The sequence below is a fragment of the Capricornis sumatraensis genome, chromosome 6 (assembly GCF_032405125.1).
Source record: "Capricornis sumatraensis isolate serow.1 chromosome 6, serow.2, whole genome shotgun sequence".
NCBI lineage: Eukaryota > Metazoa > Chordata > Mammalia > Artiodactyla > Bovidae > Capricornis > Capricornis sumatraensis.
This window is the reverse complement of record NC_091074.1, coordinates 28,621,106-28,765,284: the sequence shown is the minus strand read 5'-3', so window position 1 is coordinate 28,765,284 and position 144,179 is coordinate 28,621,106. Positions and strand designations below refer to the sequence as shown.

Here is a 144,179-nt window from a genome sequence, read left to right as displayed (position 1 = left end):
AGGTGGAAGCCACTTAAATACCCAATTTTCCAAGAAAGGAAGAGATGAGTTATATAAACTGTGCTGTATCAATATAGTGGAATTCCACACTATCATTATGACAATGATTAGATGTGCATTTCCTCATATGGACACAGTGTGGTATTAAGTGAGAAAAACTAGTCAGAGGACAAGATAAATAGAGTGAATCCATTTTGGTTTAAACACACATCTACATGCATTCGTGGCATTCATAAAATTGGAAGGATATACATCAAAGAGTTAAAATTTATGTATTAAAATAGCATCATGTTTCTCTCCTTTTAATTATCTGCACTTTTAAAATTTTGAGCAGTGAACATGAAATCCCTTTCATTATTGAAAAGTAAGAAATATTTTAAAGATGCTAGAGCGAGTAGAAGGAAGTAGCAGGTGAAGCTTCTGAGATACTGGGCATGCTCTGCTCCTGACCTGGGAGGCTGTTAACACACAAATGTTCAATATGGGAAAACTTATCAAGCTACATATACTTACATGTGGGCTTCCGTGATGGCTCAGCAGTGAAGAATCAGGACCTGCAATGCAGAAGACTTGGGTTCAATCCCTGGGTCGGGAAGATTCCCTTGAGGAGGAAATGGCAACCCACTCCAGTATTCCTGCCTGGGAAATCCCATGCACAGAGGAGACTGGTGGGCTACAGTCCATGGAGTCACACACAATTTGGCGACTAAAAAACAACAACACACTTATGCATATTTTTAGGTGTGTGGGTGTGTATATAAATATATATATATATATCTGTATAATATTTCAAAAAACTTTTTAAAAATTATCATTGCTCTTGAAAGGGAGAAAAAGAGTACAAATACGTCATCTGTTTATAGAACTTAATTTGTTCAGTTGCCATTTATCAATTTACCTTTCAAAGACTGGACTCCACACTGGGTCTTAAAAGTGACGCCAAATGTACATTTACAGAGCCAGGGGAATACACATGCACTAAATATAAAATCTTGCAGAGAACTACATACTTATGTGTAGCTAAGTAGCAGGATTCAATTACAGGCTCAAAAATAACTAAACTAGCTTCAGCAAAAGGGAACTTCACTGTCTCAGAGAATCTACAGCAGCACTGAAAAGCAAACTAAGAGTAGAGACCCATCTAGGCCAGCGGTTCTCCAGGAAAGGATTTTGTACCACCCCTTACCCCTGAGGCATTTAGCAATGTCTGAAGACATTTCCAGGACTTCTGCAGCATCCAGTCAGGAGAGGCCAGGGAAGGGGCTGGACATTCTATGATGCACATGAAAGCCTCCTACCACAAATGTGGTCCAAAACATCAATACCACTAAGGATGAGAAACCCTGACCTAATTCAGTTCAGTTCAGTCGCTCAGTTGTGTCCAACCCTTTGCGACCCCATGAACCGCAGCACGCCAGGCCTCCCTGTCCATCACCAACTCCCGGAGTCCACCCAAACCCATATCCATTGAGTAGGTGATGCCATTCAGACATCTCATCCTCTGTTGTCCCCTTCTCCTCCTGCCCTCAATCTTTCCCAGCATCAGGGTCTTTTCAAATGAGTCAGTTCTTCACATCAGGTGGCCAAAGTATTAGAGTTTCAGCTTCAACATCAGTCCTTGCAATGAACACCCAGGACTGATCTCTTTTAGGATGGACTGGTTGGATCTCCTTGCTGTACAAGGGACTCTCAAGAGTCTTCTCCAACACCACACTTCAAAAGCATCAATTCTTTGGTGCTCAGCTTTCTTCACAGTCCAACTCTCACATCCATACATGACTACTGGAAAAACCATGGCCTTGACTAAACAGACTTTTGTTGACAAAGTAATGTCTCTGCTTTTTAATATGCTATCTAGGTTGGTCATAACTTTCCTTCCAAGGAGTAAGCATCTTTTAATTTCATGGCTGCAGTCACCATCTGCAGTGATTTGGGAGACCCCAAAAATAAAGTCTGCCACTGTTTCCACTGTTTCCCCATCTATTTCCCATGAAGTGATGGGACCAGATGTCATGATCTTAAGTTTTCTGAATGCTGAGTTTTAAGCCAACTTTTTCACTCTCCTCTTTCACTTTCATCAAGAGGCTCTTTAGTTCTTCTTCACTTTCTGCCATAACGGTGGTGTCATCTGCATATCTGAGGTTATTGATATTTCTCCCGGCAATCTTGATTCCAGCTTGTTTCATCCAGTCCAGCGTTTCTCATGATGTACTCTGCATAGAAGTTAAATAAGCAGGGTGACAATATACAGCCTTGACATACTCCTTCTCCTATTTGGAACCAGTCTGTTGTTCCAGTTCTAACTGTTGCTTCGTGACCTGCATACAGGTTTCTCAAGAGGCAGGTTACGTGATCTGGTATGCCCATCTCTTCCAGAATTTTCCACAGTTTATTGTGATCCACACAGTCAAAGGCTTTGGCATAGTCAATAAAGCAGAAGTAGATGTTTTTCTGGAACACTCTTGCTTTTTCCATGATCCAGCGGATGTTGGCAATTTGATCTCTAGTTCCTCTGCCTTTTCTAAAACCAGCTTGAACATCTGGAAGTTCATAGTTCATGTATTGCTGAAGCCTGGCTTGGAGAATTCTGAGCATTACTTTGCTAGCATGTGAGATGAGTGTAATTGTGCAGTAGTTTGAGCATTCTTTAGCATTGCCTTTCTTTGGGATTGGAATGAAAACTGACCTTTTCCAGTCCTGTGGCCCCTGCTAAGTTTTCCAAATTTTTAGACATTATTGTGTGCAGCACTTTCACAGCATCATCTTTCAGGATTTGAAATAGCTCAACTGGAATCCCATCACCTCCACTAGCTTTGTTCATAGTGGGCCATAGGAAGCATCACTATGAACAGGATGAGCCAGGATGTCTGGCTCTAGGTGAATGATCACACCGTAGTGATTATCCGAGTCGTGAAGATCTTTTTTGTACAGTTCTTATGTGTTTTTGCCATCTCTTCTTAATATCTTCTGCTTCTGTTAGGTCCATACCTTTTCTGTCCTTTATTGAGCCCATCTTTGTATGAAATGTTCCCTTGGTATCTCTAACTTTCTTGGAGAGATCTCTAGTCTTTCCCATTCTATTGTTTTCCTCTATTTCTTTGCATTGATCACTAAGGAAGGCTGTCTTATTTCTCCTTGCTATCCTACTGATCTAAGTATTTATTACTATATATTACTGTAAGTGGTCTGTTGACCAGCAGCTCTGAGCAGCAGCTAATAGCAAGTCAGAAATTCAGAACTATGGTCCTCGCTCAAACGACTTAAATCAGAACCTGCCTAAGGTCCCAAGTGTCTTAAGCACATTGAAGTTTGAGAAGCACCATCTACTGCTCCAGTTACAACCGCAATCCAGTGATGCCTGTCAAACAAGCCTCTCCTGGGGCTTCCCTGGTGGCTCAGTGGTAAAGGATCCACCTGCCAACACAGGCGTCATGGGCCTGACCCCTGGTCTGAGAGGATTCCACATGCTGCAGAACAACTAGGCCCACATACCACAACTACTGAGTCCTAGAATTACTACTGGAGCCTGTAAGCCCTAAAGGTCATGAGCCACAAGGAGAGAAGCCACTGCAATAAGCAGCCCATGAATTCCAACTAGAGTAGCCTCTGCTCACGACAGATAAGCCTGCACTAAGCAGTAAAGACCCAGCACAGCCAAAATAAGTCAATACAATTATTACCAAAAAAAAAAAAACCCAGCAAAATGAAGTTTCTTCCTATGTGATTTCCCTTTTCTTGCTAAGGTTCTATCTCATGCAGGAATCCTGGCCGCTGTGGATTCATGAGACTCACACCTCACACCTCCTTCCACAGGAGAGGAAATGGATCCTTTTTTGATGCTGGGCTTATCAAATGATAGGTGATTTTTGTAGCCACAAAGGGAAAGAACTGTGGGTACTGTAAGAGACCCACTACCTGCACTTAGAATCAGGAAAGCCCACACTGAAAATGTAAGCTGATTTCTAAAAAATAAGGACACACATTGAGACAAATAAAGGCATCTGTCAAATACTTACTAAGCACCTATTCTGTTCAACACTGTTCTGACCCTGAGAATTTATCAGTGAAAAGAAACTGGTCCTGATTTTCCCCTTGAGGAAGGGATCGTGTCCTACTGGGCAGAAGCAGACACTCCAGGAAGCAGAGACAACACAATTACAGAATGTTATGAATGCTAGAAGTGAACAGGAAGCAAAGAGTGTGAAGGTAAAGGATGGTGGGGCAGAATGTCTGGGGCAGCAGGGTAAGTATCTGAAGCAGGATTCTCCACATAAGGTTACCATCTGAACTGAAACCTGAGGGATTAGGAGTCTGCCAGGCACTCGGGGGCAGGGCATTCCCTAATGAGACCAGCGATGAAAAGGTCCAGAGGACGACAAGCGCTTGGTAGGTTCAAGAATGAGGGCAGGGTAGAGGAACAGGAAGCGGGTGTGTGCGACCAAGAGAGACACAGAGCGGAGCCGACAGATTAAGGGCAAGGTGGTCCTGGTGGTTACACTGATTACAGTGACCGACCTTCAGGCTCGAGAGGCGTGCAGACTGGTGCCCACCCCCTACCCCCGGTTCTGGATTTACCAGAAGTATGACTACTTCACAATATGTGAAGATGGCTTTACAGGCCCACTGCCTGTCTGGATGAGACTGTGACCTAGGAATGTTGTCTTTTTATATTCTTTAATGGCTACATTTTAAATCATTACGTAAGTGTCTGCATTATATCCTTGATTTTGCCCTTAGTCCTCCAAGCCTAAAATATTTTTCATGTATCCTTTAGAATGCAAATTCGCCCCTGAGCCTGGTCTGCAGGCAGTAGGCAGTCAGGAGGTGAGGGCCATCACACAGACTAGGTGGACCCCCTAGTTCTGAGGCTGGCAATAGCTGAGGCTCTTCATGCAGCACCTCTTCAAAATAGCATTTGCCTAATTTTCAGTTAAATTGCAAGCATTTCCCAAGAACACATTAACTCCAATTCTTGAATTCAAATCCAGATCTCTATGTCCCTAAAACCCATATTATTTCTATCATCCAAAATGCATACAATTAATCTGTTCTCCAAGCCAGCTGTTTTGTTCATTTAATCCGTTTACCAAGCCAGGTATTTTGTTCCAGGCATATCTGACACATATAGTTAAGATGGAACTGAATGAATCTGTATTATGTTGCTCATCGTATGACCAAAAAAAAAAAAAAAGAAAAGGGGGTGGGAGGATAAGAAAAAGGTGGTGGTTCTTTTGGTGGGTGATACTTAAACCAATTTATCATCCCTCTGTTTACTTCTCCCCTTTTCCCGATTTTCTATAAATGTTTCTTTTACAATAAGGGAAAAAGACTTTTTTTTTTCCTTTAATAAAGCAAGCAGATATAATCAGCGTTACCCAGAGTATCTACATTGTACTTTTTAAAGACAGCACTATTTTGACAGCCAAAAAAGACACTTAGGAATACAGCATTACAAATTCAAGATCATGTCTATGAACTTGGCTTGAAAAAAAAACCCTCCGCAAAAATACAACCTACCATCTGTACAACGTATTCAGAAATGATTAGCATAGTATGAAAAAATAATGCTGGAACAGCAGAATAATTTTTTTTTTAAAGAATGCTTCCTGTTCAGTATTCTTTTCAGATTTCTCCAGGAAGTATAAGCAAACGCGAGATGGAACATGAGGTCAAGAAGATAGAAACAGGAAGTTAAACGAAGATGAGAAAGGAAGACTAAATACTCTTTACTGAGGAGCATTTACGTGGCACCGTGTTGTCAATTTCACCAAGTCTGAGAATTTTCGGCTGCCCCGACCAGCCTCAAGACCTGTATAGGGAAGCCTCCCTTCTCTGGCTTCAGGGTTAAGCCTGGGTCCTGTTTAGACAGTCTCAGCCTTTTAAAGCTGTAACGCCATTTCTCTGAGGGCAGGGCTCTCCCTCTCATGTCACTAAAAGTTCACCAGCAGAGCCTGCACACGGGGAGCCCAGTAAAGTGCTTCTCAGATGACTGTGCAGAGCACAAAGGCAGTGTGGATGGTCCGCCACTGGCCTCAGGAAGTGGCCTGTGACCCTGAGTTGGGCCTCTTCATAGACAAGGAAACAGCCTTGTCAAATCCCCTCAAACCCCTGGAACCTTAGAAAAAATTAGGGCAAGGTCCCCTCCCCCCAAACCAAAGAGCCATTCTGTGCTTTTGGGTGGCAATTCATGAAGTCACACTCAGATTTATAGAAACATATTCGGATGAGGTCAATTCTGAGCCATGCTAGTTTTAGGAAACTGTCCCAACCATAAAGGTTCAGTTATTTCCCCCCAAATGAAGAAAGCTTCGTATCAAACTCATTCCTGTGAAAGGATATGTACCACACAGGTGCAGTGCCTACCCCCAAGGGACTCAGGAATACTGCCCTTTGTATCTGAAAAGCAGGTGGGGCAGGTTCTGCTCTTGTCTTGACAAGGGGCTCTGCAAAATCCCTGCTGAGGACCCAGTCCTGTATGGAAGCAAAAGCTGGACGCCTAACACACAACTTCATTTCTCAGGCGGCCAACAGCTGAATGAACTGGAAGATAATCTCTGCAGAATTTAAAAATGAAAAGGGTTATGGTTGAGCTACCATCTGACACCTAGCCCCTCCACCATCAGGGCAGCCAGTGCCCTCTGGTTTGTTTCTCCTGGAACCCTGGCCAGCCAGTCTTTTCCAGGACAGAGGCAGCTGTGCTTATGATCCTTGGACACCACCTCTATGATCTCTTCAATTTCAAAAGCTGCCTTAATTGGCTGCTGGAGTAGGTCAACGCCCTAATGCTGGCAAACAAAGGGCCCCTTCCCTTTAAGGCTGGCTTTCTTCAGTCCATAGACAGCAAAGACAGAAAAATTGACACCTCTGACAATGCTCCTGCCAAGAGGTATCTCAGGGTTAGGTAAGATGGACGGATGAACGCGAACATGTTTTTCCAGAGACTGCTAGCACGGGATCAGCAAACTCTATAAGAGGCCCGCCCATATATAATTCAGGTTTTGCAGGCCATGGCCTCGGCTGGAGCTACTCAACTCTGCCATTCTAGGGCAAAGGCATCTACAGACACTATGCAAATGTTCCCATAAGACTATCTGGGGGCACTGAAATTTGAATTTTATGTAATTTGTAACAGGTCACAAAATACATGCCTATATAGGGATTTCTGACAACATAGAGGGCCAGCATTCCTCACCTCTGGTTTGTTCAAGGCTCAACTGTATTCTCTGGTCTTTTCCTCGACCATATAAAAATGTAAAGGACATTGTTTACTTGTAGGTCATGCCAAAAGGTATGGGGTGTAGTTTGCTGAAACCTGTCCAGGAACGAGACATCTGTCCTGTTCAGCATCCTACCCTGGAGAATGCAAAGCACAGAGCCTTGCTCTAGAGGCTTGGTCGCACCCTCCCCAAATTCAACCCTTGCACATCTTCCTCCACTGAGTCCACGCGTCTCCACCTCCCATCATCCTGCCTCATACCTTCAAAGCGACCTCTACCCAAGCTTGAAACGTGAGTGATGGGCTTGGAAAGGAGATGCGTGTATTATATATACTCCCTGTGTAACAGGCACCTTCAACAACTCCCCCTCAGTACTTTCAGAATAAACCCCGCAAGAGCCCGTGCCTTTCTCCCTCTCCAAACTTATGTGTACTCCTCTCCTAGTCTATGACCCAGTGTGATGTTCAAGTTTTATGTGTCAATTTAACTGGGCCACAGGGTACCCTACCCGGACAACTGGTCAAGTAACATCCTGGGTATGTCAGTGAGGGTGTTTTGGGAATGAGATGAGCATTCAAATCACCAGACTGAGGACAGCAGAGTGCCCTCTGTGTTAGGCAGGGGTCTCCAGAGAAACAGAATCTACGCTGGCTGGCAGGATTGTGAAGGCTGGGGAATTTGAAGATATAAAGTCCAGTCCAAGGGCAGGACAACAATCATGTCCCAGACTCATACCCTTTCATTTTCTCCCCTGCCAATCTGATCAGAAGCCACCAAGAGAATGAGGAAATCAAGTAGGTGAGTGATTCATTCAGCAAATCCCTTACATACCTGCCAGGAGCTAGGAACAAGAAACAAGCTACCCAGACCTTCAGCAGTGCACACAGCCCAGGAGGAGAGAGTCTTCGCCTCGAAAAGGAGAATCTGAGCACCCACTGGCTTTACATCATCTTCTATTAGCAAAAATCGTTTCACCCTATGACTTACAGCTACTTGTGGCAGGTTCCACACAGTCCGTGCTTGCTTCCTAGTCCTCACCTCGGCCTGTGAGGAGAGCTCAAACTGAAATAGTGAGCAGAAGAGTGAAAGCAGGTTGTGTACATTCTGATTTGTTTGTGGTTGGTTAGTGATGAAGCTGACAAGCTTCTAACTGCTGTGGTCCCACCCATCCCCTGAGCCTCTCTCCTGCTTCACAAACTGCAAGAGAAAGAACATCTTTAATTTAAGTAGAACAATCTGATCTCAGGGCATGCTACAACTTAATTGAAGATAAAATAACCTGTCAGCCCTAGTTATGTGAGTTTCTCTCCCTCCACCCGAGAGTTCCCCAATAAGGCCTGACACAGTTATCTGAAACTGTGTACTCTGGGATCTGGGCCCTGGGAAATCTTCCTTTGCTAGAACTGCTTCTATTGAGGGAAATTCAGACCCTAAAAGAGCTTCAGGCCTGTGTGTTCCTGGGATAGAATCCTGCTCGCCTCATTCTTTAATGGAGAACATGGATGGGATTGGACTGTGAAATGTGTCCCATTTCCTGTATAACAATTTTCCTTCTAAGTAGGAAGATCCCTCTACCTGCTCTACTGAAAGAGGCTTAATCCTTTCACTTTTCCAGTGTGAATTTCATGCTACAAAGAGTCTAAGTTTGGGAAAAAACCAGGCATTTATTTTTATACTTGCCCAAACTTTCTATTCACATAGGCAAACGGAGGCATCATTGGCAATGCTTCCCTGAGATCTCCTGAAAAAGATCCTGGATCTAATGGCTAACTTAGACCTGGGCACTTTCCCTTTGACTTTAATTTTCTTCACAAAGCAGCACCTTGAGGTGCAACTTCAAAACAGCAATGAGGGCAAAACTGCAAGCATTATTTTCCTAGCTCGACACTGTCATGCAGGCTGTTTATTTTTCAGCTCTCTGATATAATGTTGGGGTGCTATGTCTGTCATACGACAGTAAGTAAACCAATTATATGGGTCACACTCTAACATGATTAAGGGCTGGCCAGTGAAGCTGGAGCTGCTTTAGATTCAACAGAATGGCATTTTCCAGCCCTGCATTTTTACAAGGCAATACGGTTCAGTTTGTATTGAAGTTCTTTTTATACAATACTTCTTTATTTGACTCAAAGTATGTATTTGTGAGCTATTGCTGAAAGTCACAAAGGGAAGGAGGGCATTAATCGATCTTACATCTCCTAAAGCTTTATTTCCACAAAACACGGGTAAGAGCTAGAAATGAAGGAATGTCTCCATTTGCCTGAAAACCTCCAACATGACTTTCTAATAAGTATGGCTACAGGGTAAAAGCATTTCTCGGCATTCGACTCAGGAAGCCTCCCACAGCTGCCAAGATTAGCTTTCTTGAAGGACTTGTCCCTCTCTCCTCAACTGCATGAGGGAGAAATACAACGGTCCCACAGCGTGATTCCAATTATACTTTATTCCCTGAACTTACACTTTGGTTTTCTTTAGGATAGAGCTCTTTAAAGTCAACTGCAGCAGTAAAAATAATAGTAACAATGGCAATCTCATGAATATTCTTTTTTTTGTCATGAATATTCTTATTGAAAAACTGCTGTATTTGCATCAACTCAACTCACTACTAGTCTGTCAAAGAACGCAGGGTCACAGAGGCTGGTTCATGTGACAAACATGTCTTATCTATCCTGACAATCAGAACAGACTGGTATTTTCAAAAGTATAATTTATTAAGTGGGGCATAACAAGTTTTCTCTGAGCGAATAAGTACAAGACATTCAGAGTGAAACAGAAGTTAACTGGGATGCTCCTCTGCCGAATTTCCCAGAGTCTTTAATATTTAGACGGGTGTTCTAAATCTTTAATGTTTTACCACTGAGCCTTCTTCATACAGCGTCATGTTCTACAGGGCTAGCGTTCCATGGCACAAAATTTTGCAATCTCTGAAACTGGTCACTTAAAAGTGTCAGGAATATTCTACTATGTTTTCTATCACACATATACACTCTTCACTATTTTCCATTTTCTGGGAGGATATTTTGCACAAACAATCTAAAACACAGTGTCACAATACAGAAAAGTACAGGATGATGAAAGTGCTCCAAAATGCTCCCTGGCATTATTACTCATATTTCCCACTTGGCTGAGATTTGGGGCAATGCTGGTACAGGCCCCTTCTCCAAAACACACGATGGTTTGAACAAAGTACGAATGAACGAAACGGAGGGCTGCACGGTGTGACTGCCACATCTGTCAGCAGTGCAATTGGTAAGCCTTCTCCTGTCACTATATATATTCAGAAATAATGACAAAGAAATGTAGTTTCTCCAGGCAAACGAAATGGAGGTGCAAATTAGAATCACACCTCCAGTCTCATTTTGGTATCACTTCTTGTCTGGATAAACAACACGTACTCTCACTTCCCTACTCATGGCAAGTAGCCACTGTTAACACTTGCATTAGGGATCAGTCACAACAAATTACAGTGAAGTTTCACACTGCACTGCAGGAGGTGGCCTGGGCCTGGAGGAGCACCTCGTTAAGCTAGGTCCGTTATCCATTTTGAGGCTGAAAAGGCTCTGGTGCCTCAGCCACATGAAGTGGTTAAAATTCTAGTATTCTTAAGTGGTATCTTAATATTTCTGTGTAGTAGTTTATTATTCTCTGTGGAGAGCAGCCGTGGGTAGCTGCTTGCAAAAAGGGTGATTTTAATCACCAACCATTTTCAACAACACAAGAGATCAGTAGTACTCAACTGTGAAAACTGTATTATAATGGGAAACTGCCTAGATGGATGAAAAACACAAACAGATTTCACTTCAAGATAATTATGTTGGAAACAAAACTTTCAGGATGTGGACAGTATCTACAGACACTGAGCCAAACAGAAAAATCCATGGGGAGGATGGGCAAGAGACAGCCCATAGGAATCTGCATTGTCTATTGCCTGACCTGAGGAAAACAGGATTTTGTAACTTAGAGCATAAAACAGCCTATTTATTAGTTACTCAAGTACAGCAAAAGAGAATTCATGCAATGAAGAAAACATAAAGTAAAATAAAATCTTAAAAAAAAAAACCTTTAAGAATTGGCATTGCCCCAGATAAATGTGAAAAATAGCTGTTAAATGTTACTTAAATTCAGATGAGCCCTTTCATTATCAGACTGACCAAATTTTTAGGCATATTACTTATCTAGAGCACTGCCATAAAGCTCCCCGAGTATTCCTGACATTCCAAATTGGGAGGGAGGCATCAGGCCCTTTGTCATAGGGAACCAAATTGATACAATTTAGTAGATTAAAAGGGGGGGGGGGGTGGGCGGGCCTATTTTGGATATGCTTTAAACCAAAATAAAACAAAATGGGTTTATGCATATTTATGTTGCAGATTTATTTTCCACAAGACTTCCATTGGTTACATGTCAGGTTATCTGCTAGTTCTTCTAAAAATACAGGAAAATGATCAGAATCCATCATTTGGACATACATACCCTCATTCGTACACCTTGGGACATCCACCAGTACAGGTGTCCTCTTTTAGTTACAAGAAATCATTACGTGATGTTCCCCCTATAAACCAATATCCACACGGCCATTAGCAGTAGCACTCAGTAATGGCAGCTGTCATGTACCAAACGTCACACTAAGTACAGGATACATGTGACCTAACTTACCCTTCAGTAACACATCTGTTTTACACAGTTAAGTCACTGAGACTCAAAGGATGAAATAGTTACTCCAGGTAACAGAACCAGTAAGTGCTACAGTATAGATCTGATTCCAGTCTGTTGGACTCTAGTAAGCGTGAGTAAATCTTTACTGAGAAAGTACCAGGTACAGAAGGAAAACAGACCTGAGAAAATCAAGACATATGTTGTCAGTGAGGTTAAAGCTTAGTGGAGCCAGAAGTGAGAATTAGCTACAAAGATACCCTATAACAGATTTCAGGCTAAGGGCAGATGTGGGAAGGTGGCTTCTGAAGTGAAGCTTACGAAGAGAAAAAAGTTCTCTTTTCTTACTTTCTTCCAGGCTCACTGGTATTTGATTAACTGGGACAAGGGCATTTAAGGTAAAGGAAAAATATAGGGAGAAAATACAAAAAATGAAGCTCAAATATTCATGAAATTGCAAACTATCCACGTTGGCAAAAGAACATAAGGATAAGAAAGGAGGTATAAGGTGAGACTGGGAAAGTACTGGGCCGTTGCACAAAGGAGATCTGCTTCAGAGTTGTGCTGAAATCCCCTGTATCGTGGCCATGTTTCCATCATCCACCCTGGGGCTTTCTTGCAAGCCTCTTCTTGCATTTCCACAGACACTGTCTCTTTCTCTTACCTGGCCTAAAGCAAAGGCCACTTAGTCTCATAGTTCTTTTCTACCTCCCTTGAGTTCTCGTTCAATTACAGGTCAAATTTTGTCACTATTCCTTAACTGCAGCCATGAAATTAAAATATGTTTGCTCCTTGGAAGAAAAGCTATGACAAACCTAAACAGCATATTAAATAGCAGAGACATTACTTTGCAGACAAAGGTCTGTCTAGTCAAAGCTGTAATTTTTCCAGTAGTCACGTATGGATGTGAGAGTTGGCTGAGTGTTGAAGAACTGATACTTTTGAACTGTGTTGCTAGAGAAGACTCTTGAGGGTCCCCTGGACAGCAAGGAGATCAAATCAGTTAATCCTAAAGGAAATCAACCCTGAATATTCATTGGATGGACTGCTGTTGAAGCTGAAGCTACAATACTTTGGTCACCTGATGCGAAGAGCCAACTCTTTGGAAAAGACCCTGATGCTGGGAAAGATGGAGAAGGCATGGCACCCCACTCCATGGGAAATCCCATGGACAGAGGAGCCTGGTAGGCTGCAGTCCAAGGGGTTGCTAAGAGTCAGACACGATTGAGCGACTTCACTTTCACGCATTGGAGAAGGAAATGGCAACCCACTCCAGTGTTCTTGCCTAGAGAATCCCAGAGACGGAGGAACCTGGTGGGCTGCCATCTATGGGGTCGCACAGAGTCGGACACGACTGAAGCGACTTAGTAGCAGCAGCAGCAGCAGCAGCTCGGAAAGATTGAAGGCAGGATGAGAAGGGGATGACAGAGGATGAGACGGTTGGATGGCATCACCGACTCCATGAACATGAGTTTCAGAAAACTCCAGGAGACACTGAGGGATAGACAGAGAAGCCTGGTGTGCTGCAGTCCATGGGGCTGCAAAGAGTTGGACACAACTTAGTTATTCAACAACAACAAATTCCTTACCTGGAAATCTGGTTTCACACAGAGGATTCACAGGCCACTGCAGCGCCCAACCTGGTCCCAAGCCTCATTTCTTGCTCCATTTCTTGATGCTCCTTTGCATCTGTTCAGTTCAGGGCTCTTCCCAAGCAGCTGTTAATGGCTTCGATAATACATCATTAACTCATCTGCTCCCTTCCCAAACCTGTTTGAATCCCCCTGCTTTCCATCTCAATAAATGAGCAACTGAAAATATAGCAAAATTGTTAGCTATCTCACTATCAATCCCAACTCTTACCTTTCCCTTACTTTGATTTTGAATATTATTTTTCAAAGCATTTTACAACCACTAATTCCTGGAGATTTCAGAAATGCATACCACCATTTCTCATTTGCCTCATAGCAACGGTTCAATCAATCACCTTGCTTCCAATCTTATCTTCCTCCCAATGCTTCATCCGTATTTTCCATAGTGATCAAATATAACTGAATCACTTCCCTGCTTATAATTCTTCAAGATATCCCACTTGCCTTGCAGGGGTTAAAAACAAACAAACAAACAAAAAACCCTCATCTTTTTAACATGGCTTATAAAATTTATCAAGATCTGGCCCCTGGAACTTCCTTGATGGCCCAGTGGTTAAGAATCTGCCTTCCAACACAGAGGGTGGGTTCAATCTGTGGTCAGGGAATGAAGAGCCCACGTGTGGCATTCTGCAACTATACTGAGCCTGTCCATGAGCGAGAAGGCGGAGTGAAACAGCGAAGAACCCACAGACCACAACTAAGACCTGATGCAGGCCAAAATAAAATACCCCCCAAAAAAGAGCAGGCCCCTGTTTTTACCTGTAAGACTTGCCTCTCACCTACTCTCCTCTCCCTTGTCCTTAAACTCTAGCTAAAATGAACTACTGGAAAGTCCCTAAACTCACATACAGACTTTCTTACCTTTGAACAGACCAGGCTCTACACAAGGCAGGCATCTCCCTGCTTCCTCCTGGCACCCAGCTAGCTCCCCTCACCTTTCAGTGGCTCAGCTTGTACAGTACTTCTACCAGGAAGACCGATCTGTCTCTGCGAGCCTCGGCGAGGAGCTTCTCCTCTCCTCTCCAGCACCCTCACATTCTGCCCTGTGTGTTTCCTTCTGTCTTTCTCACTCATTATCTTAAGCAGCTGGGAGATCCTCATTAAATCCCTGCAATCTCACGCATGAAAAAGTGAACCATTGTCTACGTAAAGCTAATACTACTGTATTTGCTGATATGTGTGTATTATTTACTTCACTCATTTTTCACAACTCTTCCTCCAAGTCTGAGGAAAATACTAAAGAAAAAAAACAAACTATATATTCACATGACTCTACTATATAAACTCCATTAACATGAGTTAATGGTGCCTAGAAGCTTACAGTCCACTGGACTAAGATGGGAGAACATACACACCAGTCTTTGTCCCTCTGTCTCACTACAATTCCTGATTTTCTTCATTTCTCATTCATTTTTCTCTGTTGTTTTGACAGTGAATTTTCCTTGTAAAAACAAGCTCAGGTACATAAGGTCTACTATGTGCACTTGAGGTTTCCATGTGTTTCCAAGAACGACATATTTAATTTATGTGAGATATGTCATTACCCAGTTGTTTGACTCACCTAATCAAAGAAAATTAAGTCTTAAAACAAACGCTTAAATACACTGCCTTTCAATCATCTAGTAAAGAGCTTAGTATCTCTCCCTACTACATAATCCTGATCACAAATTTAAAAAAAAGCAAACACGCTGCACGTGGAACAAGGCTTTATCTCTTTAAATTGGGCAGTAAAAGTAGAACGTTCAGATGGGCACAATTACCATCCCTCCCCTTGGAGAATGAAGAGAAAGGAAATGATACCAAATAACGTGGGAATATTTGACTGGCATTCACATTCTAGCTCGTAAACAATTTCTAATTCACTTGCCTAGATAGCTAACCACCAGTCTGGATGTAAAGAATTTAAGCCCAACCAAGAAACAGGAAGCATCGGCTTTGTCACAGGCGCGTTTATTTTGGTGGCTCACATCTGCAGCTCTGTGTCTTCAATGTATCCTTTCAGAGCCAAAATGAGGAAGAGAACATAGTTACTGGGCCCAAATCCATCACCGCAATTGTGATGAGCTGCACACCCACAGCATCTTTAGAAGGAAGTTACAGCTTCGTGATAAAGAACTCCAACCCATATGGAAGCAAAATCGAGAAGGAAAGGAACAGTCTATTCAACATGATTGACTTTATTCAGTATAGCTCACGACATCCAGGACCAAGCTGGTCACACTCAGTTTAAAAGCAGCATGTCTAAGTGGATGTGTTCAGACTGACATTCCAAAGCATCTGGTGTTCTTCTGGGAGTCCAACATCAGCACTGAATCCTCCTGGTGTCATCTTGTGCTGCTGATGAAATTACTTTCAAATAATCAGAACTGTGACTAAACACTGAACACCGCGGAAGTGGAAGGCAAAACTGCCTTTCAAAAAAACTACAAATCCAGAAGTCTACATTTCTCCACATCAGCCTTCACAACTACACTGCATGAATCCAAATCTTTTAACGGGAAAATTTCCCCTTATATACTGAATTCTTGTAGACTACAACAGGGTCAACAAACTACAGCCTGCATGCCAAATCTGGCTGGTCGTTTCTTTTTGTAAATAAAGTTTTACTGGGATGCAGCCAGGATTACTCTTATGAATTACCTGTGGCTGCTTTTGCACTATAAAGGCAAAGTTAAATAGCTGTGACAAGAGATTGTTGTTGTTGTTTAGGTGCTAAGTCATGTCTGCCTCTTTGCAACCCCATCAACTGCAGCATGCCAGGCTTTCCTGTCATTCAGTGTCTCCCAGAGTTTGTTCAAACTCATATCCAGTGAGTTGGTCTGCAAAGCCACATTACCTGGCTCTTTATGGAAAAAATCTGCTCACCTGTGGTCTAGAGTGATGGGTCACCCTCTGATCCTTGCTCTACAAAAATAGGTTCTGGATCAAAATTATTTTGTCCTCATTCTATAATTCCTCACTGAAGAACCAGAACTTGAGGCTTTGGGTTGGCCCAAAGACAGCCCAGCCCTCCACTTGGAAGCACTATAGGAACAGGTCCAGGTGGCAACCTGCAGAGCTGAACACATGCCTGTTTTCCTTCTGCCCATGAGACAGATGGTCCTGAGAGGGGAGAAGAATTAGTCCAGGAGAGAGAATTCTCCATGCAGCACTAATTTTGGAAATATATCCCTGATCCATCTGGCCAAAGAGGATTCCTCAGGAGTACCTTTGCTATTTGAATCGGTTTAGCATTCAGGAGGGAAACCCTAGGTACCAAGGCTAGAATCTCAGGTATTTGCTCTCTGTCAAAATGTTAGTAATGCATTCCAACGCTGCCCTTGAGACAAGATACCTCAAAAAATTTTAAAGGCAGAAGATGATGATAAGGATGGAGACAACAAAAACAGCTAATACTCACCTAGAGGTCCCATTTCAAAGAATTTGTTCACTCCTCTTACAATAAATAATCCCCCGGGGAAGAAAATAACACCCAGATATTTGTACCATGTGCAGAAAGCAGGAGCAGCAATATTTACTGTCAGATCTGCTACGAGCTGCTCTCCCCTGGACAGAGCAATGCCATCCTTTCATTCAGTGCTCATTTTTGCTACTAACCTTGTTGTTCTAAAGAGTAACAAACCGTATATTTGCTACGTTAATCATCCCAAGAAAACTGAAGTTTTCCCCCATTTTGTTCCTAATTCTACTCCACAGTGTAGTGTATACGTTACGTCCGTTTTGTCTCCAAGTGAGGGAAAGATAAAATTTAGAGCTGACAAAGAAGAAACAAGCGCATTAAGGACAGCAAGTCAAAATGAATTCTTTCCAGCCAGTCTCAATTGACAGGCTTTTGAAGTCTGATGGACTTAAGTTCAAGTCCCAACTCTACCATTTATTATTTGAATAATCTTAGGGTCCTCGTCTATGAAACAAAATAGTAACCAATTTACCTGTGGAGTTATCTCTAGAAGAACTGAATGAAATGCATATAAATAGTAACAGTGTCTGCTTCATAGTAAGTTCTTCATATGTACTTAAGTCCTTAATATCTATTTAAGAATCATTACTGGGCAAAGTTCCTGCTAGGAGCACAGTGATTGTTACAAACAGAAGCACAAGTGGGCTAGGGAAGAAGTCAGGAGGGGAAGATTTCTTTCTTGAATTTCTTCTAAGCCAAACACTTGGGAGACAAACACAAATTCTCAGTAGAAAAGATGGCATTCTACTTTCGCTATTCTTATCACGAGCAATACTGAAGCACTCCCACCTTTCATGTGCTTTGGTTCAAAAACCCTCTGTGAGGCTACTTGTGAGTCTGACACAGCGCTCCAACATTACCTCACAAGAGTGTGACATCAAGGGGGAAAAAAGATGCCGCCTCCAGTAACTGGCAGCTCCTGCAAATGATGCTATGTCACATACACTCATCAAGAAATAGTTACCTGCCCAGCATTATCTAGGCAGAGTGGGTTGTGAAATAAAGAGCTCCTTTGACAAAGAGAGTGTAAGGAGCTGTTCAGTTTCAGTTCAGTCACTCAATCGTGTCCTATTCTTTGTGACCCCATGAACCGCAGCATGCCAGGCCTCCCTGTCCATCACCAACTCCCGGAGTGATGCCATCCAACCATCTCATCCTCTGTCGTCCCCTTCTCCTCCTGCCCTCTATCTTTCTCAGCATCAGGGTCTCTTCAAATGAGTCAGCTCTTCACATCAGGTGGCCAAAGTATTGGAATTTCAGCTTCAGCATCAGTCCTTCCAATGAATATTTAAGACTGCTGTAACATTAGTGAAATACGATCACCCATCCTCATGCAGTAAAGCGCTTAAATTCAGTCTAACAAGATTTTCTTAACAACACACTCTTTGTTTACAAAACCTAACTCAGTGTTTTTCTAAAACTGTTAACACCTTCTACATGAGATCTCTAGACACATGGACAAAATGCAGGAACAGAGACAAGGAATAAACAATAAACAGAGAAGCAAGGGTCCATTTCAAGAAACCAGGCTGGAGATGAAAATGACAAAAGGCTTCTATACATGAAAATCAATACCTGAATCATATCTGGAAGGAAAAAGGTAGCCAGGACAGACTCAGCAGCTGCAGTGACTTCCAGCCGCCATTAATCTCACAGAGCTCACCTCTGGGCAACTCCCTGAAAGCAAAGGAAGAATCCAGCTCCTCTCACCAAATGCTTCTCTTTCTCCAAGCTCCACGGGTTTGGGTTACATCTGAGCTCACTTTCACCCATGTCGTGAGCTAATTACAAAGAATCCAGAAATGTGGCAAGGAACTGGGAATACTGTAGGCTGCTTTAACAAACCTTAGCACCATCTGCTGAAATATTAAGATGCTTGTTTTAAAAGCTGACTGCCAGAGAAGGAGGTCACAGCACTGACAGTGGGGGAGTTCTCTTTAATAATTACTTTTTATTTCTCTTTCCTGTACACAAGCAGTAGGGCACTGAGCCAGAGGGGAAGAGTTCAGAGATAAAAGACTATCTCTGCTTACCTTCTCCTGGTCCAGCCACCAGCATATCAGAACCTAGAGAGCCTTGGTCATCGAAGGAGGAGAGACCTAGTCAAAAGATTGTGGCATGTTTGTGTATTTCAGTGAACAACAGCTGTCTGGGAACATATATAGGGATGTTATTAAAATTTTCTTTTTTTATAACTGGTCAGGAGAGACACATTTAAAGTGCATGTATACTTAAGAAAGATACCATATGATTTTATCCTGGCATGATAACCCTTCAGTGACCCTGAGACTCATGGCATTTGGGGCCCCCTTTTTAAGCTAGATATCTCTCTCTCAAATAGGAACAACAGAAAAAAAGCCTCAGGTTTGTGGACAAAGGCCAACAGAGTTCTAAGGGGCTTACAGCAAGGAACGGAAAGCCTTGTATAATTTACCTTCACTGTTGCAAGAGACCCCAACACAATCAATCACGCCAGTGGTCAGAACCAGACAACGATAACCTTGGGATTTTGTATCCTCTTAGGAAACGGAAGTATGTGCATATGGTCTCCTCTGAGCAATAACTATGACAACAAACAGCAATAACCGTGATGGCAGAAGCTTACGGGGCACATCCGTTACACATTTATCCTTCCAATATTCTGAGGCAGGTATTGTTGTCTCACTGTACAGGGAAGAAAACCGATGCTTACAGATGGTAGGCAGCCAAGAAATCATCAGCTAGGAATGGGCAGAGATGGTACTGAAGCCAACCTGTGGACAGGCCTCATGTAGAGGCTGGCTTAAATCAAGAAGTCTCATCATAAGGATATGCTGGTAATGAGGAAGACAGAAATGCTGCCAAGAGTCCAACGACATGCTTTGTAGCCAAAGCAACTAGGCAGCAAAAGCTCAAGAGTCTTCCCTCTTGAGTCCACGATGACTGGGGACTCAGCCACCCTACCAGCCCGCTTCCCTGCCTTCAACTAACACGTATCCACTCTGTAGGGAAACCCAAGTCACTCCCTGGCTAGCCCACAGCCCGTGTCCTTAGTCACATGCCAGAGGTCTGATTAGGGAGGCCAGGTACAGAAGCAGCTACGGAGGGCTACGGAGGCCTCCGCACGAGTTACAGGAGAGGGGCTGAGAGCACAGCGAGCCCCATGGCTGCTCCAACAGGACCCTCATTTGGATCCTGCCTCATATTTTTGGCATTTACAGCGATTATCTATATACAAAAAGGGAACAAAAAGATAGCTGCTCAGTCTCAGTAGTCTATAGTGTACTACTATATAGACAGAGTGTACTATGTATGTACTATACAGTGTACACTAGATGGTCACTACAGTGTACTGATTATACAGGTTAAACAATATATAGATGAAGAATTTTCCACCAGTAAGTGCAAGAAGTACCAACAAAGACAAACTGGTAACTTAGGAAAGGTCTTCCTCTCCTCTTCCCTTTGTGTCGTTTCAATGTCCCGTTTACCAGAATTAAAAGGTGCAGGGGTTCTGATTTCCACTTACCAGGAGGCTGGTCCCTTCTCATCATTACGTAGAGGGGTGGCTCTGAGTTTCCCTCGACCATCTGTTGTCCTGCACAAGCCTGAGGGATTCACAGCAGAGCAGGAGGGTCTGCCAAACATCTCAGGCAGGCTCCTGGGGCAGGGTCGACAAGTCACTTCCTAAGCTGGGGCTCACCAGACAGAAAGACCAGACCCCCACACGTGACTAGATAGAGCCAGACACACAGACCTGACAGGTCAGAGTGAAAAGGAAGTCACCCCACAGGAATTAAAACCCACCCCTGCCACATTCCCAACCAAAGCCCCAAATGTTCACGTTGGGCACTGCCTTCAAACTCCAAATGTCTCCCAAGAAGCAAAGAGCCTAAAAATGTTCCTACAGTGAGTAAAACCTCCTTGTCTTGCAAATAAAAACTAGTGATGTGAGCAGAAGCCAAAAGATCAAGAAACTTTTAAGGTATGTGTCATCAATCACTGGACAGATGATTTTTTAGGACACTGAAAAACTTTTTCCTAAGAAAATTAGGCTCTTACGACATGAGTATTAAATACAATTATAACAGATCCCAACTACTAACGCATTTCATTCAGCTGGTTCCTGGCAGCACACAGCTTCCTGATAGAATCAATTTACAAAGGATGCTGGGATGGGGAGGGCATGGAAGGAAAGGGGTGTTTCAAAGCCTTTTTATGAGATGTTACAATCCTGAGACACTCTGCTTTTAACAACTCCTCCAGCCTCTTACACTTACAGCAAACAGGGAGGACAGGAGTGAGAAAGCACATGAGGTGACTCAAGAAAGGTCTTGAGTCAACAGGAGGGTCTGATTAAAGGCTCTGCCATTCACTAGCTTTGCTCAATTTAGCAAGTCCTTCAACCTCTGGGTTTCAGATCCTTATCCATCCACCCTCCCCTCCTACCTGTAAATGAGCAATTAGCACCTGTCCTGTCTACATCACAACATGCTGAGAATCAAATTAAAACACATACTTAAAACTTTGAAATCATTAAGTTTAGACATTAGATTTGTTTATAATGACTGCATGGAATCAAATCTCTTTTACCCAGCTTTCAATAAAGTAAGGCACATGTTGAGAATGGGCTCCAGAGTTCACATTCAAGATCAAATGTAAATCTCGGCTCTGCAAATAAATGTGGTAACTGATTTAGGCCTCTGGTTCCTCAGCTGTAAGAACACACAACTCACCTGGCAAAACTGTGAGGTGCATTACACAGTGCTAGGCTGACAGTGGCTACTCCATTAAACACTGGTTTTCTCCTTCTAATCCTGAGGTCTCAAATAAAACTTCTATGCTTATGTATCAGCTTTGTGTAACATAACAGTATATATGAGATGTATCTCATATATATAGTATATATATTATATATATCCCCTGAAGAAGGAAATGGCAACCCACTTCAGTACTGTTGCTTGGAGAATCCTATGGACAGAGGAGCCTGGTGGGTTACAGTCCATAGGGTCACAAAGAGTCGGACATGACTGAAGTGACTTAATAGACTTCATATATATATATATAAAATATGTTTATGAGAAATATATCTTATATATGATATATATAATATATATTATATATATCTCATTATATATGAGATATCTCATATATATTATATATGAGATATATGATGTAATACAGTAAGTAAATATACATGCCATGTCCAAAATGAATGCTAAACTCATTTATTCCTAGTATGTATTTTCTAGAAAATACCCATCCAATGTTTTCAACTCTTACTGTTTCAAAATCAAAGAAAGTTGAACCAAAAGAAACTTACAGGGTTTTAAAATCCTGACATCTGTCATATAGGAATTTCGCCCTTTAATAGTTTCTTTATGTATCTATGAATAAGTAACTTAGTATAATTAAAGGAAGCAGTCACAAACTAAGGGCAAATGAATAAAACCTCACATACCCAAAGCTTTACTTTCAAACTTATGCACTTTGCTGAATATCACACCTGCCACAGGCAGTGGAGCAACTGTTTTTTCTTGAAGACACATCAAATACTTAATGTCAACTACAGAAGACAAACAATAGTTTAAACACTGCAGAGAAAAAAGTTCTCAAGAAAAATATACTTTGGGGATGTGTGTGAATTTTCCAGCACATCTGCTGTTTTAAAATTTCATGACACAAACAAGAGTATACTAAAGCTCTAAGTAAGAATACTTCATTATCTTGCAATAAAAATAATGGAAAAGAATCTGAAAAAAATATCAGAATACATGTGTATAACTGAATCATCTTGCTGTATACCAGAAACACAACACTGTAAATCAATCATACTTCAGTAAAAAAAAAGAAAAATGGAACCGGTATCTTGCTTCCCCGAAGATTAGGTGACATACAAAGGTGGGTAGGGTTCAGTATTTTCTGACTCCTTGGATCAAGAATTGTTTAGTCCTCAAAGGTACCTTTCTCTCAATGGAAAAACACATAAAAAATGCCTTAAAGCAAAGTAGTAGGCGGCCAGCCCTTAGCTTCACAAGAACTTCCCTAGATCAGTATAAAAGGGGAGGCAGGATGGCCATGTCAGCTACTCCTATCTGGTCTGTGTTTGCTATACTTGGCAAGGGAATCCATCAGAATTCTTAGAAGGAAGTAGATTCTTAGAAAAGCTGAGAAATGCAAGATTTCCTCTTTGACGGACAAAGAGGGCAGTGCTTCTGGTCAACCCAATAAATGGTTTACTGGAAACTGTTTGGACGTTATATTCTTGTTCTATTTATCTTTATATAGAGAAATAGATTTTCTCTTCTCCTAGTGGCCACAGAACGGTTTTCCATCAACCTTAGTCCTCTGCAGGGTAACTTTTCAATAAATAAATGTGGCACTGGTGTGAACTTCATCTTCAGCCCTTGGTAAAAATTCATCAAGTTGGTTGTGCAGTATCTTACAGTCACTGAGTTCAACCACCCAAATGACAATAATACCTGGAACATGCTAGCACCAGGAATCATCCAAGCAATGCTGCACATGTCCAAGGACAGAACGATTTTCAGTGTGTGCACCCCAAACCTACCAAGTTAATCTGTGGGCTCAGGAATCTGTGTTTTAACAAGCTCTCAGGTCAATCTTCAGCATGTTCAGGTTTGAGAAATTGACTTAGAGCACTGCATCTTAAACTTTAAATTGCACTTGCATCAACCCAGGAATTCTGCTAAAATACAGATGACAGTTGAGCAGGTTGGGGGTTGAAGATACACCAAGTCTGCATTCTAACCAGTTCCCAGGAGCTGTCAATGACCATATATATTAACACTAGAAGAGCAAGATCTTAGAGAACAGAGTCCAATATTCTTATTCTGTGTATTGTGATAATATATTGGCCACCTCATCAGGGAACCAGGACGGCATGATGTTGAACAAGAAGAGGCAATAATGGGAGGTAAGAGGATCACTCCCTGAAATATTGTGCATTTTATTTTAGAACAGCCCATACCTTCCACTCATATGCACGTCAGTCTAGACAGTGAGTGCTACCACCAAATGTGTTTCCAGGTACTACTTCACATGACACTGCTCCGCTTCTAAACCCCAGCCTGGTACCTGAGGGTTTGCAGTTCTAATTACACAGAGAATGTACATTAATCAAGTCAATTGCTTCTCCTTTACCCAACTTTCTCAGCTGCCAAATGAAGGCACTTATAACAACTAGTCCACAGACTTACATACTTCTTACAAGGACAGTAACATGCATGACCAATAGGAAACAGTAAAAACAGAAATGGCCACAACTGTTACTGACATAAGAAAGCATAATAAATGAGTAGCTTACCTCCAAAAGAACAAATGCTCTCTCGTCTCTTAAGTCAGAAAAATAAAGATTTAATAGGAACTAGGTTCCACTAAAGCCTGCAAAACTTCTGATCTCTCGGAGGTGCATGTACAAGACACAAAGAGAGTAACCTGAGTTCTAGTCCCCAAATGTTTCCCCTGACCATGCTTTAGTTACCAAATAGATCATTTATCATCAACCTACCTGGAAATGGAGAACTCTCTTTTCCATTTTACTTAGCAATGATGAAAGAAGCTGAAACATTTTTATTCCATCAGAGGTCTCTCTAAGTCTCAGATTTTCCTCTCTGTAAAATGGGAATAATATTATGTATCTTTTCAGCAGCATTGTGAAAATTAACAATTAACTCATGTGACATGCCCAGTTTTATGACTGGGTCAATAGAAGACAGTCATCATAACAAGAACAGTTTTATATGATGAGAGTCTCAGGGTGAATCAGAGAGATGTCTGCCCAACTATGCCTTAGAACGCCACACTAAAAGTTGTGTACTGAATGTCTCCCCACCAAAATTCCTATATTAAAATCTGATCGCTTGAGATTAGCAGAAGCAAATTACTTTATGTGTGCTAAGTCACCTCAGTCGTGTCCGACTCTGTGTGAACCTGTGGACTGTAGCTTACCAGGCTCCTCCGCCCATGGGATTCTCCAGCCAAGAGTACTGGAGTGGCCAGAGAGCTGACGTGCTAGTTCCGCCCTGCGAGGTCAGAGTGGCAAGCTGGCAGTTTGTAACCTGGAGGAGGACCCTCACCAGAGCCTTGCCATACTGACCCCCCTGATCTCAGACATCTAGCCTCTACAACAATGGGAAATTTCTGTTGTTTATACGCCTCCAGCCTATGGCATTCAGATACAGCAGCCTGAACTAATACACTATACTTAACATCCTGATACTTTTATATGACTTTCACTAAGAAAGTTTTGGATTTGGTCAAGAGATGGCATTAGTCAAGCTATAAACTTTAAGCAGAGGACATTGTACCGCTCAGAGTAAATCCAAAAAGTATAGTTACTTTCTTCCTATTAACACCATAATATCTCTCTTTAAAAAATAAAAGAGGAGCTTTCCTGGCAGTCCAGTGGTTAAGACTCCAAGGTTCCAATGCAGGGGGTGAGGGAAGTAAGATCCTATATGCCATGTGGCATGGCCAAAAATAAATACATAAATAAATGAAGAGCTGTGACATCTTTTATCTTAAAATGTACACAAAATACTGGGTCACCTTAGACTTCTGAGCAACAGAAACAAAGACATTTCAACTTTCCTTTATATTTCTGTCTTATACACTATTCAGACATGGGACCAGCTTAAGCACTGGCCAAGACAAAAGAAATTAATTGATCATATTCCTCACATTCACCTAGAAGACTTTTTTACCCAAGGAGGATAGAAACCAGAATGTACAGCAAAAGTTCCTGGTGTATAGACTTGCACTTTCTCCCAGAGCACAGTAATTCCTTTTCCATACTTTTCCTGGGGTCATCATTTTACAATTTGGTATATTTTCAACCTTGATTCATCTGCAAAACAAGAAAACACACCTGAAATATTCAAGAAACATGGAACAGTATCAGCACTAATTTTCCAGAGGAGAAAATGAATGTAAGAATACACCAAGTCTCACACCAGCCTGAATTCTGAGTAGGTAACAGCTCCTCAAACTTCATTTTTCCATTTTATGTATTCCACAACCCTTTGAGCACTCGTGATGCAAGTACAAGGCACCATGATGGACATATGGGAAATGAAACACCAAGCTGAATCACAGAAAGATCCTACCCTAAGGAATTTCCCAGTCTAAAAAGTGAGCTGAAACACAAAACAAACGTATCTTTACATTATAAACTCCACACACAACAACAACAAACAGCTAGACTCTTTTCCAGGAGGGGATGTACTTGTCTCAGTAAAACTAAACTAGCTCATATTCGAGTAAAATCAAGTATTTCCACCATGGCTGCCCACTGACAATCACTGCAGGCGACTATGTCATTAAGACCACAGCTCTGAAGGCAGACAGCGAGCTGCAGCTCCAGCTCAACAACTGTCCAGCTGAGGCTCTCGGACAAGGTGCTCAACCTCTTTAAGTTCCACTGTATCCTTCTGTAAAGTAGGGGTCATTAGCGCACCTCTCCTGTGATGTTACTGATATTCTACACATAGCATGTTGCTTGACCCAAAATCTCCTTCAGTTTTCTGGTGAAAAGCAAAGAGATTGCGTCACAGAAGGAAGAATAGGCAGAGTAGAACACTCGGAATTCCTATACTCTCGATAGCTCATTCCAGTACACACTAGGCCAGAATGTCTTTACCTTGGCTGAAGCCCCTCCTTTATTTTGAAGCTTATCTGGGACTCGCTCTAGATCCCCTGAATCAGTGTCTGAGGTGAGCCTCAAGCATCAGGATTAATAAGCTTCAAAGGGGAGTTTCATGCATACCTAAGCTTGAGAAGAAACTGAAACACAAACTATTTTTGTGTTTCTGATGCTTTATAAAACTTTGAGGCTAATAGAGCCTCCAGTCTTCAAAATCTCAGGATCACTGTCCAAAGTTCTATCCAGAAATCTTCCTAATGGGGTTCTCAATGATTTATCAGAGACCTCACCCCAGGCTTCCATTCACTGTGATGGAAACGAGAGCATCACAGAGATGCCCTCACTGCTCCGTTCACATGTTCTGGCCAAATCATTTATCCCTGCATTTCCACATCCTTCTCATCGATCTGCATCCCCCTTGAGTCCTTAATTAATTTATCCAAGATGATGTTGCCACATTGCTTTCAAACATACTTAACAGTTAACGCTAATGTTTGTAGTGTCCTAGTAGATACTGCCTAGGTGTCCAACATTTAAAAACATTGTGCACGTGCATGCATGCTAAGTCTTGTCTGATTCTGTGACCACAGGGACTGCAGCCCTCCAGGTTCCTTTGTCTATAGGATATCCTAGGAAAGAATACTAGAGTGGGCTGTCATTTCCTCATCGAACCTGCATTTCCTGCATTAGCAGGTAAGACTCTTAACCACTCAGCCACCTGGAAAGCCCATTAAAAACATGAGTTATTCTTAAAAGTTTGAAGAAACAAGAAAACCATCAGTAATTCATATTACTACAATTATGTAATCTCTGGAAGGGAAGAGAGAAGAGAGTCTTGCATTCTGCTTGAAATTTTTTTGTGTTCAATTCAAATCATGATATTTCAGGAGACCATAGTATCATTTAAGCTGTGAGAGAGATAAAATATTTACAGAAAAATTTCATTAAAATTACTGAACTTTTGTTCACCAGTGTTCAGTTCAGTCGCTCAGTCATGTCTGACTCTTTGCGACCCCATGGACTGCAGCACGCCAGGCTTCTGTTTCAATTACCGACTCCCGGAGCTTACTCAAACTCATGTCCATCAAGTCAGTGATGCCATCCAACCATCTCATCCTGTCGTCCCCTTCTCCTCCTGTCTTCAATCTTCCCCAGCATCAGGTCTTTTCCAATGAGTCAGTTCTTTGCATGAGGTGGCCAAAGTATTGGAGTTTCAGCTTCAGCATCAGTCCTTCCAATGACTATTTAGGACTGATTTCCTTTAGGATGGACTGGTTGGATCTCCTTGCTGTCCAAGGGACTCTCAAGAGTCTTCTCCAACACCTCAGTTCAAAAGCATCAATTCTTTGGTACTCAGCTTTCTTTACAGTCCAACTCTCACATCCGTACATGACTACTGGAAAAACCATAGCTATGACTAGACGGACCTTTGTTAGCAAATTAACGTCTCTCCTTTTTAATATGCTGTCTAGGTTGGTCATAACTTTTATTCCAAAGATCAAGCATCTTTTAATTTCATGGCTGCAGTCACCATTTGCAGTGATTTTGGATCCTCCAAAAATAAAGTCTGTCACTGATTCCATTGTTTCCCCATCTATTTGCCATGAAATGATGAGACAGACACCAAGATCTTAATTTCTGAATGTTGAGCTTTAAGTCAACTTTTTCACTCTCCTCTTTCACTTTCATCAAGAGGCTCTTAGTTCTTCACCTTCTGCCATAAGGGTGGTGTCATCTGCATATCTGACGTTATTGCTATTTTTCCCAGAAATGTTGATTCCAGCTTGTGCTTCATCCAGCCCAGCTTTTCTCATGATGTACTCTGCATATAAGTTAAAAAAGCAGGGTGAAAATATACAGCCTTGACGTACTTCTTTCCTGATTTGGAACCAGTCTGTTGTTCCATGTCCAGTTCTAACTGTTGCTTCTTGACCTGCATACAGAGATCTCAGGAGAGTTCATATCTCTCTAAGTATATAAAAATTTTTATTGGAAGGGGGCATGATTAAAGAAAAACAACCTACCTGACTTCGTAATAAATCCAAGCTGGCTAATCAAGCAAACTGCCATCTGGTCAATCAACTGCCATTTGAAAGGCTGTTTTAAAAATATCTTCATATAAGTAACTAAATCTCATCAAAATGTAATGACTGCTAATTTAATTTATGCTAGCTAGCAGGAAATAAACTTTCACTGCACATTTTGGATTCCTACTTGTAATGCGATTATCAAGCCTCTCCAAGATTCCCAAATAATTTCCCCGAAATAAAGATGAAGTAACATAATCCTGATTCTACCCTACTTTACTGAGTTCTCACTCCAGCCCTGAACTTCTCAGAGCAATTCTCCAGCAGCCTTTAAAATAAAGCTAAGTGCATCAACCTGCTTTAGCTCAGTATATGAGCAGTGAAATATGCAAAATACATATTTTTTATTTACACAAAGTAAATGGCCACAGTACAGAAAACCAAGCAGGTTGTTGGCTATCCACCAACCTATGAGACTATCTACTCTTCCATAAAGTAACGAAACACAGCATTCCCTGCCTCACACATTACTGACATTCATATTAAAAAAAAACATATTGTGAATCTTAAAGCTGTATGACTATTAAATATGGACACACATAAAGACTTTTCCATCAAAAGTATATGCAAAGGCAAAAGTACAGACATAAAAACAGAGAAACAATCCCTTCATTTGGATTGCTGTTTCTGAAGTGTAAGGCATTTAACTGGATCCAAGATTTTCTAAGAAGCTAGTCCTTCCTAAAGATGTTATGCCAATGGGCACCAGATTATACCCATGACTCTTCTTCTCACATTCACACAGGCAGATTATCTCACAAAAGCCTCAACAAGTTAAGAGCAACAAACAAGGAATAAACACCCCAGGACAAATTCCTGAGAAAACACTGTGTTTTGGGCACAGCATTTGGGGAAAAATCATACCAAGGTTTGCACGATAAAGATACAGAGAGACAGGAATGGGACAGGTTCCTGTCACACACAGCAGCCACAGTTACTCAGGCTTCTACAAAGCAAGGGGCCTAGGTGACTCTAATTAACACAGCAGGTTCAGGATCCTACCATTGTAATTTGACTTGGCTTAGGATCACCCGATCGAATTTGCTAGCAGAGTATACTCCAGAAGAATCATCCACTGAAAACAATTCAAATACAGACTCTAAATGTGCAGAAAGCTTTTTGTGATCTCTGCTGGAGCCTGGAGTATCTAACAGCTGCAACTGTGACTGTTCTAGTTAATTGCTCTCAGCAACAAAAATAAACAATCGCTCCAGGAAGAAGACTGTAACCCGCCAAATATTAATGAATTTTTTAACAGTCAGAAATCTCAAATCTTGGTTTAAAAGCCTTGCGACTAGTTGAAAAAGTCTCAAAGAACAAACACAGGGTTGAGGAGGCCCAGAAAGAAAGTCCTTACTTTGTATTTCATTCTCCCCTGTCACTCTCCACTTCTCCCCACAAGAAAAGAAAAAAGGAAAAGTGCCTTGTGTCTGGAAGAATTTAAGCAATCTGAGATATTTTAACTCATATATAACTTTTTAACATATGGGGGAAAAGAGTCGCACTGATTGGAGCTATTTTTAAAGTGCAGCTCTACCATAAAAATAGACATTTACTCATAAGGATGCTTGAATAGAGAACAAGCCCAATCTACATCTCATTGTTAAGAAAGGGGTGAAAAAAGGCTGTCGTACTTGCTGGAGAGCCATTTAGGGTCCGCCTCTGACGTCACAGCAGCATCCAGGTGCACTCTAACAAGCATTTTTCAGCCGCCTCCATCCTTCGACAAGTGCTCTTCTTCTATCAGCTATTTCTCCCAGCACATGCAATAAGGAGTCGGTATATACCCAGACCCTTGCAGAAAAGAAGATCCCTGCAATCAGAGACCCACGGAAGGAGGAAAAATTACTCACCCACAACCGAGTTCATCCTCCTCCTCTCTTCCGAGCCCCTATTCACGAAGGGAGCACTGCCTTCTTCTAAAGAAAGAAAGGACAGAAGCAGCTGACTTATCAGTATGCTAGGGAATCCGTGTGTTCCCATATAGAGGGAGAAAAAGTAGCTTCACATGTCTCCCCACTCCCCATCCAGGCCCCTGTTGCTTAGCTGAAGTTTGCAACCAAACTGCGCACCTTAAATAGTGGCAAGCAGGCATTTAGGCACCTCCCCACACTGAGACTTGGAGATACTGCCCCAGTTTCTATCCTTCAGTTGGTCTTCAGTCTCTATGAAAACCTGGAAGAATGAGGTTGTAATGGGAGTTGTAATGGGAAACCGTACAGAATCCTTGATGTTTATAAACCTCCCTGACATGTCAGTAACAATCAATACAATCAAAACCAAATAACAGCTTGCATGTGCCTTAAACTAAAATCAAAATGGATTATTTTATGCCTGTTGAAAAATTTTTTCCAATGCTTATGAACAAAACCAGAAAGTAAAACAGCTTTATCAAGAAAAAACCCAACTTTTAAAATCTGAATGTTTAAAATCTTTATGAAGATGAGATATATAATCATAACTTCAAAAAGAAAAGTATCAGAGGGGAAAAACGGTGATCTTTTTCAGGAAAGAGCTGAGTAATTTCTGACTTGTTACTTTTTGTACTTTATAAATTTTCTACAGTGACCATATTTTAGTGGTTAAAATTATCCACAAGAATGTAAATTATATTGAGTGCACCATAATAAAATAAAAAATGCTCTTACCCGTATTCAACTTCTAAATACCCAAATCCTGCAAGAATCACGAAATCTGATCGCACAAAAGGACACAGGTTACGAAAGTTAATGCAGTGTGAGTTTAGTACCTGCAAAGGGCAGATTTCAAGAGTGAGGAGGACTGGGTTCAAGTGCCACATCTCATGTCAGCAGGAGAACTTTAGAGAACCTTACCTTCTTTGGGTCTGACTGACATCTGAAGAATTAAGGTGAGGTGAGAATTAAGGATGCCTGAGGTGTCCTCCAGCTCAAAACCAGACTGAAGATAGACATAAATTAAATCTTCAGTCCTGAAACAGCAAGGCGACTGGTACAGAGCACAAGCTCAATGTACGTTTAATGAAAGAAAGGAAAATTTAAAAAAAACTTTGTATTTAAAAAGACAATTCCCCAACCTGTCCACAGTGTGCAAGGATCAAGGGCATATAGAGAGACTGATCTTAGGACTACAGCCCAGAACATGGAAAAAAGTTTGAGAAGCACAACTTAACACCACCATCACATAAAAAACCAACTCACCAGTATTAGGGTAACTTTCAGATAAACTTCTAAGAAGTTCTCACCACCCTGCATTTAGCAAAGACAGAAAGTCTGCCTATTCATCTGGTACTCGGGCCATTTAATCTTTGGACAAAAAACATAAGCAGCAATGGACGTGAAGAAGCAAAGAGGCTCTCCTTATGTGATGTATGGGTGTAAAACAGGGACTTCTCAAAGAGTAACTCCTGAAAAGCACAAAGTTCTCTCACCATATACTTGGGTTCATATGGAGAATACAGCAGCAGCCATTCTCAAGAGAGGAAGTTCTGCTGAAGATATTTAATACAATAACAACGGCAACTGCTGCTTCAACATTTATAGCAATAGCTACTTATTCTTTTTGATAAGGTTTCTGTGGTTTTTTGGTGTGGAAATCTGGATTATTTCTTATAATTATTACTTCATGCAACTTGACAAAAGGTACATTCTGAGGAAGGAAAAGACTTAGTACATGCCTGTAAACATAAGGAGCTCACTTTCAACAAGGTGCTCAACATGGTACCTCTGGGTCTGAAATGAAAGCTGTGCACCTCCTGGATGTCTGACCACTTGCCTTCACGGGTGGAGGCCGCCCTCCCCCATTCTCAGCACAGCTGCTGCACCACTGTCGCAATCCAGCCCAATCCAGAGAAGCGAGCTACCTCACCTGCTGTGCTTCATGCCACAGGTGGGCCACCTGCAAGACCGCTGCCAGCTTCTTCCCTTCTTCAAGAAGGTCCACAGTAGAGCTGGTTGCTTTCAAATCTGGACAAGAAGGATTCTCAGAAGGGGTGCACAATAAAAATCAGAGTTAGACACAGCACCGAGCTATAGACAATCGGTGGATCCAAGGGCCCTTCAGGACAGACAAATAAAGCCCTTCTCGGGAAGGGCTATTTAAATGGGCTGCCCTCCTTTCCTTCAGTTCTTCATTGAAATGCAAGGTGTGAGTATTAACTGAGCTATCAAAACAACAACAAATAGGTAAAAGGTTGTCAAACTAAAACCTCATCTTGGAAACATCTGAGAAACATTTGGATTTTATAATTTTCCCCTCACGACTGAAGCGACTTAGCAGCAGCAGCACCTCCCACAAAGGTGATATGATAGATTAAATAAAGTAATAACTACAAATCCAAAGTTTTAGCGTGAACCAGGTACTATGGTATTAGAAACAGTGTAAACACTAAAGAAAGATCACTTTATCATCTTAAATTAGTTTGATAAGAATACACTAAAAGAAAGAGATTGATCCAGTTCTAATACTGGGGATGTTTAGCTTCTCTTGGTCTTTTTTGCATACACTGAGCAAAATGCTCCAAATATAAATGCCTTCTTTTAAACGAAGTCAATATCCTTAACTAGCTAGTTCTATGCAACTCCAAAAATTACATCTAATCACAGAAAATACTTTCAATGTTACAGTAAATATGAGCAAAGTAATGAGAACAAAATATCGATGTTGACATACTTTGTATTTCATCTATGGATTGTAATTTCTGATTAATCTGAGATTTAACTAGTCGTGGACACAAAAATGTTTAATAAGCTCATAGGTCTGTATTAAATATAACTTGTGAAGTGAAAGTCGCTCAGCAGTGTCCTTTCTTTGGGACCCCATGGACTGTATAGTCCATGGAATTCTCCAGGCCAGAATACTGGAGTGGGTAGCCTTTCCCTTCTCCAGCAGATCTTCCCAACCCAGGGATTAAACCCAGGTCTCCTACATTGCAGGCAGATTCTTTACCAGCTGAGCCACAAGGGAAGCCCAGGAATATTGGAGTTGGTAGCCTATCCCTTTGGATCTCCCCGACTAGGAGTCGACCCAGGGTCTCCTGCATTGCAGGCGGATTCTTTACCAACTGAGCTATCGGGGAAGCCGAGAAAATGTCACACATGGACAGAAGCTCACTTACATGTCTTTGGTCAGTGTTCTCTTGGTGAATCCCCTTCCCCATTGTCTTCCAAATCCCACTTAATGATGCACCACATTTCTGTGTGACAGCCCACTCCCACCCCACTAACTATCCTCCCCCAACACACACACGCGCACACACACACACACACATCACACCCGTCCTCCTTTTCTTTTTAATGTACTCTGTGCACAGCATTCTTGAATGTCTTTGTACTGCGTAGTTACTTGTGGATGTGGACAAATCTTCAGAAGAACAAGACAGGCTGTGTAAGGAGAGGCCAGTCTTCCAAATGGGTTCACACTTGATGCCTATATAGCATTTGAAAATTTAGCATTCATGAGTATTTCTGGGGGTTAGTATCAACTACTTCCTCTTAATCTAAACCTGTAGTTTTTTAAACGAAAAGTAGTAGCAGTAATAATGAGCTTGAGACCCTAAGATTGTGACATGTCTTCATTCAAAGTAGAATAATGCTAGTCAGCACACTTTTAATATTCAAGGTATTTTACTATATGAATGCTGTGCAAATTGTCACTCCATACATATGTTTAGAGAGAGCAAGGCGGTCCAGTCAATTCCTCTATCAACCCAACTATTCATATAGGCAGTGTCTTTATTGTATATTATAACTTTCATTTTGCTTCAGAAAAGAAATGGACGATTTCATGGATAGGAGAACATCTCATTTAATAACCTAAATGATACTGATGTTGGGCTGAAAATTACACAAGTGAGTTAATCAACCCAAAGAAAGAAAAGCAGGGCCTCTGAGAAGGACAGCGCAGATGCCCTCTTCTGAGCTGTAAAGGGGTCTCAACAACTCCAGCCGCTTAGCTGGCTGCCTGCCTCTTGGCCGCCATGGCAATACCGCAGCCTCGCAGGGTGGCTTGCCTGTTCTCATTTCTCAGTGACAGTTTCCAAGAAGGTTAAGAGCCATGTATTGCTCCTTTCTACAGACCCAGTACGCAGTATAAGTATGCAGATCATCAATAAACCTGTGCTGAGCAACCAAAAAATACTTCTGTTTACTTCTATGAACCAGAACACTGGAAGGGTTCATTCAGCAACCCCACATCAACAGGCTGTCTATATTAATAGTGTAGATGTTTTAATCCTTTCAACTTGAAAGGGTGGAGACCAGTTTTGGAAGTCTTCAGAGAAAGAATATGAAAAACAGTAAAGAAAAAAAATGAACCACTTGCTGAAATAACTGAGGCTAAAAATGCTCTTCACAACAATAATAAATTGTTATGATTTTAGCAATATTTTTCTCTTCTACTGTTTGAGGATCCTATATGGTAACAGATGCAAATAGGATCAAAATTTTTTCTCTTTTTTTGTATCTTCTACCTACAAGGGAATCACATATTGTTCTGGAACTATATTAAAATTTCAACATATTATTCATGTGTATGCATTTTATTTCTAGGTAATCCTTTCAATAGAAGTTACAAGTGTGTACTACATTTTGAACAGCTTAAAAAGTAGGCTAGGACACTTGCAATCTATTTTTTTAAAAACAGTAAGGTTAAATTGCTAATACATTTCCTCAAATCAGATTATTATAATGTAAAATGATGTTAAGATTAAAAATTTATGTCAGCTACTCTAACACTGGATTATGACCCCCTGGATGATTTGAAAGCAGAAGGTGAGAGGGGGTTCTAAGAAAAAAATATTTTTCCTCAAGCACACCAAGTAGAGTCACAAAACTTATACTAAGAATTTTCCCCCTATCTGTTCAAATATAAAAGAACTGCTGACATGCAAACCAGTCAAAATACTGATAACCATGCAAGAGGAGAGAGGTGAGGGAAGGCTGTTCCAACATCACAATATTAGAGTATTAAATTCATATAATAAAAAAGGGAGTATGGAGATTTGAGATTAATTGCATGTTGGAAGAAAAGGAATTGTCTTGTCACTCAGCTAAGCTCTTGACTACCAAGTTGTGAATTCAGGACAATTACTTTTAGACTGGCTTTTTACCAAAAAAGCTGACAGATACAATCAAATTAAAAGAAGTCATTTAGTACACTTTGGTTAAAAAAAAAAAAAAAGAAAGAAAAAAAGTACTTCATTATCATATTTCTTAAGTTCTACAGAAGTAGAGTCTTTATATAAAAGATGAACAAGACATCTTTTTTCTTCCTCCAGAGATCTCTTAAGGATGTGTTACCACTATTGAATATATACGTGAAACCGCTGGCAGAGTTCATGATATGTACACGTGTACTATATACATCAACCTAACCTAATGGAAATGGAGTTTCTCTGATTTTGCAGATGAGTCTGACAGTCTGGCACTAGCAACAAAAGTAAGTTTCACTCAACAACAGCTGATGCTATGGGTGAATTAAATCTTGTCAGTGGCACCAGAGTAAGTTATCTTCCTTCTATTTGGTTTTCTTTAGCTCAAGTAAATGTGTGAGGACAATTTCCATTTGTTTTAAAAAAAAAGAAAATTTATAAGTCGGAGGTATAGAATGATGTCAGCATCCAATTACTTTACAACTAGCCAATGAAAGCACATATCCTTATACGAATGACTCATGAAGTAACATTTGAAAAATAATAAGCAGCTGTCATTGAAAGAAAAATTTTTGCATGTTCTACTTCATGTAACATGCTTTTTGGAATCTGTTCAATAACACTGCTTTCAATGAGAGCTCTGAGGTAACCTCTTTTAGCTCAAGAGAGCAAGTTTATTAGACTGAGCACAGGAGCCCCCAAAAATGTATAAAGACCTACTCACCACACTGTTCTTTCCCTTCAACTTTGTTTATTGATGTACTGAACATGAAAAAGTACAAAGAATCCAAACACAAAAGAAAACATGTACAGCCTCTTAAATACTCAACAGAATATATTTTCTATTCCAACAGATGTGAATTAAGTCATACTGTACAACTTCAAATAAATACCAGCCTTACATTTTATTAAGTGCTCTGATAAACACTGTGAAGTGAAGCACAATTTGCATGCCCTCTCATCAATGCCTTGGTTTGCTACAGTAGTATAGGAAAGAAGCATGTAGCTGCTGTTTACCCGTGAGGGGAAACCTTATTTTTTTTTTAAGTATATACATGTATTTTGTTTTTTAGTTTTTTTTTTTTTAAACGCAGGTTAACTCTGACAATCTAAATGCACCTAAGGATATGAGAAAGTGCTAAGCCAATTGATTTCTGAATAGCATTGAGTGGGTCAGCATGAAAACTCGCTTATTCACTTTAGCACGCGCCTCACAGTATATGTACTGTACTATACTGAAAAATTTTATAACTACAATTTTAAATAATAAAAAATAAAACAACGCAACCGCAAAGATAATGTACAACTATGTTATGCATAGCACATTGCCTGTTCTAAGGGGAAGCATGTGAGCATCTCAGTTTATACAAAAAGCAGGACGTAACTATATAGTTCTCAGTGCATCCTGATGAAGGCATTTTTACCTTCAGCCTTTTTGAAAATTTATTATAAGCTAGATGCTAATCAGAAAATATTTTGTATTTTTTAAAATTTCTTTCATACATGGTAAAGACTTATTTTATTATTTCCCCAAATAGTGGTTTAAGCATCATACAAAGTTAAATTTCAATAGCATACAGATATTTATGATTTTTGTATGAAAAATGTAAGGAAATTTGTTCAAAACCTATGGTTATACTCATTTTTTTTTTACCACAAACATATTTATAAACGAAAATGTAGCATCACCATAAACAGCAGAAGTTAGACTATCTACAGACAAAATCAGCAACAAATCTGATGCACTGTAAGGTCAAGTCCTCAGGACAACAAAAGTGACGAAGCAAGACCTCAAGTGACAATGTTAATGCCATTTACAAAGGAAAAAACCGATACAAAAACATTTAAAACCTGAACATCACTTGGCATGTAAGGGAAAAAAAAAATCAAATTAGCTGAAAGGTTCATAAACACAAGGTCTTATTTACATTACACAAAGCTCAGGTGTTAGCCTTGAACGTAACTTTCAAAATACCTTCAAATATATCCAACTCAGATCACTTTTGCCGATTTGCTGCAGTACAAATCATGTGCAACATCTTTTTTTCCTTAAGACAAAACAATTCTTCAAACAATACTGCAAGTACATCACTAAACACCATGAGCTCTATCTGAAGGGATTTCTTTAGGAAGAACAGATTTTTTTTTTCCCCCATCTCTTGGTAATTTAAATTTCTTGCCTGCTCTTATATATTCTTTTGTAAATTTTTTTTATTTGTTTCAAAATCACAAATCAATGTGAGCCACCTATCAGGTAATAACCAGGATGATCAGACGCTACACTGGTGATTACAAAAACGAAACCAGCAGTGTTTCCCCATTGATTCTACTCCTTTCATACAAAGATCTCAAAAGTATTTTCTACATCATAAATCTTTCTAAATTTTCCAACCACTGCAAATTTCCTGGTAAATTTTAAAAGCTCACTAGGTGTCATATGAAGAGATTTCTCAAAGTATTCAAGTCAAAATATTTGTTCCAGGACCAGTAAAAAGTTTCTCCAAATTTTCTTTTTTATAAAAATAGATGCTTTTTTTAAACCCACATCAAAGAGGCTCTTATCTCTTTGGCAAGGTACTGCTTTACGAAAAGTTCTCCAGTATTCTTACAATAAGCGTTTATAATGTAGCCCCCCCTTCCCCAACCCAAATCATAATTACAAAATAAATACTGTTTTTAACTTCATAAATAAAAATGTAAACTTCAAAATACTTTTCTTAGACATAACAGCAATGCTTTAAATGTAAACCAAACACAAAGCTAATCAGAAAAAGAAAAAAAATGGGGGGGGGAAGGACACAACCAACTGAAGAATTACAACACAAAGCCTCAATATTTACTCACAGGTTCAAGGCAGTTATGTAAAAAGAAAAGAAATGTCTTCCCTTAGCTGAAACACTTTAAAAGGTCCACCTTCTTCAAAGAAGGCAATAAAATGCAATGTGACAGGTAAAAACCCTGTACCTCTTGTCCATATTCAAACATAAAAGATATTTTAAGAAGTTTTAATTCAAATACTAGCAATAAAAAATCTCACATATTTCTTAGGATGCTAAGTAGTCGTTTTATCCCCATCTCAACACTGACTTACAAAGACATTTACTAATGTATAAAGTTTCTCTTAACTTGCCTTTGTTGTATAGTTTTCATATATAAATGGACTGAGGACAAGAGCTCATTAGGCTTTGTGCGTTTTGTTTGTCTTAAAGGAGACCTGCAGTACTCTGTCTCCCAGACGGTATCCATTGAGGCTAGCTATCGCCATGGCAGCCTCATCATAGTTTGTCATAGTCACAAATCCAAAACCTTTGCATTTATTGGTGTTAAAGTCACGGATGACCTTCACGTTGGTGACAGCTCCAAAAGGCCCAAACATTTGCCACAGGATACTCTCATCCGCATCAGGAGCCAGGTTGTACACAAAAATACACCACCCTGTTCCTGGGTGCCCAGGGATATTAATTCCAGCCAAACTGGTCATTCCATCAATGGTCATTGGAGAAAACCTACTGAACAAAACAGGAAACACACACACACACACACACACACACACACACACACACACACACACACAAAACAGAAACAGAGGTTGGTTACAGCGATGATTTATTTCTTTCCCCAACTCCCCTCCCCTCAACAGATACACGTAACTATTGGATGTTTCAACCAAAGTCCATGTGTGGCTTGCAGCAGCATGCTATACTATCATGATATTCGTTTAAGTCATGAAATGGCCATTATATGCTGTATTGAATAATACTATCCACAAGAGAAAAAAATATATATTTGGAGCTGGTTTCACCAACTTAAGCGGATTGGGAGCAGGAAGGACCAACACAGACATAAACATGCTGTAACGCTGCAACACAACAGAAAACAAATAATGAGGTTTTCAAACACCAGGTGGCATCAAGTGGTATAAAAACACTCTGAGTCAACCGTGCTTCAAGAAACAGCTTTTCATTAGGTTGTACATGCAAAAGAAAATCCAACACAAACTTATGATGGCTGTCACTCCCCAAATCAAAGAAACTAACCAATTATGGGAAGGGATTATGAGTATCATGAACCTCTATCATTACCTCTTTACTCCATAAGCCATATTGAGCAGATTGTCCAACCTGCAAAACACACATTCAGCAAACTTCAGTTTTTAACTTTTCCCCTTGAAGTCCAAGAAAGCTGGGCTCGATACTGCCATCTTCCAAGGTGGGTGTTTATATGTTAACTGTATGAGAAGTCTCAAAAAAGTGGGTCTTCTTACATTTCTGAGCAAAGGGGTACCACTGCCATATGACAGCAGCTCTTCCAATCCCTAAGTCAGTGCAATGCAGGGAAATCATTGGTGGTCATCTCAGAAAACCCTTTTGAGAGGAAATGTGGGGGCTGTGAAATAGCATTTGGGTTCTCACCTTTGCAGGCAAGTTCTAAGCACTCCACATACATCTACACAGTCTTTGTTACTGTTTTCACAGCTGTTGGTTCCTGAGTATCATCAGATTAAGGGACTCGCCCAAGGCCAAAGGGTTTAGAAAACAGTGGCACTGACACTCAAATTCTGCAGTTTACACAGAATTTCATAATTTCCCTTAAACCTCCCAAACACAAAGGACTTTCATTTTTAAAAATCAAAGTGTAACTAATACAGATAAAAGGAACCTTATATACAACCTCAGCCAAACCTCCCACTTCTCAATATGCTCAACTCAGTCCACAGAATGTAAGACTACAGACTCACTGAGCAATAACGCAAGGATCAGATCCCAGTCTGATGTTTGATTGTTCTACAAGAAGTACAGTACTACTACTCAAGGTGTAAGAGACCAGGTAGATATGTTCCTACTCCCAATTATTTCTGCACATTTGAGTGTTTTGTAAAACTGAAGAGAATCAGAGCTGATGTAATACAAACTATCTTTTTAATAAAAGAGAGAAACAAACCCCAATGACAGAGGAGTACCTTGTGGTTGTGTGTACCTTGTCCCTCCTACCCTCTCAGGAGCAGGGACAAGTTCATTACTAAGCATGGAGCAGAGCCTGGGTCATGACAGGTTTACAATCAGGATCTGTTGACTGAATAAAAGCAATGAGACTGCTAAGAGTATCCTTATTTATTTAATCCAGAGTAAGAACTATTAGGAAGGCAGGCTGGGGGGCCTGTCTGCACATGCAATAGAGTGGGCATCTGTGTGGGAAAAGAGGTTGGAGGGTGGGAGGGTTTTGTTTGGTCAAAGATGCCACACCTTTGTACTCCAAAATAAAGGCCACAAATACCAGAAATAGGGATGCAAACAAAATCACCAACCATAAACTAATGATGCAGATAGCTTCATAAAAATGCTGGAATGACCAACACAGAGTGCCTTTGGCATGTGAGTGTGGAATGGAGTGGCTCACTGCAGTCTCCTTCCAAAGCACTCAACGACCCCGAAGCAGACACATCGAAGCAGAGTCGCACCATCTCTGCACGTTAACGGGCATGCTCTGCCACCACCAGCTAGGTCACCAGCCCAAAGTCCAGAGACAGGAAACTCCCGAGTGAGTTTTCAGCACTTTCAAGACAGGGCAGAAACCAGAACTGCCCTAGCAGTGAATTACATGCGTTAAAGGGAGAGATCTCATTTGTCACTCTCCACCTCAGGATTCTCCACCTCAGAAGACTTCTATACTAGGATCTCTGAGAACTCTCTCAATGGGCCTCATATTTACCCTACTTGTGAAACCCTATATGACACCAAGATCCTGACCACCGATATCTTTGCTCAATATCCATTTTAGGAAAACATCAGTCCTATGGAATTCAAGCCAAGTTACTTAGCTCTCTCCCCTCCTTGCTATTCTTGACCCTCCCTCCTCTCCCATCAACAAGGAGAGCTGGGAGGAATACACCACCTAAGAATCAGAACCCCAGCAACGCTGAAAAGCCCTGTCTGCATGCAGCTGGATCTGGTAGCTTTCCCTGCTCTCAGCACCCCCACAGGGACTGGCAGAAGGCCGTATGAGCTCCTCTGGGCCCACATGTACCCCAAGTCTTGCAGCAGCTAGAAAACTGTCAACCAGGTGGTTAGCTGAGACCCAAGGACCACTATCAATCTCCAGAATCATATATTTCTCCTGGGTCTGTCCAGAGTTCAGAGACAGATACCTTTTGTATATACGCTCTTTTAATGACAGAACCAATTTTTAAGGGAGACTAAGTTAGTGGCCTCCAGAATGACCCAGGGGGACGTGCCTGATGATGTATAGCAGCATGGCCAATACACATCAAAGTGTCCATTAAAAATATACTTATCTTAAAATAATCTTTATTCCTACCAAATCAACACACTGCACCCAACAGCCTCATCAGTCCCAGGCATCACATACCTTCCCGAGGGACAACTTGGCAGTCCTCAAAGGGACAGGGACACAGCCACCTGTCCTTCAGCATGGACACAATCCACTCACAAATAACACGCTAAGTGGATTTGAAGAATTAGACTGGGAAACCTTGCTGTAACTATAACAACCCTCAAAGGAGAGGTAAATTAAAAGAGATTCCTGCAAATAAACATCAATATCACCATCACCGTCATAATCTGAGTGAGGGTGGCACCTGTAAGGAAAGTTGGGATAAATAAGAAAAAGGAGAGCTGATTATTCCTGCTGTTCCTAGGATTAGCTACACTGAGGTTAGACAAAATAATCTAACAGGTCTCACATGAAGTCAGTCAAGAAATGTCAAATGATCAAGATCATAATTCTATGACTCTTGCTTCAAAGGTGTATTACTCAATATTTACTGATTACATATGTGAAAAATGAGTCAGCATGATAATTAGCAAAACACTGATATATTGCTTATTTCATCCTTATCTTTATTGTCCATGTGTGATTCAGGTTTATGAATTAATGAATGTACTAGCACAAGCCCCCATGTGCATACAGTTTATGACTACATGCCTCGTTTCAGACTATATATGGGCAATATTTTGAATAGAAACATATTCCCATTTCGAAGCTAGATATTTATAAGTAGAGAATAAAAAGAAGATATGTGCCTAGTTTCCAAGAAATTCAGCTGACAGACTATGCTAGGGTCTACATGCAGGTAAAGGGAAATGTCGGTCCAAGTCAGAAACAAAAAAATATAAAACAGATTGTAAATGGGTTAAGAAAATAAAACTCTGAACTCTACAAATAATGGTTCTCAAAACCTCTCTAAAGATCACCAACCAAGACTGCTTTGAAGTTAATCCACAACAAGATCATCCATTCATGTCCTTATCTAATTCCTCCAAAAGAGAAAAAAAAATTATTCAGGAGGACTGATACCAGTTTTTCCCAAAGAAGCTGTGACAGTGCAAGCAGCACGTTCCTTAAATGAATCTCAAGTGCTGACTTAGAAGCTCCTTTAAAAATGCATAAAGCCTTCCAGAAGCAGGCACACAGGCCATTAGACTAGATCACACTTAATAGAATTAAGGCCGCTCCACAGGAAGAGAGAGGAAAAAAACTTTGGCTGAAAGTTTAATTCAGATACCATATCCCAGGAATATACTTGAGGGAGTCACAGTAACCATCCAAATAAATAAGGCTGGTCTTATTCTGAAAACTGCGGTCAATCAGGTAAGCATATTAGATCAGCAATGCTCACGTTACAATAATTTTCTAATTATTCATACAGGTTGACTGAGCCATAAACACCGTAAGTCAACTTTTAAACTTAACCCTCACTACATCGCTTGTAATTTTTTTACCTTAAAAGATATGGTCCATTTCATAAATATTAAAAAACATCCCTGACTATTAATATTTATAACTTGTATTCTCCAGTCTCTCTCAACTACCAAGATACTATAATAATATAAAAACACAGTGCAAATTTTCTAAGTGTGAGCAAGAAGGTGACAAACTCAAGGCTAAGAGCATTAGAACACAGATATGAGGAACAAAAGCTCTAAGTAACGAACTAGGCCCGAACTACAGAAAAGCAAAATACCAACAAAGCAAGCCACTCCTTCATTCAAGAGTGTGAGATGAAAGAAGAAGATTCAACCTTAATTCAATAGAGAAAGGGGGAAAAAAATCAAGGTAATAACAGACCAGGTTCAGAGATATTAAAGAAAAACAGCCAAACACATATCAGGCTAAACTTGAACCCTAGGAATAGAAGCTCTCAATTTCCTCTAACACTGAATCTAGACCAAACGCCTTCACTGAGCTCAAAGGCTAGTTCATAATTTATTATCTGAAGTTGAATTATGAGAAGATGGGAAGTGAGGTGACAGAGACAAGAATTAAGAATCTGAAAGGGCAATAAACATCTTTCTCATTTTCTGAAACCAAGTTTCCCTTAAAATTTACAGACAACTCTTATTCCTTTTCCTCAAAATTAGTTTTTAATAGGAGACAAGGAAAGGAAGAATCTCTACATTAACTACAGATGGAACTAAATGATAAAAGCACAGAATGGGCAATATTTTTTTAAAATATTAAATCTGACTATCAAAACAACCTGTAAAGCTTTACCTAATAAAAAACATTTTTTAATTTAAAAAAAAACATACATACCATGTATGGCAATATTTTTTTAAAATATTAAATCTGACTATCAGAACAACCTGTAAAGCTTTACCTAATAAAAAACATTTTTTAATTTAAAAATAAAACATACATACCATGTATGAAGGGGGGTAGATCAAATTGAGAACAGATAAAATAGTTAGACAATTTAATATCTCAGTCACCTACAAGTCTTGCCATTTCAATAATCGGGCATTCTCCTGAAGATACTATCATTTCAGTCCTCTTGCCCAGCCTTTCTCAGAATTCTTGATTTTAAGAGCATAGTTTTACTCAATAACTACCATAAAACAAAAACCAGAGCTTAAATTAGGAAACATCAAAAATAACAATTTAAACTCAAAGAGCTTTCTTCTAACATCAAACGTGGTATTTTCAGTGTTAAAATCAACCAGTAAGTTTCAAAGAACTCTCCTGTACCTAAGATCAGAATTCTTTACTGGGCCTCAAAAAGCTCTGGGGTTAACTGGCTGCCCAAGAAAAATCTCTAAAATTCCTTCATTCACGTCTGTGCTAAATTTAAAAAAAAAAGTTTACTCACTTAAGATGCCGCAGAAGAAACCTACAAGCAGAGCTAAGAAATGACTCTGTGAAATTTCTTTTTCCACAAAGGCAGCTCCATCCATCTCTTCCTCCAGCTCAATCACTACTTCCAACCACCACAGACAAAAGTGGCAGTGTTTCCTTTCTACCAATGCCTTTTAACTGCAAAGCTGAAGCAGAGTGAAGTGATCGCCAGGCTCAGTCAACCCGGTACCAAGTCATCCAGTTCCAGATGAAGCCTCATGACAGTATAACTTTTTCTCCCAAGGCAAAAGCCACCTTAAGCCACCTGAACATGATGTTTACAGAAAACTTCTCTTTCACACCTCAGGTGAGGTAACTGAGATTTAAAGAAGACATTTGATTGATTTTTATCTTTACTTTCTTCAGCATTCTAAATACACGAGCAAAAAAAAAAAAAAAATGCACGTGATATAAGCTAGAAAACATATAAATCTTTATTAAGTTAAATTTGTGATTATATTTTTGGTGATTAACTATTATGCCCCAGCATGCAAATAATGCACTTGTGATAAAGAACACAAACAAAAAAATACTAGCACAAGTGTTAGATGGCATTATGACTGCAGGATACCATATGGCCAAAAAAGGATCTTAAAAATGTTCCAGAAAATAAAAACTACTTATGTATCTGTGCTCTGTTTAACATCTAAAAGTCACCATTCTCCTCACATGCACATCAAGGATTTAAAAAAACAAAAAAAAAACTAGATTTGGTTGGTGCCCCAGTATTAGAATAAAATTTGAAAAATTAGAATATTTAACCTGTCTAATGAGATAGAATGTCTTCTTTGTACTAAAAATGCATGGTCATTCCATGGACTATAGAGGTTAGAAAACTACCACCCACAGGCCAAATCCAGACTGCCATCTGTTTCTCTATAGCCCAAGAGCTAAGAATGGTTTTTACATTTTTAAAGAGGTTTTTTTTTTTTTTTTTTTTAAGACATGCATCAGATACTGTGACCACAAAGCCTAAAATATTTACTATCTGGGTCTTTACAGGGGTTTGCCAACCTCTAAACTGCAAAGATTAAAAACTTAAAACAGGAAGATGAATCTATTTATAAAAACATAATGTAACCATGTAAGTTATATATCCTTAGTTGTGCACAAATTATAAAACCAAGTAACTGAAAGAGCTTGACCTAAAAATTAAAACACGAGGAAAAGACCTTCTCAAGTGAAAAACTGAAAGAGGGAAATCAGAAGCAATGGGAACAATTAGGAAGACCCCCAGTATTCTGCAGGTCAGGGTTTCTCAGCCTCCAGTACCACTGAAGTTTGGGGCCAGACAGTCCCCTGGTGTTGGGGGGCTTTACTGTACACTGCAGGATGATGGGCAGCATCCGTGGCCTCCACCCATGAGATGCCAGTCATCCCCACCCAACTGATACCGACATCAATGTCTCCAGACACTGCCAACGCTCCCAGAGGAGCAAAACCGTTCCTGATTGAGAACCACTGCCTGCCACAGGTTACTGAACTTTCGCCCCCACTTTGGATACTCTGCAAAAGACACTATACCCCAAGTAGGCTTTCCCTGTGCCCATAAGAAAAAGAAAGAAAACAACGATAATAGCAAACCAGAGATCTTGTCTTATAATAAAAGTGCCAGACAGCGAACCTGCAACTTCTGGTTTGAGCAGCTGGGCGTAAGAAGTAGACCGGACTTACCTAAAGCGCTGTGCCTGCTGAGCTAGTGGTCCTGGATACCTTCTGTTTGGAGACTGGTACAGCTGGGAAAGGATGGCCTGATTGGTCTTTTGGCTTGGGTTATTAGCGAACTTTACAGTGATTGGCTCTGTGGCACCGGGAGGTTTCTGGCCATTTAGGCCTTTGATAGCTTCTTCTGCCTCAATCCGCTTGTCAAATCGAATAAACCCTACACCCCTTGATATGCCTAAGGTAGATGTGGGTAAGGATTTGGGAAAGGGAGTAGAAGGAGACAGGAGGGAGAGAAGAAAGGATACATTAATTTTCCCTTCTCAAGAACATGTTTTCACCCACATGTAACATCTGCCACAAAAATCACACCAGGAGAAAAGCTTCACCTTTGCTTAGTTGCAATTCAGTCTAGCATTACAATTTTGTATTTTTTAAATAGATGAAACGCATTAATTAAATTAATGCACTTTAAAGTCCATTACTACATGCCACCAATAAGCCAGGAAGAAGAAGAAAGCACACAAGTACGTCCATGTTTCTTTTCCCCACCTTCTTCTCTCCCTCTCATGCATTCTTTAATGATGTCAACTGTATGACTGACTTGTACTTTTCAAATTATGCTACTGGACAAACAGTTCAGAAAAAAAAGGGCACAGGAGCTCTTTCTCTTGGAACGAGGAGAAGAGAACCAAGCATTTGCTAAAAATGCTAAAAAGCTATGCTAAAAATATATGCACAGGGGTAGAAAAACATATTTCAGCTACACTTTTAAATAGTAAAATTCTACTTAATTATACAGGCTACCGACCCTTTGAGAGAAATGCCTGAAGAGGTTTTTCTGGTTCCCTGAAGCTCCCCCACTGCTTTTAACTGACTCTTCTTTATTAGAGAAATGATATTATATGGAGAAAAAGAGTGAAAAGAGGAGGTAAGAGTAAAATTAAACAAGACAGAAGTAAAGCCTCAAAGCTTGCTTTCTTTGGCAGCATTACTTCTGGCTACAGAATGCTATTCCCCCACTCACGCTCACCCCACCTTGAGAGACCAGAAGGGGGGAAGCAGAAGGATGGCCAAGTACCTGCCCAGCTTTTGAGAAATGGCAGCAAGAAATCCAACTCATTCCATTTAATTAGCTTAACAGACTATTTGGAGTGGCCAGAGCTGGCCATCATGGGATCAGCAGTTGTAGGGAAAGACTTTCTTGGCAAAACAAATCAGTAGTAGCAGTACTAACTTGGGACTTGCAGCAGGAAAAGCCTAGATGATTCAGAGTATGTCATTGAGGAAGAGTGAGAAGCAATTAAGAAAGATAAGCTAAGAAAAAGCATTAGACTATGATTTATAGGAACTTTAAAAAAGAATAAAGGTCTGCTTGCTTTATAATCAATCCTGTGTAGGTCGAATGGCTCAGAATTCTATTCTAAGGTAGGTAAGGCATTTTTCCCCATATGCACGTATCCCAGCCCCTATCACTCACCTTCCCTATTTCTAAGCTATGCCTGCTGCACGCACATACACGCTGCATGCACCTGATGGCCGAATAACAAAACTGCAGGATTTTTTTATTTTAGGTAAAGTGGACAATTTCACACTAAAGGTCTTAAGTGTAAAGATGAAATGGTGAAATGACACCAAATCTATCCTTTCCATTATCTATTCAGCATGAATAACCCCTAAAACTTTATTATTCCATAAGGAAAGCCTTAGATGGGCAGCGAAACAGCCTCAGTTTAGGATGAGTCACCTAAACCTATGGTCCTCAAACCTGAGCATGCATCAAAACAGCCTAAAGGACTTGGTAAAATGCCCACTCTAAGAGTTTTATTCACTAGGTTTTGGGGCCCAAGCCTGCATTTCTAACAAAGTTCCAGGCGGGTGCTTTTGCTGCAGGTGCAGAACCACACTTGAGAAACACTGACTCAATCAGGAGGTGACCAGGTAGTCTACCTGTGAGCCTGCACCCTCAGGATGGCCCTGCAGCCGAGAAATGGCTTTCTGCATCACAGGTGAAACTGACTTTTGATTCAGGTCCTCACTGAGAGTGAATGAATTAAAAAGCATGAATACAAACAAAACAAAAGGCCTTTTTATTTTGCTCTAAACAAATAGATTTGGATTGTTAGGCCTGGACTTCTATTCAACCTCATTTGCCATCTGTGTGTACAATACACTGTGATAGAATGTATGAAAATCATGAAACGTAACTAAGACGACCACATTTTTATATACTCTCACTGGACTAATTCTCTCCATACAATAAAATCTACAGGCCCCTCTCCCAAGCATATGGATGATGGTAGATACCACTATACTCAGAACTCAGAAGTATGGTGTTCAGACTCTGTAAGAAGCTAATGAACAGCACAGAGGGACATAACAAAGGATGCTTCTGATTGAGTTCAGATCAACTCAATTGATCATCAGTTGAAGAATGAAAAAAACTGGCCTAATCGTATTCTGTGGTCCATCGTTTCTTAAATATAATCACACATTATAATGCACAACTATTTCCACTGGTACTCTAACTATGAGAGACAGAAGAGGAGAAAGACAACAGGGATAGTGAAGGAGGGAAGACAGAAGAATCACACAGAAAAGAGAAAAACCCATTTTCTTTAAAAAAAAAAAAAAAGACTACTCACAAAATCTTAAAGTGACTGCTTTAGTATATGGCACTACAGGTGATTTTTTTCCCCCTCCTTAGCATGCTTTCTTAATTTTAATATGTTTTTAAAAGAATATTGCTTTTATAATAGAAAAACATGCCTTTACTTTACTTTTAAGATCCATATTCAAATCTATATTGCTAGTTTTTCTTTAACTGAAAGCTTTAGCAAAAGAGCTCCCTTCCACACAAAGATTTTAATAAACATATTGGTCTTATTTTGGTTTGGTTAAAAGTAATATGAGATTAAAATTAATTTTTAACACTTAAAATTTCAAACTCATGCATGCCTATACAACACAGCATGGACCTGAAAAAGTCTTAACAGCAATTACTAGTGTAGATGTAGTGTAATTCTGCCTTGGAGAATTAGCAGCATTAAACTATGTTTTTCACAAAGAGTAAGACTGTTACTTAATGCTTCATAAGGAGGTTGGGAGTTTTTTTCATGCAGCAGCTTAGAAATGAAGATTATTAATTTGTAATAATTATTTATAATAATTTATATGCAATAATTATAAATTTATTATAAGCCACAAAACAGGCTCCAAACCTTCACCTTTGGGGAGGAAATGACTCAAGCTTGCTCACTACAGTATCTATGCTTACCCATGCATATCTATGAACAATCTTAGCAAAAAATTGCATTTTCTGGCCCACAGATATACCTTTGATATATTCTAGAGGCAATACTTCTGTATGAGAAGGCAGACTATTTCACCATCTGTCAGTCAGCGAGCAGAGGCTGCCTACTTACCAGTGACCTGGTCAACAAGAATACGAGAAGTAATAATGCGTCCATATTGTGAAAAAAGTTGCTCCAACTCCTTCTGGGTCATTGTTTTTGGAAGTCCACTGACGTATAAATTAGCATCTCTGATGGAAGCTGAACTCGGGCGCGCATAGGAAACCTGGAAAAGAGTAGCGAAACGTGCATGCACACTCAGTGACCTTCCTTCCCAAATTCGAAAACCGCCTCGAGTGAGCTTTTCCATAAGGAGCATGCAAGAAAACATTCAAGCATGTCCAGCATGAACTGTTCCACTGCTTTCTGGAGAGACTCTTGACAAGAGAAACACCATTCCCCTGGGTGGAAAGAAGCGCATATCTACCCCAGGTGTGTAAGTGTTCAAAACTGACCAGTGATACACAGAGCAGAGTAGGACTCCTGGTAATAAGCTGTCCTCCAAGGGGCCAATATCCTAAACTAGGGATTTAGGCTCAATTCAATGGTCAGGCTTAAGGATTCTAAATTCATCTGACACACGTGTGTGACCTGTTTTGGGGCCTCCCACTTCAGCAGGGGTGGGGGATGGTATAAACTTTCTAAAAATTTTAAATATGCCCTTTTCTGAAATTATTTAGCAATCTCAATTAAACCCTGTGCTATTTAATAAACACACTGTAAATAAACATCTTGAAGCAGATTACCATGATTAAAAAAAAATAGCTATCATCCTTAAATTCTCAGATGTATGAATGGACCATATCTCCTGTCATTCTTTGTCTATATCTGTCCACAAATCTCTTCAATCTTGATTTAAAAGGTCTTAAGTCCATCTATTGATTTATTGACTTTACATGCCCTTTCAAAAGGCTTCCCACCTTTGAGATAGAGTGTCTAAACTTCTACCAAGACGAAGACAGAATAAGCCCGTGTGTATTTATCATCAGCACCCCTTACACACACTCCAGGAGGGAAGGCGTTAGAGCCGCCCCTCTCATCACTGCATCCTCTTCACCCTGGCCCATCGGATGCGCTAGAGTGTCTGCTGAGTACAGCCAATCTAGTGTCCCAGCGGCCCCACAAGCCGTCGTGGATCCGCAACAGCTCACCAAGCACACAGCAGTCAAGGGAGAGCTCAAGTCACTTAGATCTTGCCCAAACTGTGATCGATACCTCTTTGCCAATTTTAAGTCAGCTCTGAGTCTCATGTGCTCTTTTGACCCCATTTCCTTTAGTTTTAATAGTAAGCTCTTCTAGACTGACTGCCAAGGACAGAAACTTCACAGCATACCCCGTTTGCCAGATCACTGACAAAAACGGCCAAGCTCTGGGTTTCATTTGGTGGAGTACCATGACAGGTCAACTTCTGCCGGTTGATCATAACCATTAGTATCAATCTTTGGGCTTTCACAGTGACTTGGATGGAAAAAAAAATTCGCCTGCAATGCAGGAAACTTGGGTTCAATCCCTGGGTTGGGAAGATCCCCTGGAGAAGGGAACGAGGGAATGGCTACCTACTTCAGTATTCTTGCCTGGAGAATTCCATGGACAGAGGAGTCTGGGGGGCTACGGTCCATGGGGTCGCATAGAGTCAGACACTACTGAGCATATATATTACACTTCTTTTCCATCTTGGCCACCAGGGAAGCCCCAATATGTAAATGATCACCATAGGTAATCAATATTATTCCTTGGAAGAATCCGTGTTAGTCACTCAGGGATTCAACCATTTCTGTCAATGGTCTGGCAAATGGGGTATGCTGTGAATAATGAAATAATCTCTAATCCACATAAAATTCTGTTAGCACAGAGCCTAAAAACCCAGGTGACTATACTATAAATATTCACCTCTAAATACATCTAAGAATGCAGGTAAAGACCTAGACCATTAAAGTTGAGAGTAACCTGAGTCCCTTACTGTGCTCCATAATAATTTAATCATACAGTGACATTCACTGCTTTGAGCATTTCAGAGGAGTGTGGGTGGAGTGTTTTAAAAGTTATCCTAAAATATATTTAGGAAAACGGGTTTATATTTAGTGCTTATGTAAAAGCTTTGAAAACATACTTGGGTCAGTCATGTTATCTACATTTTTTTTTCTTTCAGTGTCTGGTCTTCAGTTCACACTGCTTCTTTAATTCCAACCTGTACTGATTATATTTTCTTATCCTCTGAATTCTCAATGCTCTAGCATTTATAGCCTTGGTCCAGGAGAGACCTCTGAGCTTCCCAGGAATAGTTAATTCTAGAGAGCAGCAAACAACTCCCCTGGGAGGTATCTTTGACATACAAACCAGAGGCCACACCCCATCTCCTTTATCAAATCCTCAGACCAAGCCAATATTCCTCCCACTCTGAATCGGCCTAGGGCCAGGTACCAGACAATCAAGTAGAGAGTGAAGGTGTTAGTCTCTCGGTCCTATCCCACTCTTTGTAACCTTGTGGACAGCAGCCTGCCAGGCCACCCTGTCCATGGGGTGTCCCAGAATACTGGAGTGGGTAGCCATACCCTTCTCCAGAGGATCTTCCCGACGCAGGGGTTGAACCCTGGTTTCCTGCACTGCAGCTGGATTCTCTGCCGTCTGAGCCACTAGGGAAGCCCTACCACCCCTAGAGCCCAGAGCGGTCGAGAACCATTCAAACTCTCCAAAGCTAAACTCCCCCAGTCTACCTGTCCTGCCTTGTCCTCAGCTTCCCGCCAGGACCCCCAGAAAGGCCCCAGGCCACGCTCTGCCCTCTCCCCTCTGCCTCCTGGCCATCTCTGGGGCCTGCCCACATGACCCCGCATGGCATGCTCTGCCTCCTCTTTCCGAAGATCTTAAAGCATAAGTTTCCTCCTTCGTAACAATCACTTATGTATGTCTTATCTGATTACCCAGGTGCATTTTCAGACACGGCTACACTAATAAGGTTCCAACTCTCAATAAAGAACCATCTCAACACTGTTTCGCACTGACTTTGCCAAAGAATTGGTTCCTATCACCACAGGCAGGACACGGGTGACTCGATCGTACAGAAACTCATGGTGGCAACACTATTTCCATTTAACTTACACTTCAGGGGCTTAAGGGACTTCACCATTTGGAAAGCATTTTCAGATACACTATTTTGTGCCTCACAACAACCCTGTGAGGTAGGGAGGGCACATATCAGTATCTTATAGCTGGGGAAACAGATACAGAAAAGGTAGGTAAGCACTGCTAATGCTATACACAAGTGCTGAACTCTGGATTAAAATTCTGATCTTCTAAACCCTTGTCTTGGGAGCTCATCTTTCACTGTCTTATCTTTTCACCTTTTCATACTGCATGGTGACTGCAGCCATGAAATTAAAAGATGCTTACTCCTTGGAAGAAAAGTTATGACCAACCTAGACAGCATATTAAAAAGCAGATATTACTTTGCCAACAAAGGTCTGTCTAGTCAAAGCTATAGTTTTTCCAGTAGTCATGTATGGATGTGAGAGTTGAACTATAAAGAAAGCTGAGGACCAAAGAATTGATGCTTTTGAACTGTGGTGTTGAAGAAGACTCTTGAGAGTCCCTTGGACAGCAAGGAGTCAATTCTAAAGGAAATGAGTCCTGAATATTCATTGGAAGGACTGATGCTGAAGCTGAAACTCCAATACTTTGGCCACCTGATGTAAAGAACTGACTCATTGGAAAAGACCCTGATCCTGGGAAAGATTGAAGGCAGGAGGAGAAGGGGACAACAGAGGATGAGATGGCTGGATGGCATCACCGACTCAATGGACATGAGTTTGAGTGAACTCCGGGAGTTGGTGATGGACAGGGAGGCCTGGTGTGCTGCAGTCTATGGGGTCATAAAGAGTCAGACACAACTGACCAACTGAACTGAGGAAGACTTGCAATGAATGAGATAAGGACTTGTACTTTGCAGATGCAAATCAGTTTCCAGACCAAATTTCTATCCAACAATTATCAGCAATTCTTTTTTTTTAATCAGCAATTCTTGATTCTGATTTTTCTACAGATTTGGAGCTCAAACTGGTGCCCTGCTTTAATTTTCACCTGGAGAACGACTCTGGGGCTATCTGAAACTTCAAATTGTTAAGTCTGTCTCTGTGGTTCTTCAAGACTAAAATAACACTCCATGGAGAAGACCCATGAGATGGTTTTGTTTTATGGCTATTTCTGTATTAGAAATACTTCAATAGGATAAACCTCCAGCATATGTTCCAGGAGGGTCAAAACAGCTTCCTCCTTCACCAAATGCAAGGTGTTCTCCAATCTGCAATCACTGGATTAAGAGATAGGTTTGGGGTTTTACATTTCACTGCCATTTAAACAGGTGAATATTTAATGCCTGAGGAGCAAGGTTATGAAATGTCAAAACTACTAAGTGAAGGATCTAATTTAAGAGGCAGCCAGAAAGTCTGCAATTTAAATATTTAAAGATGATACAGAAAGTACAACATTGAACACCAATCTACTCCAAAGATAGCATTTTATATCTCAGGTTTATTCTGGAATTCCTCACAAGTGTACGAGTGATATTATAAACAAAGACAAGCAATGCTGAAATTACTTGAAGGGAAAGAAGGGAGACAAGAAGTACCAGGCAATAAATGCTCTAGTCAATGGCTTCTCAAGCTGTTCTTCACAAAAGAGACCTGACTGGACAAAATAGAGATAAAAATAGATTTATCAAAGTAATCAGGTCCTGAAAATGGAATAGTTTGAAACACAGCCTATTCCTTGTAATTAAAAACTCATTTCTTCATCAGCATGCAGTCACTCAATCATGTCAGACTCTTTGCGACCCCATGGACTGCAGCCTGCCAGGCTCCTCTGTCAATGGGATTTTCCAGGCCAGAATACTGGAGTGGGTAGCCATTCCTTTCTCCAGGGGATCTTGCCAACCCAGGAATTGAACCCAGGTCTCCTCCATTGCAAGCAGATTCTTTATCATCTGAGCCATCTTCATCAGTGAATAAAACTAATTATACATTAAACATTCAAGGACAAGTAACACATATACTATGAATGGGCTGTCAAAATACAAGTTAATAAAAATACACAGAACTGAAAGAAATGAAAACATGGACAAGAGCTGGGACTTTATTACAGATACATAATAAAGTTTAAGACCCCTGTACGTCACTTTAACAGAAGTATGTCTAAATGCTTCTGTCCAAAAGTACAACTGCTCTCAATTCTCTCCACTTCACCAACAGAAAGATCCGTGAGAGTGGACATTAATACCAACAGATTAAAGTGATAAGGACTATAAATGAACAAAGCAATCTCTTCTTTATTAAACTCCAGACATCTGAAAAATCTCCCACTGGCAAGATCACCAGTAAACAACTTCTATCACTTGTCAATTACTGACCCAGGACTATAAACACTAACCCTGAAAAAAATGAGATACATGCCACTCAGACTCCTTTTTTTTTTTTTGGAACGCTCCATTCTGCAGCTGAAAGGAGTGGACAAGGTCACAGTTATGCCTATTTAAACTGAGAGTTAATTGCTGTTCATATCAAAAAAAATGGAGCCTTGATGGGACTAAGAAAAATGATACTACCGCTAAATAAAAATTAGCTCCAGCTCTGGCAGACAGTAGCAAAGTCCTTGTGAAAGCATCAAGGCATTATAGGCACGGGGCTACATTGGACCCACCAAGAGAACTCAGAAGCACACAGAAAGACATTAAGTTTTAACCACAAGTCAGGCCATAGACCTCAAAATCCACCAAAAAGGAAGCAGTGTCCTTTGATCTACTTCTAAATGCAAAACCCTACCAGGAACAGGTCTCAAACACACACCAGGACATACACATATCAGTCCAAGATTAGGTTTGGTGTAAGAGCAAGCATGTTTCACAGAGGGTTGCAAATGAGTAAACTTGAGAGAGAACAAAGCATACAGAAATAAGTTCATAAGAAATTAAAGATTAGCTCTAGCGAAGGAGTTGGAGCTAAAAGGAATAATCACACCTAACAGGAAGGCTTAGCAAAGGTATTATGGATTAGAGAAGTTGCCTCTAAAAGGTATTCCAAGACAGAGAATGTGGAATATTGCAACAGTGGACAACACACAGAACCTCAGATTTTATTGAACACTGGGTTGGTTGAATGCTTTAGTCTATGTAAGATTGTTTTCATTCAAAAGAGACGTTCAGAAATACCGCAAAATATATCTGATCAGGTTATTCCTCTCAGGGATTCCCTAATGCTTTAAGAATAATTTCAAGTTTCTTAGTTACTTATGCTTGAGTGGCTAACAGGCAGCAAGGCCAGGGGTCTCCAAATGGAGGAAATAGGCTGCAAGTGTCAGACATTTTTAATCTCTCTCTTAAGCGGCAGGAGGAAACAAACTACTAGTGTTATTATTTTTTCTCCTTCTCTAGACAAATTTAAAAGGGGGTTTCTTTTAAAATTCTGTGTTGCCATGACTACACCTGGTTCTACCTGAACTTAACTTTTCTTAAACCTTGAGTTAACCAATGCGTTTTTCTTATGGAAATCTTTGTCTTAAGCTATGTTAATGAACTATGTATTTACCCTAGAGTGTCTTCAAGTCTGTTCCACTTTAAGAATCAGAACCCACTTCACAAACCAGTATTTTTACTGGTAACATTGGTCTCCTAATCTATGTTAATGAAACTCTGTATTTACTTGGAAACCTGTCTTTCTTCAGGATTCATGTCAATCATTTTATGGCCCAGGACAACTCGCCTTGTGTCAATGTTATCTCAAAATGCATGTTGTGGGTGAGGGGCCTGATGCCAGTCTCTGAGTTTTGAGACATTTCCTTTCTCTAGTTAGCAGACTGCTGGCAGCTATATAACATCTGGCTAAAGACTAGCAGGGGGGCACTCTCTCTGCCCCCTTCTGATGTCTATGTCAGAAGCTGTCTCTATCTCTTTTTATACTTTAATAAAACTTTAGCATCTGCCTATAATGCGGGAGACCAGGGTTCAATCCCTGGGTTGGGAAAATCTCTTGGAGAAGGAAAGGGCAACCCACTCCAGTATTCTAGCCTGGACAATCCCATGGACGGAGGAGCCTGGTAGACTACAGTCTATGGGGTTGTATAGAGTCGGACACGGCTGAGAGACTTCACTTTCTTTATTACACAAAAGCTCTGATCACTGGCCCTGGATTGAACTCTTCTCCTCCTGAGGACAAGAATCCTGGCGTTTTTTGTGGCTCAACAAGAACCTTTCATGCTCAGGGTACTGACTACCTATTCTATATGAACACACACAACCTTCAACAGTTTCCCAAAGCTTCCTGCTCTCACATCCCCGTGTTAAACTGCTCTTTCCACTCATCTAACTTTTCATCACTTCAGACACTGCATGGGCGTCACCTAGGCCTGAAAATCACCTCCAGCCATCCCCTCCACTCTAGTATGAGCTGGTTACCCCTCACCTGTGCCCACGCTGTATTATATGCCTCGCTCTCCTAAATACTGAGGAAACCAAGACATACTCATCTGTTACCAAGTCTTGTGACTGGCTCAATTCCTTGAAATATGACACCTTGTCTGTACCTTCCCTGTACACTCCAGTACGTACCACACATTCACTGTAATGAGGACGAATGATCTTCACAAATTTACTGCAGATGCTTAATTTTTGAAATCTTGTTTAGAAAGTTAGAAAAGGCCATAATCTGCTAATATAACAAAAATTCTATGTTATGGTACTTTGTGCATATACTATGCTAGTTCAGTTGCTCAGTCACGTCTGACTCTTTGTGACCCCCTGGACTGCAGCATGCCAGGCCTCCCTGTCCATCGCCAACTCCCGGAGTTCACTCAAACTCATGTCCATTGAGTCAGTGATGCCATCCAACCATCTCATCCTCTATCGTCCCCTCCTCCTCCTGCATTCAGTCTTTCCCAGCATTAGGGTCTTTTCCAATAAGTCAATTCTTTGCATGAGGTGGCTAAAATATTGAAGTTTCAGCTTCATCATCAGTCCTTCTGTTAGGGGAGTGTAGTCTCCTCAGTTCTGTCTCGTCACAACAAAGATTTGAAGCAACGGATATTAAAGCCCTCAGCGTGTCACAGCTCTCGGACAGGCCATGTTATCGTTCTCGGACAGATCAGTTTTATTTGGAAAATAAAGGAAAATACATCCTCAAGGCGTGAGGGCATGCCGACCCAAAAGGCATGAAGAGAAGAGAGAGAGAAAGACAGACACAGAGCCTGCGTGTGTGCAGGAGAGAGAGAGACCCCCAGCCCCCTGGCTCCTCTTTTCATATGTTTTCCCTCCCGCTGGGCCTGCCCTCTGTAAATTACGCTAGCCAGGAGTGCTGTATGTTCTTCCTCACTCCAGTCCTCGCACCCTCCTTTGTTCTATTTTTGTGGGCTTTTCCCTTCCTTGTCTTTTAGCCACAGCCATTCTGGACTCTTATTTCCCATTCTAACTACCTAACACTTCTGATGAATATTCAGAACCAATTTCCTTTATCATGTTCTGGTGCAATCTCATTGCAGTGCAATGGACTCTCAAGAGTCTTCAACACCACAGTTCAAAAGCCTCAATTCTTCGGCGCTCAGCTTTCTTGGTAGTCCGCCTTTCACATCCATACACGACCACTGGAAAAACCATAGCTTTGACTACATGGACCCTTGTCGGCAAAGTGATGTCTCTGCTTTTTAATATGCTGTCTAGATTGGTCATACTTTTCATCCAAGGAGCAAGCATCTTTTAATTTCATGGCTGCAGTCACCATCTGCAGTGATTTTAGAGGCCAAAAAAATAAGTCTCTCACTGTTTCCCCATCTATTTGCCATGAAGTGATGGGACCGGATGCCATGATCTTAGTTTTCTGAATGTTGAGTTTTAAGCCAACTTTTTCACTCTCCTCTTTCACTTTCATCAAGAGGCTCTTTAGTTCTTCTTCACTTTCTGCCATAAGGGTAGTGTCATCTGCATATCTGAGCTTATTGATATTTCTCTCGGCAATCTTGATTCCAGCTTGTGTTTCATCCAGTCCAGCATTTCTCATGATGTACTCTGCATAGAAGTTAAATAAGCAGGGTGACAATATACAGCCTTGATGTACTCCTTTTCCTATTTGGAACCAGTCTGTTGTTTCATATCGTGTTCTAACTGTTGCTTCCTGACCTGCATACAGATTTCTCAGGAGGCAGGTAAGGTGGTCTGTTATTCCCTTCTCTTTCAGAATTTTCCACAGTTTGTTCTGGCCCACACAGTCAAAGGCTTTGGCATAGTCAATAAAGCAGAAGTAAGTATTTTTTTGGAACTCTCTTGCTTTTTCGATGAGCCAATGGATGTTGGCAAATTGATCTCTGGTTCCTCTGCCTTTTCTAAATCCAGCTTGAACATCTGGGAGTTCATGGTTCACGTACTGCTGCATCCTGGTTTGGAGAATTTTGAGCATTACTTTACTGACCGGTGAGATGAGTGCAACTGTGTGGTAGTTTAAGCATTCTTTGGCATTGCTTTTCTTTGGGACTGGAATGAAAACTGACCTTTTCCAGTCCTGTGGCCACTGCTGGTTTTTCCAAATTTGCTGGCATATTGAGTGCAGCACTTTCACAGCATCATACTAGACTATAGACTCCATTAAACATTAAAAAAAAAAGTTTCATTTTTTATATTGAGGATTGAAATCCCTAGAAGCAGTAAATTCTTAAACACAGTACTATGTAGCAGAGATGAGGATATCTTAACTTTAGAGCAAAAATATAGACATTATTTGGTCCAATATCTTTGTATTTAGCAAAAAAAATTTCATAAAAGTGAAGTGACACGTCCGAAGACAGAACAAAAGAGCTGAATGTAGAATCTGGAGTTTTGAGTCTTCTTCTAGGGGTTTTCTATTAAGCCACTGGCTGTAACACAGTCTGAAATCATGCAAATTTCTACAGAAACGATCAGACATTTAATATGGAGATACTGGTCAAAACATCCAAGAAGAACCTTAACTTTGCTAAATTTTTTCTTATACATGTATAAGGAAAACCTGAAATATATCAAATGAGTCTTTCTCTTAGGACAGTTACTACTCTATCTCTTCTATTAGCAGTGCCTGAAAATTATTTAGGAGCTATTTCAGAAAAATCTAACATGGGTGAGGGGAGTTGAAGAGAGGAAAAAATTAAATTATAATACCTGAGACTAATGCTTTGTCTCCCTTAAAAAAAAAAATACACACACACACACACACACACACACACACACACACACACCCCATTTAACATAAAGTAAACATAGCAACTGGCTATTTTATACTAAAGACTATCTCGGCTTCACATTATTTCCAAGTTTTAGTGCAGCATCACTAAATAAAATTCAAGCCAGCTAATTCCTGTATCTAACTTAAAAGATGTAGCTAAGAATCACATTCTGAAGGAGATCAGCCCTGGGATTTCTTTGGAAGGAATGATGCTAAAGCTGAAACTCCAGTACTTTGGCCACCTCATGCGAAGAGCTGACTCACTGGAAAAGACTCTGATGCTGGGAGGGATTGGAAGCAGGAGGAGAAGGGGACGACCGAGGATGAGATGGCTGGATGGCATCACTGACTCAATGGGCGTGAGTCTAAGTGAACTCCGGGAGTTGGTGATGGACAGGGAGGCGTGGCATGCTGCGATTTATGGGGTCGCAAAGAGTCGGACACGACTGAGTGACTGAACTGAACTGAACTGAAGAATCACTTAAGAATCAGCTAAGAATCATTAAGGGCAAGAGGAGAATAGGACAACAGAGGATGAGATGGCTGGATGGTAAAATGGACTCAATGAACAGGAATTTGAGCAAACTCCGGGAGATGGTGAAGGCCAGGGAAGCCTGGCATGCTCCAGTCTACGGGGTCACAGAGAGCCAGACACAACTGAACAACAAGGAAGAATAAGTGATTATGTATGGTATTATTAAAAAACAACACTAAAACTACTGAAGAGCCTCAGAAAAACAAAAGTATACTAGTTATAAAATTTGTTATTAAGTAACTAATCACAGAGAGAGGACTTGACAGATTAGAGTTCCCCTTTCACACATCTTACAACACCTTCTGAAACATTACTTTGAGCAGAGTTTATTAAATGTTACCCAAACAGCTTCATCCATGTGTACTGATTAAATGAAGGTCCATAATGAGGTCATCATAGACACCTTTATATTTTTTTTATTAAACTATCATAGTTGGCAGGCATCTGTTCTTTTATTTCTTCTGTTTCGGCTTGTAGTACACAGTTGGTTCAGCAAGGACTCTCAGCCTGGTCAAGACCAACAGAAGTCTGCAGCAAAGATGTTCTTGAAATGCAACTTGGAGAGGCCACAGATGCCTTTCAAATTCCTCAAGATCTTTGCATGCGAAGCATTTAACAAAAAGCAAAGCACAAGCAGAGCAACAGCACTAGATATGGCATGTGAATGGGAGTGTGCGGTTAGACCATATCCGCTACTGCAGCGGCGGTGACTCGGTCATTCCAAGGGCTAAGCAGGAATCTGTCAATCCGAATGTTCTGTATTCCACTTCTAACCCCATACCTTCACTGAGCCCACTACAATTTTTGCAAGTGATTTTACTAAGTGAAGTGAAGTGAAGTCACTCAGTCGTGTCCGACTCTTTGTGACCCAGTGGACTGTAGCCCACCAGGCTCCTCTGTCCATGGGATTCTCCAGGCAAGAATACTGGAGTGGGCTGCCATTTCCGATTCTCCTGGGGATTTTCCTGACCCAGGAATCGAACCCAGGTCTCCCGCATTGCAGGCAGACGCAGGCAGACGCTTTAACCTCTGAGCCACCAGAAGCCCACCAGGGAAAAAAAAAATAGGTGAAAGTTTCAGCTGTAACCACCAAAGAATCCACTCCTACCTTCAACAGTTGTTAAGAAAGTAGATTCCTTTAAGTATTAAAAATGAGAAATAAGCCTGTGTTCATTTGGCCACAAAATCTTTAGAAATGTCAAGTAACACGAACAAGGTGTAACTGAGACAAACATGAGTTAATGTAGTACCTGGTCAAAAAACTTACAAAGGCAAAAGAGAATACACTATCACTGGTGAAATTCAGGCCACAAGAGAGCATACTTTGAACTGCCAGTGTCCTGAAACTGGTGCATGTGCTAGAACTAACTGTCCAGAGCCACGAAGCAGTAAAAACATAGGGCATGGGGTGCTCGCAAGCCAAGTTCAGGTCCTGGCTCTGTCACTTACCGTTTATATAACTTGGGAATATTTCCTTAGGTTCTTTGAAGCCTCTATGTCTTTATTTGTAATTTGAGGTTAATGATAGTTCTTACCTCACAGTGACCTTACATGGATTACATGAAGTAATAAAACTAAGAGTACCGAGCTAGAGAACAATAATAATGCTTTAATCATAATATAATGATTTCATATGTGTAAAATCATGTAACAATATAAATGATGATAGTTCCTAGTGTTTATTAAGTGCTTACCATTTGCCAAGCGTTGTTCTGGGTATGTTACACTTATTAATTTGGTTGATTCTCATAACTAGAGTATTAATTGGCTATTATTATCAGAGGCCCCAATTTATGGAAGAAAGAAACTCAAATAATACCATTATCTCTGAGATCAGAGAAGATGACAGAAAGAGTTTTGGCACAGAGCAGATGTACTTTAACAGAAAAACAGTTCAATGATCAAGTAAGCCTTATTCCAAATCTATTGCAGTTATTATCAAAATTCATATCATTACAATAAAATTTGTAGTTATAGCATCACAAAATGGTACAAGTATTTTACAAGAGAGCAACAGATGAGTAGGTTTGGAAAGCCTGAAGGCTGGCTGAAACCAACCCGGATGGAAAGGCCATCCTACTATTGTACCTCGAGGCTCAACACAGAGCATCCTTCTTTTTTCCCTGAACAGACCGCTAGGCTTGTGAGACCTTAGTTCCCAGACCAGTGGGGAGGAGATAAAACCTGGGGTCTCAGCAGTGAAAGAGTGAGTCGTAACCTCTGCACCACCAGGGAATTCCCATTCAGCACCTTTAAATGGGCTGATAAGAAAGGCCAATTTAATTTCTCCAAAGAAAGTGCCACATATCAAATCCTCCCACTTTCTCACTCCCTTCTCAGAGGTCTCTGAGAGCTTAATGTGAAATGCCAAATGAGAAAAGGGGTTCTTTTGGGGGAGTCAACAGCAAACACAATAAATGAACTTCATGAAATCAGCCTAACATCAGGTAAGAACAGGTTCCATGTTTGTTTCTGAATATGGGATGGTTACAATTGCCATCCCAATGACAGTGCCCAATTACACTATGTGAATCCACAGCATGAAAGAACACCAAGAACGCTACACGAGCAGGTAATAATGTCAAGTTTTCACTTTAGACATTTTCACTAAATATACTATGAAGACACTGGAGCGATTTAGAGAAAGGAAAATCTCAGTAATTAAGACTCAGCACTCAGATGTACATGGGCTTCTTCATCAGGGCCAAAGCAGAAGACTGTCTCACAGTCTCCCCGCTTGCTGCCCCCAAGTGACCGGGAGTACTGGAATACACTTACAAAACTTTTCTAGTATTAGGCGTTAAGCTCCTAGAGGGTTGAAACTTATATTTACTGTCATCTCAGTATCCATGGGGCCTCTACGGATACCAAGATCCACAGTGCGCATGGTCCTCATACTAAACAGTGTAGTACAATAAACACAGTCAGCCCTCCATATCTGCAGATGTGAACCCCAGGGCTGACTGTATGTGTGTATATATGGATACCCCACCCACCAAGTAAGCATGCCAGTATCTGCTGAGTGAATCCATTCCACAGCCTCCTGCAGGGGTTATTTCTGAAGTACCTCTCAAGCAAGATGACTAGAAGGTACGATGCTTGTCCAAACAATCTGGCATTTTGGACTTCATTGGAAACGTTAAACTGGCTTATAGAAAAATAGCTGTACTCTTCCAATTCTTAGAAAGTTATTCTGCAGTAAAAGCTTCTTAAAGGGTTCTTTCAAGATTCTGATACGCAATCAGATGCAATCTCCAACAAAAACCATACTATCAGGATACCTGTCACAACTTTACCTTCAAAAATAAACCTTAAATATGATTTATGTAGTATCTGAGCATCTAGTATGTCTAAGGCATTGTTGATGGATTAAAAAGCTGAGTTAGAAAGTTAAACCTAAAGAAGGGACTACACACCACAGCTGATATAAGTAAAGTGGAGCTGTTTAAGAATAAAAACTAAGCTGTTTTTTACTGGTTGGTAAAGTGTGGGAAAAGAAAAAGGTTCTCAGCACATCAATTTCAGAAGGTTAAATATTCTAGGGGTTTCACATACTCCATCTAAGATTTGAGAGAGGAAAAAAGAATCTACAAAAGAGACACAGGTGATAGACAAAGACAGAGAGTCATGGACATTATGTAGAAAATCTCACATGAAAAATAGCAGTTACATCTTCATTTATTGTAGAAAAGGAGAAAGAGTTGGTAAGTCCCTTAATCATTTTACCACATCCTCATTGAATCAGAACACCTAACAGGAAGAGACAGGTTCACTTTTAATTTCACTTATATTATGAATTTTCCCATCTTTGAGTATACTGAGCAGGTCTCCACTCTTTCTTGTGAATCAATAGATAGAAACTTCCTCATTCAGAAATTATAAACAAAAGCATAAGTATTCCATGAGGTGCTCTGAAGACAAAGATTGCCTGCTCTCAGAGGGCAGACCACCAAATAGGAGAGAAAGATAAAATGCAGTGAAAAATAAATGCTTTATTAGCCAAATAAAACTTAGAAGTAATGACAATGGTATATAGTAGTATAGCAGGGATGACCCAAGGTAGGAAATGAGAATCAGACTGGAATCTTGGGAGGATGAAGCAGCCAGATGTGAAAGGATAAAAATTTCTATAGGACAATGAATAGTAATTCTACAGCCTTAAATGTCACAGTCAAGCTTTTATAAAAAGGGAGTAATGGGCTACAGAAATACACATGTATGTCACACACATATATATTGAGATAATAAGCTGGGTGAGGAGAACAGTCAAAAATTAGTGTGGCAATAAAAAAACCATCTACAGTAAGTTTTCTTTTGTTCTGTAACTAGAAGAAAAAACTACTTCACTACAATTATAGCTCAGATATCTAAGTCTGCTTTGGCCTATGTATACATACTGTAATGAAAATATAATGATCCTATCTCTGTGTGGATACTAAATACTCCAAAGAGAAATTTCTTCTCAGTACCATTTGTCTCAAGGGTCACAGTGGATCTTTTCAAAACAAGGAAGATAACATGTTTACAAACGAATAATTAATCTGCCCAAATTCATTCCTATAGTTCCTCTTATAAATTAAGTCTTCACTAAAAAAAAAAAAAAAGGATAAATGTAAAATACAGGGCTAGGTTGGATTAAAGCTTTTTTACCAATCATTTTTGTAGAATCATTCTGATAGAATAAGCACACTTTTATCATTTTCAGATGTAGTTTCCTCCAGAAAGGTCCATGTCACACAATGGCCTCTGTGCCTCCGGATCAGACATCCCTTCATGTGTAATACCATTCTTCTTTCTCTGCCTGATAACCCTATTTTGTAAAACCCTATCACCCCTGAAACCGTTTCAGAGGCCTCTTAGCAGCCAGTGACATGTCCTTTGCCACTGCACCCTGCATTCACTTACCGCACATCCACATGACGGCCACATAAAGTGAGTGCTGTCTGCCCTACTACACGGGGGTGTCAAGGACAAGACTGTATCGTGTCACATTCTAGCACTGCTTCAACACTTAGCAAAGCTGACCCGGACATACTAGCCACTCAAAATGCCCCCAGAATTATTTAATGACTCACAGATACCCCCTATCCAAGACTGTAAAACCATGATTATACAGTCTTAAAATAATTTGCAATTATTTTAACATTATGATAATACCTTTGCCCTTGGTGGCAAGGGAGAAGAGGGGAAAAGCACATGTATGATGAACATAGACTTTTAAAGCATATGACCTTCCCAACTTGGGAGGCTGACCACTGGTCTTGTTATGGATCTATATAATGCAATGAGGCAGTTTCAGTAAACCTTTAATGTATATTAAAAACATTATTCCTCAAACTTCTGAAAAAAAATTCTAACAATCTTCCTGATCTAAACAAAGGAGAAGATAGTTCAACAATCCCCCTTCAAACACCTGTGAGAAATATAAACAACCTACAACCCAATCCTGTATTACAAGTACATTACAATAGCTGAGACTTGTTCTAGGGCCTGATTTGACTCATTTGTCATGGATCTAGCGTGTACGTGTATGCATATATCCTTTGGAAAAAAATCAGAAATCCAATCTCTTTCAAGGGTAGATTGTCTTTGGTAACCCTCCGTCATTACAAGCTATACATCAATTAAAAAGAAAAGAGGCAGTAACAGAAAACATTTTGGAGTAGCTATGGCATTTCCTCTCTCTCAAATAGGCCTAGATGGAGATTTGTGTGTCAGACACAGTGTGTGAGGGTGTGTATGAAATATATGATAAAAGGATAACAGAAACGCTATTGCAAGCCTTCCCTACAGCCAAATAAAGTTTCACCTACACAGATGTTGTAGACCTGACCTAAGCTATACAACTATGAAAACTGTGTTCAATAGATGATTTAAAAGGAATAACTCCTGAAATATCACTGAATGCTTTCTAAGTTCAAACCAACCAAGATATTGTTCTCTCAACATGATTAGACATTAGAGAATAATCATGGGGAAAGCTTTTTTAAATGAACTGATTTGCAGGACTAATAGTCTCATTCAAAGACCATCTCTCAATTCTCCAAATATCTATTAGACACCTGGGCTATTTATTCCCCCCAAAACAGCTTTTAACAGAAAGCAATTATTGTATTTCTAGAGCCTTTTAAATCACAGTTGTGAAGATCTGAAAAGAGAGAGAATTTTTAAGGAAAACACCAACAACCTTAACTGTACACAAAGAAGAGACCGTACCACTGCCATTCACAGAACTCTTCCAGAAATGTAAAGGCAGCCGTAAGCAGGGGCTAGCCACCTTTACCCCTGCTGCAAGACAAAGCGTACTCCTCCTTCAGATGTGCGGAAGCACCTCTCTTTACCTTGAGAATCTAGTCCTTCGGTATTTAATTACACTGTTGGGAGCACAGAATGGTCTGGCACCATGCCCTTTCCCTGGGTCTCACTGATTGATAGCATCAATAACATTCACTGGCTGTAATTAAACCGCCAAATAGTATCCCCTTTGCCACTTGGCAGATCAATGTTCTTTAATACTCAAAGAACAAAGTACAAAGGTGAGAGGGGTGTTTTTAGCCCTCACCTTCACAGTTCATTTGACTTTGTGCTTCAGAGTAGTTTGCAGACAATGCATATTTCACAATTCCCCCAAGAACACTGGTTAATGAAGAAGAACAGGAAGGAAAATTCTGCAAGTTGGTGACAAGTACTTATTAACCCTTTTTGCAAATTTGAGCAGAAGAGCCACATACTAACCCTTTAGGCAACAGTATGTACACACTGCTTTCCCACAGCTTTGAGACAAAATACAGTCTATAGGTCAAAACGTTTATAAATTAAAGTAGCATACTGTAAAGTTTTTTCTTTAAATATTTTTAACACACTATGTGGAAGAGTCCTTTATAAGAGCACAAATTTCCATTTATTCGGACCCTGCCTGGAAAGTTCAAATATCCAGATATCAGGGAGGGTGGGTCAGGAGTGTGGCTAGGCACTTATAAAAACGAGACCAACTTTTATTGTACTACAAAAGCAACTTCCATAATCTAAGGATTCACAACCATCTGGGATCACAAAATTCAACTCCCAATCTCTACACTATGAAATAGCCATTTTAAATGAACAGGCCCCAGAAGAGCCATGCTGCAAATTCCCTGCTCTGAGAATCCGGTACTACATGATGTTTACGTACTTGTAATGCGAGAAGTATGTAATGACATTCAAATACTCTGGACGTGAGTGCATGAGCACATGTGTGTAAGAAAGAGAAAGGGGGAGGGTAGATAGGGCATTATATTCATTAAAATTACGTCCATTAATCACAAGACCACAAAATGAAAATCTTACTTACATGTTTTAAAACAAGCACCAGAAAGCTGTCCAAGTGTAAACCACTAAACAGTGGTCCTCAGGTTAGACCACCACCTGTTAAGAATCACCTGTGGTGGCTGTTTACAACTTTCTTGGCTTCACTCTGTAGATCATCATATTCAGTAAGTCTTGACTAGGGTCCAGAAATCTGCATTTTATTAACCAACGCACCACAGTGATTCTGACGAACATTAAAGTTTTAGCAGTCCCTTATGTCGAGGGATTTTAAAGAAGTAATCCTCAAACTCTGGGGTGTATTTTTGGATTTCCTGAGGAGCTCATAAAAATTACAGATGTCAAGCCCTCCTCTTTGCCATCTACCAGCATTAATTTCTGAATAACACAAATTCCCAGGTATCTTGAAAGTGTATGTGACTATAAATCACCAGCAAATACAAAAATGCAGAAGAAAGTCCATAAAACCCATCCAAAGGTTATTTCCAAGAAGCAGACCCACTATATATGGCTCAATGGCCAGTCTCTGGAAAAGGCTGCCGTGCTAGATTCCATGTGACTCCAGAATCTTTCTAGGAACGTGAACAGGCTTGTTTGGGCGAAGCAAGCAGAAATGGCCAGACTTCTAAAGAAGCACTCTGGGGAAACTAAAGCATTTTCTGAATGATCAGTTTCCGGGGCCAGGCAGATGCTCTGCATTTCCTTCCTGCGGCTCACCTGAGGGTCATTTCAAGACTCATTAGCAAGCCCAGAACCTGTGCAGGAAGGATTAAGGTTCTCTCTCCCCTGGGAGGAGGTAACCTGGTACTAATGACCCAGAAGAAAGCCTATTAGCATGATTTATTTTTGTTCACAATCCACTTCTCTATAACTCAAGTAACTAGAGCCATTTTTTAAATATCCAACAAAATTAAAGAATTAAACACTGTGACTACTTTCTTCAGAATAAAACTAGCTTCTTAGTTCCTCCCAACTAGACTTCTAAAAATATCACTTTAATATAGAAAAGGCAAACTAAAAAAAAATGAAATATTCTTGATCTTCTGTTTCTGAAAATAACAGGCCAACCCAAGTATTTTCTACCTCTAGATCTCAGGCCAAATGTTTCACAGGAGCTGAGTAACCTGGTACCATCTCTACCATTTTATAGCTGAGGAAACTAGACCAACAGACAAGAGCAGAACACGAATCTGGGACTTGGGGCCGTATGTCCTAATGCAGCATTCAAAGGAGCTCTTCTCAAAGAAGGGGGGCGGGGCACAGTAAGGAACAGATTTCCTGTGTTGTTTTCAAAACATAGCCGCCTCTCTTGCTTGTTCATAAATAGCATGCCAAGAAACTTTCTGAAGCAAAAATTCCACCAGGAATTCTGACGCAGTACTTGTGGCTGAGAACTGATGCTAAAGGAAAACCTGGCAGAGATGGGAGTAGAGGAAAATGGACCACACATGCTTTTCTAAAGAGTCCACACAAATTTAGAGAGAGAGAAATGCCGCTTTGCTGTGATTTTTAAACTAGCATCTAGGACTCAAAGGATCCTGCCAGAAAAACATTCTGGAAGTATGAATGGTCTCCTACAAAACAGAGGTTGAGAGAGTTACTATAATAATTCTTCTACTGCCCAATTACCATTGAAATGTTAATTCACCTATCTGCTAAACAGGATCTCCAGAGAGCAGTTTTCTTCTCAAAGTGGAGGTCTGGCTATCTCCAGTGCTCAGCCTGAAAGACAACAGAGTTTTTCCATCACCAGGCACTGTTCCACCCCCCTGCACCTAATAAAAACTGGTTCAGAAAATCTCAGGGTACTAAGAGCCCAAATCAAGGTCTTCAGGACACTATTCGATTTGTTTATAGTGGTATAGATATCTCAATATCAGTAACGTAAAACGGAAAGAAAACCATATAAGGTGCCAGCATCGGCCACCATGGCCCATTCCTGTTCCTAGCAGTATTATTATTAGCTATATTACTTCTGAACAAGCCCCTTAACCTGCACTTCATTTCATTGGCCAAAGGGCTACAAGAAACTATTGCTGTTTTGGCATGAATCCAGACAAACTGACAAATAAAAGTCCTATGAAAACACTACACAAAAGCAGATACAGCAAGGAACTGAGGCTCTGTTACAAGGCGGCACACCTACTTAACTTCTCTAGTTGGTCTGGAACAACAGGGTGAAGCCACCAAATTGAGCAAGTACTACTTCTCCTGGGTTATACATGAACAACAACAAGCCCTACCCTACCCTTAAAGAGCACTAGAAAAGTTAAGCAGAGAAGTGCTAACAGTGCCTTGCATTAGAAATACCTTTGCTGGTGTACATGTATGAAATAGGCAGGAAATGCAGGGCCACACTTGCGTAATAAAATGATCTACAAAATCCCTCCCAAGGAAGATGGGTTAGGTCAGCTGCTAAGACTCTCTCCCACTGCCACCCTCCGTGGTTCACAAGCAGGGATGGACAGGAAGTGGGCTAGGACATTGACCCCAGGAACCCTCCTCTTCAACCTTCCTTCTGCACAGTCTTAGCCTTTGCTCCAGCAACCATGGAGAAGTATCTTCTACAGAAAAGCTGTTCAGAGAATGCCAAGGTATTGCCCCCTGGGAACTTTCCAATGTCTAATTCCCACTATGGACAAAGCTTATAAGGAGCAGAAATAACACAACAGGCCTGAAGTCAGGACCAGGTTCTGGACCCTGCCAGACCCCCTAGATAATAACAACCTCTGGAGATTTTTATTTCTAAAGAAAGAAAAAAATCAAAGTTGAAAGTAGAGCATTCCACAAAAAACATACTACTCAAAAAAAAAAATCTATTATTCCTCATTTCATATAAACTGTAAACTGGATTCAATATAGATGTGACGTTTATTCAAATGCATTGAAGAGTTTCTGATAATCACTTGTAGTAATAATACACTTAGAATTTGGCTCTAGAAAGTTCCAGATCATGGGTTAAAAATGAAATTAGAAAAACATACACCCAATCTCATTTTCTTAAAAAAGGCACAGAAATCATTTACTCAAAGTTTCCATATGTCTTTCAACAGAGACCTGATCCAATAAATAATAAACTTAGGATAACATCTCAAAAGTTGTCAGTTACTGTGAGGTCTGTCCTTCAGACTATTACTTTCAAAATTTCCCAGTCTGGTCAAGATAAAAGGTCAATGATGATCTATACTCTTGTTGAACTGATGAGTACTTTACAGAAGAGGCCTTATAAATTTGTGAAGCCCACACTTCTTCTACGAGCATTTACACTTCGTGCCTTCATGAGAAATATCAACTGTGTAAATAAGCCACAAGAGCCGGAGGTGGCTCAAGATGCTCAGAGGGATGCGGAGTTTAAATCCAAGGCAGATGTTCCCCTCCTAAGAAACACCCAAGTCCAATCCTGTCACTGATTTGCTGAAAACTCTGGGCCTCCTTTACCTACAGTATAAAGCCAAGGCTCCTCACTCAGCCTGACACACGTCCCTTTTCAGACCCTGCGCTCAGGCTCACTTCCACACCACTCCTCACCGTGCTTCCTCCTCTAGCTAATTCTATGTGATTTCCCTAACACCCGCTTCCAAACTTCCCAGCAGAAGTATGAACTCTCAGCTTTCCTGCTGCTGGAAAACCCATACCCCAGAATAGTGCTGCAGACACTTTAAACAGAGCCCCCAACAAGAGGCAGGCCTTCACTCCCCTTCCTGTTTCCATGCCCTTTCCTCCACTACTGAGTGGGGAGACAGTTTATGCAGCAGCCACAGGGTTACTTCCTCAGGTTCAGAATTAAATGTTATAAAATGACAACTAAGAATGACAGACAAAAACCAACCCCCATCCCAGATAATCGTGAACCGAGGGTTGAGACAGACAAGTGTTCCAGTACAAATGTTACTGTGTCTGCTAAACATTCAACAGTATGAAGAGTTAACTGTTACCGCCTCAGGACAGGGTGCTGCACTTCACTCTAAATGCATTCTCAACCAAACCATCCTATGTGACAGCCATAAGTTCATTAAAAACAGTTACACCTTTTCTTAGAAAAGAATTTGGAACACTATGGAAAGTTAAGAGACTCGGGTAATAAATAGACTCAGTGATAAGTTGATTATTTTTAAAGATTTTATGGATATAAACAGAAACTTAAAATGGTTAAAAGATTCGAGTCCATCCAAGCTTATACAACCAGTTAAATCACTTAAACAGTATCAGGGAGGGTAAAACTAGAAATGTATAGATTCCTCCTATATTAAGGATGCAGTTCATGCCAAACAGAAAAACAGTCAACAAACATGACATTTATTAATTGAGAAAAGGATAAGCTACAGGTAGAAAAGGTATAAATTTAACAAAAATTAAAAGCAATACAGTAGCTCAGAAAAAAGGTGTATTAAGCTTTACTTAATTGCTCTCTATTAAACTGAACACTTTACAGAATAGACATTACTATTTCTAATTAATATTCCTATTGTTAAGTTTTTTCATATAGACAGAAATGGCAGTTTAATTATTTTAATGAGAAATTCCACATTAATGTATGTCAATTAATAATTTTTAAGCAAAGGTAAGGTTTAATCTGAATTATGTCTGATGATTAAGAAAAATAGAGTCAATCAAAATCAAATTTAGGCAGTAGCATTTCCAGACAGGTTTTTTTCTGCTCTGAGTCTAGGGATGAGAATGAAAGGCACTCTTTGCAACCCCATCCAGGCCAGAATACTGGAGTGGGTAGCCATTCCCTTCTCCAAGGGATCTTCCCAACCCAGGGATCAAACCCAGGTCTCCCACATTGCAGACAGATTCTTTACCAGCTGAGCCACAAGGGAACCTATCAATAAAGATGAAAAGTTCTCTATTCCTTAAGATAACAGCTCCTTGCTGTTGCTGTTTAGTCACTAAGTTGTGTCGACTCTTTTGCGACCCTACGGACCGTAGCTGACCAGGCTCCTCTGTCCATGGGATTTCCCAGGCAAGAATACTAGAGTGGGTTGTTATGTCCTCCTCCAAGGGATCTCCCCAACCCAAGGATGGAACCTGCGACTCCTGCACTGGCAGGCAGATTCTTTACCACTGAGCCACCTGGGAAGCCCAACAGCTCCGACTACTTTCAAATAAAGCAAAGCCACTTGGTGGAATAAAACTTCCTAGGCCCACTGTAGAAAGGGGAGAAGCTGCGGATCAAGATATAGATTTTACTGTATATGTGATATTCTCTTATTCACAGCACTTGATGTTGGGGGGAAGTCTGTATTTTCAGAAATGAGTGTTTTACTCTGCTCAGCATGAATCTAGGTCTGATACCATTAACCTAAAGAATTCATTTTCCCTTAGGAGTGGAAAAAATTGTGCATTTACTCCCTTTTTACTACCCTCCCTAGTAGCCAAAGCTAAAAACATCTTGTAATATCCACACTTTATTTACCAGCTCATTATTAGAGAGAACACGGGCAGGCTTTACTCATCATGATTGCCTCTTATCACCAGCAATGTAAGCTGCTGGGACATTAACTCAACCAGGAAAAAAAACTGAACCTTAAGAGAACTGCCACCTTGAACGTTTAACCTATAAATGCTACTGTACATAACAAATCTCTAACATAAGGTGAACTTTTCTCATTTCTAAGCTACATCTTTTAAAAAGTGAAGATAGTATGAACTTCTTTTTACTCCAAATGTTGAATTGGCATTAAAGTAAAATCACGATTAATATTCCAGTTAAGAGCATTATCCACAAGATTATCAAGGTAAAAGATGAACACAAATGGAACTCTGCATGCAAAAGTACCAAGCATTTAGAGAACCCATATACATTTTGGCGGTTCCTAAGTGTTAGGTCTTAGACTCACTGTCACAAATTACCTGCAAAACAAAAAAACAGATTCCCACATCGTCCCTCTGGGCACTGATTGAGTAGATCTGGAGTGGGTCCCAGAATCTGTATTTCTAACTCATCCTCCTCTCAGTGACTGTGGGACTCTTGCCTCACTCATTGCAGAAACAGTGAATATTTGTCATCTATTCAACATACCATCCATCTATTACACAAAACCCTACTGGGCTAATGCTACTAGGAAGCCCCAGGAAAAACTGCTAAATAAACCACCTTTCACAGCACTTGATGCACTGATTCAATATTCCAATAAATAGGAATTCTACCAAATGCATACGTGGCTCAGAAGACATGAGAGAAACCTGAGCTCAAGGAGTGCACAAATACTTGTATACTTTTAAATGACACATGTATTAATTGATCTACGACAGCTTTCTAAAGGAAAATATGGTGTCATGGTAACAGTCTTAGTGTAGATATCAATAGACAAAGATTTGAGTCACAGCTCTGACTTCAACGGCCTGGTCTAAGCTAAACTCTGTGACTACCACTTAGGTCTCAACTTTTTAACTGCGGGTAGAGGTTAATGCTTAAGTCTTAACTAAATACGGGTCCCCTTCCATCCCCAAACTTCTATGATCCCTCATGGACTATTTCAAAAGAAGGGAGAGACCCAACCTGAGTTAGCAAAACCCAGAAAGGCAGCAGCAAGAAGAACTTCAGATGGACTCCAAAAGATGGGATTGCTGCTATTAAACTGAGTGAGAAAGAATATGCCAGGGGAGCCATAAAAGCATTTGTGCAGAGGCTGTGAATAAGATGAGCTTGCCATGGAAGAGCCAGTCTGACTACTGTGGAGAACAGTACTCAGTGATAATGCTGGGTCACTCCAAAGTTAAGCCAAACGATATGGTGAAACAGTAGGGGAATAGAAGAGAATTTTGAGTGAGAAGCAGTATGAGGAAAGTGGTGCTTTTTTAAGATTAGCTTCAGAGCCTCCACCAGGATGGACTGCAGGAAGCAAAAAGAGAAACTGATTCACAGAATAGGAAACAGAAAGGCTTAAATACAGCTTCCCAAAACTATGAAAGCAGGGAACACTATGAAAACCCTCACTTAGATGTTGCATGAGAACACACGATACATCTAATTGAAAAAAAATCAGAAAGAAGAGACAGACAAAAATGGTACTATGTAGTTTTGGGAAATGATCTGCGTTGCCTCAGATAAATCGGGGCCAAATTGAGGCCACCAGCTGTAATTTGATATTCCTGTCGGAACCGAATGAGAGGGGTGGGAAAGAAGAAGCCTGCTGCTTACCTACCACGCCCACCCCCTTCCCAGAAAATCTGAAGAGAAGTGGCAGATGTCATGGTATAAAAACCACAAGGCATGACTGTCCTTTCTTGCATGTATTCTGCCTGAGCAGCTGGGCCCGGAAGAGAAGGCCCGGTGACAGACAGAGGAGGCAGCTGTCACCAAAGGTCTCTCTGCAGGCCATGGACATTTCTTCTATGGAGACCCATTTCTCCTGCATTTCTACCTTCGTGTGGACCTTACTGCAAAAAGAACTGATGTAGAGCAAAAGAACCGACCCACTAGGAGTGAAACAAGGGTACTTATTTCTGGAATGGAGAAAAGGGCGTGTCAATCCAACCATCAGTATTCCATTTTCTTAACAACGATTCATGAGCAACAATCCTGAAGTCAACTGACACTGAGGAGCCTCACAAAAATCTGCAGTAGGACAGTGTTCGCAAAACAATAGGAAAAGGTAACTGGATGCTGGATGTCTTCTTTTTTAAAGGTACTTGAGCATTACACTTAGAAATGCTATTAAAAGGGTCATCTCTATAACAGAGAGTAGGCAAAGAAGAGTAGACAATTAGAAAAGACACTCCAGATTGAAAAACCAAGGTCAAAACAAACAAGTACACTGTGATCTTAGAATAAACTAGAGATCTAGTAATTAGCCATTTCGTACTTGGGACGTTTTCTTGACCAAGAAGCATGTAGAATCTCAGACATCTTACCTTCACGTATATTTGGGGGTCACTGCATATAGTTTCCTTTAGATGAGACAGAGGTGGGAGGCATCTTTCCTCCAAGCCAATAAATATAAAGAATGAGATGTCAAAACTACCCCAGGCTAATGAATTACCTTAACTGACAACTCTGAGAGAAGCAACTTTTAAACACAAAGATGACACCGCATTTCCAGATACCTGAAAAAGTGAGCAGAAATCTCCTAGACAAGCCTCTAAGCAAGATGGATACCACAGTCAGCCTTGACTAACTTCCCCTCACCGCTCCAGGCTATGGTCTGAGCTGACTTCTTAAATCAAGGGTGGAAAATAGGTTCCAACTTCAGTCAATTGATAGAGGTTGTCTGGAACACTATTTTGACAAATATTTGGAAGCCACATCCAGACTCAGCGAGAAAGGCTGCCATGATTGATCGGGAATGTCTGCACTGGGCAGAAGAGGGAAAATTGATGGCACGTGTACTAAGCATTTGCTAGAGGCAACGTCCCTTTTATCTTCTAAAGGGAAAGAAATCTACACAGCCAACTGCATTAACTTCTTATCCAGAGAGAATTTACATCAGAATTTCAAAAATTCAAAAAGGCAGGGAAAACATCCATCAAGTTATTTACCATTTGTCACGAAAAGAAAACTATAACAGAAAAAAAAAAAAAAAAAAACAACCCGTGTGGCATATACACTCTCCTAGTCGGTCTCCTCAAAGTAAGCTGTATCTGCTAGACTAGAGTCCAACAGTAGCTCAAGGACCTGCTTTTCTATGACCTGAGAACTAAAAATGATTTTTACATTTGATAATGGCCTGCTAAGCTAACATATTTATTGCCTGGCTCTTTACAGAACAAGACTGTCAATCCCTGTGCTGCTGCTGCTAAGCCGCTTCCGTCGTGTCCGACTCCGTGCGACCCCATAGACGGCAGCCCACCAGGCTCCCCCGTCCCTGGGATTCTCCAGGCAAGAACACTGGAGTGGGTTGCCATTTCCTTCTCCAATGCATGAAAGTGAAAAGTGAAAGTGAAGTCACTCAGTCATGTCCGACTCTTAGCCACTCCATGGACTGCAGCCCACCAGGCTCCCCATCCATGGGATTTTCCAGGCAAGAGTACTGGAGCGGGGTGCCATTGCCTGCTCCGATTCCTCTGCTAGAAGAAATGGATTCGGTTTTTTCAAGTTATAGGCAAGTAATTCACTATAAAGGATGGAAGTTTAATTCAGGAAGTTTCATAACATACTTAGCTAAGAAAGTTGCTGCTCTGTCCCTTTGTTAATACACAAGTAATTATTGGGTTGGCCAAAAAGTTCACTGGGGATTTTCTGTAAATTGGAATGGAAAAACTCGAACGAACTTTTTGCCCAATGCAATACATGTAGTTGGAACCCACTCCAGTATTCTTGCCTGGAGAATCCCATGGACAGAGGAGTCGGGTGGGCTACTGTTCATGGGGTCACAAACGGTTTGACACGACTGAGGGACTAAGCACAAGCACATACATGTAGTACTCAGGAATAAAGTCTCCCCCATCAGGCAACAAACCAAAAAATTCTGCTATGCCTCCCAGAGACGTGTCTATATGGGCACAAAATGAATAAAGGAAAGAGCTACAAAGAGACCTTAATTTTTTTCAACCTCTGTTCTGTGAGTAGATATAAAAAAAAAAATGTAAACATACTTTTATTGTTTTGGTTTGAAGTCTCAATCCATTCAGGGTGTTGATAGCTTTCTCTGCATCCTTAGGGTCAATGTAGTTCACAAAGCCATATCCCAAGCTCTGCCCTAATGAAAGGGAAGGGGAGAAAGGCATACATTAGTTCTCCACCGCTGATGACAGACATCCGTGTTCGTTCTGGCATAAAGTCTTGTCATTAACGCCAGCATATTTTCTGGAGTAAAAAGAAGTCTACATTAATTCTAGAAATACACATGTGGCCTTTTTCATCTCCTGTCTATTACAGCTTCAAGTTTAAACATCAGTTACAACACAGCAAGCTGTGCTGTTTAAAAAACACACATCCCCAGTGTTCCATCGCACATGCCCTGCCTAAGCCCCAGCACCCGGCAGCAAGGCAACTGTGGGTGCAAGTCGCCACAGAGCTGCTGTGTGGGCTTCACGGGCACGACTTGTTCAGCTTCAGTTTCCTTACACATAAAATTGGAAAGTAAAAAGCATCAACCAAGAATCTGTCAGTGTTCTGTACACATTACCCTGATAAATTTACAGCCTTTACCAAGTACAATTATTTCAGAGTCTAAAATAGTGGAGAATCATGAGAGTGTGTGTGTATACATGTAATCTATGTGTGTGTGCGCATAAGTACATTAATTTTAGAGGAGAGCTTATTCAAATAAACTAAACCCAATTTACTAAAGGGGTCTGAAAGCCTAGCTAAGGAATAAAGGGAAATATGAATACACAGATTCATGGCTGAAGACATACAAACCCGTTAGAATATATGGAAAAGAAAAGAAAAAACATAAAAATAACATAACAGAAAAATTTTGGAATAAAGAGTTGCTTCTAAATGAGTCTGTTGTTGCTTTTATCCATCATCTGAGACCTCTCGTCCTTGGCTCACTGATGTGGCCCGATTCTCAGGGAACAGGAAATAACAAGAGATTGGAATCAATGGAATGCACAGACAAGTAAAGTCAACCCTAAAGGTCTCCATTTTTCAACTAAAGGAAAGTTTCTCAGTTTGACAAGATGAAAAATACTAAAAAGGTGGTGACAAAAATGGTCATTAAAAGGTTTAGTCTACTAAAAGTCAAACCAAACCAACTGAGGGTTTCCTCGAAGATTCCCAGTAAAGGTCCAAATGCTTTCTATAAACTACCATTTTTGGATCAATTTCACAGCAAAGTGAGAGAATATTTTTTCTTTTAAGTGGTACCCTTAAGTCTAAGTATTTGTGAATACAGGTATTTAGAAAGGCCACTCTGGTTTTCCTAACGTGGTTCCTCACATGTATAGAGAGAGAGAGAGAGAAGACTAAATATAATACCTAATAACCATGAAACCTTGTGATTATATTTTGAGGACCACTATCATTTTGAGGGGATAATCACTACTAACTTATACTCTTTAATCAAACATTTTTTCCTGTTTTTATAAAAGGGGGTGAGGGGAGACCTAAAACTCAGTTCATAAATTTTTTTCCTCACACTACTCACAGAAATTGCGATTTACTCAAAGATGTGATTTCTTAAAGTTGCATGTGAATCACTGAAGTTTTAAGCATTCAGCTTTTTTTCTAATTTGACATTTATCATGTGTCTACTGCATGCATAGTGGCCTCTCATGAAATGTGTTGCAGTTCTGTTATCACTGAGCAGGATTCAAACTGGCTGAACATTAAAAAAGCTGCTCAAGGAAGCACTTTATGATGGAAAGAATATGGGCTAGAAGATAAACACACATAAGTTCTAATCCTGGCTCCACTGTTTACCAGCTGTATGACTTTGAAGAAACAACTTAACCTCTCTGAGTCATTAACCTCCTTATTTCTAGAATAAGGATAATTCCTACCCAATGAGACTGCTGAGTCAGTGATGGGAACTTTCACTATCAATGGAGATAGACCCCTCCAGTGAAAAAATAAAGGAAAAATAACATCCACTACATGTTAAGGAGTTTACACACATTCATTTAAAATTAAACCAAAACAACAGGGGAAGGAAACGCAAAGTGAACACTGGGTGGTTTTCCACGTTGCTATTCTGTAACAAAATAAACCAAATTATCAGCTGTACAAGCACTGAGTCCATTTCTCCTATCTGTTGGCACCACACTAACACTTACATTTTACCAGTTTCTAATCAAAGTCCTTTCTCAATCTTGGTACACTGGAATCATCCACAGCACTTAAAAAATAAATAAAAACTGGTGTCTGAGTCCCTTTCCCCCAATTTTTTTTTTTAAATTGCTCTATTACAAACCAGGTTTCTAAAATCCTAGTGACTCTAACACATGTACTCAAGGCTGAAAATCACAGTTTTAATAGTGAGAGAGAATCTGAGACTGCAAATAAGGATTCTGGGAGCCCTAAGAAGGGCCAGGTGCTAATGGTCTGGGTATGAAGTGACTCTGCAATAAAGACTGCCTGCCTTTTGACAGATGCACTTTTAAAATATTAGTAGATGTCTTTCTTCTAAATTCTTCAAGTTATTCATCACTTCAGAGGAACAGTTTATTGCCTACTGAAGTCACTCTCTGGCGCAGTAGGGGCCTGCTGGAGTTGTGTTGCTGGGTAAAGTCAAAATCCTGTCTGCTTAGCCATCTCTTGCCCTTCCTCTAAGCTCTTACTCCTAGCATGCTGGGGACACTCAAAAAGTTTGCTAAATGCGCAAATGAGAAGCACAGTGGCTGTTACTCATTTACCCAAAGGCAATGTCATCAATGGGCTTCCCTGGTGGCTCAGACAGTAAAGAATATGCCTGCAATGCAGCAGACCAGAGTTCCATCCCTGGGTTCGGAAGATCCCTTGGAGAAGGGAATGGCAACCAACTCCAGTATTCTTGCCAGGGAAATTCCATTGACAGAGGAACCTGGCAGGCTACATACAGTCCATGGGATCCCTAAGAGTTGGGCACGACTGAGTGACTAACACTTTCTGATGTCATCCATGTCACCATCAGATGACCTAGCCACTGAATGAGTCTTTGATCTGACCGCCTCAAGCAGCCATGGCTAGCTTTAATGATGAGTCAACCAAATTTCAACTATTGGAAACTGAGTACACTCAAACAATATTAATCCCTAAACAAGCTCTCTGACACAAAGTTTCTAAGTTGTTTAGTGCTGGTATTAGGAAGAGCAACACTCATCAATTAGTATTTAAGGTAAGCAAAATGTTATCACCACCCTAAGCAAAATAATATGAAAGGAGATAATTGCTGCTAAACAGCTTCATTCCTAAATCCACTGCAGTAGATGCACTAACATGTTGGCAATGGAACTATAAGGGAGTTAGTAACTTCACAGATTTTCATTTTCAAGTGAGCTAATCAAGTCAGCAAACATGTACTGAATGCTTAAAATATATAAAGGCATCACAAATGATATGAAGATAGGCAAGCCTCTCCCCATTCTCATTTTTCAGCTGTGTGGTGTTTCAGTGTTTAATTTTAGCCTCACATTGATCTTGTGAGATACTCATTCTTCTTCTGTAAGGAAGTAATGGTATCTGAAGCTGGGTAAGGTCGATCAGTATCCTCAAACCAAGGAGAAAAAAAAAAAAAAAATCAAGCAGAAAGTAGTCATCAGAACTCGAATCCAAGAATCTCAAACACTATGTTCTTCTCTCAATTCACGACTAGTTTATATATGAACCTGGACCATCTTCAGTATGCTTGAAATATAATGTAACCACGCATTTTCTAACAGAGCTCTACCAAAAAAAAAGTAGTTTTGAGAAAGCTGCCTACTGTCTTAAATTCCAGTACTTCTTGTGCAAGTATCAATTTCAGTATATATGAATTTTTACGCTGTTATTTCTATGACAGTGTAAAGTCACCTGGTTTATACAGTGCCTGTTTCAGGTTATTATGAATGCAGATTTTTTAAAAATAAAAGCAGAAGGAAGTCAAACATCAAGGAAAAAATATTTAGCCTGGAACCACTTTCTCCCACTTTTGTATACATCAGCTAGTAACAGTCATAAACTACCAAGGAAGGCTTGAAAACTAAGCATCATTTATCCATATCCTCCAAATCTATTTTTCAAGCCATTCTGAATTTAGAATGTGCATATTGACAATCTCAAAACCAAAAATCACTTCTTTAAAAAACTTATAAAGCTCTACATTTAAATTCCAAGTATAACAATTATGGAAACCACCATGATCAAAAGAAATTCTGAACAAAATAACAAAGCCAAGGCTCACCCCCCCAAAAAAGCCTTCAAACCAATAAATCCTGTCTTTAGAAGTAAAAAAGAACCTCTGGTAGCTGAACATCAAGAATAAGGTCAACTTTACTAGTCCTGTGAAGCTACCTGTGGCCCCATGGTCCTCAGAGACTTTGAAACCATTCATCTTAGCCTTGGTCCTAACAGCCGTGGCAGGGATTCCAGAACGTCACTACAGAGGAAGCTTTCTGAACAGTCATAGGCCTATGACTTCAAGTAGGTCCTTAAACTCCAGGTCAATACTGCACTTCAGCACATGGTATTCTGTATAGTGTGTGAAAGTGAATGGCTTTTGTTTCGCACCCTTCTTTTTAATCTAAATACATGCCACAGAGAAGGATGGCTTCTTCACAAAAGACAGAAAAATCCCTTACAAACTGCTCCTTGGCATTAGGAGAACAGTTATAAACAGGCTGCTTAGAACCATGGTCAAGTGATCTAAAGCAGAGAGCTGAAACACTCCAAGGGTCTCTGAATGCAGCTGAGGTGCACTGAGCTGCAGGGAGGTCAGAGCAGGAAGAGGAAAACAGGAAGAGAATCTGTTCAGTGACAAAGTGCTAGTGGGAAACACAGTAAACTCCAATTTATCCCAAACTGTGCATAACTCAAAGCTGTAGCCGTTCCCTTGCCACCTACATTGCTTTTAATAGCACACTTTAATTAAAATTTTAATTGCATATTTTAATTAAAAATACACAATCTTCTGAACCCATTTAATTCAAAGGTCACTTTATTTAGTCTTTTCTATTTCAAATTACTACCAATGTTCCGAATATCAAATTACCCCCTCAGGTTTAAAGGCAAAGGCAATAGATCACCATAATTCTTGATTACAAACCTGGTACATTAATTTAATTTTATCCAACCAATATTAAGTGAGATCATTCTCAGCACAGAATTGTGAAAAATAAAGTTCTGTATTTAAAAGTCATCTTACATATTTTTCACCAACATTCAGCATTCATTTGTTCAATGATTTTAGAAAAGCTACTTTTTGCTAATCCTGGAGAATACAGCAGAGATACAAAATGCCTCCTTATACAATTTATATTCTGGTTAGGAAACAACAAAAGCACAAGCTCTACAGTATATACTACAAGAAAATAAGGGCTAAAGAGGAAAAAAGAAGCAGAGTAGAGAGCTGGGGGTACGGGATCAGGGCCTCTGACCTAAATATAATGATGAGAGTGGGCCCCGGCCTGAGTGTAACTTTTGATCCAAGACCTGAAGGAAGTAGCTCATAGTCTTATTAGAGAGGCTGTGTAAGCAGATTCATTTCAGTGCACCTTCTACCACTGGGTATCACTTCCTATTTGTTCTACCAGCTAACTCTGCCCCACCCCTCCAACCCTCCCGCCCCACCAGGCATTAGTACACAGGTCCTCACATATTATTCTAACATGGATTACTGCTACAGTATCCTAACCATTATCCCTTCCCTAGATGCCTGTTAATTCCAAAACTAGTCTTTCTAGAAGAAAATCCCAATCATAATCTGGTTTCCAAGGTCATCATCAGCTTCTTGCTTACTTCCAGGACTCCTCCAAGTATGGATACCCAGAAACTCATATTCAGTTCCCTGTGCCAGGAATACACATCTACTCCTCTAGGACAGGGGTCCCCAATCTCTGGGATCTAATCCCTGATGATCTGAGGTGGAGTTCATGTAATGATAATAGAAATTAAATTCAGTTTGGTCGCTAAGTCGTGTCCAACTCTTTGCGACCCCACGGACTGCAGCACGCCCGGCTTCCCTGTCCATCACCAACTCCTGGAGCTTGCTCAAACTCATGTCCATCGAGTTGGTGATGCCATGCAACCATCTCACCCTCTGTTGTCCCCTTCTCCTCCAGCCTTCAATCTTTCCCAGCATCAGGGTCTTTTCTAATGAGTCAGTTATTCCCATCAGGTGGCCAAAGTATTAGAGTTTCAGCTTCAGCATCAGTCCTTCCAATGAATATTCAGGACTGATCTCTTTTAGGATGGACTGGTTTGATCTCCTTGCAGTCCAAGGGACTCTCAAGAGTCTTCCCCAACACCACAGTTTAGAAGCATCAGTTCTTGGGGCCCCAGTTTTCTTTATGGTCCAACTCTCCGAAATGCACAATAAATGTAATGTACTTGAATTATCCTAAAACTAGCCCCCTCACCCAGGTCCATGGAAGAACTGTCTTCCACAAAACCAGTCCCTGGTGCCAAAAAGGTTGGGGAGCGCTGCTCGAAGGCTTTCTCTGAGACCTTTTCCTGTTGTAATTTGTTTCACTCCCAGTGCTCACTGTTCAGTGCCCTTTCCTAGTCCTTCCACAGCCCTTGTATTATCCACCTTTATCTTACTACATACGGGTACTGAGTCAGTTTGGACATCCCATCGCATAGACTGTTGAGCAAGGGCAAGCTGAGCATAGATCCTGATATAGAAGACCCTAGCACAGATTATTAACATGCTCACTGAAACAATGAATGAACGAACAAGCTAATGGGGTGGGGGTGGTGGAAAGGATGAACAAATGAAGAAACAGTCGTCTGCCTTCCAGGAACTTATGGTTGAGAAGAGAGATGCCCTTATAAACATGCTCCCCATCCATGTCCCTACATCGCACCAGATGGTTACAGAACAAAAGGAGACAAGATGCTCAAATGTGACAGAATTCTGTCTTTCTAAGGGAGTGATGTGAGATACATTCCTTTTCAAACAGTTCATATGAAACTTTTCATATGAAAATTTTCTACAAATACTATTTAAATGAAATCTCAATTTTAAAAAAATAATGTCACCTAGAGTAATTTGATAGATTTACATAAATCTGTTTCACAAATCTGTAAGTATGAATTATGGGATGTCAGCATATAATTTTGTTGAAAGTGCTTTTTCACTAATATAATTAAGTCTGCTGAGACTATTCATGTACAAGTCAAATAAAATGCAGAGTGAATTCTGTAAAAACCTAGTAGTTGAATCAACAATAAAAGGTGACTATGCTGATTGATGTGTATCTATTATTTTATTTAGAGCAGCAGTAATGTTTTCTGAAATCAAAAAAAGACAAAAGCAGCATGACTCTTTTCTAAATGCCCCAGGAAGCAGAAACAGGTCACTATGGTCCTCTCTGACAAGCAAGATTATTTGCAAGCTGAGGTCTAATAATGCAACACTTAAAAAAAAAAAAAAGGCAGATTGAGAAGATTCACTGTCTCTAAACATGGTCCCTATATAAAGCTGCATCCTTTAATCCCTTAACAAACAGCAAAAAAAAAAAATAATGATATTTATGAAAACAAGTTTTCACTTCAAGGGGGACAGTTTTCATTTTTAAAGACAGACCAAACCCCTTTCCCTCATTCTAACACCATAACATCATCCTTCCCTGCCCCTCACCCCACAGTAAAGTTGCAAATGTGCTGTGTTGCTTCAGATGGACTTTCTGTTCTTGGGCACTGGTCTTGTGTGTCTGTTCAGACAGGCTGTGCACCGCAACTCTGGCACCAAAACAAGGGGCACCAGACTTGACAAAGGCGCTGTCTTAATAGCTCAGATTTCCTGTGAACGAGGCCAGGTGGGGACCACACATCCGGGGAAAGCCTTGAGAGAAGCCTGGAGAATAGAGGAATGCAAACTTCTCTAGTCACGTTTCTCTCCAAATTTTAATTCCTGACTTAGCCCAAGCCTCCTCAGATGCAGCATGCCAGAAGCAGGAAGTCCTTCCATTTAAACATTCAACTAACTCAGGTCAAATTGAACAGGTCCTTCCCACCACCCTCTAACAGGAAAGATCAACCTATGAGGCAGAGAACTGCTGTGATCCTGTTACTACAGATCAAGCCAGACTCCCTTGAAAGCTCGGAGCATTTTTACCAGTTTCCCAAAGGACATTAACAGGGATTATCACCAGGATGGAGAATTCAACCTAGACACTCACATAATACAGAAAACAGATGGCTCACTCGAAGACTCATCTTCCACTCAAATGCTAATAAAGCTGGCCTGAGACTTAAGTGCCCAAATTTAAAATGGTTTTCAGGATTTCACAGATATACTGCAATAACACAGAAGAGTTTAAATCATACCTTTTCTGCTGAAATCAGAGTTGTAAATGGTAATCGTTTGGTAAATACTATTCCTAATCCGAGAGGGAGCAGTTAACGGCCTCGGCAGCAGTGTTTTCCTACTGAGTTAATTTTAATGGCCATATCTGTCCTCTGATTATACAACTGGTAAAGCTCCATTTTCCTATAGTTCCAGTCCCAATAATGATGAGTCTGCTGGCAATGCAGTGTGACCTTGCTTAAGTCGGCAAAACTGTGGGTTTCTTAATATATCACCATTTTAGGCAACATTAAGAACTCCTACATAATCCAGTCTTAGGCTTCTGAGTACAGCATATTAAATCCTCTAAATTCTCAAGTAGTGCACAAGATGTCTTGCTTCCAAGGCCAGGAAGATTAGGAAATACGATCTTTACTTAAAGTGGGAAAATAAACTAGTTCCTCTAGTCCACACATTTTAGGGGAATATTTTAACTTGGACCAGGTTCTCCAGCTTGAGAAAAAGTTAAGATATTACAGCATCTCAAGACCATTGTCTAAAAAAAAAAGCCCAGTTCTCATTACTCACTGATTTATTTACATAGTAGCTCCTAAAGAAAAATCAGCAAGCCTACCTTCAAATGCTGGAGCTATCCCCATGGTGAGAACAAAAGCCAAAAAACTCTTAGTTGGCCAGAAAGTCAGACCCTAGAGTTCAAAAAAAGTTAGGATATTAACAGACCCTGAGCTAAGACAAAATCAACTTGTAAGTTAAGATCTGAGTCTGCTGCAATAGTTTCATTTCTTTCCTAATTATAATTAACTCTCCCCTGCCACACACACACAAAAAGGGGCCGTGTAATCCGCTTTATCTTGTGCTTACTTGAAAAGCAATGGAGTTCTTCAAATAAATATGATTTGAGGTGAGGGCCAGGGAATTATATTCCTCAAAATATTACTGCAGTAAAGAGGGGAACGAGAAACCAGTTAATAACTGCAGCAGTAAAGAGGATATCTGCTGTTGCCTGCACTACCAGCTGGTGCCCATCTATGTACACACACGGAGGTCAGTAATCTGTGTCCGTCAAAAAGCAATAGAGTTTCTTAATGTGTTTCTCTCTTTGTAAGACATTTGTTTTATTCAGGTATTACAATAAAACTACTTTAAGGCCCTAAACACTATAACTAGCCCAGTAACCTGTCTGAAACTGTATGAGAGTCTTGCAGACCACTATAGAGAGCTCTGTGGTGTTTCGTGCAGAAGAATGGGAAACATGCAAATCCTACCAGGTCCACATGATTTAAAATAAATAAATCTCTCACTCACCCAAAAGTTCAAGGTTCATCAGCCAAGACCTTTCAATTGGGAAAGCCTGGTAAGCCTGGGGTCAAAGTCTGTTCCCACTGTCCCATAAGTGCTTTTATCTAGGTGTCTGGAACCAAACAGTACCTAATTATCAACTGCGATCAAGCAACTTTTTGGGCTCAAAATCACCGCAGATGGTGACTGAAGCCATGAAATTAAAAGATGCTTGCTTACTCCTCGGAAGCAAAGTTATGACCAACCTAGACAGCATATTAAAAAGCAGAGACATCACTTTGCCAACAAAGGTCCGTCTAGTCAAGGCTATTGTTTTTCCAGTAGTCATGTATGGATGCGAGAGTTGAACTATAAAGAAAGCTGAGTGCCGAAGAATTGATGCTTTTGAACTGTGGTATTGGAGAAGACTCTTGAGAGTCCCTTGGACTGCAAGGAGATCCAACCAGTCCATCCTAAAGGAGACCAGTCCTGGGTGTTCATTGGAAGAACTGATGTTGAAGCTGAAACTTCAATATTTTGGCCACCTCCTGCGAAAAGCTGACTCATTGGAAAAGACCCTGATGTTGGGAGAGATTGAAGGCAGGAGGAGAAAGGGACAACAGAGGATGAGATGGTTAGATGGCATCACCGACTCAATGGACATGAATTTGGGTAAACTCCGGGAGTTGGTGATGGACAGGGAGGCCTGGCGTGCTGAGATTCATGGGGTCGCAAAGAGTCGGACACGACTGAGCAACTGAACTGAACTGAACAAGCAACTTATGAGACTTGTATTAACATAGAGCCGTCATACTTAATTCTCAAAACAAAGCTCTCTATAGATACATGTGTACCCATTTTACAGATAAAAACATGGCGGTCCTGGTATATTAACTAACTTGCTCAAAGGCACAGAGGTAGCTGGTAAATGGAAGCTACTTCTTGAAATTAGTATTGACTTATCCAAACCCAGTCTTTTCAGCATACATTTCACTGCCTTTGGCCAAGCTTAGGAATTATTTTGAGGCAGACTCCTGTGCATCCAAAGTACACAACTCTTCAACCAGGATATTTACAGTCTCCAAATACACCTGCATTGTTTTGCTTGTTCTCTGTCATGTTTTGACTCACTGGAATGTTACCATTCTTTCTCAATCCATCAAGACACTGGATATACAAGAAAAAAAAAAGAACAAGAAAAAGTTCATCACCCCACAGGTGCACAAACCACTTCAACCTTCAAAACAAATCCATCACCACAAAATAGATTAGAGATCTCCACATTATAAAAATATTCATTTAGAACAGGACTTAATTTACATACTTCTTTTCCAGAAACTCAGAAAGCAATTCTTATGGCTAAAGCCAAACATGGTTGCTACTGCCAAATTCGTCTCCCACACATGACGCTTCCCTCGTCAGCAGATTGCATTAAAATGCTTTCACACGCCTAGCATGGTTTTCTAGCTGTAGAAAAGCAGGTGGGATCAATACCACATGGTCTGCCCTCTAAGATCTTAGTTCAAAAATTTAAAGCAAGATGATAAACAAGAGAGATGCAAAGATGAAACAAGAGAGATGGCACTTAATAAACACAGAACACCTATATTTAATCACTGGCATTCATGCTTAACCAGGAAGAACCTGAAGAGAAGGCTTTATTCAGTCATTTGAAATAGAAGAGATGAAATTTAGAAGTTTCTTGACAGAGCAACTGTGGAAACAGGCATAAGGAGAAGAGCTAACTGGTAGAGAAGCACAGAGGAGTTGGTTAGACGAAAGACACACTGAACCCAAGTGGTCTGTACAGAGCTGAGAAGCAGGCACTAGGAACAGGGGCCTCCCCACGCAAAGCTCTGTAGAGGTCAGACTGCAGGAGGCACCCAGCAGGGAGTGACCACGAAACACACCGGACAAACCAAGGGAGCTAACCCCGCGGCTGGACAATCAAGAGGAAACGCAGACCTACGAGCAAGGAGAACACGGGGCAAGAAGCTGCAACAGCCCAGAATGGGGATCGGACCCCAAATTCCTTTCAAAAAGGTTCCACAGATCCCTACAGAGGCAAAAATGAGAGGCTAAACACCCATAGTACCTTTCACAAGTCCCTACAAATCACCTCAACCCTAAACGGCTCACTTCTCATCTGGACAAATTTCAGCCCAAGTCTTCTATTCCTAATTCGTCTGTTCCACAAGAATTTGCTTACACTACCGCTGACCGAGCCTCTGTCAAGTGCACTCTTACCTGAAAAGGAGCACAATTAAGTCAATCCAAGTGGCCTTTTACCCAAAATTGAACTTTCAGAACAAGTACTGTTTTCCCTCCAGAGGGCCTTTCAGATCAAGGGCCAGGACAGGTATTAAAGGCAACCCCCTCAAGCCCCTTGGTGATAACTTCTCACCTTCATCATAATAATAAGACGCAAGGAACCTTTAGAATCTTAGGTTAATACTCTGACATTAATGCAGAACACCCATACAACAACTTCTCAAATACCCAATCACTATGTATCCCAGCTGGCTCAGTGGTAAAGAATCTGCCTTCCAATGCAAGAGATGTGGGTTTGACCCCCCAGGTCAGGAAGATCCCCTGGAGAAGGAAATGGCAACCTGCTCCAGTATTCTTGCCAGGATAATCTCATGGACAGAGGAGCCTGGCGGGCTATAGTCCACGGGGTCACAAAGAGTCAGACACAACTGAAGCGAATGAGCACACACACACAGGTATCTAACAGGATAACCCTCAGTCAAAAAAGAGCAAAACTCAAGATGACTGCCCTAAGGAAGGCTTACGATTTTCCGAGATCTCTTTTACAAAGCTATAAAAAACACTTATATCTGAATCCTCTCCCACACCCAGTTAAGCCATTCAGTTCAGTTCAGTTGCTCAGTCGTGTCCGACTCTGCGACCCCATGAATCGCAGCACGCCAGGCCTCCCTGTCCATCAACAACTCCCGGAGTTCACTCAGACTCACGTCCCTCGAGTCAGTGATGCCATCCAGCTATCTCATCTTCTGTCGTCCCCTTCTCCTCCTGCCCCCAATCCCTGCCAGCGTCAGAGTCTTTTCCAATGAGTCAACTCTTCGAATGAGGTGGCCAAAGTACTAGAGTTTCAGCTTCAGCATCATTCCTTCCAAAGAAATCCCAGGGCTGATTTCCTTCAGAATGGACTGGTTGGATCTCCTTGCTATGAGTGAAAGTGTTAATAACTACCCTAAGTGGGCATAAAGTGTTAACAAACCTTATTTTAACACTCTGTGTAGCAATCACAAAGTTATACAGGACTTCTGAATTCACACATGTACCTAAGTCCTTTTTCATATAATATGGTGATACCAAGTCAAAAAAGAAAGAGAGGGAGAAGGAAGGCTGTGTCCTTTAGGGGAGACACTGCATAGCATCATATCATCAAGTGGAAAAAAGGTCTGGGACCTCCCTGGTGGTACAGTGGTTAAGATGCTGTGTTCCCAATTCAGGGAGCATGGGTTCAACCCCTGGTCAGTGAACTAAGACTTCATGTGCCACGTGTTGCAGCCGACAAACAACAACAAAAAGTTTCAAATGAAGTAAAAGCAGGTAACATCTCACCTTCTTATCTGCATCACTGATAAAGCATCCTCTATACAAGTAACAAGTAACACCAGGACTTCCCTGGTGGCTCAGATGGTAAACAATCTGTATGCAATGCGAGAGACCTGAACAAGTTCGATCCCTGGGTCAGGAAGCTCCCTTGGAGAAGGGAATGGCAACTCACTCCAGAATTCCTCTCCGGACAATTTCACAGACAGAGGAGTCTGGCGGGGGTACAATCCATGGGGTCGTGGAGAGTCGGACACGACTGAGCAACTAACACTTTCACTTTCATACAAGTAACAAGGCTTCCTTCTGGGGACAGTTCTCCAGTTTAGTTCATTTTATTTTAAAAAGACAGACCAGAATGAAATCAGTGATATTTTTAGCAACAACAAAGGAAGTAAAATTCCAAAGGACATCCATTGTCCCCAATCTGCACAAAGATTTAGGTATAAATAACATATGATTTTCCTTCTTTTTGTTTAGGACATTTTGTTTAGTCTATATTTAATAAAGAAAGGCAGTTACATTTCCAAGACAGTATGAGGAGTGTGGTGGTGTTTTTTTTTTTTCCCTCCCCCTCAACTTAAAATAGTCACACGAAAGCACTGATTTTTATACTTAGGAGAAATCCCCAAACAGACCAATTGTGTTTAGGCAGGTTAGGCTATAAATGCTGACTATAAAGGAAACCTATTTAAATACTGCAGATACAGCTTCAAGGACTTTAAAAGGGCCCTCTCTGAAGCAGTCAAGAGGAAAGAATCCCAATGGAACAGTATCTACAGAGGAACCTGAGCAGGACATGGTAAAAGCTGTAAAGGCTGCAGGTCCGATGGGAGCCATGGCTATAATTAAATCAAAGAGGTGCCCTGACAGAAATAAATATCCATTGTGTTTTGTGCTAAGGGACAGGTACGCTACAGCAAACCACTCAGAGACCCCAGCGCAACCTCTCCCCCAATTAACAGATGGTTTCTAAAGAGAGATACAAAATGGGTTAGCTCCTGCAGCTGCCACCTTCATATCACACAGAAGCTTAACTACTTGCTTATTCTCACATATGAGGCTCACTCCTGGGGAAGGTGCTGTATTTTCATGGAAACAGATTAGTACAAAGGACCATCTGATGCAGAAGTAACATCTATAAACAGAGCTTCTAGGTTATTGGGGGCCATATTACAAAATTCACAGCAACTCTACAAACACATTTCAAGAACTAGGCAAAGACAGTTAACAAAAGAGCTCTCATTCATACGAATCCATCTTTTTGCCACCAAGTGTCCCCTAAAGGTCTTTGCAGGTCTTTATTGACTAAGCCAAAGCCTTTGATTGTGTCGATCAAGACAAACTGAGGAAAATTCTTAAAGAGATGGAAATATCAGACCACCTGACCTGCATCCTGAGAAATCTGTATGCAGGTCAAGAAGCAACAGTTAGATCTGAACACGGAACAACAGACTGGTTCCAAATCAGGAAAGGACTACATCAAGGCTGTGTATTGTCACCCTGCTTATTTAATTTGTATGAAGAATATATCATGCAAAATGCTGGGCTGGATGAATCACAAGCTGGAATCAAGATTGCCTGGAGAAATATCAATAACCTCAGATATGCAGATGACACCATCCTTACGGCAGAAAGCAAAGAAGAACTAAAGAGCCTCTTGATGAAAGTGAAAGAGGAGAGTGAAAACGTTTGCTTAAAACTCAACATTCAGAAAACTAAGATCCCAGTGACAGACTTTATTTTTTTGGGCTCCAAAGTCACTGCAGATGGTGATTGCAGCCATGAAATTAAGACACTTGCTTCCTGGAAGAAAAGTTATGACCAACCTAAACAGCATATTAAAAGCAGAGACATTACTTTGCCAACAAAGGTCCATCTAGTCAGAGTTATGGTTTTTCCAGTAGTCATGTATGGATGTGAAAACTGGACTATATAGAAAGCTGAGCACCAAAGAATTGATGCTTTTGAACTGTGGTGTTGGAGAAGACTCTTGAGAGTCCCTTGGACAGCAAGGAGATCCAACCAGTCCATCCTAAAGGAAATGAGTCCTGAATATTCACTGGAAGGACTGATGCTGAAGCTGAAACTCTAATACTTTGGCCACCTGAAAAGACCTTGACACCTGGAAAGACTGAAGGCAGGAGGAGAAGGGGGGCGACAGAGGATGAGATGGTTGGACGGCATCACCGACTCAATGGACATAAATGTGAGTAAACTCCAGGAGTTGGTGATGGACAGGGAGGCCTGGCATGCTGCAGTCAATGGGGTCACAGACTCGGAAATGACTGAGCGACTGAACTGAACTGTCCCCTAAAGAAAAGGGGCCAAGGAGTTTATGTCCTCCTGCTACATCTAAGACCTAGATCCGTTAAATGATACATCAGTGACAAAAGCCAGACTAAAAGCGCACTCTAATGCTCACCCCTATGACTCTACCATCTACCTTGCTCCTGTCAAGTTAAGTTTCACAAATAGTTTCAGGCCTGTGCAGTAGAGTAAGCCACTTTCATTAAAGGAACATCTTATGCTGGAGAACGTTACACAAAACACTAGGTATTCGACGACAAGTACAACACTTAAACGAACATTTCACCAAACACTAGTCCTTACCTTATTCCAGCATTCAACAGCCCTCAGTGTCCAGGTGTTTTCCTGTTTCGCTGCTGATAATTTCTTACTTTCTATTTATAAAGGAGCAGGGCACTAAATAATTACATATTGCAAACCATTCTCCTTTATTTGGGGGAAAAATTGGAAGACTTTATGTATGCTGCTAGATCACTTACTAGTTAAGCCCTATTTCCAAAAATCACATAATGCTCATTCTAGTTCTCTTAATAAATACTAGCATTATTAAGATAGTCCATATATACCTAAATTACCAATCTTCAAGCAAGAAACCACACACACATACTCTGAATTGCAATGCATCTCCTTAACCCGAAAGCCTTCTATACTTTATTTGGGGTCTTGATCCTCTGCTCCTCCCTAAAATGCTACATCCAAGACTAAGGGAAGTGGAACTTGTTTTATGGTTTGAAAAGCTTTATCATCTTACGGTTGTGACTTGCGTATGTGTAAAAACCTCAGATACCTCTGAGATTTACTTAAGATTCAGATAAAGATTGACTGGTTCTAAACAGCATTCTTTTGAAGCGAGAAACGAAGGCAAATTATTTTTCATAAGCCTCCAGCATATGAAAGATTACACTGAACATATAATTTAAAAATTTAATTAACTATTCTATGCTACTTGGCTATCTTAATTATAGCCCTTCCACTGTTAAAACATGGAAATTAACCCATAATTTCTTCTCTTCCCTAGCAATTCAAGACTCCCGGTTAAGAAATATCCAGAAATAAAAAACTAAAAGTTAATCCTAGTGATAACTATATTAGTTACCAAATTTATCAAATAATTGTCCTTGGTCAAATTTTAAATCTTACCATAAGATATAATTACTCCCCAATCTTGACTGCTGCCTCAGCCCTCGATTTCATCATTCTTTACAAAGCTAAGGTGTTCTTTAATTTTAATTTTCTATCATTTTCATCTAGGATTAAAAAAATTAAAAGTGAAGCAAAATTTCTAAGGAAATTCGAATCAAGGGACCAGGAGCTAAGTTAAACTTTAACAATTCCCACAGGATTTTTTATTTCAGAGTGCAGAATCTACAGCCTAATTAAGGTGTTATTCAAAGATTTTCTGTATCATTTCCTAAAACCTGGCAATATCCTGGCCAAACCATCCTTCTTCTCACCTTCATGCTGTGTTTTCACTTAAAGCTACTTGAACAGATATCCCATTCTAATCCTTTAAGCTTACATAAATATCCTAAGAGGCTGCAAGGTAAGGACATAAAATTGATTGGGTATTATTTCAAACAAAAGTTATGATTCTGCATCAATGATTAGTTAGAAATAAATATACTAAAGATTAAAAACTAGAGTTTGATCTTTTCAAAGAGAACTGAAAGCTGTTAAAAAAAAAAAGATGATATTGACGATGTATACCACTGACACCATGGAAGACAGAGATGTAACACCTCTAAGCATACCTACGTTCCCACAAGACTAGACACCAAGGGGTTTTAATTAAATGATGACTAAGTAAGCAGAGGGAATAAATGGAGGTCATTCACAAGTAAGCTTGTTTTTCTATAAGGTCTATGACTCTCATCAGCTGCTATAAACAACAGCAGCCACCAAGCATCACTGACCTCTGAAGAATAAAAGCTAGAGAAGAAACACCCAGAAAGATAAACTGAGTCATCACTAGGAATGCCATTACTACTGGTCATCTCAGCCATTCTTCAGGTAGTTCTTGGCAACACTCAAGGAGGAAAGGGCTGACCACAAAACATAATGAAATGGGAGAGAAGTCACAAGATGTTACTTAGGAGGGAATATTATTAATTAGCTTCACTGCACCTATGATTTTTGCATAATTATACTTGAACTTTGGTTTCCCTCCAACAACGACAATGTGGATCAATACGAGTCAACTATTTGAAAGACAGGGACAAATGACTTTATAAAATACACATTCATACATACCTCACAAAACAGTGACAAACATCTTTACCGATAGCCTTTGTTTTCCTCAAAGTAAAGTCTCCGGGCGAGTAAGCAATTCTCTTGGGCATTCATTTATTACAGACATGACAAATTTAACAGGTTCAAAGGAGGGAAAACTGTTGCCCTGAAAAACAGTCAGGATGCAAAGCCTAGAGGATTACTGGCAATGCAGGAAAGGAAAGCAAAGTGAAGTCGTTCAGTTGTGTCCGACTCTTTGCGACCCCATGGACTGTAGCCTACCAGGCTCCTCTCTCCATGGGATTTTCCAGGCAATAGTACTGGAGTGGATTGCCATTTTCTTCTCCAGCGGATCTTCCTGACCCAGGGATGGAACCCAGGTCTCCCGCATTGTAGACAGACGCTTTACCGTCTGAGCCACCAGGGAAGTCCAATGCAGAGTACTATACAAAAAGGGGTAACCGGGTTTTTTGGAAGTGAAAAACTGTCCTTAAACAAACCTCAGACTCAAAGGTAAAAACTGTTCCAAAAAAAAAAAACAAAATAAAAAATCACAACACCTTTGTCGCCACGAAGCAGTCTGAGGACTCTAGACAGCAGTTTAATTTTTCACATCACAAATGCTTTAGAGAATCTAGTTCAACACACATGCCATGTTAAAGAACTGAAAGTTCAGGTTACAATGATACAGGTGTGAAAGGTATCCAACTAACTGGAAATGTCTTATGACCTGAGCCAGAAAAGGGCTCAATCTCCCATTCTGATTCAAATGACTTCCTAACGGAAAACATTCTGGCCTAAACAAGGTTTTTACCTAGAAGGTGAGGCCTAGAATCTGCACCTTTTCTGAGAGCCCTCTGTGGAAAGATGACAAGTTCAAAACAAGGACTTCTAAGCAATTACAAAAGTTACTCTTCTGAGTCAAAGTGATACCAGCTCTGCCCCTCCAAAAAATTGGTAAGCTTACTTTTGGGTGTATTGAAAAGAAAATTTTGACACACAGAGACAGAATGAAAATTAAGCAAAAATTGTTTCACTAGAGTTTTATAAGTAACATAAACTGACTTCAGCTAACTAGCAAAAGGGAATTTATTGGAAGAGGCACAGAAATGTTTAGAATCAAGAGGAGCTAGGAACCAGGCTCCAGTGGGCTAAGCAGTGAAAAGAGCCACTATCTCAGAGGTAAGACAGACACAGGGTGTCTAATGAGAAGGGCCACCATCACCATCTCATTCTTCCATCACTTCCTTGAGGTTCTGGGAGAAAATACCCAACTGATCTTGCTATGGTCCCACACTGGCCCCTTGCCTATACTTAAGATAGGGACAGACAGAAGGTAGAGAATATCTCAATATGGAATGATCATAATGAAGTTAGACAATCATCTACATGAAGTGTTACAGATTTCTCCATACAAACTGAAAAGAAATCTCTCTCATTTCTGTTCAAATAAAAGACTGCTTCAAAGATTCAACCATCAAATGGAATAATCAACAACTCATTAATGAGCCAGACCTTCTCCAAATCACACTCCTGATGTGGAGTACCCAGGAAGTACTGCTTCTAAATCCTAGCTCAAAAACAAGTCACTGTTCAGAGCATTCTTCATTCCCCTCTGCAAACTATGACCAGTTCCCTCCAACTCTAACTCACCTGAAAAATAAGGTGCCAATAATGTAAGGAGTTAGATTAGCAGAGTATGTTGTGACGCAGGATCTCTTAAGAGACACAGCCACCACCTTGAAATCAAGTACTCAACTCTGGCTGGTGTTCTCCCGTGCGCCAATATTCTCAGTTAACAAAAGCTGCTAACGTTGAGTCACCTTCACCACCAACACCTGACAAGACCTTCCAGCTCCAGAAGTCGCTCTTCCCTATGGCAAAAAGAGACCTTCGGAAGCTCCCCACAAAGGACACAGTGTGGAGAAGCCTGTATGAAGCTGGAATTCACACCTTAAACCATAAGGATGATCTTTAAAAAATTATTTTATTAACACCTCCACCACAGGGGAAGCTTTCTGCTAAGTCTCAACTGGTGGAATTGCTCTTAAGTTGTTAATAGCCAGCATTTGAAAATAAATACAGTCACCAAGTGTGGAATGATGTTCCTGTAGCCAAGCAGGCATTTGGCAGATGCCAAAAGAGAAGGCAAGAGGCCAAGAAATGAGACGTAAAATTTTAAAGAAGACTGCTCTACTCAGTAACACACAATCTGAAATACTGTAAAGGCAGAAATAGGCCACAGACCACCTGCCTCTACATTCAACCTACATCAGCATCTGTCTCCCAAAGGTGCAGCAGGATGCTTAAGGCTTCCTTTACTACAACAATTGTTCCAGTGGTCTAAAAAGGGATCTCCCTAGCTGGATTTTTTTTTTTTGGTGGTGGTGCCTGTGTGTTTTTTTGTTTGTTTTAGGGGAGGTGGGATGGGATAGGCAAAAGGAGTGCTAGAGAAGGAGAAAAAACGGAAGGTAAAGCTAGAACTGTAGAAGAGAAATTCTACTTTTCCTCTTTGGCTCTTTCTATTGAGCAACAGCTTTCTGCCAAGACTGCCTTCAGGTTCTCAGCAGAAGAGGGGATGAAGCAAGATCAAGAGAAAGAAGTCTGAGGCCACTGCCCTGTGTCCCAGGACCTCGCACAGGTGATTGTCCCTGGATGGCATGCCTCTCCGGAAGGGGAAGTAGACGAGTATGCAGGCAGAGAGGACTGCTGGGGCGCAAAGCTGCTTTGGTTCTCTTTCCTGAATCTTCTGTGTGTGCCATCACCCCTTCCTCCAGGTGGCCTGCCGATATGCCATGGAGCTTGGAGGCAACTTCCAAAGAAGAAAACAAGCCCGAACCAGGCTGGACCACTGCAAAGGGGCGAGATGAAGTCCCTGCAAGTAGCAGGCAATCTGCTGAAATAGTGTACAAATTCACTCTTTTCTTCCTGGATACTCCTTTTACGGGGAAAGTGGCAAGAACCAAGTTTGAAAACAAAAAAATATTTCAAAAGGAGGAGTTGGTGCCTGAAGGCACACTGAAATAAAAGGAAATAAAATAATGCGGAAAAGCCCATGGCCCAAGACAAAAATTTATTATCTCTTAAAACAATTGCTATAATTTACTTTTAAAACACTTTGGGGGACTTTCTTGGAGGTTCAGTGGTCAACACGCTGCACTTCCAATGCAAGGGGCAGGGGTTTGATCCCTGGTCAGGGAAGTAAGATCCCACATGCTGCATGACACGACCAAAAAAAAAACAAAACAAAACACTTTGGTATAATGTTCTGCTCGTGTGCTCAGTCGTGTCTGACTCGTTGTGACCCCCACGCACTGTAGCCCGCCAGGCTCCTCTGTCCATGGGATTCTCCAGGAAGGATACTGGAGTGGATTGCCATTTCCTACTCCAGGGGATCTTCCCAACCCAGAGATCGAACCCATCTCTCTTGTGTCTCCTGCACTGGTAGACAGATTCTTTACCACTTCGGAAGCCTTGGTATAACAAATACCAAACAATTTCACTGTTATACCCAGAAAAGACAAATTCGTAGAGATAAAAAGTACAACGGTGGTTGCCAAGGGCCAAGGGAAATAGCATGGGGAGTTATGTGTAATGGGTACAGAGTTTCAGGTCAGAATGATGAACCAGTTCTAGAAACAGTGGTGATGGCTGCCCAACACTGTGAACGCATTTAACGCCACAGAGGCAAACGCTTAAAATGGCCAACATGGTCAACTTTATGGTATGTAGATTTTACCAGAGTTAAATTTTTCTTTAATTTGTCATGAATCAATGTGATGTTATATATGTTCGTCCTAACACAAGTAAGGACAAACCTCCAAAAGTGCCTAGTTACAAGACTATCTACCATCTGTATCTAAGTCAACAACCAATTCTCTGCTAATTACTATAATGAATGTCAAAAAGCGTTTTTGTTCCTTAAGCTACTTATTTGTTAATTAGTGTACTAAGCATTAGAAATGGCGGTCTCATTAGTAAGATTAAAGGTATTCAAGATGTGTTAAACTAGTTTAGAGACACTATCCAGTCTTGTATCAACAGGACACAAGAATTCAAGGGGTCTTTCACTTGTACGCTTCTGGACAGAACCTGAATATGACATAGTCCTGGTTCAGCCTTTGTTCAAAAGGATTTCTTTTTGCACGATGCAAAGAGAGGGCACAGATGCCCACCCCTGGAATACTGTCAGCCACAAGTGAACATTTCATAAAAGGTGTGTTGGAAGCACCTCAAAAAAGAACAGAGAACCAGGACTTCCATCAAGCTTGCAAAGTAATTTATCAGTCAATTAGAGTCAGCTAGCTTGATGCCTGTTGGAGAAGGCAATGGCACCCCACTCCAGTACTCTTGCCTGGAAAATCCCATGGACGGAGGAGCCTGGTGGGCTGCAGTCCATGGGGTGGCGAAGAGTCGAAAACGACTGAGAGACTTCACTTTCACTTTTCACTTTCATGCACTGGAGAAGGAAATGGCAACCCACTCCAGTGTTCTTGCCTGGAGAATCCCAGGGACGGCAGAGCCTGGTGGGCTGCCGTCTATGGGGTAGCACAGAGTCGAACATGACTGAAGTGACTTAGCACCAGCAGCAGCTTGATGCCTGTACCTATGGCAGAATTTGGTCTTAAGAAGCAGATAAGCCGGCTCAGACAGTAAAGCGTCTTGCTTACAATGCAGGAGACCTGGGTTCAATCCCTGGGTCGGGAAGATCCTCTGGAGAAGGAAATGGCAACCCACTCCAGTACTCTTGCCTGGAAAATCCCATGGACAGAGAAGCATGGTGGGCTACAGTCCACGGGGTCGCAAAGAGTCAGACACACTGAGCAACTTCACTTTCCTTTCACTTTCCCTCTAAAATGTTTGTTTTCACCTAACCCAAACTACCTAAGAACTGTATACACTAAATTAAGTTCATTGGCAGTATCTTACCACTGCCCCACCAGAAAGGGAAAGGGACTCTTAAATCTCTGTCCAGACCTAGAAACCAGGAAAGAAAATGAGATGCCCTCCTTCCCCCGACGGCTATGTCCACGTATGTTGTTTTCAGTAAACACTCAGAAAACTAAAACCTCAAATAAGACCAGGGAACCTAACCTCAGAAGATCTCATATTCCGATTTTTAAGAGCTCATTAGGTCTGTTTTTAATGTCCCCAAATATGAAATTGGGGGACATTAATGCATTGAACAATGATACGCCATCATGCCTTTCTGCAAAGGCTTCCCATTTCCAGCACTTACAAAAAGAAATGCATTAACAAAAAACACAGTAACAAATCAATATTGACAATTCTGTATTTTAACCTGATTAGAACATGAAAGCAGGGAATTCACCTCTGAAATAAATGCCCAGGACTACTAAGAGTTTTAAAAAAAAAAAACCCTAGTTAAATATCTTGAGCTTAAATGTTAGATCCTAAGTCATTCTTCCTGAGAAGCTGAACAATTCTGCACCATACATGTCAGAATCCCTTGGCACTACGCTGAAGAGTTAACTTCGCAGTTCTGTTCACAAAGGAGAAAGGTCACAGAAACCCAAGGCTAGATAAGACTTCAGATTATTTAGGAAAGCACCTTTATTTTACAGGAGGAGAGAAGTCAACTGATTTGACACACCATAACCAGCCTATTTAGGTACATTTTATTAAAGTGGACTGAAAGCAAACTGTAATTCATTTTAGTGGTATGAAGAAAGCTCTCAGAGACAAGTACCAGGATCAAGAAGAAGGATTCAGAACACAGTATCTTGGAAGCTACTGTGTTAATGACCCAATGACTCCTTAAGATAGAATGCAAAGCATCAAAATATAAAGAAATAAAATTCCTCCCTCAGGCTCCAGTGACCTTGAATACAATGAAATAATTCTGGTTTACCTGTTTACAAGCAGCTATGCCTCTCAGAATAAATCGCAAAGGTCAAACGGGTGGTGAAGAGTCAAGGCCATCACCACATTTACTCTACAAAGTAATAGATAACCAGATCTATTACTACAAATGAAAAAACACAAATTCTAGTTGAACTGGAGTGGAGACGGGATAGATACAGGATTTGTGAGCCATATAAACTCCCGCTTCAAAATCAAAGCGTTATGTAGAAAACAGAGTTTCAACAAAAAGTACAATGATGAGGAAAGAACTCATTAAAAGCTAAAAATAAACTCTAATTCACAATATGCATAAGGATTTAACAAAAAAAGGAAAACAAGATGTAAAATTGCATCTGCTAAGTTAACCATGCCCTCATGGAAATCGCCACCCCCTGTTTACACAAACTGGAATCTGTAAAGTCTGTGATGACTGAATAAGGCAATGCTTTAAATATTTTCAATGACTATTTCAACAAAAGAAAATCAAGGGACAGCAATTTTTTTTCCTAAGTGCTCTGATCTCCTAACACTACAGGAACACTGGGCTTCTTAACATCCAAACATACAGATCTCTTCATTTCTCTTCTTCAAAATCTTACTTGATGAAATCAGAATATATAGTACTGATATTTATGATTTACACTAAAGGGGTATTAATCTTAAAGAAGAAGCTATCAGTAACAGTGAAAACAAGCCTCAGTTTTCATCTATCTGATACCTCATGGCTCAATTTAACAACCTGCTGACCTTCCAGGCCAGTTAACAGTCCACTGGGGAAGCTTGGCTGAGAGTACCTTCATATTTTAAGTCAAGCTAATTCATTCTGAATAACAGTTACACAATACCACACAGAGCAATAACTCTACACTCCAGTGCTCCAGTTCACAGAGGCTGGTGTAATATCATTAATCATCTTTCTGGGCTCCCAAGTCCCAACTTGTACTTCCTAGTCCCACTTTGTCCCATCCCTAGAAAATCAATTCTGCTGGTCAAGTCATCTAGAAAGCAAAGAAGAGAAAATGTTTTGCAAACTTTCCACATCATGAGAAAAATCTAAGAATTCTAAGACAACTAATTTATTTGATTTTTTTTTTTAATCAGTTTGCCCAGAGGAAAAAAAACATCTGCAACTGTCTTCTAACTGAATGAATAAGGGACTGGGGAGAGAGAGAGAGAGAGTGCCCTTACGTCCTAGGCAGTTTATTGGAAGAAATAAGTTCAGAGTCAAATAACTCAAACAACGCTACAACACAAGGCAATGGCTAGGCCTGTAATTGAATGTAAGTAAATACAACATGTTCTTTCTAGGCTAAAACATCAAAAACCTGTGCTCCTTAGCCCATCTCCCTAGCAGGGGAGTTGAAGATAGCATTTTGTCTCATTTCCTTGTTAATCCCAACAACTTGATCCCAAGTTAAGCTAATAATAACCCTGGTATACACAGGGGTTTGGTAAATCCTATTACCACCACATTCAAAGTCCATTTCACATGGAAAGATGGGAAGGAACGCTTAACAACAGAGTTTAAACTAAAACTCCCCTTCTCCCCTCTTCTTCTGAAATGGCCAAGAAGTCTCCTGAGCCCTAAGATGTTGAGATGGCTGTCTCCCCTCTTCACACTCAGCCTACCCCAGGGGCTCTGGGCTTCAGGGAACCATATTCAACGTTTACTGTTTGGATTCCAAAGAAATCATCTTCATCAGCATGGGCACAGCATGCTAGGAGTGGATCACAGCTGATCTGAAAGACAGGAAAGCCCTAATGGTTCTTCTGGTTGAACAGACTTACTCTGTGCTCTGGCTCAGGCCTGGTCCAGGCTGAGTCACAGGACTGCACTGGGCAAGGGAGGCTGCGCCTAAGACCCTCTGGGATGGGCAGAGGTCCTCCAATAGGGAGGACAGCAGGTCCTAGACCGTGGCCTCTGCTATGACCCTTCAATTACCTACAGTGATATAAAAGATTACTGGGTAGTTAAATCACAAAAAAGTTAGTTTTAAATGAGACTCCATCTCTTCGTAATACTTGGGAGGCGCTGCCAGTGCAGCTTAAAGTCCCTCACAAAATGTATGAAGATGCCATCAGCAATAAAGGGATATCCAATGATGTCAAAATACTGACATTCTGATACTTTAAGAAGCAAAACCAGATACATTAATAAGTGAAACACGCTAAGGAATTCCCTGGCAGTCCAGTGGTTAGGAGGCTTTCACTTCCACAGCCCAGGTTCAACCCCCGGTCAGGGAACTAAGATCCTGCAAGCCCTGCAGCACAGCCAAAAGATTACTACTTTTTTTTTTTTTTTAAAGTAAAATATGCTAACTGAGCTACTGCACGGGCCTGACAGATCAAAAGACACTCAGAAGTAAAATGTCAGAAAATATTTTTTAAAGTTAGTGCTTTTAGTTGTAAAAAGACACTCATGCTTTCCTCAGCTCTCAAAATTCAGTAGCAGCGGTTGACTCAAGTGAAAGTCAAGTAACTTAAAACAAGAGCAAAAGAAGGAGGTGTATTTTGAAGCATAGCTTTAGTTTCAATGATCAACTATTCTGTTCAAGAAATACTTAAAATGCTTCAACAGGTGCAAAATAAAAACACTGCTGTACTCATAATTTAGAAAGTTAAAAAAGCAAGGGCAGGTGCAATAGATAAGGTCGTATAACAGAAAAAGAACCATCGAAGGAAAAACAGATTGATAAATCAACTGCACACCTGAGAAACGGGATTTTAACATTCTACAGATTAAAAAAGAGGAGGGATTCCTGGGTCAGAATTTGTTCTGTATGTTCTCCCATTTAGTTCACCATCTTTTTTCTAATCTACATTTTCCATCATTATGATGATAGCTACTAAGTAATAAAACTGAAAATGGTTTGTATTTTACATCACTTGATGTACCAGATGTGTGTATGTATACTATTTCCAAAGTACAAGTAGACAAAAACTAGAAGAAAACACCATGGAAAAGTCTGAAGAACACTAAGGGCGTTCACATCTTGCTATAATTTAACGGGAGAAATGCTCACAGAAGAATTTCAACTGTATTCTTAAATCTGAATATATTAACAAAGTTTGTGTTTTGTATCAAACTAATTAAGAGAAAAACTCAAGGGCACTAAAACACTATGTTCCTAATCTACTGGCAAAACAGGTATGTCTCAGGGGCAACGAGGACTAAACAAGTATAAAGTCAAAACTCAACTTTATTTAACCAACAGGTTCAATCTCATGTTCACAGTAAAGGGAAAGGAAGTGAAAGTGTTCATCACGCGATTGTGTCTGACTCTTTGTGACCCCATGGACTGTTAGCCCACCAGGCTCCTCTGTCCATGGGATTTTCCAGGAAAGAATACTGGAGTGGTTGCCATTTCCTTCTCCAGAGAATCTTCCTGACCTAAAGATAGAACCCAGGTCTCTGACCCTGCAGGCAGACTTTACTGTATCTGAGCCACCAGGGAAGCTCCTCAAATTAGGTAACCTGTTCTTGGGAGGTACAATACACTTCATATTTTTTTTTTCCCTCATGGAATAAAACAAAGCAATACAAAGATCACCATCAAAAGAAAAGAGAGAAACAAAAATACAGATAATTTACAAATTAACTGAGAATGGTTCTCTTTCAAACTTGTCCATATCCTCACAACAGATGTTTTTCCTTTCAGAAACTGGTCATTTAAACGCTTCCTTACCACAGACTATCAGAAGAAGAAACTTTTCTGTTTCAGTTTGCTGAGAGTTAGTCTTATTTCATAATGAAGAGAGTTAGGATATGCCCTGTCCCCACACGCCAAAACTGGAAAAGACCCTGATGCTGGGAAAGACTGAAGGCAGAAGGAGAAGGGGGTGACAGAGGATGAGATGGCTGGCGGCATCACCAACTCAGTGGACATGAGTTTGAACAAAGTCCAGGAGACAGTGAAGGCCAGGGAAGCCTAGCGTCCTGCAGGCCACGGGGTCGCAGAGAGTCAACACAACGTAGCGACTGAACACAACGACAATCAGAAGAAACTTCTGTTCCAGTTTGCTAACTGAGAATTAAACTTACTTCACAGTGAAGAGACAGAATATGCCCTGTCCCCTCACCCCAAAATTATAGGCCCAAGGATTCTTTTGAGTTAAAGGCAATTAAGAATCAACAGATACTCTTCTCTCACCTAGCTTTTTCTGCCTAAAAGCAGGTTATAAACTTCCCTTGTGAAAGTGTTCCCCTCTCCTCTACCAGGAAAAGGAGAGCCACTCTTACCAGTGGAGATGGAGAACCCGCACCAAGATGAAGCTGCATAAATAAACCCTGCTAAAATCGTCCTCATCTTCCATTAGTTTCCCCCTACATATTTTATTGGTCATTCCTTGCAGTTTATCCACCCCCAGAACCCAGATCCTCTCCACTTCATTAAAATGGTATACAAGCCCCAGAGACTAGCCACTTCTTTGTTTCATTTCTTTTCTGTGAACTTCCAATGCATGTGAAATATTAGTAAAAACAGTATCGCCACTTCTGGTAAGCCCTTTTCTCCCTGATTCTATTGAGATAACAGTGGACATATAACACTGTTTAACCTGTCTTTTGTTAGGTTCTGTTAATTGGGGGCTTGCAAATTAAGAGGGTACAGGAAAAGTTTTTTCTCCCTGACAATTAATAAAAAATTAAAATTTAAAAGCCAATGTATTTAGTTTCTTAAATCCTATAATCAATACTGACACTTTGAAAATTATTCTATAAAACACCAAGTTAAAGGTCTGAGTGGAAAAAGCAAAACTAAAAGAATAAATTTTATAGTTTTTCCCTGAAACTTTATAAAAAGCTCAATTTGTAACATCAGATTTTTGAAATGACTGATTAGTCATGACCTTTGGAAGAAACAAGGGTACACAGAAAAATAATTTTAAGATATACTGATAGTTTCTTCAATACCATATTGATAGTTTCTTCAATACCATGAAAAAATAAATTTCATCTTATTGTATATGAATTTCATTTTATACAAATTTAGCCACTAAAATCTAAAGATGGACATATTCAAACATATTATATTCCAGTTAATATACTCGGCAGCAATGCATTTACCCTGTGCTGCCAAGTTTTCTTGTTTTGTGAACACTTGGGCATACGCCCAGCCTTTGTGCCAAATTTCTAACTAAATACACCCAGAGTCCACAAAACTGAGGTATTCACTAAACTATCATCACCCACCAACTCACTCAGCCACCCTGCTCTTTTCTACCACTTGTCTGCAAGAATCAGGATTCTTAACCTCTCGATACTACGAACACCTACAACTATCAGCTGACCTAAAGACTGCAACTGATGCACAAAACCACATTTCTCCAATTAATGCTCATCACAGCTTTGGACTCACAGTGACTGACTTCATTACAGTTTTTTAAAAATAGCTACTAAATTTGAAGGTCTGCATTAGACTAATAAAATACCACTTATCTCTTTCAATCCTGAGGAGCTAAGATTGCTTTTAAAAAGGGGAAAATACCATGCTGTCAAAATAAAGCTTGAAAATCATATAATCCTCACAAAATAAACCACATTAAAAACTAACTTCCAAGTTCTCAGGAAGCAACAGAGACATAAGTTAAACCTAGCTAAGATTCCTCATGTTTTGTATGAGACTTCACCACATGGGATCTCAGGGAAGGGGAAAAAAAAAGAGGTCTGTGTTCCTATCCAAGGCACTGCCTATCCAGAGATAATCTACGTCTGCAAAGCCCCTCTTCTGGGCCCCTGTAATTTGTATTTCTTTATGTCTGTTTTGGCCTTTTGTTTTTTCTTTTTGTCTGAAAGCTTCTAACTGGCAGCTTATGGGGCCATCACAGGACTCACCTCAGCAATTCCTAGGTTAAGAGTGAAGCTATCACATTAAGATGTGAAAGAGCAACACAATTCTCTTATCTCCTCTTTTGGAAGGAGAAGTTAACAGCCACAGAACAAACTACCCTAGAGTTTTAAAAAGTGATGACACACTTACAGGCACACACGTGCACACATACATACCTACACACACACACACACTCTCTCACACTCTCACACTCTCTCTCTTCTAGGGACAGGTCGGGTATTCAGTAAAGACACAGCCCAGTGACTTCTACACTCAATGTTTCTAGTCCTGAAACCCAAGAGATCAAAAGTTGGAGAGGGAACAGCATCTGAAACTTGAGTTTGCCATAGAGTTGGGCATTGCAATTACACCCACCTGTCCTACCCACTTTCAGCCAGAATTAAGATAAACCTGGAAATCCCTGGCTCTATCATCTCCTGCAAAATGTTCAGGAAAAAGAAGTCCCTAACTCCCAAGTAATTCCCACATTCGAAGCCCTCCCTGAATAGACAGATTCCCTAAGTAGGTCTGGACAGGGCCCTGGAACTTGCATTTCTGACAGTCATCCCAAGTGATTCCAACGCAGGTATTCTACTGACCCGACTTTAAATACTGAACTGACTGCCCCATCAAATCACTGAGAGAGCCTTCCTGACAACAGATTTTCAAGGCCTCCAAAGTCTTGATTTTTAAAAATCCCCTCAGGTAAAGATGTGCAGCCAGACTTGGGTCATGCAGTCACTGGGCTAGACTACCTAAACTGACAATCAGGGTTCATAAAGTTTCTAGAGAAGCATGGATGATCATGTTAGTTTTATGTATCCCTCAGTCCTTGACCCTCAAAAATCTTTCATTCTCCTCTTGTGGAAGACTCACCACTCACCAGATGATGCCCCAGTGTGATCCTAGAAAAGTTACATGTTTCAACAGAAATTCAACTGCTGGCCCTGTGCTTAGTTTTTGAAGAGTTCTGGCCCTCCAACAAAAAGGCAAGGAGGAGACATTGTCAGAAAGAATGAGTAAACCAGAATTAGGGTCCCTGCTCTGCCACTTAATGGACGTATAATCTTGAACCCGACATGTCAGCAAACCTAGGCCTCTCATCTCTGGTCAGTGAGGGAGTTGGCTAAGGTCGCCTCGAGGGTTTCCAACTCCAACGCTCTATTACTCATTCCTTGCATCATAAAATCCATTTCACTCCTCTAGAATGCAGCATCAGCAGGTGTCAAGGACTCTGAAGTTCATTTGAGAACTCAGAGGAACCAACCGACGTCAGCTAAGCAATACAAACAGCAGAACCGTCTCATATTTAATGCCTATAGATGGGAAACAGGATGAAGTATAGAGCTGGCATGACCCCAGAGCAAGAGCCTGACAAACGACAAGATAAACAGAATCAGGACGAGTGAGAAGGTTACTGTATTCAAAACTGAAGATGCTTTTTAACGTAGTTCTCTAATCCTCATATTTTCAAAATAGTGGATTAATTTGCTAACACTGACACAACCTAAAAATTATATACTTTTAGAACTTAGGAAAAAGGCACACACTTTCCTAACTAGGTATTTTGTACTTAAGATAGTTTCCTAATTTTCAGTTCAGTTCAGTTCAGTTTCTCAGTCGTGTCCGACTCTTTGCGACCCCATGAATCGCAGCATGCCAGGCCTCCCTGTCTATCACCAACTCCCAGAGTTCACTCAGACTCACGTCCATCGAGTCGGTGATGCCATCCAGCCATCTCATCCTCTGTCGTCCCCTTCTCCTCCTGCCCCCAATCCCTCCCAGCATCAAAGTCTTTTCCAATGAGTCAACTCTTTGCATGAGGTGCCCAAAGTACTGGAGTTTCAGCTTTAGTATCATTTCTTCCAAAAAGCAACCAGGGCTGATCTCCTTCAGAATGGACTGGTTGGATCTCCTTGTACTCCAAGGGACTCTCAAGAGTCTTCTCCAACACCACAGTTCAAAAGCATCAGTTCTTCAGCGCTCAGCTTTCTTCACAATCCAACTCTTACATCCATACATGACTATCGGAAAAACCACAGCCCTGACTAGACAGACCTTTGTTGGCAAAGTGTCTCTGCTCTTCAATATGCTATCTAGGTTGGTCATAACTTTTCTTCCAAGGAGTAAGTGTCTTTTAATTTCATGGCTGCAATCACCATGGGCAGTGATTTTGGAACCCCTCAAAATAAAGTCTGACAAGATTTCCACTGTTCCCCATCTATTTCCCATGAAGTGATGGGGCCAGATGCCATGATCTTCATTTTCTGAATGTTGAGTTTTAAGCCAACTTTTTCACTCTCCTCTTTCACTTTCATCAAGAGGCTTTTTAGTTCCTCTTCTCTTTCTGCCATAAGGGTGGTGTCATCTGCATATCTGAGGTGATTGATATGTCTCCCAGCAATCTTGATTCCAGCTTGTGCTTCTTCCAACCCAGCGTTTCTCATGATGTACTCTGCATAGAAGTTAAATAAGCAGTGGGACAATATACAGCCTTGACGTACTTCTTTTCTTATTTGGCACCAGTCTGTTGTTCCATGTCCAGTTCTAACTGTTGCTTCCTGACCTGCACAGAGCTTTCTCAAGAGGCAGGTCAGGTGGTCTGGTGTGCCCATCTCTTGCAGAATTTTCCACAGTTTATTGTGATCCACACAGTCAAAGGCTTTGGCATAGTCAATCAAGCAGAAAGAGATGTTTTCCTGGAACTCTCTTGCTTTTTCCATGATCCAGCAGATGTTGGCAATTTGATCTCTGGTTCCTCTGCCTTTTCTAAAACTAGCTTGAACATCAGGGAGTTCGTGGTTCACGTATTGCTGAAGTCTGGCTTGGAGAATTTTGAGCATTACTTTACTAGTGTGTGAGATGAGTCCATTGCCTTTCTTTGAGATTGGAATGAAAACTGACCTTTTCCAGTCCTGTGGCCACTGCTGAGTTTTCCAAATTTGCTGGCATATTGAGTGCAGCACTTTCACAGCATCATCTTTCAGGATTTGAAAGAGCTCAACTGGAATTCCATCACCTCCACTAGCTTTGTTCATAGCGATGCTTGCTAAGGCCCACTTGACTTCACATTCCAGGATGTCTGGCTCTACATGAGTGATCATACCATCATGATTATCTGGGTCGTGAAGATCTTTTTTGTACAGTTCTGTATATTCTTGCCACCTCTTTATATCTTGTGCTTCAGTTAGGTCCATACCATTTCTGTCCTTTATCGAGCCCATCTTTGCATGAAATGTTCCCTTGGTATCTCTAATTTTCTTGAAGAGATCTCTAGTCTTTCCCATTCTGTTGTCTTCCTCTATTTCTTTGCATTGATTGCTGAAGAAGGCTTTCTTATGTCTTCTTGGTATTCTTTGGAACTCTGCATTCCCATGCTTGCATCTTTCCTTTTCTCCTCTGCTTTTCGCTTCTCTTCTTTTCACAGCCATTTTGCTTTTTTGTATTTCTTTTCCATGGGGATGGTCTCGATCCCTGTCTCCTGTACACTGTCACGAACCTCATTCCATAGTTCATCAGGCACTCTATCTATCAGATCTAAGCCCTTATATCTGTTTTTCACTTCCACTGTATAATCATAAGGGATTTCATTTAGGTCATACCTGAATGGTCTAGTGGTTTTCCCTACTTTCCTGAACTTAAGTCTGAATTTGGCAATAAGGAATTCATGATCTGAGCCACAGTCAGCTCCTGGTCTTGTTTTTGTTGACTGTATAGAGCTTCTCTATCTTTGGCTGCAAAGAATAGAATCAATCTGATTTCGGTATTGACCATCTGGTGATGTCCATGTGTAGAGTCTTCTCTTGTGTTGTTGGAAGAGGGTGTTTCCTATGACCAGTGCATTTTCTTGGCAAAACTCTATTAGGCTTTGCCCTGCTTCATTCCATATTCCAAGGCCAAATTTGCCTGTTACTCCAGCTGTTTCTTGACTTCCTACTTTTGCATTCCAGTCCCCTATAATGAAAAGGACATCTTTCTTGGGTGTTAGTTCTAAAAGGTCTTGTAGGTCTTCATAGAACCATTCAACTTCAGCTTCTTCAGCGTTACTGGTCGGGGCATAGACTTGGATTACTGTGACATTGAATGGTTTGCCTTGGAAATGAACAGAGATCATTCTGTCATTTTTGAGACTGCATCCAAGTACTGCGTTTCGGACTCTTTTTTTGACCATGATGGCTACTCCATTTCTTCTAAGGGATTCCTGCCCACATTAGTAGATGTAATGGTCATCTGAGTTAAATTCACCCATTCCAGTCCATTTTAGCTTGCTGATTCCTAGAATGTTGACCTTCACTCTTGCCATCTCCTGTTTGACCACTTCCAATTTGCCTTGATTCATGGACCTGACATTCCAGGTACCTATGCAATATTGCTCTTTACAGCATCGGACCTTGCTTCTATCACCAGTCACATCCACAGCTGGGTATTGTTTTTGCTTTGGCCCCATCCCTGCATTCTTTCTGGAGTTATTTCTCCACTGATCTCCAGTAGCATATTGGGCACCTACCGACCTGGGGAGTTCCTCTTTCAGTATCCTATCATTTTGCCTTTTCATACTGTTCATGGGGTTCTCAAGGCAAGAATACTGAAGTGGTTTGCCATTCCCTTCTCCAGTGGACCACATTCTGTCAGACCGCTCCACCATGACCTGCCCATCTCGGGTGGCCCCATGGGCATGGCTTAGTTTCATTCCTAATTTTAGCATTATTTAAATAAAGACTTAACACAAGTGAAAAGTGGAGGGAGGGGGATTTAAATTTTCTTCACACAGTGATCCTAATTTCCTTACAACCCAATCAATTAAATGCTCCTAAAAAATCAGACAGCAGGAGCTGACCCACCAGCTCCCCCAGGAAATAGAGTAAGTTGGATAATCAGAGTGACTGAAAAACTCTGCCCCGACTGTAAAAGCATATACGGAAAAACTGCTCAAGATGACTAACGCTAAATACCAGAGTGGGGTTCAAATTCCTACAGATTCTTTCAAAACCTTTTCAGAGATATGTTAATAGTAGCTTCTTCACAAGATATGCCCACTTTGCCAAGTGTAACAATTCTAAGCCCAGTTTCAGAAATCTATGTACTAGACTATTTTGTTCAATACAATTATTAACTAAGAAACTCAGAGTAATACAATAACAAAAAAATCTAAAGTAACTATGTTTGAAGCTAAAGAAGTCAGAACCTTCTGAACGCTGATTTAACCTATACCAAGAATAAGATGTTAGGGGTCCAAATCAAAACAGGGTTAATAGAAGAGGTCCTTAGTATTCTAATGTGTCTACTCAACTTATTAATTTATAGTTCATTATCATGGATGTTCATTTCATGAAACATGTTCATATTTTATTGATGTGAATAGGTTTTATGGCAGAATTACAGATGGTCTGATAACTAGTTAGCAAATGACTTCCCAAGTAACACATTCAATGGAATTCTAGGGTCGTGGAGATAGCACCCCCTCCCCAGAGTTCTATGATTAAATAAGATGGGTGGAACTGTAAATCAAGCTGGTTTCTTTACTGCAGGATTTTAACATAATTTTAATATGTTAATGATCTACAGTATGGTTCTTAAGTAGTCAACTATGGAGTGCAATTTTTCTCAAACTTGTCTGTTAGTGAAACGCTTGTTTTGAGGAGTATTTATGACTAAATCTCATGGAACTAAGTTTAGCAAAAACAACTTTCAATGTTTGGTGCTTACTATTCATTTTCTTGGGTACTCGGTTTGCTTATGAGAGACTTTAAACAGAAATTTTACTAGGATGGAAACCTTCATTATCCAGCTCTCCATGAAAAGATCAAGGGGTGCGGGAGTGAAAGAAATGAACAACAAATATTAACAAGTTTTGGCAGCCCCTAAGTATCTAACCATGTACTACTTCATATTACCCATGCACTGTGGTTCTATTACCACCATCCTCCACATAGAGCCAGAGAAGCCAGGGGCATGAAGACAAAGAAATCACATTTATCCAATTTTGCCACATAACAGCTCTAGCAAAAGGTTAACAGAGTAAGATAATTTAAGACTGACCAGAGGTAAGAGATGAAAATCTGTGAGATGTTTCCTGTGGGAAAATGCCTACCTAATTCAGTGCATGACTGAATGACCAGATGTATGATTTATTTACTGCTTTCATCTATCATAACAAAAAACGTGACCTTTACAACTAATTCAAGCATCATTTTTTAAATAAGATAACTAAGCAATCAAACCAGAAATCTCATCATGTATATCAAAACCTTAATGCCATTTATCACACTTATGTCAAAGAGGCTATAAAATGCACACATAAAAAGATGCTGTTTTGCTAAAAACACAAAATTCAGTATCAGGACAGACACATGTTAATAAAAAGTCTTTGTTCTCTATCCTTCCCAACTTTTCAATAACTTTTTTTTTTTTTAACAGATTTTATGTATACTGTTCACACTGATTGGGGGGGATGGAAAAATATTATCCATTTGATTATCAATATTCAAAAACAAAAAACAAACCTTCCTGATTATAACAGTGAACATCTAAGTAACATAATTAGTTAAAATATAATTATGGATCAATGATAAATAAGTCTTACTTGGTTTTTACTTGATTTTAATGAATAAATTCTTTTTGTGAACCTCAATCTGCATCTCGAGTAAATACAACCACAAGGCCAAGCCCAGGTTAACAGCTCTAAGTCACTTTGGAGACAATAAGCCCTTCTCTCTTGATAAAAAACAGCTAAAGGTATCATCCCATAAAAAGTCACAGTTGACTCCAGAAATTAGCAAGGGACCCCTTCCTCTGCCTTCTAGTTCATTTTACCAAGGAAACCTGAAGCTGAGGCCAATAGCTGACATGTCCAAGGTCACATGATCAAAGTTCAAATTATTGGTCCAACTTCTCAAACTGCTTACTTATTTCAAATATTTAGTTTAATATTCTGGTGATAAACCATGTGATATGCACCATCACTAATATTTAACATGAAAAAGCTACAGAGTCTGTCTACACTTCATCCATTTTCAGTGTCTGCAAACAACTCCTCTATCAACCCATCTATGGCCAAGAATACTTACTTAGGTTTTGCTTTATTCTAAAAGTATAGTCAAACACTCCAAAATACTAAAGAGATTTTCCACTACCTAATATTCAAAATGTGTCATTATTAAAAGCCAAATTACTCATCCTTTCATTCTTATCTTTTAAGAGGAGCACTCATATACCACTTTTTCCTTTCCTTGCTAACAGACAGGAGCTAAGATCTTGCCATACTCAAATTGTCTGTACAAATATTTGTACACTGACAATGTCAGTATTACCATTTACTTGGTCATATATAAGCAGAACTACAGAGACTTAAAGTAAAGGACATTTTAAGGTCATTTTCCTCTGCTAAACAGAATTCTCCCCTTATTTCATTGTTGAAATGTTAAACCATGCAAGCTCAAAACTAAAGGTTAACATGATGCTTGCTGCTCCAGATACACCTACAACTTTGAAACATTTTCAAAAATGTTATTGTATAGTTCAGGTTATATAAAAGTCTAGTTAAATATATATACTGCTCATAAAAAATATTTTATGCTTTGAAAAGAAAACTTAAAACTATCTAAAACTTAAAGTTTCATACTGCTGATGTAGCCAGAGAACAGAGAGATAAAATCTAGACGTGTAAAATTCTAGCACTGAATGATTTACAGGCAGTAAACTTATTTTCTCACACCTTGAAACATAATCATTTACATGTGAGGAACCTTATCTAAAACTGCATACCTGTTATTTTGTCTCTTACAAGCTTACAGGACTCTATCTCACCGATGCTCCCAAATAGACTCTTCAGTTCCTCCTGTGTCATGTTCTGAGGGAGATAGTTGACTATTAAGTTGGTCTTGCTGTCCTCTGTGTTCCCAGAGTCAACTGGTGACGAGCAGTTGTTGTTTATGGTGGTTGGACCGTTGGCTGTGTTATTGCAAGTTGGCCCATTAGACAGTTGTGTTTCCATGGCAGCAATTACCTGCTAAAAACAGAGAAAACAAGAAATGTCAGAATTCATAGTTCACAAACTATTAGAGAATCCATCCAAAAATTTAAACACTTGTCACTAAACACAAGTCGTCCTGCTGAAATTACAACAAAGCTTCAAAAAGTACAACACCTAAGCTAACTTTTACTTCACATTAAGCTATTCGATTTAAGATCACAGCTGTACTTTTCACATACATATTCCACACATGCACGAAAGCACAATTTACACCTTTAGCATTCTCTAGAACCCCATTCTGGGTCTATTCACAATCCTTACTCACCTGCTGTGTCCACAGAGTTGAGGAAATTTAGTAACAAACGGCATAGAATTAAATTCTGACTAAAAATACCAGAAAATAAAAGTGTTTAACATGCTACCAGAAACAAAGTTTTAAAAAAAAAAAAGGACCCTAACTTTGCAGAGATATTTAGTTAGCCTAGGAGTTTATTCTGAAACTGACAGACATCCATTAATTAAAATCAAGGAGCAAGAATACTTTGAAAAATTATAAATTTGTCAACATGTACTGTTTTGGTTACATATTGAAAATGTTTTTAATTGACAATATCTCATACCTCTATCATTGGTAAGAAACAAAATAGCAAATGTCTTATCCTAGGGTTTGAAAGATAACTTGGGGAATAAACTGAGTACTTAATGTACCTTGTGACTCTAACAAGCCATTCTTGTCAACCTTGGCAGCTAAAGATCACCAACAAGGCAGCTGATTTACAGCATCAAAATAAAATCCCCCAAACAATTCCAAGTGATATTTTGCCTTGACTCTGACTTAAAGGAAAAACAAAAACAAAAAAACCTATGCAGTTCACCAAAACAACAATGCAAATACGTCAATTTTTGCAAACAGACCAGCCCAAGGAATTGTCATTTGAGCACCTAAGCCTGTTGGAAACACAAGTGATAAGGTATCTATAAACTCCAAATACAGAATAAACAGCAGAGTTGGGGAAAATGGCCTCAAACTGTTCAGGCTACTTTAAAAATCACTTACTAAGCAAATTTAGATCTAGTTTCCTAGAAACCAATTCTGTGCTCTTTGAGCAAGAGTTACAAACCACAGCCCCAAATTCTCTAAAACCGTCTTCCAAAAACAATCTACTTTAGAACCCAAAATTCAAGCATCACTGAAAGGATCATCCTTCATATTCCATCCATCTTTCAGTTCCACAAAGAACTACAAAACTGACAATCCTGAATTGATAGGATGCTAGTTTTAGGGAAGGTTTAACATATAAAAGGCAAAGAATTTGAGGTAAAATTTAAAAAAAAATTTTAAAAAGCAAAGTAGAGGCAAAGGCTGCTACAAGAAAAGGGGGGAAAATGTCTTTTAAAAAGCATATTGCCTAAGAAAAATAAAAGGGCACAACCATGGATAAGCAAACAGGAAGAACTCTACTGCCAAGAGATGTTTATAAAAGAAGGCAGCACAGGGTAGATTGAGACTGGTCAACTGAACAGATTGAGACTGGTCAGACTGGACAAGAGCCGTGCTGTCAGGGTAAAAAAACAGGAGACAAAAATCCAGCCTATCTATGAAATGTCAAACCAACTATAACCCCTTCCAAAACTTCATTTCCTTTTCAAAAGAAATGGGTTCTTTACTCTGCAGGCTACAAACTACCTCTCTCAAGTATGTATTTTCAGAGAATAGGGAGGTTAAGAGAAATAAAGAAACCTTTGGAAATCTGTACTGGAAAAAAAAAAACCAGAAGCAATTCAAGATATGCATTTTATTATAATTAACCAATTTATCTGAAACTGTGAAAGGTTGTTTCAGATTTGCTAATAAAGCATAACCGTTCCAGTTTATAGAATATTAGCCCAGGGTCACTCTTTCCACAGGAAAATGTATGTGAGATTAACCTTTGTCCAGCAGTCAGGAAAACAATGATCTGCAAGATGAGAGTGGTCAAGGCCAATTAAAACAAATCACTAATCAAAAACTTACGGTATATGTGGAGACTAACCAAATACAAGATTCGGACTAAAGCTCACTGGGATGGCATTTGAAATATAAAGTGTTCATTGACTGAAATTAGCAGGATTTAGCAGGGACAACAAACACTCCTCACTTAATTGCACATTTATTTCCATGTTCAGGTGGCAAGAATGAGCTCCTAAGCCAACATTCAAGTGAACAGCTGCAGTAGGCTGTGTGCGCTGAAAATTACAGCATCTCTCAGCTATAGGACCATCTGCTCAGAATAAAATGATACTAATGTGCTATATTTTACAAATAATGCATATTCCATTGATAGGCTCAACACAACTGTTCACAGAATGCAAACTCTTTCAACAGTTACTGGGCAAATAATTTTCAGCCAGATTTACAATTTTGACATTTTTTTAAGCATCAGGAATTGTAAATAACTTCAAAATTTAGTAACCAAAAAAATACATAGTAAACAGAATGAAAAAATTATGGTAACTTAGTATTCAGACCATACCAAAACTTTTGTTTTTTGTTTTTAAAAAAAGCTTGTCACTCTTTTGAGGCTGCACTAAATCCTAATTAAGATAATAAGTTACATACAAAAGCAGGTTCTGATACTACATATACCACTAAAATTGCAATGTGCTTTACATCCTAATGATGGCCATACCACAATAGGTTAAATGTAAGAATAATTAGTATGCCAAATGAAAAGTTCAAGTGTTTGGTATGGCCTCAGCACTCCTGCAACATGCTAAAAAAAAGTAGCCTACAGAATTTAAGAAAAATCCCACAGACCCCGGTCCAAGGCTCTGCTGCCCACGAACCACTTCTAAGCAGAGAAGCCACATCACACAGTCTGACTGCCATGTTAGTTTGGAGTTGCCGTCTGCAATATGGACACAAAAAGTACCGTATGTTAGATGAGCAAGATAATGCAACAAATCAGTTTGTACAAAATTTACAGTGATTGTATTGATATTCCCAGCACGTCCATGCAGTGTGGCTTAATTGAATTTGAGGCAATTCCAATCTAATCTTTCCAAATTCATTTTAACATGTAGTTTTCTTGCACAAATTAAGCATTTTTAATTAAGAGCCTGATTTTAAAACAGTATAAACTAGTTACCTTGGCATCTATCCTAAAGAACTACCTTAAACCACATCTTTAAAAAAAATTTTTTTTTCATAATAAAATGAAGCAAAACACTGCATGCTGTCCTATCTCTTACGGATGTGGGAGAAGGGAGGAAATGTGAATGAAATTATATTTACAGTGAGAAAAAGCAGTCATGTAATTCATTACTGAATGACTTGCATAAAAACATTCTTTCCCCCAAATATCAGAAGGGCATTAAGAAAAGCTATATTTGCCCACATTGTTACATTATACTATAAATGATCCTTAATCCTGGAGCTTAAAATTAAAAGTGAATTGAAACCCTGTGAGGTTATCCTGCCACTACAGTCAAAGGATCTCTAACAGTTTTGCTGAGAATTGTTCACGCTTTACCATCTGAGCCACCAGGGAAGTTCCCTTCACATATACTAAGATGCAATAAACTAGCATCTTTCAATTGAAATAATTGGACCAATAAACAGGATTGTTTGGAGTAATGTTTATATAGGATGTCAACTTTGTCCCTGAAGGAAATCAAGTGAACATTTTTTAATATGTAAATTATAAAGCCAGCACAATTGAAATGAGTGCTGCTATGAGGACTCCAATATGGTGAATGGGCCATTTACCACTTACTACAACTTGCTCCAATACTAAACAGAGTCGCAAAATTGGCAAAGAAACCAAAGTTTACATTTTAGCGATATATGCAGCTACTTTAATGGTCAACATAATATTCAGAAAAACTCAGTCTATGAAAATAAATAAGCAACAGAGGAAGGCTGAAAAGGTCTTTTACTTGCATATTTATGATTATACAAATTTCATCCGTAAGAGTTAAACCTGGCTGCATATGATTTACCCTTGATGCATATGTGATGAAATTTATAACATGTGACGATGGATTCCATTTTCTGGCATCTACCTAAAGGGTTTAGCATACTCTTTACAGGATGCCATAATTTTACTCTTCTTCCCTTCTCCCACTGTTACCAGGGTCTGATTTTATGTTCTTTATTTTACAAAATGAAAAAGCACTACTTATAGTTGAACTGAACCTGTGAAAAAATAAGATGCTTTCACAGCCATGAAGTATCGATATTTTCATAAGAATCTAACTGTGGTTAGACTACAGGGGTAGACCATTTAGGAGGACCACACCCAACAGGTTAAATCAAGCTTAAATGTACCATCCTCCCTGAGGAGTTAATATCTAAACATTCATCAGTACAGAAAACCAGATTCAAATGTAATGGCCTCATCCCTTCCATTCCACAGGAAGTGGACGCTAATGAGCTAATCTATTGACACCCCTCTTTCTGAAAGCCCCAGGGAGGCGAACAATCACTTTATTGCACCAACTAGCTAGGAAAGCTGTGTATGGAAAATGATTCTACCGCACTTTAACATTTCAAGCACCCCAGACAGTTTCTCTGCTTGAGGCAGACACATACCTTTATGGGAAGTTATAAATAAGTTGCTCACATGGCCCTTACCTTTATGCTGGCCAACAATTCAGTTACTAAAAATGTAAAGCTACTTCCCCTTCACTTAAGGACAGGCAATTCTGCTCTACTCAGTCTACCACAGACAACCAGGCTGTGCACTATTTATAGATTCTACTGGCTCTGAAACTCTTTGGAAGCAAAATAAAAGGCCATATTCCAGCAACATAGAACCATTAATTTTAAAGCTTAAAGAAAGTGTTTCAATGTATGTTCCCCTCTTACTTTAGACATCAATTGTGCCAACTAAGACTACTTTTTCTCCTGTCATTCTTCATGAAATCATTTATGAAAAGACACGAGCATAGATCGATCTAGACTACTCTAAACTTTCCCTGGTTCTGAGAGATAATGATGAGGTGTCAACTTGGTGGGAACATGGATTTTAAAGGGTGGGGTAGAGGGCAGGGGAAGAAGTGGCCTTTATGTTTTCATTCATAATAGTTTACTTCCAAATTTCCAAAAAGACTTTTTAAATGGAATTCCTGCCCCCTACCCTGGTTTTTACCTAAATGGCCCTCTGTATACTCTAATATCTTAAGTTTCTTACAATAATGGATTTGGGGAAACCAATGCTACTGTTTGACTGCTCACAGCTAAGACTAACAGTTTCCTGGTCATATGAAGAAAAAGAGCAAAGTCCCTATTTTCCAAACTTCCTAATAAAAACTTTCTGAAAACTAATTAGCTTCTTTCCTATTTTCAAACCTCCTTCAGACAGCCACCAAACAAGACAGACGGCTAATCAAGACAGTCTGAGAATTCTCATTAAGTACACCGTCTGCTAGGGGAAAAAAGGTTTCCAAGACCTAGAACCCACTTGATTCAGGGATCAGATCTGTGTGGTTTAAAGTCACAGAAAAGGCTACTGAATAATTCTCATGAGGACTATCTATCTGCACCAGCCAGTCCACTGAGACATGTACCATCCTGATCTGGGCCCTCATCTCTCACCTGGACCACCAAATTACAGCCTCCCAAAACTTCCCTCATCGTCCTCATTCACACGTTACACTATTTCCAACAGACTTTCCTAAACTCTCAATAGTTCTCCGCTGCCTAACAAATAAAGTGCAAACTGCTAATATTAAGAGTCTACAGACATCTGAGATCCTTGACAACTGCTTTCACCAGGCTACTTGGTCAAGCATCTAAAAATATGAACTGCTGCTTGTCCTCCATGCAGCCACGGTACACTGAAGAGCATACATGCTTCTGGCTTTGCCTGTACAGTTCTATCTGCCAGGAAGGCCCCCAAGTCACACCTATTCCATATCCAGCTCTGGGATTTGCACATACTAAGCAATCAAAAATATACTTTCAAGAGCAGTTCCTTTAGAAAAAAAAAAGCAGAACTCAAGCATGAAAGGGCAATCACCTCTCTAAATAACATGCCAACTTGGTAGCTTGTTTTTCTGTCTCACTTCAGGTATTTCAAACCACAGATAAAATGTATTTTCATTTTGTTGGCATACTGCGTTAGCCATCCTCACCCATTAAAATCTAAATTCTTGTTAAATGGCACAACAAAGGAAACTATCTCTTGAGTGATCAGTTGTATACTGTCATTTCAAGAGCCTGCTATGGCTACCTGACCACTACAAAGAAGCCAGAAACGAGGACAAATCCAAAAACATGGTACAAATGTGCTCCGAGTCCCTGGCCAACAGCGTCACCGAGCTGTGGCGTCTGGAGCCCGGGTCTAACTTCAAAAAGACCAGCAGAAGTACAGGTAGATATGAAAAAAAATAAATTTTAACTCAAAAGTACTTAACAAACACATCAGGATTAAGTACATCTCAAAGGTTTTTTTTAACTGATAGAGACTAGAAAACATAATAAGCAAACATAAAAGGTAAGATCTCTAAAAAGAATCATAGCTAAGGGCAAGGACAAGTATCTCATACTCAAAAGGTACGGCTTCGATGGAGTGACCTTTCGATGGAGTGACCTTGGATACTCGTTTACAGGAAGAGGGTTCTCGACTAACACAGAACCAGGGCAGCATCAGTATGCTACTGCTGCTAAGTCGCTTCAGTCGTGTCCGACTCTGTGCGACCCCATAGACGGCAGCCCACCAGGCTCCCCCGTCCCTGGGATTCTCCAGGCAAGAATACTGGAGTGGGTTGCCATTTCCTTCTCCAATGCATGAAAGTAAAAAGTGAAAGTGAAGTTGCTCAGTCGTGTCCGCCTCTAGCAACCCCATGAACTGCAGCCTACCAGGCTCCTCCATCCATGGGATTTTCCAGGCAAGAGTACTGGAGTGGATAGTACAAAGCTTTTCCTCAGAGGACATCAAACCTCTCTAAAGGCCAAGTCACAAGGAGAAAGGAAGCAGTATCTCTAAAGTTTAAGAGCAGAACCCACTACAAAAAAAGGCAGCAGCCATAGCCAAAAGGCATGTTCCTTGGAGGAACTCAAGGCAAGGAGCTAAAGCTCTCGAAATAATCAGCGAAGTGAATAATGAGAGTTCACAAATGAGAGCTGGGTAAGCAGCAAGGTGGGTCATCTGTCTAGCAAAAACCATGCCTACAGAATGTTTTATCTTTCCCATTCAAATCACTAAAATGGCATTTTCGGGATACATTTCGGCTTTGCTGAATTAAAACAATAGAAGGGTCAAGCAAGCACTCAAATCATGGTGCTGACATGTTGGCTACAAGAATAAGCCATTCCTTTGTTTTCTTTAAACCGCTTTACTTTGCTATGTGGTTCCTAAAGGAATAAAGGTTTGCAGCTTTAAACTTCATGGTATATCCTCAATCCTGGAATCCCTGTCAACTCCCCGCCCCACCCCCATACCATTTTAGCTGCCTCCAGCTCCATGGATTCTTTAGCCTGGTCGAGCTCAGATTTTTCGCCTTGGGGCCAACAAGGGTCCAAGAGCTGCCAGAGACACTGCCCCAGACAGCTGCAGGCCTCACAGGGAGAATGCTCTTTGGCAGCGAATGCGAACATGTCTCTGTCTCTTGGCCCTTTATGGCTCCTACAGAGTCCTTCTGACGCCAGTCTTTCTGATTTCTGAGGTTTTGTAGTTCTAGAGCTGGCAGAATTAAAAGCTTTGAGGTGAGAGAGAAAAGTATGAATTTAGGAGTTGGTCCCAAGTTCTTCCCTTCATTCTAGGTCCGTATCAGGCTTCCATGCTGGGCAACACGAAAGCAAAGATCCTGTCAAAAAGATTTGCTTAAGGTTCACCCTCTGTTCATTCACCCATTCATTCAACAAACATTAGTTCACAACTCCCACTGAAGAAATATCCTGGAGTGTACATCTGCAATAGGAGGTGTACACATGTACAAAACTGTGTATTAGCTGGAAATAAGTGTGCTTTGGAATAAAAGAAAATGTAGAGCCGAGTAAGAGGGCTGAGAGTGTGGAGATGAAGGATGGACAGTTTCCAGTATTAAACAGGAGGTCTCAGTGAGATGAGCCTTCAGGCAAGATTTAGAAGAGAGGTAAGCACCGCTGTGGTGGGCAGAATATCAGCTCACCTTAGATGCCCACATCCTCAACTCTGAAATATGTGACTATGTTACATGACAGGGAATTAAGATACATATGGAATTAAGGTTGCTCATCAGATGGCCCTGAGATGGGAAGATTATCCTGGATTATCAGTTGGGCCCAGGGTAATCAGAAGAGTCCACATGAATGGAAAACGGAGGCTGGAGAGCTGGTGTCAGAGTGATACAACCTGAAAAAGACTCAACCCACAGTCACTGGCTTTGAAGATGGAAGGGAGCCATCAACCAAGGAATGTGGGCAGCCTCCAGAAGCTGAAAAAGGCAAGGGGAAAGATTCTCCCCAGCATCTCCAGATGGAATGCAGCCCTGCCAACACCCTGATGATAGCCCAAGAGACCCACGTCACGGGATTCTGCCCTTCAGAACTGCAAGCTAATAAATCCGTGTTGTTTTAAGCACCAAGTTCATGGTTAGTTTGTTACAGATTTATAAGCAAATAAATACATCCCCATGGGGATATCTAGAAGACAAATCAGGCAGAGATCAGCCAGGGTGAAGCTAGAAGGCGGCTAGAGAGAGATGAGTCTAAGAAGTGGAAAGCCAGACATACAGGACCTTTGAGGTGTTAGAGGAGGAATATTGAATATTAGAGTATTCCTTCAATACTCTTAGGGTTCTGGCTGGGTCTGCAAATTAGACTGACAAATTAATAGGACAAGAGCATACAAATTTTATTGAATTTATTTATACATGTACATGGGAGCCTTCACAAGAGAGAAGTAATCTGAGCAAGAAGTTTATATACCTCTCTTAGATAAAGAAACAACAGATGTGTAAAGAACTGACTAGACAAGGCGGTTTGGGTTGGGGGTAGTGAGTGATAAGGACGAAACTAGGAAGACGTGCTGTGCTTAGTTGCTCAGTCGCGTCTGACTCTTTGCGACCCCACGGACTGGGACCCACCAGGCTCCTCTCTGTCCATGGAGATTCTCCAGGCAAGAACACTGGAGTGGGTTACCATGCCCTCCTCCAGGGGATCTTCCCCATCCAGGTATCAAACCCAGGTCTCTGCATTGTAAGCAGACTCTTTACTGGCTGAGCCACCAGAGAAGACCAAGAATACTGGAGAGGGTAGCTTATCCCTTTCTCCAGGGGGACTTCCTGACCCAGTAACTGAACTGGGGTCTCCTACATTGCAGGCAGATTCTTTACCAGCTAAGCTACCAGGAAAGCCCAAAGTAGCAAGATAAGGGTTAGTTTAACAAAGTATGCTTGTTCAGATTTCCAGGCCCCAAGTCACTGTACTGATGTTAAGAATGTCTTCCTTCCTCTCAGTACAGGGAGGGTTCTTTCCACACGGGAATTTTACTACCTATTTCAGAGAAGAAAGGAGAGGGAGGAGGTTAGAATGACCTTTCTACTTCTGCTATTTTCTCAAACTCCTTCAGCTTAAGATATTCAATATGCCAAAGTAACATACTTTGGGGCAGTACATCCTCAACTTCATCAAAGGCCGCCACAAGAAAGTGAACCATAGAAAAGGTTTTGAGCAGAAAAGGTGGCTACTGTGAAAATAAACTGGGTATGTCTGTGTGGGAGAGCTCAGCAACTCTGGAAACAAGAAGACCAACCAAGAAACAACTGCAGTGACCAAGATGAAGGACGACAGTGATTCCAATCAGGGTGATGCCAGGGGAGAAGTGGACAAACCCAGCAGGGAACATGTCATCGATGTGTTAAGTTTAACTACATCAGTAAAAAGACTATGAGATGGCTGGATGGCATCACCAATTCAATGGATAGGAGTCTGAGCAAACTCTAGGAGACGGTGAGGGACAGGGAAGCCTGGCATGCTGCAGTCCATGGAGTCGCGAACAGTAGGACGAGACTAGGCAGCTGAACAACAACAACAAACTATTTAAATCCATTATCAAGAAACTGCTTTAGATTCTAACTGCTAAGTCGCTTCAGTCGTGTCCGACTGTGCGACCCCATAGACGGCAGCCTACCAGGCTCCCCGTCCCTGGGATTCTCCAGGTAAGAACACTGGAGTGGGTTGCCATTGCCTTCTCCAATGCATGAAAGTGAAAAGTGAAAGTGAAGTCGCTCGGTCACGTCCGACTCTTAGCGACTCCATGGACTGCAGCCCACCAGGCTCCTCCGTCCATGGGATTTTCCGGGCAAGAGTACTGGAGTGGGGTGCCATCGCCTACTCACATTCAAATCAATTCATCTTTCTGGCCACTAAGAATACATGATGATTAAGAAAAGGATTAGCTTCTACAGAAAGTTAGCGTCTTACTTTGGGAGTAGGAGATCTCCTTAAAGAAACCCAATATTTGAAAATCTGAGTTTAAAAATATTAAATCAAGAGTTATTTCCTTTATCTATGGAGTCTTTAAAGAATTTTGCAAGTGAAACATTTAATAGCAAATGCAAAATTTATAAAAACCAGAATAATTCAAAAGATGCAACTCTCAGTATGTCAGCAATTGATTTGTAACCTACGACAGCCCCTAAGGCTCAGAGTTTTCACCCCAAAAGGTAAAACAAAGTAGATGATAGATGAAAATAATGAGAATAACTTACATTTCTGTGATATGTAATTAAACTTTAAAATCTATATTCTTCAACAGGGTCATATACATATATATATATATATACACACACCTCCATAGTAGTCAAGGTTAGGCCAGGAGTTACTTTAATTTTGGTTACAGACTAGAATACACTACCATCTAGTGATGAATCATTCCAACCTCAGTGGCCATTATTAATTTCTACGCCATTATTCGGCTGTAGAACCTAAACTAGAACATGAACATAGTAAGAAGAAAATCAACTACTCCCACAGTTTGGTAGCAGGGTTCTTGTTTGGTATAGGCAGATAAATTTGAATTGCTCAATTAAGACAGTTAACATAGTAATCAACATAGAAATTGGATTAACTTCACATTCTTTTGCAAAAGTCACAGCTAAGGGGAACCCCCTCAGGGTTCTACAAATTGTGAAAGGCTGATTGGAAATCCTCAAATTAATCCCAGTAGTTGACTGTTTTCATTAGGTAGGTTAAAAACATAGCTCCTCTGTAGGATACAGCCACTAAAACACTGTCATATTCGAGCTCCAAAAGAGTAAGTATGCCTAGTCTTAAAGGGAATATAAAAGACAAGGAAGGTTTATAGTCACAAATATTGTTTTTTAACTCAGAAGTGTTATAAAGGGCCACGATACTCCATCTGGCCACTAAGGTTATTTTACTCTTAAGTGTCATCTGGCAGAACGTACACGCAGAAAACCAAAAACTATAGTGAAGTGTTTAACCCCAAGTAGCTTATACCAAACTAAAGTGAACAAAATCAAATGTCAACAGAACAAGGAATGTTTCCTTCCTAATGCTGGGAGGCTACAAATATTTCTGTTGAACTTTAAAGAAACTGAAAATTTGAGATACTACCTTTAGACATATAAAATTTTGTAATTCATTAATGCATTGCGGAGCACCAACCAAGGGGCTCTCTCCCCCGTCCACTGTAGGATGTGTGGAAGCGTAAACCTTGGTCAGCACAGAGGGCCGGCTTCTTTCCTCTCTTGGCAAGTGGAACACTTCACTGGTATTCACCTATGCAATGTATTTTTCTTTTCAGTTAAAGTCCTGAGACTCCCAAGAGATAGCTACATTTGTTTTAGCAACACCACTATGAATTATTTAGCATAGAAAGTTGGAGCATCTTAAAAAACATGATTCACACTAAGAAAGATACTTTATTTCCTTTGGTCCATCTTCTCTTCCCCTCCTCCTCAAAAGATGGCGTTCTTAAAAAGCTACATCCCAGCTAGGAAAAACAAGTACATAAGCTTCTGGTTGTTTACTACATTTTGGGAAGGGGCAAGACTGTGCATTCAGATGAAGTGTTATTTTCACTTCTAGACATTCCAATTGGGGGAGGGGGCCTAAAGGAGAGGGTCACAAGTAAATTTCTGGTTAATCTGCTGCCTACAAAAGAGTTAATGTTCATATATAACACTACTATGTACAAAACAGATAACTAATGAGAACCTACTCTATAGCACAGGGAATTCTACTCAATGATCTGTGGTGACCTAAATAGGAAGGCAATCTAAAGGAGGGGATATAGGTATACGTGTAACTGATTCACTTTGCTGTACAGGAGAAACACAACATTAGCAACTATATTCCAATAAAAATTAATTTAAAAAAAATTCTCAGCAGATGGATTCAGCCCTTTCCAGGGATCAACATTTAAAATCCTGGAAAGTGTGCACTTTCAGACACAGAGAACGAAGGACTCAAAGCTCTTTTCGCATGGCCACGGCGCATACTTCTATTACCTTCACAAACGAACCTAACTTAAGTGACTGTTGTCGTTGTTTATTCACTTTGTAGTGTCCAGCTCTTTTTGCAACCCCAGGTATCCTGCCCAAGCTCCTCTGTCAGTGAGACTTCCCAGACACAAATACTGGCGGGGGTTGCCATTTCCTTCTCCACGGGATTCTTCCTGACCCAGGGAAGGAACCCATGTCTCCTGCATTGGCAGGCAGATTCTTTACCACTGAGCCACCAGGGAAGCTCTAACTCAAGTGATACTTTTCATTAAAAAGAGAGAGCGAGCGTTAATGTTTAAAAAAAAGAAAAGAAAGTTAATGCACTACATTACAGATCAGGTAAGGTCTTTCTTAACCTCAGCCCTTGCCTGCTTATATCCACAGTGGGCACAAACACAAAATCCCAGATCCTGGATACCTCTCCAGCACAAAAAGGAGTTAAGGTGCTTGGGTTCCCTGCCAATAACTGTCACTTCAACTGCTGTCAGACTTCCCACTTCACAAGTTATCTTATCACTAAGTTAAAGCACATTTGAAATAAATGCTTGACGATATCTCAAAGTACACTGGGGCAAGTCCCCCTATTGTATAAATGGACAATGAACCAAATGTGTGAGCATAAATTACAGAACCTGTTTACATATGTACATACGTAGTTCCAAAGTTGAAGACAAGCATCTCCTATAGGTTTGAAGTGGGGACGAGGAGCACGTATGCGATCAAATGCTGTATTTAACAAGAAAAAAATTTGTTTTAATCTAGCTTTAGAATTATTTCTACTCTGGTAAGAGGTAGAGGAAGTAAAGGGGTTTGTTTTCTATAAAAGCTTCAATTATATGCATATAATTTAGACAGATAATATGTGCATGCACTTTACAAATTTTCAAATGCTATTATCATCATTGCTGGGCAAAGGAAGACGCATCTTCAAGCGTTGGCATAGAGAACTCGCTTATCTGTCTTTTAGGTTATGGCGCAGTTGTTTTGTTTTCATGTTTAAACGAGCAACAGAGTGCAGAGCTGTACTGGGAGCTTCTTAACATGAAAAGGGAACACGGGTGGACAGAAAGCTCAGTGTGAAGACTGCCCAGTCATGACTGTCAGTTCCTGTGCAGGACCCCTGAAGCACATGCTACGTTAAACCACATTTAGCACGTGGTCACAAATGGTGACTGAGGAGGATCAGAATTTTCACCTAAAATGCTGCAATTTTCAACCCCCGACCTCCAAATCCTATATATCAGAACATACAGTGCCAATAGCCTAAACGTTCCACATCGGAATTACAGCCTTGTCTATTTCATCTTCAAGAGTACAGCCCACACACACACACACACAAGGCAGTAAACAGGTTCCACTCTCCTTAACTTAGTCTTCTCATCAGCTGCTCAGCCTCTTGGAATTTTACTATTTAAGATTAGAAAGTGCTACCTCACTTTAGCTAAGAATTCCAAGGGTGACACAAGCATCTTCTCCTCATATTCAGAGTTACTTACAACACAGGGCAGAATGGGAACAGAGTCTCATTCACAGCAGTACTCTAGAATCTAGATCAACAATCTGCACACTGAGATGTACTGCATGCTGTCAGTTTCTACAACTCACAGATCAGTGTTCCATTCACTTCCACACACAACTCCATGGCCTCCCACCATCTTTTTCCTATTATGATTTTCAAAATGACCCGAATTTAAACATTTCCTAAGCCTGCTAATGCAAGGAGACAGAAAGGCGTGGGTTTGATCCCTGGGTCAGGAAGATTCCCCTGGAGAAGGAAATGGGATCCCAGGGACAGAGGAGCCTAGTGAGCTACAGTCCACGGGGTCTCAAAGAATCGGACATGACTTAACAACTGAGCATACACACAAGTCTAAACTAGGCTTTATGTTTAATTAAAATAAACAATAAATAAGGCATCCTCTTAAACCCTCCAAAGGATTTAGGGATCTTTTACTACAAGAAAGATGATCTGACCACCTCCTGAAGCAGAATTTAGTGAATCCTATGACTGAAATAGGGAAAAGCAAGGAAGGAAAAGTAGCATTTATTCCTTAGTCTAGGAAAGGCTTGAAGCTACATATTTTACAGACAAAAATCCCACTTAGTCATCTCATGCACTATGAGCTGTATACATTAGCTTCTATTTACAAATGGATTTCAGAATTTCTTAAGTCTAATCAGGTATTAAATAGAAGAACTAGGATTTGTAACCAGTGCTGAGACTGTGTCTGAAGCCTCCTACCTGATCTCTGCTTCGGAGCTTGTCCCTTCTCCAATCCATCCTCCATTCCACTGCTACTATGATCTACCTAAAAACAGTCAGCATCCCAGGACCATTTCTGTTTCTCAGGCCTTCACACTGACCCCACATTGCCTACAAAGTACCATCTCAGCCTGCAGAGGGGGCATTGTCGGCACTTGAGCTGGTCCCCACCTCCCTCTCCAGGGGCATGCCCACCTCTCCATGCCCACCATGCCCTGTCACACACAAGGCTCTCACAATCTCCCAGCGGTCCCTCCCACATCCAGGCTGCTTCTCACTGATACTCACGCTCCTCTCTCCACCCTCAAGAGTCTCATTACCTTTCTTCTCCTGGGAATGGAAACATCCTCAGCACAGGAAAGGAGGCACAATGCCTCCAGGAAGCCGCCTGTGAGCAGCTAAGCTGAGACCCGAGACAGATACTCCTCCTCTGAGGTATTAGGCCACACTCACCTTCAGTCTCTTCTGTGATCAAAGTGCACAGGACCCATAAAAGAAAGCACATCAGTGCAGGGAAGTGCAATTCAAGGTGATGAGTAAAAAGAAAAAAAAAAAAATCCACTTATTTATGGGATTTTTTTTCATGCGCTTTTACCTTCCCTGCCAAGCAAGAAACCTTCTATTGCAACTCAATACATCTGGAGCAGCAAGCTCAGGTTGTCAATGAAGGGGAAGGAAGGCAGACATATTCTAGGTAGTCATGCCCCACCACTAACACACACACAAGTCCCTTTCCATATACACCTACTAATTCTTCTATTATGAGCTCAAGCATCAGGTTGAATCAGCTTTAAAAAAAAAAAAAAAAAAAAATCCCTAGCTACAACCCTTTGTTGTTAAGCCACAGAAAGGAAAAGAGGGGACTATAGGAGTGGTCCGTTGTCATCACACCACAGTTAAAAAAAGGAGGCTTCACCATGAAAGTAAAAAACCAAAGCCACATCGAGAGTTAATATCTCTCTTCCAGCCTAGCCTAGGTCTCAGGAAGCTGGGAGTACAGAAGAAACCACCAGGGCAGAAAAGCAACACCCCTTATTCACCAGATGTGACAGGTATACTGTGCAAGATGCTATGAAAGCAAGGGTACACAAAACAGGCTCACGTTCCACCCCTCGGGGAGCTTCTCTGGACCACACCTTCACCCAGAGATGTCAAAGGCTCCGCAAGAAGTCTTTAAGAACCCACAGCCAGGAATAATAATCTCTCTGGACAAGCTATGCTAAATATTGTGCTAAGAAAAAGATAAAAGGGCAGAGTCACTGCTGCCATGGAAACTACCACTGCTAACTTAAACATATGAGCCTGACATATATTTGAGCAGAAATGAAGCATCTTGCTTCCTGGTGTTTAAAATGCTAAAGGATAACAGGAGATTATACACAGCTTTCCCAATTAAACATTAAACTGGATTTCTGCCTCATTAGGAAAATATGAAGTTACAAAGAAGCACAAGCTGAAAAGTTTTCCTGATTTAGGACCGCTAAGAGTTTCCCGGTACCCACTTCCTGCCATACTTTTATCCCATATAAAGAACAAGTTTCTTTACAAGAATTTTCTCACTATAGCAGATTGAACACTTAAATTACTTGGCAGTAAATGCACAGTGTTTTACCTCATACAAGACTTTCAGAAAGTACCTACTATGTAACAAGTAACATACCAGTCCAGAGCAATTATGATTGCAATCTATTTCAGATCAGCCTACAAGGAAACAGATTTCTACCATCAGCTACTATTTTATTCACAGATAGATTAAAAACAAACAAACAAAATCCTCAAGCCATCCTTGAGACTATAATCCCAAACCCAAATTTTCACTTGTTCTGTAAAGAGAGTGGAGATCTACTGAAGTACACTCTCACACAAATTTTAAAGAGTTTCTTGACTTGATTCTGATTGCCAATCTCTGGTTGAGAATCATCAATATAAGGGAAGTAGAATGGCTTCAAAATGTGATTTTCTATACTCAAGCATGCTTTTTAGAGCCATCTTGTCTCAGGCTAAAGCCCAAGATTCACGACAAAGGCTGCAGGCCTTAGAAGTCTGTTGAGGAAAAAGGATACTCTTCATTCTTCAAGAAGAGCAAGGACAGAGGAAGGGAATCACTGAAGTAGAAACAGCAGTAGTAAATTAAGACTGGACAAAACTTTCCCTGAGCTGGAACACTCATTAGAGTGAGTTTCACTGCCATCAGATCAAGACAGAACAATTACTATGCATCACTGGCCAAGACACAGCAGTATTTCACCAATACAATTTCACCAGTGGTACTCTTTGTTCGGACTGAAAATGACCCATATCTTGACTTGCTGAGACTAAAAATGACTGGTCTCCTACATTAGGAACTGACCAAAATGCAAACAAATGAATCCTCTTGTTTATCTGTCAAAATTGGCTACACATGAACTAAGATCTAATCAACAGGGCTAACAGAAATGACAACAGCCGGGGGGGAGGGCACTTTTAGCGTTCTTTGTGGTCTGCAGTTCATCATACACTAGCGGCGTGGCGAACAGTAACTAACAGTGCTTGTGACCTGCAGGAAGAAAATTTGGGGTAGGTAGACAAAAATTTTCCTAATTAAGGTATTACGCAAATTCTCACCTGGCTGAGTCAGATGATAGTAAATAAAATGACAAATATAAGACAGCCATGGACTTCGTTTAATTCATACACAAAGTTATTGACAGGTTATAGGATCACATCTGGGAGAAGGCAATGGCACCCCACTCCACTACTCTTGCCTAGAAAATCCCATGGACGGAGGAGCCTGGTGGGCTACAGTCCATGAGGTCGCTAAGGGTCGGACAGGACTGAGCGACTTCACTTTCACTTTTCACTTTCATGCATTGGAGAAGGAAATGGCAACCCACTCCAGTATTCTTGCCTGGAGAATCCCAGGGACGGGGGAGCCTGGTGGGCTGCCGTCTATGGGGTCACACAGAGTCGGACACAACTGAAGCGACTTAGCAGCACCAGCAGGATCACATCTAAATGTTGTAAGGAAAGGGACCCCAAAAAATATTCATAATGACCACATACAATCATGCCTATGCCTCTCAGAGGAAAGCCAAGAGATAGATGGAAACAAGTAGTCAGGCTCAAGATCTTGAGGTCAGAGTCACAGTTGAACACCAGCAGGTGGACTTAACCTGCAAATATGTTATTTGGTTTATGTCTTTTTTAACTAGTAGTGTTCAACGTATAAAACTTTACCATTTTAACAATTTCACATTTATTTAATAGATTTCCGGCTTCTCTTTAAAAAAAATAATAATAATAAACAGACTGGCAACAGAGGCCACATTCCCACAGAGCTATGAGTCAGCAGGTTGCCCTTCAAATGGATCATGTTCTCCACTGTTCTCTCCCAGTACCAGCTTTTCTCTTTGGCCTGCATGTCCTGGTCCCTGCAAGGGCTGGATCATCACAGCCTAAAGGTCAAACTTACTGAAGGGTGCACAGCTTTTCTACTATGGTGACAGAGAGGTCCAGAAGACCAGAATATTGGCAAGTGCGTGGGAGAATAGAAATAACAAGAATATCCCTAGTATAAAACATGCGAAAATGTCACTGTACTGCACAGAGATGCACCAAGGATGGGCTAGAGTGGAATGAATTCATCTTAACTACTTTTGATATATCGTGTTCCTCAAAACTCAGCATTTTTAATCTTGGACCTAATTATCTATGAAATATTCCAAGGACTAAGCATAAAAAGGAACTGGCATTCCAGTGCATGGGGCGTGTGTTTGATCCCTAGTTGGGGAACTAAGATTCTACACTGCCATGGCCCAAGAAAAGGCTCCAATTCTGTGTATTTATACATCCTAATTAAAACTGCCACTTACATTCAGAACACTCTTAAAAGGAGATATATTTTGGCATGTTATACTCCCTGATTAGGACTAACTGAAAACCATCTTGTCCATATAGAACTAAGTATATCCTGTCCTTTCCAGAGACTAAGGAAAAAGTCAGATCTAATTAAGTATTTTGAGACCATAAAGAATGGAAGGGACATATTAGGTGCTTTATCCCCAGGATGTGGGGCAGGCAGGGGGGTGATCCACACGGAAAAAGATAAAAATTACCTTGCATTTTACCAGAAGCCCTTGAAAGAATATAAGCAAATTTCAAGGTCATCTTCTCTAAACACTGTCTCATGGCATACCACGATTTATATTTTGGAAGCAGAATAGAGGGTAAGTAGGGACAGAACAGAAGTGTAAAAAGGTCTTACTTCACACTTTCCCTGCTGCCTTCAGTTTACCCAAATAGATTCCCATGAAAACCTGTTTCAACCCTGCAGAGTGGGCAGGCAGTGGGACAAAAGCAATCCAGGGCCTACAGAAAGCCTGCCTAGGACTGGCCACTTACCCAGGGGGTGAATGCCCAACTTGGGCGGGGGCTGAAGGAATGAACCGCTAGGGGCTAGGCTGAATGCATTCTTCTAGGGCCTGAAACTGCTATTTTGTTTCCACTGTGAGTTTTCAAAGAACTGCAAAACTGTCCCTAGGCCCATTTGGCAATATCACAACAATTACAATTTCGTTAAAATCCTAAGTCATTGACTCACCATTCTTGCCAATTCTCCAGAAATAAAGAATATTCTAGAAATAGAAGGTTGAACAAAGCAAAAGATACCACCACCCAATACCTAATAATGGTCTCCCCTAGGATCTCCTGAACTGAGCATGTAAAGTTTTAGTAATTTCAGAGGGAGATAAAGAGAAAACTAGTTTTCACCTCTTCTTAACTAAAAGCCACAGCTAAAAAAGCCAAAGGAACTAAAAAAAAAAAGAAAAAAAAACTGAGGGTTTTATAGGACACATTAAATGATGCTTTATCAACTGCCAATATTTATATTTAGGGTTGCAGAGTATTACTTTAATGCTATTGTTTCCCCCCAAAATCCATGGTAACTTTCCTTAAGAAAACAAAAAAAACCCACCACCACCACCACCACCTCATGAACTTCCAGTCCAATCTTTATAATAAGGTCAGAGGTATGAATTTCTAAATGTGCAAAGTACACTGCCCACTGTGATAAACCTGAGATGTATATGTGTGTGTTCAGTTGCTCAGTCGTGTGCCCACTCTTTACAACCCCATGGGCTGTAGTCTGCCAGGCTCCTCTGTCTAACAGAACAGATTTCCCAGGCAGGAATCCTGGAGCAGGTTGACATTTCCTTTTCCAGGGGATCTTCCCAACCCAAGGACTGAACCCGTGTCTCTTGAATCTCCTGCACTGGCAGACGGATTCTTTACCACTGCACCACCTGGGAAGCCCCAAAACCTTGGATGTATAACTTAGGTTGACGCGCTCTTCTTCCAGGACTGTATTATAAAACATAAAATGGGAACAGATCAGCATTTGGCATTAAATATTTATTTGTTTACTAGTCCAGTATGAGATTTCAAAACAAGAAAGCAGTCAAACAATAGAGAACTTACTGAACAGAATCGGAAATTCTCACATTTAAACAAGTATTTATGTTCTCCCCTTGACACCTGGTTGTCATTAACTCTTAAAGAATGCTTTCAGCCTAAGAAACTTGGGAAAATTATTTTCTATGTACTAAATAACCTCCAATTTGACAAAGTTTTTTAAGTACTGACTCCTTATGGGTCTTCGTCTAATCACTTTCTCACTATATTTTTGTTCAATTTAATATAACCTTATAAAAGCTAAACTCTGGAATATGTGAATTGCAGATGAGAGTTACACTCCTTCAGCTCACATTAGCTATGCTGGCCCCCACCATGATTCTTACTATATTCTTCATCAAGGGCCAATGTTACAGAAATGAGTGCAGTGATTGATCAGTCTGTACTCAAATCAAATTATCATTATAACACACAGCTAATCCAAGTATAGCTACTATTTCCCAGACCTAAAATATCAGAAAAAATTGCATTCATTTGTATTAAAAGTTTCAGTTTAGTTCTTCAGGAGAAGTAGTAACCAGGTAAACTAAGGTCAAGAAAAGACAAGTCTCAGTTCTATGTAGCATTAGAGAGAACTCTGGAATTTAAGCTTTCGCCATCAAACAAAGTGAGGGCTAGGAATGGATTAGGGGCACATACATCTGATTTCTAGGTCCAAGTCTAACAGACAACTAATTGGGATATGGAAACAGTGAAGAATAAACGTAAAAGCCTGTTTGAAGTAAAGCAGCTGGCTACTGTCAAGTCCTAACTGTATTTCTTCGTAGTTTGTGATCTTTGAAAAATTTAACCTTAGTAACTTTTCTCATCTTTAAAGTATAGATTTTTCCCACTATGCCCAGCAAACAGGGCTTTTATAAGTTAATGGATGAAAGAATAGCTTATACATTCAAATTTAAATCTCTCCCCCACATCTTCCTCTAAAACCACCCTTCCCACCTCACCTGATGTAATCAGAGATAACAGCTTGAGAAGGGAATGGCAACCCACTCCAGTATCTTGCCTGGAGAAGCCCACGGTCAGAGGAGCCCGGCAGGCTACAGAGTCAAACACAACTGAAGTGACTTAGCACACAACATGTATTATTCTAGTGTTTTCACCATACTTTCAATACATACTTATATACAGGTTGCTCTTTAAATTCTTTGATAAAAATTTTTTAAAAAGAAAAGCTTATAAAAATTGTAAAATACCAGGTAGAGTATTGCTCTTTAGACACTAACCTTCTAGAGAACTATTTTCTGCTGCTTCTAATCTGTGCAAAGGTCAAGCTGTCACAATCACTGTAACTTGGGAAATTCAAATTAACAAAGGTCTGCATATGGACCAGGCTGGGTTTGCTTAAAAAAAAAAAAAGGCCAGTTTCTACCTTAAATTTACCTGCAGGCAGACCAAGAACTCTCGCAAACTAAGTTTCAAGCACCAAATATTTAAACTACCAACAGAAGACAGAACAGACAATCTGAATACAGTTTACCGTAAGAATGCTTAAACACACTGAGTTAAAACACTTTCCTGCTAAACAGCTGATGGTGATGTTCAGATGCCAAGTTAGGGGCCATGCACTGCAGATATCCTTTGATAATTAGTAACTGAAGTACATGGTAGGCATCTGCTCAGAGCCTAGCAGAGACATAGGGTCTTAGCATGGTTAACAAATTGACAGTTACTGGTAATTAATGTTTAATGCTTACTATTCTTTAAAATGGAAAAGATTAGGCCATTTAAGAGAGCTATAATTATGAACTAAAATTAAGCCTAAAGATGCTTAGCATGTACCACATTAAGAAAACCACTTTACACAGCCAAATACTTTCTGGTACAATCTGCTGATGAGGCAATCCTACCTGAATAACTGATAAAGAAACTACTTACAAGCCTAACAAACAGATTTAGGCACAAGGGTAAAGCATAACTGAAGATGGAAACCCCAGAGCACTGAAAAAAGGGGTGAAGCGGGGAGGGGTGGGATAGGAAGAAAAGCAGGAAGGGGGCCAAGTCTCTTTGATAAGTCTTGCACTTACCTTACCAACCCTCTTCTCTTCCCTCCCAGCTTTTCATCTCTGCTGCTCAAAGAGCCCTTATCCCTTCTCCCATTTGAGAGCTCAGCTGGGTCCCCAAATACCCGCAAGATACTAACTGATAAATATCTGGCTTGAGAGAAGTAAATGCATTTTCTCCTCATCCATCAAAACCCACACCTCAAAAAGCAAGAGATACCTCTAAATGTACTCCAATACTTGTGAAAGACAGCCAAACTCCCTGGAGAATGGCGTCATCGCATGCCCAGAGGACCCATTGGGCAGAACTATCTTTAAGTCACCCGTTAACCTTTACTGCTCAAAAGAAAATGGCTAAAGTGAACATAAAAGGAAATGCTTCAAGGGCCAAGGATGGAAAACAGCAAGATCTCAGCTTAGGATCCAGGACCGCTTAAATGGAATGATGGCAAGCAAAACCAAAGTGAAACTGGAGAAACGCACATCACTGCCGACAGCATGGCAAACTCATGGGCTGTGGACTACAAAGTGCCCATGCGCTGCAACCAGCCTGCAGAGCAGGAGGTGTCATTACATAAGAAATAGCATCAGGAATCCTCTGAGTCGGAGTTTCCCAACGAGGCTTGAGTCACAACCAAAAGGACACAGAAAAAATAGACATGCCTCAAATAAACGTATGTGAAGGACAAAGACACTCACATTCATTCTAATGTGCAAACCCTGTAACATGCAGGGTCCTGTGCTGGGTACTCAGGATGACTCAGACGGCTCAGATCAGTTCCCACTCTGTCTAGCGAAGAAGGGAACACATGCAGAACCACAACTGAGGACACAATCTGGTATGTGTGGGGAGCAGCGATTATTTCTTGATGACAGGGAAAAAAAAAATCAGAAAGGTTGAGAAAACAAAAAGGACACATGCACTAAGCCATCCACTGTCACGTGTTCACCAGGGGATGAGACACGCATGGATTCAGCCATTTAATAAATGCCCACTGTGAGAGTCCACGCGACTCGCACTTGGGGAACTTGGTGGGAGAGAGATTAAACAAGAAAAGGGATAAACTATTGTTTAAAACTGCAACCTATGCCATGGGGAAAAGAAAAAGCATCCATGTGAATGTAACAGGAAGGGTGATCAGGAAATGTCTCTAGAGAAGTGACATTTAAACTGAGACCTTAAAGACAAGCGACATGTTTAGATGTATTAATACTTGTCTCTTTGGAGGGAGGGGATGGAGCCAGGCCACATGCTAGGTGCTGGGGATATGGAGGGAATGCTGAATAAGATACAACCTACACCCTGAGCAATCTCTTCCCAGAGAAGCATGTACATGCTGGATGGAGAAGCCCAGTAAACTGAATTTTACCAGCATGGACGCTTAAGGACCTGGGGAGATCCTGAAACCCACTCAGAGTAACCATTTCTTTTTTCTTTTTAATGAAGGAAATGAAGCCCAGAGATTGGCTCAGGGACTGTCCCTGAACTAGGCAGGGGCAGAGGTGGGGACACTCATCTCTTAACTGCCCATTAGATTTTCTTATCAGAAAACTCGTATGGATGATCAGAACTCAGTGAATTGATACTGTACAAGGAATGCTTAATATCTGCAGGGACAACAAGGAGACTCCAATCCACGCACTTCACAGGTCATCATGGAATCATTTTTCCTCATCAGAACAAAATCAAAAACGTACCCAGCTTTCCATAAAGTGAAATGTATTCATTTTCTCTTTTGAAGTTATATGCATCCTACTTTTGGGTATCTAAGCATCCAGGAAATGATAATAGTGATTCTGTCAGATTTTTTTCAAAGCTTTTCCCAGGCAAAAAGAGTTGGCAAATCTATCACCCCTTTCCGTCCACACACTTCTTTTTTATGAGGAACAACTGTTATAGAGAATAGGGAGGATGTGAGGAGCCACTAAGAGGAAAGTTCATTAAAGCAAAAAAATGAAAATAATTCCAGTACTTTTCAAGGAAATAAACAGGAAGACATGAAGATAAATAAATGATCATTTACATTCACACAACTGAGTATTACTCAGCAGTGAAATAAGAAGGCCCATGCACAGAGCAAAGTGTATTACAAACTGAGAATTTTGATCAATTTAATTATGTGTCCTGTTTGACAAAGGGATTTATAACCTTTTAAGTTATTACAACTGTCCTGAGATGTCACATAAAGTCAAAAAAGGAAACATTACATTTCAATCACCTGGTTTTCCATTCTTACATTATACTTTAAAGATCACACAGGAACAAAAATAACATGCGGAGAAATGCCCTTCGGATTGGAGCTGCTGCTACAACTCACCCCTCACTGTCTCATGTCTGGTTAACCGAAAACTCCCAGCACAAGCGCAGCCAGACCTAAAACACAAGTTTGGACCTATTCTGCCGATTAGCTGCTGCTCAAGGTCCAGCCAACTTGCAAACAGGCATTTCCCAAGTGCGCAACCAGGTTTAGCCTGAGAAGAGTAAGAGGTTAAAAGTGAAGAGGTACGGGGAAAAAAGTAATCAGTTTACAGCATTCTGCACTGGCAAGATACAGGGTGCCTGTTAAAGGAGGTTTCTCTCAGCCTTTTCACATTAATTCACAGCCCCAAAGGAAAAGCAGTGACCTAAGGAAGAATTCTAGACCTCGGTGCCTCACTGAAGATCACCAGCGAAGGTCACCCTGAAGAGAATGTGGACTGATCTACTGCAAAGAACAGCCGGGCTGGTCTTCACTGAGGCTATGCTCTAGTTTCAGCACTGTCTCAGCTAGCTGAACTTGAGAGATTTCTAAATCTTTCAAGGACATCAGAAACATTTTTGTCTGTAACAGAGCATTTATCTCTGTTACTAAAGAAAAGTCACCTTCCAAAAAAATTGCCTTGAAAGCCCACATCATGTGCACTTATAAAAAAAAGTAACATAGAACAGTAGTTTAAAAACACTATTCCATTATATATAAGGAAAGTCAAGGTGAACTTTATGAAAATTAAAACCTTGATGCCTAATTTTATACAAATAATGCAAGCAATAAAGATATAATTTATTATATACTACGTAACTACATAGCTCAGTCTATTTTAGGCAAGGAACTCAGATGGATGCTTATTTCATACTGAGATTTTATAAAACATGAATGATTTAGGAACAGACATGGACTCTGAGCGACTAAAATGGTGACAACCCAAAGGCTGACTACTGACATATCAGAAAAATAACAATGGGAGTTTTGAAGAAATCTTTTACTCTCAAAAAAAAAATAAAAGTACAGTTCAATAAAAACCCATCTTTTAAAAATAGACAGTTATCCTTTTCAACTCATGTTGATCTCCCCTTTATCACTGGAGATAGAATACATCACTCAGAAAGTCACCCTGAAGCTATAGGAAGCTTAGGGAGAAAAAAAATTTAAACTTCAGATAAGGATAGGACTGGGAGCCTATTAAGACAAAAAATAAGAGGTAAGTGTTCAAAAAGTGTATTAGCAGGAAACTTGCAATGGATTCAATAACAGCCTTCAGTGACAAGAGAAAAAGAAAAGAAAGCCTTTTAAAAATCTAAGCCAGTGAAATTTTAAAATGACACCCACATGACCCAGTTTACTTTTCTATTCAAAGAATTTTGATGCTATGTATCTATTTCTCTTTGGAAGATTTTCATGTCTAATATATTTTAGAAGTTTAAAAGTATGCTTTTACTTAAGCACACAATGGAATAAAACATCACTGAGGACAACCTTGGACCGTAAACAAATTTTAATGGGTAAGAAAAATATAAACATGGCGGAGAGGCAAATATATAAATGGCAAATGTGACAAAGAGTGCAGGCATTTAGAAAAGGAAGACAACATTGCTGGATGGGGTGAGAAAGACACCAGCGATTATTCGTTTAACCTGGGATGTATCAGGCAGTGCACTAAAAATCCTTTTCAGGGGCACTATCCTCATGCAATCCTAACAACCTAAGGAAATAGGTCATTTTATCCCTATTTTTCAGATGAGGAAATGGGTTTAGAAAAGATTAACTTGCCCTGAACTACAAAACTGGCAAATCCAGGTCTATCAGACTGTAAAGCACATGCTCTTTGCACCACTTCAGTAAAGCAGTTAAAACATCCAATGCCTGGCTTCACTCCAGACCAATTAAATAAGAATCTCTCCCGTAAGGACCGACGACACTGGGATTTTTAAAAGCACCTCATTTGATTGTAACATGAAGCCAAAGTTAAGAGTCACTGCAAAGACCATCATAAAACAAGTGGAACAGCAGCTGGGACACGCAGAACAGATAAGAGTCAAACAAGCAGAGAAGGGAAAGGCGTCCAACTTTTAGGAGAACACAGGACTGTGAGCATCAATGAAGCTGTGGAGGCAGAGCCAGGCCAGAGGTCACTCAGGGAGTCTCAGCAGGGCAGGGACTAAAAGGCCAGGGGCAGTCAACTGGAACCTGTCTGCTGACAGCACAAGCAAGGTACAGGCCAGGAAGGCTGTGCTCAGAAGACTACAGTAAGAAAGGGGCACAACATAATTTTTACAGCTAATGTGACAAAAGGGCTATGAATGTTAGGTAGACAAGAAATAAGAGTTGACTAATCTAAAGTAAATGGGCAGAGATACAAAGTACAGGAAGGGACCGATAATGAGCTGGGCTTGCTGAGCAATCAGATGCAGCACAGTGGCTGTGACCACAAGCTCTGCAGTGATCCTTTCTAGCATTCACCATTCTAAGCCTTGATTTCCTCATTCAGAACATGGAGAAAATAATCATGTCATCTTGTCCACTTACTGGAAGTAATAAATGAGAAGATAATCCAAATAAAATAGACCTGGAGCGGCCATATTCCAGGAGTATAAGAAAATAGTACCCCAATTTTTTTCCTTCTTACCAGTACATCTTTAGATGGCCTTGATAACTTTAAAGACTTATAAATGTAGAATAGAAGCTTGGCTGCCTGCTTAGTTTCTATTTTCAGTTCCTCTCTGTATCAGTCCAAGCGAGTACCCAGGAAGCTAAGATGCAGCCATTTAAAGATGGAAATTTTTCCTTAATAGTAAGGTGGAATGTACCCCACCACCTGCAAAATGACTGTCTTTTTACAGATGGTTAGTGAATTTACATATTAAGTGATACACTAACTTTGCATAAATTATGTATTAAAATATACTCTGTCCTCAACTGAATTCTTAGAGACAAATATTCAGGAAACAAATCCAGTAATAAGAGTTGGTTAAAACTTTCAATTATTTGTCAAAATAGCCCACACAAGATAAAGCTTGGTAGTATGTAAGATTTCCCATTTAACTTTTGTTTTCATATACCTTATTATGTCTTAAGATGATTACACACTTAGTGGGTAATCCTTTAGCTAAGTGACCTTTAAACCCACACTCTGAATGGCAAGAAATTGCTTCCTTAATAATCTGTTATATTATAAAAGCTATCATACACGGTCATTATGATAGAAACCTAAGCTGGTAACTAGAAAGGAACTTGGGTTCCTTCTCCAAAAAAATAAATATTCTTAATAAGAGAGGGGAGGGTAGGAGGAAGGTTCAAGAGGGAGAGAACATATGTATATCCATGGCTGATTTATGCTGTTGAATGGCAGAAACCAACACAATACTGTAATTATCCTTCAATTAAAAATAAAAATAATTTTTTTAAAAATGAGAGGACCCAACATGAGGAAAAAACAGAGTACAGATATAAAAAGGGCTAACTTCCACTGTTCAAGTCTACTAAGTATAGCTTAAATTTTATTTTTAAAAAGATATTTGAAGGTGTTTTCAAAAGAGCTGTGTTCTTTTAACCCTCTCCAGTGTAGAGATGCAGGGCAACTCAGAGGAATGCACATTTCTAGAGTGAAGTAATTACTACATTAATTCCCCATTTCTGAAACCAGTTCTCAAAGAGAAACACTATGACACCTTGGGTAACTCTAAGACACTAATAAAATGGTAGTTTCTGGAAGAAGGAAAAAAAACCTTTCAGCAAATGAGACGTTTTCTCCTAAATCATACTTTGGCTAGTTCAGTTCAGTCTCTCAGTCGTGTCCGACTCTTTGTGACCCCATGAATTGCAGCACGCCAGGCCTTCCTGTCTATCACCAACTCCCGGAGTTCACTCAAACTCACGTCCATCAAGTCGGTGATGCCATCCAGCCATCTCATCCTCTGTCGTCCCCTTCTCCTTCTGCCCTCAATCCCTCCCAGCATCAAAGTCTTTTCCAAGGAGTCAACTCTTCGCATGAGGTGCCCAATGTACTGGAGTTTCAGCTTTAGCGTCAATCCTTCCAATGAACACCCAGGACTGATCTCCTTTAGGATGGACTGGTTGGATCTCCTTGCAGTCCAAGGGACTCTCAAGAGTCTTCTCCAACACCACAGTTCAAAAGCATCAATTGTTCAGCGCTCAGCCTTCTTCACAGTCCAACTCTCACATCCATACATGACCACTGGAAAAACCATAGCCTTGACTAGACGGACCTTTGTTGGCAAAGTAATATCTCCGCTTTTCAATATGCTATCTAGTTTGGTCATAACTTTTCTTCCAAGGAGCAAGCGTCTTTTAATTTCATGCCTGCAATCACCATCTGCAGTGATTTTGGAGACCAGAAAATAAAGTCTGACACTGTTTCCACTGTTTCCCCCATAGAACCACTCTAAGAGAGGCAAAGTGTCCTACTGCTGCTCTCCTGTTTTGTGCTGGACACAAAACAGAGCTAACAGTTATAATGAACACCAGGAGAGATCAGAGAGAGAATCCTGAAATTGACGTTTTGTGGTGAAAAGAGTAGAGGAAAACACAAAGATACACTGAAAGGCCTGCTTGGATGAAAGGACCTTTCCCACATGTGCCTACATAGGTAAGGCAAAAATAGGTTTGGTTTTGGAATGCATTTTCTACTTAGGATTAATTTCAGGCATATCAGCTGCCCTGAGAGTTTACTTTCAAATAAAATGAGGCCACATTAAAAACTTGACTGATGGAAATGGGTAATATCCATCTAAGGCGCCATCCTATTCTCACAACTCAATCTCGCTAACACCTATAAACCTCAGCCCAAAGAAAGCTAGAAATCTTGTTGCCTTCCC

The 144,179-nt window shown here is 40.5% G+C and overlaps 1 protein-coding gene across 6 annotated transcripts; it reads right to left on the bottom strand.

Moving 5' to 3' along the window:
* Window positions 1–39,019: 39,019 nt before the first annotated feature.
* ELAVL2 (ELAV like RNA binding protein 2) lies at window positions 39,020–117,806 on the bottom strand. Of its 6 annotated transcripts, none has more exons than XM_068973973.1 (7): window positions 117,735–117,806; window positions 114,730–114,973; window positions 77,595–77,698; window positions 50,061–50,214; window positions 46,648–46,873; window positions 39,924–39,962; window positions 39,020–39,350 (listed from the first exon to the last, which is right to left on the bottom strand). In XM_068973973.1, exons 1-7 carry the CDS (start codon window positions 117,804–117,806, stop codon window positions 39,020–39,022), a joined length of 1,170 nt encoding a protein of 389 aa, XP_068830074.1. The 6 variants fall into 6 exon arrangements, with proteins under 6 accessions (XP_068830074.1, XP_068830075.1, XP_068830078.1 ...); XM_068973974.1 differs by having other exon boundaries at window positions 39,020–39,347; XM_068973977.1 differs by having other exon boundaries at window positions 114,730–114,970.
* Between the last annotated feature and the right edge of the window lie 26,373 nt (window positions 117,807–144,179).

What these genes read in the sequence shown, in the direction of transcription:
- ELAVL2 (XM_068973973.1), bottom strand. Translation starts at nt 117,806, where the DNA reads ATGGCAGTCAGACTGTGTGATGTGGCTTCTCTGCTTAGAAGTGGTTCG. An exon ending in TGTAAGAGACAAAATAACAG is followed by an intron (nt 77,699 to 114,729) that starts GTATGCAGTTTT and finishes CCCTTTCATTAG; the next exon opens with GGCAGAGCTTGGGATATGGC. An exon ending in TCTTGTTGACCAGGTCACTG is followed by an intron (nt 46,874 to 50,060) that starts GTAAGTAGGCAG and finishes CATCTACCTTAG; the next exon opens with GCATATCAAGGGGTGTAGGG.